The 142,228-nt window shown below is 47.3% G+C and overlaps 5 protein-coding genes across 5 annotated transcripts in view; 2 read left to right on the top strand and 3 right to left on the bottom strand.

Moving 5' to 3' along the window:
- Positions 1–40,065, top strand: part of MNT (MAX network transcriptional repressor) — a 45,729-nt gene extending 5,664 nt beyond the window's left edge. Inside the window, exons 2-6 of the mRNA XM_082492888.1 lie at positions 11,471–12,047; positions 15,084–15,125; positions 15,862–15,973; positions 36,552–36,744; positions 38,374–40,065. Coding sequence (XP_082349014.1) covers positions 11,471–12,047; positions 15,084–15,125; positions 15,862–15,973; positions 36,552–36,744; positions 38,374–39,089 — 1,640 coding nt within the window. The 3' untranslated portion in view covers positions 39,090–40,065. The remainder of the gene's footprint in view (positions 1–11,470; positions 12,048–15,083; positions 15,126–15,861; positions 15,974–36,551; positions 36,745–38,373) is intronic.
- A 13,794-nt stretch (positions 40,066–53,859) lies between these two features.
- Positions 53,860–116,382, bottom strand: SGSM2 (small G protein signaling modulator 2; the record flags this gene model as incomplete). Its single annotated transcript, XM_082493051.1, has 24 exons — positions 53,860–54,215; positions 55,612–55,779; positions 57,006–57,102; positions 58,368–58,477; positions 58,940–59,022; positions 60,284–60,408; positions 61,095–61,499; positions 62,606–62,788; positions 66,702–66,830; positions 67,257–67,402; positions 68,276–68,340; positions 68,901–69,051; positions 72,536–72,670; positions 74,096–74,225; positions 74,774–74,934; positions 76,641–76,708; positions 77,762–77,886; positions 78,349–78,483; positions 78,910–79,055; positions 79,579–79,646; positions 82,589–82,750; positions 86,463–86,625; positions 108,338–108,413; positions 116,326–116,382. 24 exons carry the CDS (start codon positions 116,380–116,382, stop codon positions 54,127–54,129), a joined length of 3,177 nt encoding a protein of 1,058 aa, XP_082349177.1. The 3' UTR covers positions 53,860–54,126.
- Positions 116,383–122,953: 6,571 nt separating this feature from the next.
- Positions 122,954–131,816, bottom strand: TNFAIP1 (TNF alpha induced protein 1). The gene is made up of 6 exons (XM_082493132.1): positions 131,487–131,816; positions 129,215–129,384; positions 127,208–127,297; positions 127,051–127,103; positions 124,432–124,627; positions 122,954–123,452 (listed from the first exon to the last, which is right to left on the bottom strand). The coding sequence occupies exons 1-6, from the start codon at positions 131,701–131,703 to the stop codon at positions 123,234–123,236; spliced, it is 945 nt and encodes a 314-aa protein (XP_082349258.1). The 5' UTR covers positions 131,704–131,816; the 3' UTR covers positions 122,954–123,233.
- Positions 131,817–134,834: 3,018 nt separating this feature from the next.
- IFT20 (intraflagellar transport 20) lies at positions 134,835–137,305 on the top strand. Its single transcript, XM_082493050.1, has 4 exons — positions 134,835–135,086; positions 135,450–135,535; positions 136,325–136,428; positions 136,885–137,305. The coding sequence occupies exons 1-4, from the start codon at positions 134,960–134,962 to the stop codon at positions 136,964–136,966; spliced, it is 399 nt and encodes a 132-aa protein (XP_082349176.1). The 5' UTR covers positions 134,835–134,959; the 3' UTR covers positions 136,967–137,305.
- An 804-nt stretch (positions 137,306–138,109) lies between these two features.
- On the bottom strand, positions 138,110–142,021 carry TMEM97 (transmembrane protein 97). The gene is made up of 3 exons (XM_082493292.1): positions 141,891–142,021; positions 139,602–139,746; positions 138,110–139,092 (listed from the first exon to the last, which is right to left on the bottom strand). The coding sequence occupies exons 1-3, from the start codon at positions 142,008–142,010 to the stop codon at positions 138,842–138,844; spliced, it is 516 nt and encodes a 171-aa protein (XP_082349418.1). The 5' UTR covers positions 142,011–142,021; the 3' UTR covers positions 138,110–138,841.
- Between the last annotated feature and the right edge of the window lie 207 nt (positions 142,022–142,228).

Genomic DNA, 142,228 nt, shown 5'->3' with positions numbered 1-142,228 from the left:
GCGGCAGAGGACCCCTTCCAAACCCCCGTTGTCTGCACAGCTCATCTCTCCTGGTGCCCTCAGGTAACTTCTCGCCTCATTTGCTTTGCGAAGCAGCGCTGCGCCGCGGGCCCACAGCAGGGCGGCAAGTTGGGAACCTGCTTTCCTTAACGCCGCTGATGCCTTTTTCTGTACTGTGGGGCACATCAGTTGAATTTTGCGTATAAGATACTGAACTTCCCAAAACCTGACAAAACTGCCTAAACATAGAAACTTTTTAAATCGACGAGAGTTCAGATCCTCAATGGAATCTTGTGGCAGCGAGTCCCACGGTGTAATCATATTCACTATGTGAAAGGGTGTCTTTGTTTTTAACTTGCTGCTTTTCAGGTGTTTGAGACATGTCGTGCTGGGCACTGTGCTCACTGCCCATGCCGCGCGCTCGTCCGGGGGCTCCGCTTCAGGGCAGAGCCGCCCCTCAGCTGCAGTCTGAGGAAGGAAGTAAAACTGTATGTAAGTTGTCCTTCATTTCCCATTGTTATCTCCTCCTGTCTTCTCCACACATACAGGCATATGGGTATGCTTAGAAAGGGAGCGATAATACAAATACAAAATCATGGAATCACAGAATGGTTTGGGTTGGAATGGACCTTAAAGATCACCTTGTTGCACCCCCCTGCCCCGGGCAGGGACACCTCCCCCCAGCCCAGGTTGCTCCCAGCCCTGTCCAACCTGGCCTTGAACACCTCCAGGGATGGGGCATCTGCCACCTCTCTGGCCAACCTGTGTCAGGGGCTCACCACCCGCATAGCAAAGAATTTCTTCCCAATATCTCATCTAAATTGTCCCTCTTCCGGTTTGAAGCCATTCCCCCTCGTCCTATCACTCCATGCCCTTGTAAAAAGTCTCTCCCCAGCTCTCCTGGAGCCCCTTTAGGCACTGGAAGGGGCTCTGAGGTCTCCCCGGAGCCTTCTCTTCTCCAGGCTGAACCTCCCAGCCTGTCCTCCCAGCAGAGGGGCTCCAGCCCCCCCAGCATCTCCGGGGCCTCCTCTGGCCCTGCTCCACCGGGTCCACATCTCTCCTGTGCTGAGGCCCCTGAGCTGGAGGCAATATTCATGGTGGGGTCTCCCCAGAGCACAGCAGAGGGGCACAATTCCCCCCTCGCCCTGCTGGCCACGCTGCGGGGGATGCAGCCCAGGATGCCGGGGACTTTCTGGGCTGCCAGTGCACGTTGTCGGCTCGTGTTGAGCTTCTCATCCACCAACACCCCCAAGTCCTTCTCCTCAGGGCCTCTCTCAGCCCATTCTCCACCCAGCCTGGAGTTGTGTGTGGGATTGCCCTGGCAGGATGCAGCATACAAGGTTTGTGAGCCTGCCTTGCCAAAAAAAAAAAAAAAAAAAGGAAACTTTCTTTCCATTGGCTGATAAATTGTTTCACTAAGGGACATCAAAGCATTTTGTAGTCCTTAGTTGAATTTTGCAGCACTTCTGGAATGTCACAGATGGAAGAGCTGAGGTGGAGGGGTTTGGAGTGCCTCACCTGAAGCTGTGCCTCCATCAGGCAAGAAGTGGAGCTTCCTGGTTCCCAGTCTCCTGTCCAGCTGGATCTGGAGGTTGGAGTGTAGAAAGCCCCAAGACTCGCTGAACATCACAACGTCTCCTGACTGGAAGTTGCCTGTGTTACATTGTAGAGGATGGGATGGGGCTGAATAAGGAGTGTTTTGTCCTGGTCTCGTTGGAGAAGTCCCTGCTCATTGCAGGGGGGCTGGACTAGATGGCCTTCAGAGGTCCTTTCCAACCCAGACTATTTGATGATTCTATGAAATCAGGTCCATCTTATTGCAAATGATACAATTCACTCTACTTGCTAAAGATTCCCTCAGGCTTTCCCTGTCCTACCTTCAGCCTCTGATCTTTTTCATAGCAGCACCTGATAAAGAAAGTTGTTTCCTTTGTGTTTCTGTGCTCAGGGTTGTATGTAGAAGCGTGATGTGTATTTGATGGTACCTCACGAGAACCTACAGGGTGGTGATAACTCTGCAGGAGGTGATGGATGTGCCGTGCGCTAGCATGTGTGTTACGCCCAGTACGCAACACAGATCGTGCTACCAGGAGCTGTACCGAGGCGCTGTTGCTGGTAGTGGGAGTCCCAGTGTCCCTGGGCAGTGTGTTTGTATTTCTGTGTGTAGAAGAGGTGGGGGACAGAGAGACTGTCCGGAGTGACCTCGGCATGGTGGGTCAGCGCCTGGGAGCTGGTTCTGCCCAGGCTAGTGAGGGGTGCCAGGAAGGGGATCAAACTCCACAGTGCTCACTCCCACCTTTCCGAAATCGCCTTGTATGATCAGGACCATCTGAATTTAATTTCCACTGTATGAAATTGTGGTCGCGTTCTTGATTCTGTTTCCTTCATATGCCTATTTAGCTTGTGAGAAGTACATCCTTGCTCAGGAAGTCTCCAGACTGATCTCCCAAGCATTTGTGTGGCTCAAAAGGCAGGAGGTTTTCCCACTGCAGCACAAAACACCCTCTGGTTCAGTCAACCCCTCACATCAGTGCAGTCACGTTACCGTGAGAGAAGGTTTGAGAGGACTTGGCGGCACCTCACGTAGGTCAGTTGGTGATCCGGGCGCTGTCAGGTGCAGAGCAGGCGTCTCCCTCTGGAGAATCTCTTGCTACCTGCTGACAGCTTGCAGCGTTCAAACAAGGCTGTCGCTCTGGTTTTGATTAGCTTTGTTCTCCCTTATTAAAATTACAGTGGCCAAGTGGTAGGATCTTGCTAGCGAGGACACGCTGTAGTTTTAGGTGCGATGTAGATTGAGCTCTTGTCCATTTGCAGTAAGCCGAGAGAACAGAGACCGTACCAGGTATTTTTGATGAGGAATGCATGTTTAGTGTGTGCCTGGACCATCAGCAGATGATGCTGTAGGTTCAAGGTTTTTGTCGTGCAGGTGGACAGACTCGCGGTGATGCCATAATGTGTGCTGGAGGAGATCTGGACTGCTCCGAGAACCTGCTCTTCCTCTCGGGGTACTGGCGTGCTGGCTCTGTGAGTTAACTTTGGGAAGAGCCTATGATGGAGCATGATGCCTGTGAACGCAGAGGTGGCAGGGATAACTGCCCTGGTGCAGCCAATTTGGCTGATGGAGGAAAGCTTCCGACTCACGTGTTCAGAGTGCTTTGATGGGCACATACTCTTGGGTTCTTACCTCCTTTTCTTTTTCAAGTACGGAGGTAGGATTCTGGATGGTAATCTGCACATTTCCATTCATTCCCTTGAGAAGAGAGCTGACCAGTGTGAGCAGCCCCTGAAAGCAGCCCCAGCACAGCCCCGGCATGAAGGTGCAGCAGTGGGCTGCTGTTCTCATCATGGGGATCGAGGAACGTTACGTGAACTGGTGTCGAGCAAATACGCTTACCTAACAGGCTGGTAATTAACCGACAGATCCGGTTTTGCCATGACTCAGTGTGTTACATGAAGTCATTGAACCTGTCTTTGCTTCAGTTCCTGGCGTGTGTAAAATACAAGCTGTGCGCTGTTTGATGTGAAGAAGTTTGTGGGCCGCTCGCATCCCGAGGGTCTGAGACCTGCTTGCGAGCGGTGGATGAAGTGGGGTCTCGGAGTCTCTGCTGTGGGCACCATCAACTGTCTGGGCTTTTTGTTTTGTTTTAAGAGTACACAGTTTGTTTATAATACGATTTATTAAGTTAGCTCATGTTTATCATTCTTTCCTGACTAGTGCATTTAAAGAGCATCACTGCAGTGTTTCAGCAGGCTGCAGTGTGTCACGCTGTCCCAGAAGGGGAGACAGCGGTTTCCTTGTGTGCCTTAGGGCAGGTGGGTTTGGATCCTGCCCATCATCATGGCCGCTTCTTGCTCTGAACTGCGACACAGAAGTGGCTCAACTTGCAAATAACGGCTTATCAGAACGCATTACTTTGTCTCCCTATTTCTTAAAAATGCCAATGCCCAATGGAAAAGCGTTGTGATGGCATCTTGTATAGGAACAGCTCTGCCGGTTGTGTGCCCAGGTGAAGCTCCTCAGGTGGTGGAGCAGAGTCAGTCGTCAGTTGTGTGCTGTTGGTACCGACCCTGCCTGTCAGAGCCGGTGCTCTTCTGCTCTTCGTCCTGAATTCCACGGAAGGGTACAACCAGAGTTTTACGTCAGGCTCTTACCCAGCCTGCCAAGCTTCGGTGCCGCAGCAGAGGCAGCGCGCGGCGGGCTTGGCACCTTCACGGCTTGAAGGCACTGGGGTGGTCTGTGTGTATATAAGGCTGTCGATGATGGTTTCATTCTTTTAGCAGTCTTGATCTGTTTTCTTTTCCTCTGTAGTACTGCTAAACCCTGGCCCTTTATTTCCTTCTTCTGTCTGCTAAGAGTTAGTTGTAACTAAAAAGCAGCTAAAATGACTATCTGGAGCTGATTCAGGGTTTCTGTTAAGCACTGGAATAGCAAATTAAAGCACAATGTAAATTATCCATAGAGATATGAGAAGTTGTTGCTTTGAGAAACGCCTGCCAGGTATTATTTAGTTATGGTTGATTCTCCTATGGGGCTTGTGAGATGATCTACGAGATTTCTTGAGGGTCTTTCTGACCTTCTTTTCTGTGTTCTGGGAGCCACAATGGTTTAGTTGAAGGGAAATACTCACTTCCTCGTAAGCCATCTGTCCCCATAAAGTAGGAATAAAGCGTGTCCGCTTCCTAGATTTTATCAGGCAAGAGGATCATCTTGTCATTTCTCTAGTTTATTTCAGGTTTGGATACTGAGGTCGCTGATTTCCAAGAGTTACCGATAAGCCCGTCATGCTGAAATCACTAATTGTCTGTATTGGTTGGTGCTAAAGAGGGATAGTTTATGTGAAGGCTGATTTTCCTTGCTTTTACAGATATGACATAAATGTGTCATCATCGTCTGGCTGAGAAAATGGAGATTCAAGTATTTTTGTCATTGATAGTGAATGGTGACATCGTCTGCAGATGAGGTATGAAGAGCGTGTGGTGCGCCAGCGCAGTGAGGAGAGCTCGGCAGAGGGAGGGTGAGGAGGGAGCTAGGGTCTCTAAACCCCGAGATGGAAATCCCCGGAGGGCTGGCTTAGCTCTCACTCCTCTGGAGTCTGTCGTGAGATTCTGATTTCTGATTGTTATGGTTTGAGGAAGCCACAGGAACTTATTGTCATTAATGACAATTATTCTCTCACCTGATGACCCCTCCCAATCTGGGAAGGGCAATCGGGGAAAAACCAAGGAAACCCGAGGGTTGAAATATAAACAGATTTAATAGAATAAGACTAGTTAATTAACTAAAGAACCCATATTGATCCCAATACCAATATAAAATATACAAGGGTTATCCTCAGCCTGTTGTATCAGTAGAAGCTGTGCACTCCCAGCAGGGGACAGCCAACGTGGGACACTGCGAGTGCTGCGGCTTCGGGAGGAAGCTCAGGGCTGCGGCACGGGGGCGAGGAGTTCTCCGGATGGCAGCCGTCGAGGGAGAGAGAGGACTCCTCAGCAAACTTTCTAATTGATATTGAGTGTGCCGTTCACAGTATGAACTAACCCTGTTGGCAGCGTGGGTCCAGTGCCCGGGTCTCGCTCCTCATCCTTGCACCTGGAGAGCTCAAAAACATGGACACCCTGAAACCCGCACACCATGGCTATACAGTAAATATTTCACAAATTCAGACACTAGAGTCTTCAAAAAATGCAGTTTTCCCAAACATTAGGAGAGACTTTACTGCAAAGTAAAGTTACTGAAAGAGAAATTAGTCCCGTGTTGCTCAGGCCAGGACGCTAATCGTGAAGCATTCGGGTATCCTTTGTGAGTAGCATGCTTTTAAAACACAATTGAGTCTTTCTTTAAGAATACAATGTTTGTGGCCCGGTCTGTGTTAATAGGAAGGGAAATGGGCTGTCGTGGTAGCAGGCTGAGATCCCGAGGCAGCACTGAGATGAGCAGCAGTTCCGTCGGGAGCCTCGCAGCCGGCTCTGTGCCATGGCCTCACCGGCGAGGGCCGGCCGCGGGCACAGCCGGGAGCCGGCGGGGCTCCGGGAGCAGTGCTGTGTCTCAGGGCTGCCACGTTACTGGCGGGGAAGCGGCGGTGCAGAGGGATGGACGCCAAAGAAAGTGGTTTTAGCAGAGATGGAAGGGGAGAGTTGGGCTTGTGTTGTGCTTTTTTCAACCAAAATTCAGAGGGCTCAGAGAAAGGGGTCACCGTTTCAAAGGGGTCTCGGTCCACCAGGTTGTTTCTAGGTTCTGGAAAGCGCCGGTGGCTGTTTGCTGGCGTAGCCTCTTGTGTCAGCAGCCTTAGGCATGACTCAGAGTTAACGCCTGGCTCAGGCTGAGCGTTGCTGGTCTCCAGTACTGCTGACTCTGTCCTTATCTTCCCTTTCCTGGTTCTTCCGTCCGCAGCCTGGGACCTGCAGAAACAGAAACTACCCTTCAGGCTCCAGCCCGCCCTTCCTCTCAGCGCGGCTGTCCCCCTCCCCGCACGTGGCCGGGCCAGCCTCGGAAGTGGAAGAAGTCTGGAGATTCTTTGTGTCCCCAGCCCTATCCTGGGAGGGGCCAGGAGTGACTCCCGTGCGTGACGCTGCTGCAGGACTGGTGTGAACGAAATCCAGGGCACTCTTCTCCGGGTTCATGGTGTGCAGTTCAGGCTCCCAGGAGCATTGAATGAGTCAGAGAAACACTTCAAACTATTCAGAAAATCGCTGCACAGAACTGCCATTGCCTGACTGTTCGTGGAGTTAGGGGACGTTCTCCCTCTGTGCTGGGGAGGGACCTTTAAACATAGTAGAGGTACGATGCTTGGTTATGCAAAGGCACGCGCCGTTGATAAATTCTGAGTGCTGATAGCGTCCCTAGTACAAAATAGGAGCATTGAAAGGGGCATTGAAATTCCTTAAAGGCGTGCTCACGCAGCGCTCTCGCGGGGTGACTCTGGCAGGAGACTCAGTGACGTACCCTGGCCGCTGCTGGCCCGGGAGGCACGTGCGGTTCTGCCGGCACGGCTGCTGCCTTTGCTGGCAGCACTCGTTGTGATGGATGGGTGGCATTTCCAGGGCAGGCAGGAGGGAGGAGATAAATTTAAACCCAGCAGATTATTAGATAACAAAGCTAAGAGTGCCCGGCACTGTGTATTCCTGGACCGTCAGGGCCCTAAAATAGCACCAGTGCACCGGTCAGGAACGCTGACCCTGTTTCTGTGTCCTCCTGTGACAAGATTTGCTGTTCCGTCCTGCCTCTGCTGGCACTGCTGTCATCCTCCTTGACGGTGTACCGCCCCAGTGGCTTGGCTGGGAAACTGAGGTCCCCGCTCTCGCAGCGTGTGGCCTTTTGGCCGGCGGTGCGGTGTGGGCAGGGTGAGGTTCCTTGTCCTTGATTCAGTCCTCAGCCCCTTTGAGGAGACTGTCAAGAATTGAGTGGAAATTACACATAATTTCGTTGCGTGCCTGCCGGTCCAGCTGTCCCGCTGAGCCCACGAAAGCGCCCCAAGCCTTGCGGGTTTCCCCACACTGCGCTCACAGGAGCTCACATACCGAGTGCAGCGCACGTGGAGGAATGAGCCACGCGTGTGCCGGAGCGTGGGGCGCACTGGCTGCTGCTCATTGTCTGTGTCTGTATCTGTGAAGGAAAGAGGGTGAACTTATTTCATACAGAAAGACAAAGAGCTTTAAGGGGCTTTTTTAAAGCATGTCTGTAGTTTGTTTGCAAGGTGTGAGTACGAAGTGAGCAGGAGGTGGAAGATCTTCATGGCTCGATGGAGGCGTTTCTTTCCTAAGGTGGTGTGTGTGTTGAGAAGAGACGGCGTAGAGACCCTTCAGCCCTCTCACGGGCAGGAGGGGTCGGCAGCGTGGTTCCCGTTTGCCTGTGGATGAGTCAGACACAGAGGACAGTGGATCACTGGTGTCAGATTTTGGCGAGGAAAAAAAAAAAAAAAATTCCTTGAAATAAACTCCTTAGCTCAAGGGAGCTGAAGATTTGCAACACCAAAGGCCTTGTTGGCAGCTTGTCAGCAGCCGGAGGGCTGCACCTGCTTGGTGGAGACATTTACATAAATATTCCTGATCAGTAATGCATGCTTGTAACCTTACTTTCCTGTTCTTTCGGCTTCCCCGGTGAATGAAGATTACTCGCTGTAGGGATGTCACTGCCGGCTCCTGCGCGTGCGCTGGAGAGCGCTGCTGTCACCGCAGACCTCCGCTGCAGGTCTCCTGCCTCAGTCCTCTGCTCGGCTGTCGCGACGTTGCTGCCAGAAGCCATCGCTGGAGTGAGTTCAGCACAGGCAGGTTCTGCTCTCCTCGTCAGACCTCGGGCAGTGCCAGGAGCTTTCATTATCGCCGCCTTTGCTGCTGCCCTCCTCTCGGCACGGTGCCGTTCTACGTCTGGGTGGACGCTGCGCGGTCTCTCGTCCGATGTGTGCCCAGCAGGGGCAGGCGCTGGGTCGGTCCACGGACCGCTCTCCCTCTCCCAGAGGCCGGCTACCTGTGCTGCACCGGCGCTGGCCACGTGGCTGAGCACACATACAGAAAACACAATTAGTCAGCAGGTCACCGGGGCTGAATTTCCTCGTGCGTCCTGTGCCGGGGCCATCGCGTTGGCTCTGGCTGCAAACCAAGCAGCAAAGTGGAGCAAAAGAATTGCAGACAAAGGGCTTTTATTTATTAGTTATTAATGTTGTTCAATTGAAGCAGTCTGAAATCATGGGTAGCTAATACTTATGTTGTTTACATCAGGGGATTCCTGCTGGGGTATTTGCCACCCTGCTCTGCTTTACTTCTTCCTTAAGGAAATGCTGATAATTACCCTGAAATATTTTGAGAAAATACAGAGAAATACTGTGTTCAGAACTGAGCTTCTATTTAAACAACCTCCTGTTTTGGAGTCAGTCAGATCTTGAGAGCTCACTTACCCTCCTGCTTGGCGCTCCAAAGAGTTGAATTAAAATTTTGGATTTGAGTCTTGGGCGACCATGGGGAAAGTACTCTTTGGATGTGAAATCTTGCCAGATCACCGAATTTCACATGGCTCCTTCCCAAGTGCCGCAGGTCGGAACCTGAAGGTGCAGCCCTGGTGCTGGAGCTCCATCCAGGTGTTGCTTTCTGCTCATGTAGGTGCTGGACAGTATTTAGCCCGTCAGCTGGGTGCTTCACCCCGTTCCTGGTCTCATAAGGTGTGTGTGTTCTGCTCTTGATGGAGCTGAGAATTGCACTAGGGCTGCTAAGGTTTGTAAGGTTTGAAGTCTCCCTCCTTCCCCCCTCCCCTGGGCGTCTCTTTGGCACTTCGGCCACCTCCACCCATGTGTCTCGGGCGCTCTGTGCAGGTCTGGTGTGGCTCTGCATGGAGCTCTTCAGGCAACCAGCGAGCAGAGTTGGGCCAAAGGGCTTTAATGAAGGTTGGAGGAGATACGACATATGCTGTAGAAATCCTGGGCCGAAGGGAACTGCGGGAAACCACGTCGTCTGTGAATCGTGGCCAGTGATGCTGTGCAGTCACATGTACCAAAGGTCATTCAGAATCAGGAGTAAAAGTTTTGTTCCCTGTTTTGCTCTCTCTTGCTTTTGCAATACATCCCTCAAAATCGAAATCTGGGTGAGACAGTGCCCAAGCAGCGGCAGTGCCCCTCGGGTGGTGTGTGAAGACTGGGGGGGAACCTTTTTCCCCTTGTTCCACTTGTATTTAATATAGCTGCTTCTTGAAGATAACTGGGGATTTGAGCATAAACTGGTAATTCCAGGTTGCAGTACACATGATTTTGCATCAAATTTCCTAAATACACACTCCGACTTGAGCGTTTAGGTCAAGCCCAAGCTTCTCCTGTGGACAGGCTCTTTCAGGATGTTTCTTAGAGCTTCCTCTGAATTACCCGATATTGGCCACTGAATAAGACAGGATACCACACTGTACGCGTCCTTTCTCTGATCCTGTGCTTGATGAAACAAGGGTTTATTTTCCAAATACTTGTATATTACTATGAAGAAGTTATAGCTCCAAGTATGCTGTTGATGCAGCATTTTTTGTTGCAGCTCCTTGGAGGCTGTCAGGAGTGGGATCCGCTGAGCTTCATGGGCAGCGGGTTTGGAGGTCCTCGGTCAAGGCTGTGAGATGTCTAGGTGGCAGGGCTGCTGGCGCCACAGGACTTGTGTAAATAAATTTCATTTGTGCTTTGTTCACACAATTAAAGCCGGAGACCTGGATCGCATTTAATGAGGTTTATTTTGCTAGTCGGGCCACACGGATTTCATTTACTTTGCCTAGTGTTCTGAAAACATATAGGAACACATGCACACCAAAGCTAAGTTCAAGAACTTGAATAAAATCCACAGCAGTAGAGAAGTGCCCTGAGAGGTTTGTATCAGTGTAAAGTCCATTAAGCTAAAATTTACACTTGATAGTATAAAATATAAGGTATTTTAACCTAAGGCCCCTGCCCTGCCCAACCAGCTGCGGTCCTGCGGCTGCTGTTTCTCTCTTGGCCGTTGGGTGTCCTGGGCAGTGCTGGGAACGGGACACAGGACGTGAGGTTTCCCCGTCTCCTGCACGTGGGCTCCAGTTTAGGAGGTGAATCTGAAATGCATGTTTTTTTTCCTGGGATGCTGTTAGTCTCTGGGCTTGTCCGTACCTCCCTGGAAGAGAATGTCAGTACTGTCCTGGGGCTGACTTGGGGCCGGGGCAGACTCCTTGGTGAAATGCTCAATAGCTCTTTGCCAATTTAAAAATGGAAAAGGAAGAATTTAAAACATTTTGTTGTGGATTGATTTCTTCTGTGGTACAGCAGAGCGCAGCGATGTGTTTAGATACAGACACGAGCAGGGAGGGCTTTGGGAAGGTGGTGTACAAGTAGCCATCGCTGGGGCTGCTGAGCCCATCCCTGCGGGCTTGCGCAAGGGCAAGCGGGGACTGATCCTGCACCTACACCACATCCCTCCAAGGAGCGGGCACAGGCTCTCGGCCAGGTCCTGCCACAGCTCTGGAAGGTCCATTAATCTCGTTCAGCTCAGTAATGTTTGCCGTTGACAGAAGGGCCTTGCGATTTGTGGGTTTGGACCTTGGGAGTGGGAAGTGACTGGGTGAGGGCATTTCTCTCCACATCGGGCTGCGATGGGAAGGAGGTTGGTTGGAGGTGTCTTGCTTGTCATCTGCTGCCATGATCGTAGCGTCCCCGGAGACGTGAGGGTTGCTGCAAACGGCGGAGGTGACTTGGTCTGGAGCGCTGAATGCAGGGGCAGCACATGGTTTATATTTTAACAGTCTGTGCTGAAGTGAAAGGGCAAAGAGTGGAAGGTGCAACATGGCTGGGACATGGGACGGATCTCCAGGGGCACGGGTCCTGCCGTGGGCTCGGGGCGTTCCGTGTGCCAGGCTGCATTACCCCCAAGGCCTCCATTTCCCTCTCGGAAAGGCCGGTGGCTGTCACCAGCCTGGTTAGAGGCCCGTGGCTGGGGAGGGTCAGGGAAGTGCCATTAATCACTGTTGGTGTTTCTCTTTCAGAGGAGAATGAGAAGCACGAGAAGCTCCGCCTGGAGAGGGAGCAGGAGCAGAAGAAGGCCGGCAAGACCAGCGCGCCACGGGCGAACAGTGCCGTTCCCCCGGAGGAGCCCCGGAGCGAACTGCTGGTGCCCATCTCCCCCCCGGCCCCGGCCCCCCCGCCGCCCCCACCCCTGGTAGCCCCCATTTCGGTCATTCCCATCCCTGTTGTCACCAGCCCCCCCCAGCAAGCAGCCCAGACCACCCTGTCCCCGCCGCTCGTACAACGCCACCAGCCCCTCGTAAGCACTCCCAGTGTCACTAAAGAAGCATCTTCGGTCGCGCCAGTCATCCAGAGGCCGCCAGGTCCGCTTCTGCCGGACGGGAAAGCTGCTACACCCCCCTCGGGCAGCCCGAAGCAGCTCCAGCATTATGCGGCGCCGGTCCTGGCCATCTCCCAGCACCATGTGGTCCAGCAGCCCATCCAGCCCCAGCCGCAGCAGCCCCTGCAGCACCCGGGAGCGCCCCCGCAGCTCGGTGCTCTCAAGCTGGCTCCGGCAGAAGACGCCAAACCAAACGAGCAGAAGAAGAGACCTGGAGGGTGAGTGCCCCTTGTGTGTGGAGGCTTCTCAGAGGGACCAGACAAAAACGATGCCGAAAGCTGCATCGACCTGGAGCGGCTACTGCTTTTGCAAAGAGTTGTCAGACCAGAAACACCAAGATCCGTGGATGTTTGGATGTCTGATTTTTTGATAGCAGGGTTTCTTAGCTTGATGGTTTTTGTTCCCCTCCCCTCCCCCGACTACACACTGTAGGATTCTGTACAAGGATTTCTTTTTCTAAGCCAGAACTGTCTTAGGAAGCAAGTCCCAGCACTGCCTGTCTGATCTCAGGTGGCATCTGGTATTATGCTTGGCAAAAGATCTCTGCTTATACTGGTCAGGGAAGTCATGCAGCAGTGCTGCTTGCAGGAACTTTCTTGAAAACTGGGATGTGATCTGGGAGGTTTTGTTTCCCAGGACAGAGATCACCTTAGCTGCTGTTTCCATTTCTTAGTGCTGTAAGTGCTAAGGGCCTCCTGCTTGTTCAGAGCTCCTGCAGCTGGAAGGAACTGAAGGCTGATTAATCTGTCCCCACCCTTGGACAGGACTTGTGACTCTGATGTTGCTCCAGGTTAGTGTTTGTCTAACTTGTTCTTAAGGACTTTGTCTGGTGGAGACTCTGTCTTCTCCTTAGGTGGTTGTTTCCAGACCACAGTATCCTAATGCGTAGTCTGGTATTATTTCTTGTGGAATGGGAGAACAAATTGTTCCCTTCTTTGCAGCAGACTTTTACCTGTTTCCCTTGGCCCCTCCGTCTTCCTTCCTGCAGGATAAATGGACTGGATCTGTTCAGTTTTCCCTCCTGGCCGTGTTGCCTGGACCTCTGACCATTCTCCCCACTGCCTGCAGCTGGCAGGTAACTGCTGGCAGTGGTGGTTAAAATGGCATGCGGATCCAGCAGAGGTTGGGTGGACAGTCGCTGTGTGTGTCTCGCCTCTTCAGCGCAATAAGGCAAACGTGCCCCTGGTTTCAGGGCAGGGGTGGGGGTCTGGGTAGGATTCAGAGGAGATGCTGCCAGACGAAATGCCGGCTGGAGTCCCGCTCCTGCCGTGTGGCGTAGCGGCGGCAGCCTTGTCCCGCTCCAGCTTGGCTCAGGCTGCCATGCTGAGGTAGACCCAGCAGAGCTGGAGGCACTGCTAGTCACTCTGGTTCACCCAGCCTAAACAAGTGCCAGCAGAGGAGACAGACAGAATGCGGTCCTTCCCGGGGTGGGGACCTGCTCGGGAGAAACGTGTTGGCCAGGTCAAGATCTGGCCTTGCTTTTTGCTCCCTCCTGGATGGAGCTCAGTACTTTGAATCTATCAGAGGGTCAGGACGTGGCAGTTCACTTTCTTTTTCCCGTGTCCTCTGGTCCTTGCGGCAGTTGCTCTGAGCTGTAATGCAGAACCGCTGTAACCCAGTTGTGAGAGGAGCACGAGCGCGGCGCTGGGAATTAGCACTGGCCTTCCCTGTGAACAGCCTCCGTGCAAGGAGTGGTAGTTTTGTTATTGTCTCGTGGGGGCAGGAAGAGATGTAAGATACAGTGGACAAAAAAAGGGTTCATAGTGTCTTTTGGGATGTAGAGATCCCAAAATGCATAGAAGGAAACAGCGAAAGTAATGTAGATAAGAATTTGTAAAGATAATGGCCTCTGTAAAATGCCAATATAATTCCTCTAAGATAGACTGTGATCTTTAGAGCTTGTCTAGAAAATGCAGAGCTGCAGAAACGATAAGTGTATTTGTGGTTTAATCAAGCGGGCCCGTCGCTGTCGTTGTCATGTGGGTTCAGGTGGTGTAGAGGGGACTTCCAGTGGCAGGGGATACTGGCGAAGGCTGCGGGGAGTTTTGCTGTCCGAGCAGCAGCTCTGCGGGCAGCAGGCGGTGGGGTGGCTGTGGCTGCATCAGCAAACTGCTCCCGTACCGTCAGCTGAGCTTTGCTCCTGGGAAGTTGGGAGGGCTGTTATCCCAGTGCAAATGCAGCATCACCGCTGTGTCTGTGCCCACAGTCAGAGTGTTTTCCGTGCAGGATTTCTAGAGTTCTTGGCATAGACACACCAGAAAACTACCTGTCTGATGCTGAGCGAGTTGCGAAGGTTTCCTGAAGTGCATTTTGATGGGGTACCCCAAGGTGCATGCTCCTTGTCTCCCCAGAATTACTCCTTTACACGTAAGCTCGGAAAATGTTTTTTTCAGCTTGCAAATGTTTCATGGGAAAAGGCTGTCATGTTTTTTTAAACACCTGAATGTTTATTAAATATTAACATTCTTTCTGAAATGCTCACCTCAATGTGGGTGTATTTTCAGCCAAAGGCAAATAATTACTTTGCATAGTGCACAGAAGAGATTTGAAATCTCCACATGTCTACTAATGCACTTTATCATCGCGGTAGCAGAAAACTAAGATAACATGAATTTGGTTGGCCTTTCCTAGAAGTATTCCTGTGATTTGGAGGGTAGGGACAGACCAGAACCCTAAAAACCAGAAGCTCACCCTGGTTCTTCCTTTAGCAGTGACTGGAGGATTCCTGGATTACTTCATTCCATATTTATGCTCAGCTGTGTTATTTCAGGCACAGTGAAAAACTAAAGCAGTTTGAAGTATGTCTGCCAAGTCCCGTACACTTTAATTTGAAACTGCATAAATCTCACCCCACTGGAGTGTAGGCATAGTTCAGAAATGGGTCAGAATCTGGGCTATCTGGTACTGTATAAATACGTACAATTCATACTTTGTGTCTTTCCCTGTTAGTGATAGTAGCTGTGTCTCTGTACATACACACACATCACACTCCTGCCTCTTTGTATCTTGTGTGCAGTATATGCATAATGCTTATCCCCTCTAATATGCATGCAAAGTGTGGATTTTATCTTGATACAGTATAGGTAGAAACATATACACAACTAGCATTAAAACAGCGGTATCTGAACACCTTAAATTGCTATTTAATATTTACCTCTCTGTCCTAGACACACAGACACTGCTGAAAGTACAGGTTGAATGGCAGTAGTTTTAAACCTGACACTGAGTTTATCTTTGTTCTGTTTGGGTTACAGGGTTGGGACCAGGGAAGTACATAATAAATTGGAGAAGAACAGGTGCGTAGAAAGCCAGGGGTTTGGTTTCTTATTGTAACTCCCCTTCCTTTTTTTTGGTTTTTTTTTTTTTTTTCTGCCTATAGTGTGTTAATATTTGTTTGGCTTTGGTGGATTTTTGTTTGTTTGGGCTTTTTTTAACAAATAACCTGACCAAAATTCTTAGTGATTTTTACTGAATCTTGCAATATTGCTTTGCTTTCTTATAGCTCAATTCTGCATCTCTTGCTTCCCAGAATGTTTTATTTAACTGCATAATTGCGTTACAATAACCCTGCAGAGCCCTGATCCCGCAAAGTAAATCTCCACGTGCATAACGGTGTAACTTCTCTTTTGATTTAAAGTAATAAACTAGCCAAGGTCAGGGGCCGGTGTATAGTGTGAATACAGAACAAAGACCAGTTCCTGATCCAAAACTCTTAGAAGTCTAACTAGCTAAGTCGAAAACACGGTGAAAGTGGAAACTGCAGCACAGGGAGATGAGATATTGAATTTAAGATTGCACAACAGTTTGTTAACGAAGCTAGGACTGGAATCCAGGCATTACAAGCCACAGCCCCGTAGTCTTTCTGCTGGATTGAGCTGGTTCCGTTGTAAGCATGCAGGTAGTCCCAGTGACTGCTATGCACATGTGTAAGTGCTTTGCTGGATTAAGGCCCAAATTAAGCTCTGGCCCTCTGCTAAACTGATTGCTGGTGTGTGCTCCCACAAGCTGACAAACCACCTGTGTTTTCTTTAGACGTGCACATTTGAAAGAATGCTTTGAGACATTAAAACGCAACATCCCCAATGTAGATGACAAGAAGACCTCAAACCTCAGCGTCCTAAGGAGTGCCTTGCGATACATCCAGGTATGTATAGCGTTCGGGTGACTGTCGGCTGTCATTGTATGGCACTTTATCTACTGAAACAGGAGAACAGTGCTGTCTTTGCTTAAACCTCTAGCGCAAAGGAAAAAGGGGAGAGGAAAACTTACATTCCACCTTTTCCTCCCATGCAAGTCTAGTCCTTTATAAACTCCAGATTTCCAGCGTATTTGGATCCTTGAGGATCACTTGCTTCATGCGGTCTCCTTATACTAGACGTTCCTAGTTAACTGCAAGTCATCCGTACCAGTGATGGTGACGCAGTTAAGGTGACTTTCACCTTCTTGAGCAGTTAATTCAGATGATCTTAAAAAGGGGCATCCGCACTATATAAACTTAAGCTGCTCCTTTTTGGACTAAGGTGAATTTTAATCCATAGGTGTTGGTGGAATGTTTGCTTAACCAAAACAGATTGACTTCCACAGAGGTTTTGAACGTCTCAAATTTTTGATGAGACAGAGATGTAAGTACAGGTCCTTTGCTTGGAGGTAGGGAAGGACTGGAATTTGGGGTTGCAGTTTGGAGCTCTCGGTGGAGGGGGTACCAAGAATGAGTCTGGGAGAAAGTAAAGATAAAATTCGGTTGTGGTGTTTGCAAGTTGAGTGAAGTAAGTGTTAAGTGTTTGCTTATTGTTGTTTATCTCATATTTGACACTGTCAGCAGTTTTGTCAACGTTGTGCATTGATTTGTTGTTATCAAGCGTGTTTTCCATATTTAATATTTGTAAAAGTGGTTAATGGTAGCACAAAAGAAGTTCTCAGAGATGTCCTCTGTGACTGTGAAATCAATAGCATGTAATGCAATTAAAATTCATGAGGAAAATGGAAGAGTTGCTAAATTTATAGCGCAAATGAAGCGAGCGAATAGACCTCATACATTTTGGCTGGAATAAAGGGTGCTGAGAACTGTTAACAATGGGCTTTTCCACAGCAAAGCGTCCTCTTTTTTCCTCACTTTCTTCCCATTTTCCTTCGTCTCTCTCAAATACCATTTCATTCCTATGTTCAGAAGTACTGGAGGTTGACTACTTGCGCCTGCTTTACTTTGGAAAGTCAGTAATTACTCATAACCTCTCAGAATTAGACCAGCTCAGGCCTTCTCATTAGTCTTTGCCGGTGACTTCTCTTGCAGAGCCTTTGGTTGGGGCAGATTCTAACAGTACCCAGCCACCGGAGGATAGCAAACAAAAGGAAAAAAAAAGTCCATGTTGCTTAAAAAGGTCATTTTTGGAGATGTGGTTGTATTGCAGCCTAATGGGCATTAGAAAAGATCTGAGCCTTTCATTTGATTTCAGGCAGGCTGGTGTCGGTAGAGGTGAGCTTCCATTAGCAGTGAGGGAGAGCGGTGTGATCACCCGCTCTGGCGTTCGGCAGTTGAGTGTGGAGTCGGGATGTCACGAAGGGGGCTGTTTCTGGCGTGGTGGCTGACGCTCTATGAATATTGATGCAGGTGTAGACCTATCCGTGAGCAGGCTCTGCTCTCCAGCAGCGTTTTTATTCTGTGCTTTTGGAAGACAGCTTAAAATCCTCTTCGAGGATGTCGGTGGGGATGGCTGATTCTTCCTCTCCCTCTTCTCGGGATCCGCTGTGAAATGCTTTGGGGCTTAGACGCAGTGCAGCTTTGTGCTACCTACAGGCATGTGTACCAACTTCTCCGTAAATTGCTAGGAATTAAACTCTCATCATGTCCTATTAGGAAGTGTAAACTAGCTTTGTGATGGTCCAGAAAAGGTGTTCACAGATTCAGAACCGCGTTTTCTTTCCTTTAAGTTTCTGCCACTTGGAGGCCATTTCAGTGCCGCCTCTGCATGGCTTTTCCCGGCATGGATCCATTCCATGGATCCATGGAGATCCTTGGGAGCTGACCTCTTCTCCCTGGCGACAAGTGATAGGACAAGAGGAAATGGGTTCAAGTTATGTCAGGGCAGGTTTAGATTAGATGTTAGGAAGCATTTTTTCACTGAAAGGGTTATTAAACATTGGAATAAGCTGCCCAGAGAGGTGGTGGATTCACCATCCCTGGAGGTGTTTAAGAAAAGGGTAGATGAGGTGCTTAGGGACATGGTTTAGGAGTGGTGGTGTTTTTATCAGGGTAGGTTAATGGTTGGACTTGATGATCTTAAAGGTCCCTTCCAACCTCACTGATTCTATGATTCTATGATTCCGGGGGTTGGAACGGCTGGGATCAGGTCTGTTGCTGCGACCGCCCTGGTGTGCCTGCGCTGGTCCGTGTGCTCACGGTCTGGGGCTGAAGGGGGTCTCGGGGTGGTGTAATTGCAGTGTATTCAGTCACTCAGTGAAGTGAAAGTGCAGAAGTTCTGACGGTTAACATCACAATATTTGCGTCATGGTTTTGGGGACCGTAATGCCGGAGGTCGCTGTACCTGCACAGCTCTGGTTTAGGTGCTGTGCTGCCCGCATGCACCACAGACGCCGTGGATTGCGGGCGGAACCGCTGTGGTGACTCCTCTCCGGTTTGCGGTGCCAGTGGCAGTGTCTCAGGGACTCGCCAGGCGCCCGCGTTCCCTCCGGCCCAGTGTCGGGGAGCGCACAGGGCGCAGCCCTCCGCTTCTCCCAGCAGCTTCAGCACAGAGAAATTGAACTCTTTTGTCCAAACGTTTCTCCTGTTCACATGTCTCTCCACCTTCCCACTGGCGGGTGGCCTTAACGGAGCTGGTTTGGTGGTGGGCACACGGGGCCCGGGCGCCGCAGGAGCCCAGCGCTGAGCCGGCGGGGAGGGGGTGCGGGGGCAGCCGGCCAAGGCGCCGGAGGGGCGCGGGAGGTGTGCGCAGGAGCAAAGCCCCAGTACGGGCCCGAGGCCGCGAGCACAGCGCCAGCTCCCCGGCCTGCACTCTGCCTGGAGCGCTGCCCCGTCACCCGTGGCTGCCCCAGGGCGGCCGCAGCTCTGGGACTGGGCCAGCCCGCGCACTGCTGGGCCCGTCCGTCTGTCCGTCCGTCCGCTGGGCTGGCGCCGGCAGAGGGGAGGAGGCGGGTTGGTCAGCCAGCCTGCGGCTGGGCGATTGCCTGCCATGGCAGCCAAGGTCACGGTGACCTCCTGGCTGCCTGCCGTCCCCTCCGGCCGGGAGCTCCCATGCCAGCGTCCACCTCCACGTGTGCAGTGAGCACATGGCGGGCTGGTGGCTGTGCCCAGTCCAGCACCGGCAGCGTGGCCGGCTGGCCACCCCGCAGGCGGTGGACAAGGCACGGCTGTGCCGCTTGTGTCACCTCCTCACTGGCGCAGGCTGCTGGTCACGGCGCCTCGCTGCCTCCTCCTCCTCACGCAGGTGGCGGGAGCATCGCTGGCAGCGGCTCGCTCGAGTTCGTGTGGGGCAGGGAGTGTCCCGAAAGCAGAGCGTTTTCCTTGGCAGTGGCTTTGCTGTGGGTCTGCGCCCACAGCATGGGATGCGGTTGCACTAAAAGTTTGAGCACTGTGATTATTGGCCTGAAAAAAATGAGTATGAATAATCTGATTTGAATTGTCAGAGTTCAAAATTAAATATTCTTTTTTTTTAATTCAGCTTGATTTTAGCTTCATTCTGCCTCAACAAAAATGACGTGCATCAGTGTGGGGATGGGATGAACTGCCTGCAGATGACGCTGGCCTCCCTCCGGGGCTACAGGGAGCGTAGGTGGGACTGCGCACTGGGCTGGGACACCTCTTGCCAGCTCAGGCAGGGTGAGATGGACCGCAGCCTGATCTGCAGACAGGAGCAGAGTTGGTCATGATTACAAGAAAAAACAGAAGAAACTTTGCCGTCTTGGCAGCAAATCCTGCACCAGACTCGGTGGGTTTCACCGGACAGGCTTGGTGCGTACCTTCACTCCTGCAAAGAGAACAGGGGAATTGCACAAAGGAGATATAAAAGTAAAACCTCTTGCTCTTAAAATAATAAAGTAATTTTTCATTAAAGGGGAAAAAAACACCAAAAACCCAAACGCAACTGAACCATGCAGAGGAGGCGTGCGGTGTGCCGGCCCCGAGGCTCTGCATAGCCGAGGATCTGTGCCCGCAGGAGTATGACAGTGCGCTCGCTGCTGCAGCCTCTCTTCCTGCAAAAGCCTTTCTCCCCGTTCCAGCTGGAACTTCTTTGAAACAGGCTGTTTGTTTCCTTGGCTGGATTTAAATATTTGTATCTGCATCAAATCAGATAAGTCAGAAAGTTAAATTCCGAACTTCCCATGGAGCTGTCATTTTAATTTATCCTTAAGAGTTGGGCTTGTGCTCTGCAACAGTAAATTAGAAACTCTGCAATTAAACACACTGTTGCACAAAGGAAATTAGGCTGAACGCAGCTGGAAGTTAATAATCCTTTTAAATGGTGATTCAGTTCTAGGCGGTGTAGGCTGTTGTGCTCTGGGCTGAGGGAGTTGTCCCCGTGGTCACGGCGGCGGGGTGGGCTCCGGTCCCAGCGGCAGAGCCTGCCATGAAGCCCATTTGTGACGCGGGCCACCTCGCCCTCATTCTTCTCTTTCCTCCCTGCAAAACATGAGTGAAAATGCTGGAGGCCTCCGGAAAGTTTCTAAGATGCATGAAGTGACGTGGAAAAAGAATGCAGTGGGAGGAAAATGCTGTTTGGCTTGGAGAGAGCAGAGCCGCGTCTCCTCGGCTGAGCGAGGCCAGCACCGGCCGCCGGAGCAGCGTCCCCAGCCGAGAGCAGGCAGGACAAGCCCGGCGTCTCACCGGAGAGCCACGCTGCGAGAGGGAATTGCACCGCGCTTCACTTGCGCTGGGGCCGGTGCTGCCGGGGCGGCCAGCGAGCGGAGCTGCGCAGGAGGCGTCGGACGCTTCGTCGCCAGGACGTCCGTGCAGCTGGGTGTTCCGATTTGAGTCTCTTCAGAGGATTCCTTGCCCACTAGGAAATGTTGTAATCATCTTAGTTGGAAGCTAATTGAAGCCCTTAAGCAAGACTGTTTTCTCTACTATGTTCTCAAACTGTGCCTGTCGCTATGGTACCTGAACACCTTCCAGTTTCGGGGGTTATTTTCTATTCATATTTAGTGTCAGATGACATCCAGGCGATTTGCTCACCGGGTGACATTGGGACAGCCAAAACGAGACGGCTGGTGAGTGGCGCAGCCGCAGCCTGGCAGACCACGGATCACACCGCTGGTCCTGCTTGTTTGCCAGTTTCCCCACCACAACCAGAGTCAAATGCTGAGTAAATAATAATGTGCTTACAAAATGATAGACAAAGCTGAGCTTCCCAGGGCGTGCAAGAGGCAAAGCGTAAAATCCTTTGAAGTTTGTGAAGCAGGGCGCCGCGGTGATCCAAACTGCTGTGCGTGCTGCTCGGATGCTCACAGAAGCGCTGGGGTGTTCTGAGATGATAGATGTTGGGTCTTAGTCCTGCAGAGGAGTATTTGCTCTGCTTAAGAAATTGACTTTGCTTGCAAATTCATAGGAGTCATTTACCAGTCCTCCTTGCCGCTTGTAGCATTACAGAGAGAAGATAGCTGTGATGAACTTAGCGCAAACCGGTCACGTTCTAAATTGTTTATTGCCTCAGGAAGGGGAGAATTTCCTTCTGCCCCAGGAGCTCGGGCTGGCGTTGTACCCCACGTCCCGCGGACTTGGTGGGTGTTGGAGCAAGGCCACTGAGCGACGCTAGCTGAAAACTTGCCTCTTGGGCCATGCCTGTAGTCCTCCAGGGAAGCACCCAGATAAATTTTTGTTGAAAACCAATCTTTGGATTTTTCTGCTTGTATGTGCATAGAGAAATGTATAAAGGAGTGGCAAAGCGTTTAAAAGTCACAAGACCGCTTGTGTGAACAGGCTGTGGGCCTCTTGCTGTCACTTGGGCTGTAGACCAGCTAGCCAGAGAGGTGTTGTACCAAAGGAAAACAGTCTCTATGTTCATGATGGAAATCTTCTCCCAAGGCCGGGGCAGGTGCGGGGCTGCAGCTCCCTCCCGGCACCTCGCAGTTCCCGTGGTCTGATGCCTTTCTCGGGAGCTAAAAAAAAGCATTCACGCTAAAAAAAAATCATGGTGTACTAGACTCAAGGTAATTGGCATCTCTTGAGGTTCCCAAGTAAATTACTGCATTGTTCGTTTTGAGGGAAGTGTGCCTAATTTCCTTGTCTGATTACAAACATGGGCTTCCTCAGCCCAACGGGCTTCCCGTGGCCGAGCTGTGGCCTCAGCCGACCCACGGGCCGGGTCGCTGTGGCCCAGATGGACGTTATTTTCCTTTGTCAGATGTAACTTCTTTAGACTGAAGTTAAAGCAAGGACAGAAGTTCACAGGTCTCAGATCACTGTCAGATGGAAAGAAAAATAGTAGTTCAGCAAACTCAACCCACAGGTGCGGGTGCGAAGTAGACATTAAGGGAGAAGTGATTATCTGAGGCGGGAGAATGTACTCGATCCCTTCATAAACAAAACCCGTAATCCTGCAGGAGAGGACGTGTCAACATCGGTCATTGTGCTTCGATGCAGGAGACTGGTTCAGTTTTTCACCGTTAGCAGGGTGGTTATTTTGCCTTCCCTTGTGCCGGCTCGCTCCTTTGTCACCGCTGTCGGTGACAGCCTGAGCTCCTCTGCCACCTCTCCTGTTGTGTGCCGTGTTCTCCACAGGCACGCACCACGCGGGGAGCACGGGATGCTGCGTAAGGCAAACGATAAATTACAGAGCTGATTCCTGACCTCCTGCCTGCAGTACAAATCCATCGTGAACTGATTTACCTGCGCTCATCAGTAATGCTAATTGTTTATATGAGATGTTTAAATTGTTTATTCTCGGCTAGTCTCTTCTGGCTTTTCAGGCTGCCTGAGGCAACGTGCTGTGCACCTAAAAATGGTGCAGTTTCCCATTTATGACAATAACCAACAGAATTTGACTCCTTCAAGGGCAGAATGTATACAAAGTACTGTCCAAGGATGCCTAAATAGTGCATGTGAAAAATCCTTTGTGCTGTCCGTTTTAAGCTGATCTTGTGGACACGTGAACAGACCAGTATGTTTTCACGTTTGTTAAATTTTCCTGTTAATAACCACAGCATCTCTTCTTCTTTTCGTTTGGTTTTATTCATTGCTCACTTCATCAGTGCCTGAACACAGCAATTCATCCCTGTCTGGTGTAGAGGACCAGAACAAGACCAGTGGATTTTTGAAGTCCCGTGGTAATGCTGGAGTTAGGGTCTCGGTGTCACACAGGTAAAGGGGGACACCACAGCCACACCGGTTCCTGGTGGAGACAGGCGCTGTACACAGAGAGAAACTCCGCTCCGCTGATGTGAGCTTTTGGTCTTGTATAAAGCAGAGAGCTCATTTACATTCAAGCACTGCAGTAGCTGGATTATTGATCAAAATGCATAAGCCAAACTATGCTGAATCCAATTAAGTTCCTCACCTTGACGAGTGTAGCTGTAACTGTTATTTTTTTATTCTGTGCCAGCTACTAGGTGCATGTACTTGTCTTCTGTAAAACTTGCCTAGTAAGAACTGGGTCTGTTAGTGCTTTCAGTGCCTCCTTCATGTGAGCAGCACTCACATGCCAAGCAGTGCTTCTTCGTGTTGTTTACCTGACCTGATCAACTGATTCTATCTTGTCTAATTAGCCTGAATTTTGTTGCCAGTAATAAGGGCTTCCAGCACCAATAAGCTGTGGTCATGCAACATGGTGTCACCTGATTTCAGAAAGAGAGAAATAAGAGAAATAAGACCTTTAAAAAACAGTGTTTAGTAACGTAAAGCAAGTTGGAACCCGCTTAAAAATGCGATATGGTAAGAATTAGGATGTAGGGCTGATCTTCCACTGGGGTCAGCAGGAGTTGTTTGTGCACAGCAAGTGCAGGGTCTGATCCTGCCCTGAACAGAGTCACTGAAGAATTGATTTCAGCTTCAGAGGCAGGACAGCGGGCTGCATCGATACGGGAGATGGGGGCGCTCAACCCGGGAACCCAGGGGATGCTGAGAGAGCATCCAGTCCCTTGGCACTCCGCGTGCCCCTCGGAGCCAGACAGGCGTGTTCCGCGGTCAGGCATGTTCTCACGGCTTCCAGCACGTAGCCCGGAACGGTGCTTACCATGCGGTAGCGCTGGCAGCGTTTTCCCTTTGGGTGACTTGCACGGTCGTTGAGTGGAAGAAGCGTGGGATTCCCATCCTGAATCGGGGAGTTTGGTACTCGAGCTGGCGCATCCGCCAAAACTGCTGTGGCTCGTGAGATCCCCGGCTGCAGCATGGTCCGCCCGAGGGGAGGCCCCGTCCAGAGAGCAGCCAGCGGGTTTTGTTGGCAGGAGTGGCCACAAAACGTGTCACACAATAGAGCGTTTCAAAATGCCAAGTGTTTGAACCTTGTTGAGTGAGAGGAAGCTGTTTCTTAACCTTTGCCAAAAGGGATGGTGATTTATTTATTTTTTTTAACAGTGTCTCACTTGTGACATACCCGAGAATGTGGAAAGGGTAGACAGAATTCTAAATCCTGTATGTGCTTTTTTAATTGTTAGAGAATCTACATCTGTCATACTGCTGTCATTTAAGTGGTAGTTTAATGAAGCACTCAAGGTTGTGAAAACCAAAACAACCTGTGAGTGGAGCGCAGCGCGGGGCTCCGAAACGACGGCTGCGGTGCAGCCCATTTGGGTGCTGGCGCTACCGGAGAGCGGCACGGGAGGCGAGAGCGCACATGGTGTGACGAACGCGGTGACGAGCACAGCTTGGCTGCATGGGCTCTGTTTTATGTGTAACAGTGCAGAAGTCACCTACCTTTAAAACAAGGCAAAACCCCAGTGACATCGTAACGGCTTTGGTTTGTGTTTTGCTCTTCCCCAAGAGCCTGAGAGGGAGGAGGTGGGGGCCCCGTGGCACAAGTCACGAGGGTAGTTTGGATTCCTGTTCTTGTTAGCAGGAGCAAAGAGGTGTGGTGATACTCTTTAAAATTAGGGTGAAGGAGTTACCAACCTATTAAAATTACAAACAAATAATTGCAAGAAAACAATAGTCAGTGCGTGTTGAAGTGCAGCAGAATTCAGTCGGTGTTACGCAGCGCTTTGCGGTCGCAGATGCGGGTGGCAGCCTTGCCAGACACTGCCAACTCCAAAATAATAAATGAGGAGGATTTTGAAACTGTCGTACAGCAGCAGGAAGGTGGTATCGGCTTAATCTCCTGTTGTTGTGTCGGCTTTACTCTGATGTGATAGAAATGCTGATACAGAGTGCTTTGGAGGATGTGGAAATGCGTATAAGATTTTTACAAGACTCCTGGTCTCAGTTGTTATTTATCAGAGGTTAATAGTGACTCTGATCCCGCCTGTGCCTTGGACCTGCCCTGCCAATTGTTGTGGTTTTATCCCAACGCTTTTCTGTGTGCAGCTTCTTTCCTGCCCCTTTTCTCTCCCCTGTCACTGGGGAAGACCCGCGTGGGCCGCGGGGAGTTGGGTGACCCAGAGAGCCGTGGAGCTGCTTCCCCACGGGATGTTAACATGTGCATCCAATAAAGAAACCAGAAATAATGGATTTTTTTCTTTTCCAATTTCTTTTTCTTTTATCTGTCTTACCCATCTTTTATGTCCTTATGAGTTAAAATACTATATCAAGTTTACATTTAGACTGTCTCTTTCACTATGGAATTCTTACTATTTTCTTAAATCCCTCTCGGTGACCTACTCTTCATGCAGGGGCAGCCAGCGTAGCACCCATAGGAGAAAATACGGTCGACAGTCTGCTGGTGAGGGTGTCAGGTAGGGCCTGTTGGTCCAGTCCTGCTGAGATACGTCTTGATCTGAATAGCTGGGCTGCTCGGGTCATCTAGAGACAGCGTTTAGGGAAAACTATGTCTTTGAAAATTGTGGCTGTGGTCGAAAGAGGAAGGTAGACGGCAGGTGACCTGTTGTCCTGTACAAAGTAGGTGTGAGTTGGGTGCCATCTGTTGGGCAGGTACCTGATCATTCGCTGTATTTGCATTTCAGAAGACCAGGAACTAGCTCCATGAGGATGACTCTGCAGTTTCCTGCAGCATTAGAAAGAATAACTTTTATTTGGCTCCTCTTCCCAAAAGGCTGAGGTCTTTGAGAGGAAAGTATCTCTAAAAGAAGATTGATTTCATTCTGCAGACGTTCTGCAGTGACGTTGACGTTGCGCAGGTTGAGCGGGTTTGCAGAGAGCCGGTCAACTCTTGCAGTGTTCTGCTCTTTCGGAGTAGTGCGTGTCGTGATTCAGAGCTCATCGTCCCCAGCAGCTGGCACCTTCCCACCACTTCATATTTATGAATTTCATGGGACTTTACCTGCTCTGAGGCAGTGTCTCAGCCCAGCGGGGTGTGCTGTACCGTGCAGAGGAGCTTCAGCCCTGGGACCACCTTGGCGGGCAGCAGCGGGGGTCTGAGCGCTGGCGCGGTGCCGGCGCGGAGGGCGCCGCAGCGGCTCTGCCGGCCGGCACTGGCAGCGCTCAGCCCTCAGCACGGAGACAGAGATTTTCACTCGTGTGCACGGCTTCGATCGGTGGCCTCGCACAGGTGCCGGAGTCGGTTTGTATTTAACAACTGGGTTTTATATCCTCCCGCTGCTGCCGTGGCCATAACAATGAGGGAGGGAGGTGGAGGGAAATCCTCTGGTGACCCAGATCTGCTCCGTGGGCCGTAGGTGGAGCCGTCGGGATGTGAGTAACTGGCACTGACCTCCTTACGAGGACGGAGGAACAGGGCAGAGAGGTGGTGCGGGAGGATGGCATCCTTCTCCCAGTCACCAGGAGCTCAGCCTCCCAGACCCGCTGCCGTGGGGTGTGTGCGGTGCGGGGGGTGGTTCTGGCAGAGCTCCTCGTTGTTGGCACTATCATCACCTGCCAAAACTTCCCAGGAGAAGCCCTCACCTACCTGCTCCCCCGGGCAGCTGCTCAAAGCCTGGGCAACATTTGCGATCCGACGCGCAGCTCGCTGGCGCGCCTTGCCCGCTGGCTGGGCCAAATTTGTAGGAATACGAACAAAGGGAGCGCCGTACCCGGGACCCATCCAAAACTCCGCTTTGTCTCCCAGAGCGGCTGCTGTGAGATGCCTCCAAGAAAAATACAAGAATACCGCAGCAAGTAGATGTAGCGATAATGTGTCTCCACATTAATCTCCTCCTCATCTCCAGCAGCGAGAGGTCTGGCTGGAGCTCGGAGGCGTCACTGCTTGTTGCCCTCCAGAACAGCTCTGTACGTCCTCACGTGGGCTCAGGAAGGGCTTGCAAGGGTCCCGCATCCAGCAGTAGCGTCGTTAACAATAATTGCTCATTGAAACGCAGCATGCTTCATTTTTGCTTGCAGAAAGTTATTACAGTTGTACCAGAGATGCATTTCCCACACCAAACAAAATAATTTGTTTGGGATAATTTTCCAAATAAGAAACACCACAGTGTTTCGGGGTGTTTTGGGCATCCAGAATCCATTAGCATCATTGAAAATATCTCACTTATTTCCTGAATGACAAACGTTATTAAAAAAAAATTTAAAAAGGGAAACACACAACCAAACTTAACACCTGGTCATTGCAAATAATACTTTTTTAAAAAACCATTGGATTTCCCTTCACCTTGAAAGTCATATCAAGGAATAAAACAGATCTGTGAAACTGGTAGAAGCCAGCACGGTTTTGGTGATCGGCCCTGGGCACGGCTGTGCCTTTCCATGCTTTGTGTTTGCACTGTGTGTTCCAGTTGTTTGCTGCTTTTTTTGGGGGGGATGGGGGGGGGAATGTTCTGAGTTTATCCTTTGTCTGCCCAATTTGGATTCTTCCTACCCTCTACCCTGGAACTGTTTGTACTTTGTCCAGAGAGCGGTGCTCCAGGAGGCCGAGTCCTCTTGGATGTGCAAGACCGGTCCGATAGCCGTGTTTCAGCTGTGGTTTTGTTCTATAGAGATAATGGCCCAATGTCTTTTTTGTCAGGAGTCTTAAGTGCTAACAATGTGCAAATAATAGATGCGAATAACAATGCATGTTCTCATTTTCCCATGATTTCTCTGCTCCGGGCAGATTTCCTATGCTGCGCAGCATTTCTGTCTAGATACTCATCTCTTCCCCTGCAGCTAGGTTGAGCAGTGGTGGGCGCACAGAGATGCGCCGCTGCCAAGCCCCTGCCCGGCTCTCTTCTCCCCTACTGCCGAGAAGCCGGCGCAGCCTCTGCTGCAGGCGAGAGGCGGCCGTGCTCGCTGCGTGTGTGGCGAGGGTGAGGTCACCTCCCCGAGTGCGACGGCGCTCTCCGGCTGCGGTCCTGGCCCGGCGTTAAACGCGTGGAGGAGTGCGTGACGAGGCTGCTGGCAAAGGACCCGTTGGGTCTGCGAGACCTGCGGGCAGAGCTGCGCCCAGGCGTCACCTCGCACTGCGGATCGACACCTCTCCTTTGAAGGACCTGCAGGGTGCAGCCGTGGCCGGGATCAGATTGTCCTGCTGCAGGGTGCTGCTGGTGGTGTGTGGGATGGTCTCTTTCACCTTGCAAGTTTTATTTTGTTTTTGGCGCTGGTGCGAAGCGTGAGCTTTGAGAGCTTAGGGGGCTGAAGTCGGTGCACAACCGGTGGTAGCCTGGAGTCCTTGTTCTGCTCCTCCCCTCCCTCAACGCACAAGTTTCTCACGATGCACTGAGAGTGGGTCGCTGCAGGACCCCTGCCCACACGTCCCCCAGCGCTGCGCACTTCGCGTTAACACCTCAGAGCTTTGGGTCCAGCCAGTCGTGATCTTACACTGAGCCTGGGGAAAGCGGTGCCGTGACTCTGCACTGAGCAAAGGCTCGGGAGACCCCACGGAGAAGCTGCTGTAGGACAGACCATCCGGGGTTAGCAGCAGGTGGGTGATTGCCGTGGGGCGGTGTGCGTGGGAGAGCCGAGCGGCAGCACCGTCAGTCGCTGCGCTGGTACTGTTGTGCCAGAACCTGTATTTTCCCGTCGGTGGTACCAGGCTAGCGCGTCCGGTGCTGCTGCGGGATTTCATCTCTGAGAGCCAGACGAATGAAGCAGTTACCATGGAAACCGTGGCTTTGGTTCCCGTGGCAACCAGCCGGGGTTTCACACAAGCAGAAGGAGAGGTACCACTGTTGCCTCTGCTGATGGACGGATCCTGCCCGGTGCTGCCTGCTGCAGAGTGAGGAGCATCATCAGGAGCTCAGGTCCAGCAGGTCCCGGGTGCAGGAGCAGGTCCCGTCACCTCGGCTAGCGCAGGCGGCCGCTGCTGGTGTGCACGCTTGTTGCAGAGGCTGGGGACACTGGCCCGATGCCGGGGTGGGAACCGGCTTTTGGGGTTCGCCTTCGCCGCGGCAGGTTGGGTTGAGTTGAGGCAAGCGATTTCTCTAGGTGCTGGGCTTTAAACAAACTGCTCCTCACACCTGAAGAACTTTATAGAAAATTTAGCAAGGTTCAAAGCAGGAATGGCCAAATTGATATAAGTGATGCAAAACTCCAAAGTGCTACAGGAGATTGTGGCACCTCTGCCAACAGAGTCTTGGGGGCTTGGGCTGTTTGGGGACTGCAGGTTCCTCAGCGCCCCTCTGTCTCCTGATGTTTCTGGTTACAGCGTTTGTGGAGACGGGCTGGTGGACTAATGATGCTGTAGATATGCTGCAGCATGGCAGTCTCTGCAAAGATAAGATCCTTCTCTTAGGATTTAGCTTTTTTTCTCATTATATATGGGAACCAAAACCCCATACGGCAGTGGAAAGCCGGACCGGCTGAATGGCGTGGAGGTCCTGCAGGAGGGATTGCTGCTCGGGGACCTGCCCCGGCCCAGCAGCTCCTGGTTTGCTGCAGTGGCTGCGATCCCAATAGCAAAGAGTTAAAGAATCTGGTTCAAAATTGCAAATCACTTTCATGATTGCTCATTGATGAGGAATTTTTAATCAGTGAGCGCCATGTAATAGAACACAACAGCTGAAATATGCTTTTGGAAAAGCTCATAATTGAAAGTGTGTTTTTAAATTGCTAATATAATGTTTATAAGGGGAGCTGTTGAATAAGACCTTTTAAACCTCGCTAATGCCAACTACAGGGCTAGCATTATTCTTCAGGCAAGCACAGAGAAAGCATCGGGAGCATTATTTTCAATCTTGACACAAGAATAAGCAATTTAATTACAGCCAGCTATAAAACGGAAAATTCTTTCCAGTGACAAATGACTGTTGCTGCATAGTGACAACAGTAGTTTGCGTCTGGTTTGTTTACCAAATAACGGCAAGTGGGATGCACACAAGGACCAAACAGCAGCTCCGAAACAGGAGGAAGAATGGGCACAAAGGGGCGAAACATTACAACTGGTGTAGCATCGGGTGTTTGCTGTCGCTGCAGTTGTGCTGGTCCTGCTTTAATAATCCGTGTGGGTAAAGGCTGCTTTGAAGCTGACAGCTACGCGTAAAGGAGGAAAATCAGATACTCCCGGGGAGCAAAAGCAAGCCCAGGTACGGATGTTAATTTGGTCGCTGCTGTTTAAATAAAAGATGAAGGGACTCTTCACCACTGCCCTTGCTTCTTTCTCACCGTTTCCACCTGTGTACGTAGCAGCAGCCGCTCTGCGCTGGGGCGGGCCACAGCCAGCGCCGGGTCCCCGGCCCTTGGTCCTCTGCAGGCATTGCCCAGCAAAGGACTTCGCAGCTTCAGAATCAGGTGTGTTTTCCGTGGGACCACCCGTGTGCTTTCTGTTACACGCGTGCTGGAGTGTGTGGCTGTATGGTTAAAGTACCTTTCAAATACAACTCTCACGTTCAGCATTGTTCCTGCAGGGATGCCGATCCCTGCAGCAGACGATTACCGTGCACTTTATTTGCCCTCAGCTCCCTATTTCGCCTGTGGTTAGGAGTTAAGCGGTTAGGAGTTAAGCTGCAACAACTGTAAATGTTTGGAGCGAAATGATCAACTTGTTTTCACCGGAACCAGCAGCTGATTTGCAAAACTTCACAACTGTCAAAAGCCATGGGTGGATTCAGATGAAAACGAGGAAATCCATGGTTTCTTCCTGGGGTAGATCATCTTTCCCCCCATCAGGGTCGGGGTTCACTGGCTCTTTTAAGTGACGCTCTTGTGGAAATTTTTAAGTGCATAGAAGTGAAAAACAGATCAGTTTTAAAGTTGTGATTCTCAGTGTAGCTTCCTTACTCTCTGGAGTAAAAGTTGTCTGGGCAACCCAGGCTTCAGTTCCTTAATATTAAAAAAAGAAATCCTACAGTCATCGCTGCACGCGCATAAGCAGAAGAGTCTGTGCTGAAGCTTGTTGCTTGGAAAAGAGCAGTCTCGGGGAGGGGGGTGTGTGCGTCTGTTGAGCTGGCGGAAATCACGCTGCCGCCTCTCGTACGTGTGAGTTGTGCTCAGATCAAGTCTCACCGGCTTTGGGTCGTGAGTGCCCAACTGCTTTGCACGGAACAGAGAACCAAAACTGCCGATGGCTGCGCCTCCCCTTCTCCAGGGCTCTGCAGCTCCCAGCACCGGTCGGTCCCCACCGCTCTCTGAGGCAGGCGGGAAAAGAGAAACGCAGCTAACTTCAGTGACTTTCCACCATGAAGAAGCAGGATCAGTATTTCATGAACCAGGTTAGAGGCAGGAGTTCGCAGCAGGCAGCTGCAGGCGTGATCCCGTCTGTGTGCTGCTGCTCTGGTTAACACCGATGTGTGGGTGGCAGCGATGCCAGCTACGTGCAGAAGAAGGAAGGGGCGCTGGGTCTGCTCAGCAGCTCCGTGAGGTCCGTGTAGGCTTCCCAAACCTCAGCGTGGCACTGCGCACGGCGAGGGACCTGCGCACAGGGAGAGCGCGGGCAGTGGGAGCGCTCGCCCAGGCAGCAGGCTGTCCCTTGGCACAGATCTGGATGTGCACAGATCCTCATCCTCGCCTGGACTAAGTCTGTGACATAGCGTGCGTGAATCTAGACTCTGCGTAAAACTTGTAAAGCACATAACTGCCTATCAGGAGGAAACTCAACTGGATACTTTTTTTGTAATTGTTTCATGTTCAGATAATTCAAAGTCAGATAAACTTTGAGATCACACAGATTTCCATCTCTCCTAGCATCTCCCAGCCCCAAGTCGCAGCAGATCCAGAAGGGAGGAGGGCAGAGGGTTTTGACGACAACATTTGAAGTCTAGCTGTGAAGTCAGCCCGGGAATAGGGACTCCAAGCCTGGACACAATTGCCAGCCATGGGCTTCTGCTAGAAATGTTATTGAAATTTCACTCTCAGTTAGTTATTTTGTTGTATGTAGTTTTAGGGTCCCCTCTGCCCTTTTCAGCTCTAGCCTTGCGTGCCAGTTCTGTTGGAAGATAACAAAGGTTTGGGTTTGGTGAAAGGAGTGTCTGTGTGGCTAATTCTTATTTTAAAACTCTGACTTTTTTCCTTTTTTTTTTTTTTATATCACGTAGGATCTATTGTGATACTGCTGCTGTTGTAAGAAATGCCTGTTTTAGAAAAAATGTACTGGAGACTAACGCGTGTCTCTAAAGGTGTTTTTTCTGTTTGGGGGTAGGTAGGCGAGCAAGGTCAGAATGACTAAAGTTTGGCTGTGGCTGTGGACTTTCTACTGACGGCCAGGAAAACCTGGCACCTGACGTGGGCAGGATGATCTGCAGAGGAAGGTGCCAGATATCCGTCTGTCCGAGGGGCTGCTGGTGATGCGGCTCAGAGGGGACGCGGGAGACATGCCCCCACCCTCTTCCATACTGGCCATCAGTGAGAAGAAGGACAAAGGCAGGAGGGTCTCTGCTCCCCGTCCCTCTCTGGGAGGTTCCTGGGGGAGATGTGTGCCCACCGCTGCACAGGGGCCTGCGGGTCGGGGTCGGGTCTGTTCCTGCGCCCAGGCTCACCTTCAAACGCGGGGCACATGCGCAGCCCCCGCGGAGCCCACAGAGAGCGGGGCGGTGGTGGCAGGGGAGCTGCAGGAGAGGGAGGAAGGCTCCGGTTAATCGCACCCAGTTCATTGTTAGGCCAAAGCAGCTCAGCCAGGAGATCCGTCTTTACCAAGTGAGCCACGGTGAATTGCATCCTAGAATAGTTCTTGGAAGATTATTGGTGCCAGCAGAGACTCCAGCCCATCTGCTCCTTGGAGAGCACCCAGCCCGTGAGCGCGCCGGCCGGGGGGGCCGCTTGCAGGAGCCTCGGGAGGAGCGTGCCGTCGTGGCGAGTGGCTGCCGGGAGCTGGCACCCCGACAAGCCGTTCCCCAGCGCGGGGAGGGCCGGGGCGGACGGCAGCGCGGAGGGAGGCAGAGCCTGCGGGGATGGGCTTGGAGCAGCTCCACGTGCCGGAGCCTGCGCTGGAGGAGTGGAGCGCCCCGAGAGCGACAGAGCGAGCGCCGTGGCCCTGCTCGCTGGGAGACTCGTCCTGGTGCTCGCTGAGGGCTCGCCTGCCTTTTCAGTAATTAAGAGTTTGTAACTAATTGCCCGCTGCCCTGCCCATACCGCATAGCTGTGCTTTCCCCTGGTGCCGGGAGTCCTCTCGCAGCGGGGCAGGGAGCCAAATCTGCTTGAACACGCTCGCGCTGGGCGCGATACGGGTGCTGAGCCTGCGTGGATTTCTTTCTTGGGCTTCCTGGAAAGCTGCATTACTGTAGTGTGTCCTTTCGTTATCATGCCCTGTGCGTAACCGCGTGGAGAGCGTGTTTGGAGAGAAATACTGCAGGGAGTGGCGGGGCTCACGTCTGTACGCAGCAATTCTAGTCTCAGGCTTTCTCCTACTTGCTTCTTTCCTGGTTAGATCGTGAGAGAGAAGGCGTTCAGGCGAGTTCTCTTCTTGCCTATGCAGATGTGGGCACGGGAGCGTGCACCTTCCTCGTTGCCTCAGCTCTGCCCTCTGTGTCCCACCCACGTCCCTTCGCCGGCAACGAAATCAAAGCGCACACGCGGCGTTACTGTGTTTTCTGGGTCAGGCAAAGTGCTTCAGCCGCACTCAGTAGGATAACAGACGTTAAAACCAGCATATGGATTTTAGCATCAGCCACGTATGGATCTAAATGCCGTCTCTGGACTAGCGCATCATCTCAGCGCTGGTGCAGAGCCGGGAGTCCCCGTCCCCACGTACCTACGTCTCATGCACCGAAAGACCTTCCCTGCTGTCCCGGTAACTCCTCTCACTGTAGGCGACAGGTATGCTGGGATGTCCCAGTATAAAACCTTGGCACTGAGGAGTTGGCGTACTTGCTGCCTGCTTACAGTTTAAAAAGGAGCGAGAGGGACAGAAGTGCCCCCGTTGCCTGAAAACTGTCCTTTTCGAGAGGCTTTTAGCTGAGCTAAAGCCAGCGGTGCCAGGGGGCAAAGCATAAGCCTCGTGGAGAGTTGTCGTCTCCATTTCCGCATCTGGAATGATTGTGCCCTGCTAATACCCATTGTTTGGCCATTTTAAAAATACTTCCTTTTTTTGTTATTATCAGGACAAAGGTACTTTTCTTTTTTTTTTCATTTTACTTTTCTGTAAGAGGACAGGAGCTACCCTAGTCATTGTGTTGGCTTAGGCTGAATTAAAGGCCTGGCTGAACAGCCTTTAAAGTTATTCCTGGCTAATTTTTGAGATGAAAGCCCAGCAGAACCATTGAAGCGCCTGAGGTCAAGTTCTGATTGCAGTTGTCCTGGAGAACTTGAGAGAGAGACATATAGAGCCCGTTTTCAGAACTTCATGAGTCTGATCCTCTGCCGCTCTGCTAAGTGTAAGGTTTGCTTTTAAATTCGGTGCCTGCCAGCAGCGAGTCACAAAGAGCATCCCTGCAGGCTCTGTGGAGGGCTGTATAGCTGCTATTTTCAGGAGCGTGTATGTGATTTAGATCCTCAATGGTGAAACTTTTGAAAATAGACAGGCTATACATGGTTTTTCAGATTTCACTTATTTTGTCTCTTTTTATGCTTGTAGCATGTGCTGACCTGGGCTGGGGGACAGGTTCTCTGACCTGTTGCTATGCAGTGCTATGCTCCTGGCTTAAAATCTCATGAAACAGTACCTTCTGTGAAGATCAGCTATTGTTTTTCTGCTGCACTGCTCAGTAATTGATCCCCATCAGATCTGTGTGGTTTATATTTCCCATTAATGGTACTTGGCGTTTTTGTGTACTGCGCTGACTGATGCAGCATCTCTTCCCTCCCCTACCGATGAACGTACCAGATTTCCAACGCTGAGTGGGCATTAGCAGAAGACGAGAACATACACTGCTCCTTCGCATTTGACTTGAGGAGTTCCCCCGTGATGTGGGTATTGTTGCTGTTAGCCAGCTCTTCTAGGTCAGGAGCTCTCGGTGTGGTGTGTGTTGCTCAGAAGATAATTAGTACTTGTGCTTTTTCTTTTCTTCTGACCATGTAAAAGTTCCCTCTCTCTCCGTGATTTATGTGCTCATTCTGGAAATGCACTGTGATTTTGTGTAGACCTGCTTGGGCTTGTGTGCCTGAAGCTTGTCTTTTTTCCCCAACGACTGTCAGCTGGTTTAGTAAAAGGTACTATCTCTTCCTACGCACTTTTATCTTTGAAGTACTTCAGTATGTCTGTGGTTTTACCTTCCTGCATAAGAGCAGAGTTTTCTGCACAGGATTTCTGTCTTTGTGCAAGGACGTGGGGTATTTTCCACCTTTCTCAAGCCAGGGGCCAGCAGGCAGTTGCTGTGCAGGAGCGCTGCTGTCTGTGTAGATGTGCCCTTCCCTTAGGGCTGCTTGGGAATAGATATTAAAAACGCCAGAGCCCCACTCTCCGGGTGGCTAACGGCTAACTGACCGTGGTCTCACGTCCTCTCGCCCGGCGATCAGAGGGAACTGCACCCATTTCCCTCCCTTTGCACCTTCCCACCAGTCTGCAGTAAGCCCTAATCCTCTGCAAATATTTCACAAGGCAGGTGGAGTGAGGCTGGTGTTGGGAACCGAGTACTCACCCTGTCGCGCTAAACTGATGTTGAAGTGCAACGAGGAGCTCCCTTGGACTGAAACGGAAGAGAGGAGTGAACAGAGAGTCCCGGGTTATGTTGCTGCGCCTCCACCAAATACCTGTCTGGGGCCTCGGACAGCCTGCTTCATGGTCCACGCGCGCTCTGCACCCATGAGTTGTTTGTTGGTGTCCTTACAGAGGTTCTTTCCTGCCAGTGTTTGCACACACGTACCGTCAGTGTCCCGTGTTCAGCTGAGGAAGTCGGCAGGGTGGAAGTGCTGGGAAGGGTCTGGCTTCCACGTTACAGATATGAGTCATAGTCATAGTTCAGTGCTCTTGGATCTTAGATTTTTAAGCTCTGTTGGGGAGGTTAGAGCAAAGGAGGAAGAATGCAGGAAGAAGATTTCATCTTCTGGCCTTAGAGTGGCAGAAATACCTTTTTTTCGGAGAGAAAGCCTTCCAGCTTTTCCTGAGGACTTCTAGGCTTTGCGCTTACCCCTGCAGTTGAAGGGACTCACACCTGACGTGGTTAAGCATTTCAGTTTGGAGGCTCATCAGTTTTCCTTCAGAGGACAGAAAGCAGTTGGCCAAAGTAACCCTTTAGGTTTTCATGGCCAGCTCTTGTCCTTTCCCTTTCTGCCTGAATTCGAAAGGCGTAACTATATCTGAATACGTTTTACACCAGCATAACTGGTAATAAATAACCTGAGCTATGGACATGGGAGTGACCAGGTTATTGTAGGTTATACGTGTCTTTGTTCTCCTTATATTTCTTTTTCTTCCCTCTGTGTTTAGACTTTAAAGAGGAAGGAAAAAGAATATGAACATGAGATGGAGCGACTGGCAAGAGAGAAGATTGCTACCCAGCAGCGACTGGCAGAATTGAAGAACGAGTTGAGCCAGTGGATGGACATCTTGGAGATTGACAGAATTATTCGACAGACAGTTCAGCCAGAGGATGACCAGGCATCTACCTCGACAGCATCAGGTACCCGTAATTTTTCTCTTCTTGTAATCATCACCGTACGACACTGACACAGTATATAGCAGTGGTGGAGATCTTCATTTAGCTCCATCAAGGTTTCTTTGCATCCAGAATAAAGTAAAAGGTTTTCAAGTGGTTTGTAATCATTGATGGTGGCCTAATAATACACTGCCACTTGTGTAAAGTGAACTGAAAATCGCGCATCAACATTGGGTAGATACAAAGCGCAGGTTTGCACGCTCAATCTGCTGATACCTCACGTGGAGCTCCCTGCTTTCAAAACTTAGTGCTCCTCTTGTATAACCGTGCATCCCTGCTCGTTAGAACTGAGTGGCACATGAGCATCCTCGTGTATTTGTGTGCGGATGTGGGAGGGTGTTCAGCCACGTAGAGAAGAAGGAATTGGTACAGGAAGGATCACCAGAGCATTTGAACAACTTAATGAGCCTTCACGTTGTGTGAAAAGGATTCACAGTGAAGATGAAGTGATCCTAACGAATATCTGGCGTGCTGTTCCCAGTAAGCAGTTTTTGTGGGATAGGAGAGTGCATGCTTTGCTCCATACCAGTGATCTGCAGGAGGAAGAATAGGCAGTCGGTGGATGTACAGTGCTTTGCTTTCCAGAAACGAGGAGGCTGTAGCAGTCTGTAACCATTTGCAGCAGTTCCTTCAAATTGTGACAGCATTTGCTCTTGACACTCCAGGCAGACGATGCAGCGAGTTCCAGGAAGGGAAAACCTGAGTTTTCTGGTTCATTCAGGCTTGTATCGGGCTCACCACCTTTGAACACGCTCGCAGACACCGAGTGTAGGCTGATGGAAGTTGAGAGTAGGAGTGCTTTGTCAATAGGAGTCTCAGCCGCTCGCCTCTCCAGCTGTCCTCCACTGAAAACCATCGCTTCAAGCTACTACTAACCACAGAGCTTGCAAAAGGGAAGTGTCTTCCCTGGTTTTCCTGCTGCTTCTGTCTTCTGAGATTTTTAATTCCTACTGCATGGCTACATTTAGAGCAGACAGCGCAAGGTGCCCTGCTTGTCTGCTGGATCTCCGCAGGGTCAGCACGTTCCTGCCTTGCTTCCTTAGTTCCTGGACTGGACGAGAGTCCATTTTCCAGAACCGGAGGAGGAACTCGCCATGTTTCACCATGGCTTTTCCTTCCTGCTCTGGGAGCAAAGGGGTGGTACCGATCAGTGGAACAACTGGACAGGAAAGGACACCCTGTTTCTCTTCCCAGAAGGAGAGCAGAGCTCTTCAGCCCAGACGGAGTTCAGCGCGGGTGCTCTCCCTCTGCCTCTGCTGGCGCTGCTTCCCTCGCCGGCCAAGCGAGACCTCTCAGCCCGGTGTGAGCACCCCTCTCTCGCCGGGGCTTCGACCTGGTCCCGCCTGCTTGGCCCACAAGCAGGGAAGAGAGGGCTGTGCCACCCCACTGTGAGGGGTGTGAGCCCCATCAGTGGAGCGTGCCGTGCTGTGCCGTGCCATGCTGTGCCGTGCCGTGCCGTGCCGCCTGCCCGTAGCTCAGTGACTCCTCCTGCTGTTGTCTCTTCCTCCTGTGCTGCCTTGTAGGGAGGCTGCTTAGTCCAGTTCGTGCTCTGCTTTCTTTTTTATGGGAGTTTCTTCCTTTCGTTTTTTCCAGAGGGTGAAGACAACATGGATGAAGACATGGAAGATGACAGGCCAGTGAACTCATTACCAAAACTAACCCAGCGCCAGCACCCAGAGCTCCTGAAAGCCGTCCCTTCAAACGCTGCTTCCCACCACCCGGCGGTTCTGCCTCAGCACCTGTCCATCCAGCAGAAACAAACCCCAGCCCACGCACAGCCTCCCATCCAGACACAAGCACTGGTCCAGCCGCAGGCGATCGTCCCTGCACAGACTCACATCGTGGCGGCTTCGACAGTGCAATCGACTGTTATTGCCCACACCGCCACTACCCACGCTTCGGTCATCCAGACTGTCAACCACGTGATTCAGGGTCCACAGACCAAGCACATTGCTCACATTGCACCTTCCACGTCCAGCCCTGTGCAACTTACCACTGCTGCTCAGCCTATCGGCCACATCACTGTGCACCCAGCCACCATCAACCACATGGCCCACCTCGGCCAGCAGCTGCCCATCTACCCTCAGCCCGTGGCCGTCAGCCAGCCCGTGGTGAGCCATATTGCTCACACCATCTCGCACCAGCAAGTGAATGGAACCACAAACCTTGGCCAGCAAGCGGTGATGGCCAAGCCTGCTGTAGGAACCCAAGTTGTCCATCACCCGCAGTTAGTTGGGCAAACGGTCCTAAATCCGGTGACTATGGTAACCATGCCATCATTCCCAGTGAGCACACTGAAGCTGGCCTAGAGGGGATCGTCCGACGGCGAGGTCTTCGTTGGGAACCTTTCCTAAACTCCATACATTCCAACCACGTCCGACTCCGCGGGAGGGAAGTGCAGAACGCGCCCAGTGGCAGGATGCCGGGCTGGGCTGTCCTCAGCTGCCCAGTGACCACCTTGCCGCGGGCAGCGACAGACGGGGCCTCTCTGCACTTGAATTTTGCTAATCCAAGAAAACTTCACAGACAGTTGTTCATGGTGATTTTTTTTCCTTTTATGTGTAATCAGTGAAATATGGATATGATGTTCTTAAGACTTTTAATTTTCCCCTTTTATGTGTTGCTTCTTTGTAGAATAAAAATTGCTGATCTCTTTATTGAGACATTGCGTAGAATGGGAAAAAAAATCATAGAAGTCTATATTTATATATATGTGTGTATGTGTGTGTATATATATGTATATACATATATATAAATATATAACATTTGAAGAAGGCCTTTTGTAAGGTTGATTATTTTGCAGGATTATTAGACAAAATTCATTTTTGGAGGAAGAAGACAGAGTGTCCTCTCTAAACAAGAAACTTTAAGATAGATGGTTTGGTGGACCAGGGTACATATACAGTGACAAAAAAAAAAAAAAAAAAAAAAGAGTTAAACCACGTTAAAGGTATTTCCCGTCAATATATTACATTTCAAAAACACATCTAAAATCACTGTGACTTGTTATGGCATTTTAAGGAAATTCTCTGTCCTGTCTAATAAAAGGAAAAAGAATACACAACCAGACTTCATTTGTTGCAGTTTTATAAATGACTTGATTTTTATAGCTATGTCAAAAAAATAATGTTTTTTATTATTTTAATGGTTGGCAATGTTTTGTTTGGATGGTTTTTGGGGGGTTTTGTTTTTTGTTCTGGCTTGGTTTTGCTGATGCAATAATTGATTTTGCAGATCTCTCTGCATGGCACTCCCCCTTCCAGGATTCCTCCTGCCATCCCCAATCCCCCACGTTTCTTGGGTTCATGGTTGGTTTGCAGGGGCAGGTATTTCGTGCTGGCAACTTGCAATATGTTTATCTGGCCTGATAGAGCGGAACCTGGGACAAGAAGACCAACAGAAATTACGTAGATTTGCTGCATGGGTTACTTTCCTTCGTTAGTTTGTTCCTGAACTGACCATGTTTTAGTGTGGGAGTCAGTGGATTAGAAAATGGATAAAAGTGCATGTGGTATCTTCCAAGATGCAAGCAGTTTTGACATCTTTTTTTCTTTGGTGGGGGAAAAAAATATCTAGTCTTGTGTAGGGTATATATTGCAGGAGATCAGAATGTGTAACTTGTGTCTTACAGGCAACAGTGAGATGTGCACCAAAGAACAACGCCACATCCGAAGGGACCCTCTTGTTCACCCTTTCTGGTGGTTAGGGCAGATCTCATGGAAGCCAAACTCCCCCGGAGTCAGGAGAGGAGGGATATATATTGGCTCTGCGGGTACTTGCCCACCTGACTGGGAGGTTGCTTAGGACATGTTTCATTGCTGACGGGGTGTTCTGGTCCTTGCACCGTTGTGTGTGTAGTACTGCTATTAGTGATCTCTTTTCCGTCTTCCTCTCTTTGTGAAAACAAATACTCCTCAGTCCTTAATGCAGGCGAAATTCCTGCTGTAGCCAGCGGACGTTTTCCCTGGGACAGGATGGGAGGAAGGTCCCTGCTCGCCTCTGTCCGGGTACGCGTGGGCAGTGACGCCTGTTCGGAGCAGGAGGTGAGGTGGTGCTGAGCAGTCACCCCCTCGCTGTGCGGGATGGCTGCGTCTGGCTTCGGGTTGAGATCGTCTGCAGGAAAGTCCAGCAGGACTTTTGCCTGGTTGTGGAGTGCTGTGAACAGTGGCAGAGGTGCAGTTAAGAAAACTTGCCAGTTCCGCACCGTCCGTGCTGTGCTTGAAACTGTGCTGGAGACGGGAGCAACTACTGCAAACAGAGATGAAGCGTGATTGTGCCTTCTGAGCAGACTTGGCTGAGAATTGCATTAAATCTTTTTATAAAGCCCTGGGTTGCTCCGTAGTTAACACTTTCTTCTGGGTTTTTTTCTTTTTTTTTTTTCCTTACATCTATGAGTCCGTGAAGCCCGCGCCCGTGCTGCTAGCGCAGTTCCTACACCAGAGTGGACAAATCTTTAAGGATTCCTTATCCTTAAACTGCATTTAAACAGATTGTTCTCACTTCCAGTGCACCGTTGACACTGCGGGGTTAGCAGAATCGCCAGGGCTTTATCGTCTCCTTGTACGTGCGAGGGCTCTCCCAAGGACCTCGTGTCTTGTGTGCCAGTGTTGTGGAGAACAGCGTTAGATAACAGGACAGTTGCTCCTCATCAGAAACTCTTGAAAACTGAGTATTTGCAACAGGGTCATCTCCCTCCTTAGGAGGAACCGCGTGGCTTTGCCTTCTGTAGCTGCGTTAGGAGGGGGAGGAAGCTTCTTTCTGCCTTTTTTTTACTGTCCATCTCATAAAATAACAAAATCGAGGCAGGAAGCCTCATTTCTAGTCAAGAGTGGCTGAGCTTACTGGAGGAGAGAAAGGCCGGGCTGGGAAGCGGGGCTCAGCGTGGGGACCGGCCGAGAGCCGCTCTGCCCACCGGCGCCGTTCCCTGTGTGCCAGCTTGGCGGGAGCTGCGGGATCGGCCTGCGCGGGTTCCTCCTGCTCTTCTGACCTGCAGTTTTGCATGACGCCTTACTTTCTGCATGGAAAACTCTGCTCCCGCCTTCACCCCGTCGGCTTCTCATGCCGAGGCAGAGGCTGGGAACTGGCCGTGACCCAGGCGTGCAGCCGCTCTGCGTTTGCCGCAGTAAAAACCGTATGGGATGGAGAGAAGTGTTCCCGTTTTACTTGACGCAGGCGGATGAGCTTTCTGGGGGATTATTTAATGGCCTTTACTGTAAGGAGAGGTGATGCTGCTGACCTCCTCATCTTTTACTCCCTTATGGTTTAAAGGTAACAGCGTCACTACCCGGCTCACGTACAAGTCTGCATCTTTGCCTGTTTTTCTCTCCCCCTTGGAGTTCTGCAGGGCCGGTGTGTCTGAACCCCTTCACCGGTGTTCCCCTCCGCTTGAAGAACAGCTTGTCCCGCTCGGCCAGCCTGGGTGTCTTGGGTCCCCCCGTTCTCATCTGCCTTTTCCACGGCTACCAGAAATGTTTCTTTGGGGTTTTCCTGTTTGTTTTTAAAAGTCAGCAAACTTCTTTCTGTTCTGTGGGGAAAAGAGCAAACCACAGCCCTTCTTTCCCCGTGTCTGTCATTCCTGCTCAGAAACTTCGGATTTACGCTAATGCTCTTAGAAATTATGTTCAGTACTGTATAACAAGGGGCACTTTAGAAATGTCTCTCCTCCTTTGATATATGTGTTTTCCCTATGGAGAAAGCTATATATAAATATATATATATGTACACTTTGGGATTCAGAAGATCCAATTTGTCCCAAAAAAAAAAAAAAATCAATAAATATGAAGTTTACAAGAAATCTCTCCTGTTGTTGAATAATATTAGTTACTGGTAACCATGCCACAGAAAAAATAGCAAATGGGTTTCCTGTGTAGTAGTTTTGAGACGACTTTTCTGTCCCGTCAAGCCCGACTGGGAGCCCGTAGGTTAGCGGAGACGCTTCCACCGAGGGCAGGCTCTGGGTCCGTCACCCGCGGCACTGTGCTTCCCGACCTCCCAGCCTGCGTGCTCCCCACGGTTCTCGCCACCCTACCAACAGCACAAACGTGCTGAAAAGCTCAATCTGTGCTAAAAACTTCAGCCAGCGCAGTCGTGTTTGTTTGCAATAGACACCAGCAGACCCCTGTGAGCGAAACCCCTCGGGCAGCTACAGTTACACGCAAAAATAGTGGTTTGCTTTCACGGCTCAGCCAGGCCGGGGAGCGGGGTTGCGCTGTGCCAGCAGACGGGCGGCTTTGCTCCTCGGAGCCCGGCCCAGGGAGCCCCCACGGCTGCGCAGCGCCGGGTCGGCTGCCGAGGAGGAGCGGGCTGGCGGCCGGGCACCTCCGCTGCTCTGCTCCGGGCTGCTTTCCACTCTCACCTGCCGAGTGCAGGCAGAGAGGAATAAACCCAAATTGCTGCTTTACAGTTGTCCTGAAAAGAGTTCTTACAGCTGACACTTTAGATATGGGAATGTATTCGTGACCTCACTAATAAAAGTTAGCCAGAACCCCATAGTTTAGCTTAAGAAGGGAAACGACCTGATTTCCCACGTTCTTCGCAGTGGCTCGAATGGGGTCCGAGCGGCAGTGGGTCGGTCGGGCCTCCCTGTGCACGTGTGTGTTGGTGTGCGCGGCTTGATGCCTCCGTGGTGCTTTGCTCTCCTGCAGCCGGAGTTGGGAACAAGGTGTGTGTGAGACTCTTCTCAATTCCTGGGGCTGGTGATGGCACTGGCACCAGCCGGTCGCCGCCTCTTGCTGTCCGGCATTTGCGGTGGTCCTGGCTGGAGCCACTGCTGTCCTTTGCTCCTCCTCGGATTGCTCAGGATTTCTAAAGCTGATCAAAACAGGTGGGGAGGTCAAGGGAGAGGGAAAAGTTTAAAAAAGGCAGACAAACTACCAAAAGTAATTATAACCATTTTTTGCATGGTATCAGGTGGACAAGCGGTAGGAATTTTTTAATTCCCAATTAATGAGTTGGGTTTTAAAGCCCGCCTTAGTGTTACACTCCTGTCCTAGTACAGGGTGAGGGGTTGCCTTGGCTGGAGAAACCTTGGCGTTATTCAGAGTATCAACAGTCTCAGTCATGCCACCGCTGCTGGGGACGCGGTGACTCGTGCCCAGACCCGGTGACAGCCAGGCTCTCGGAGCAGCGTTCCCCGGGGCTCCTGCCGCTGGCATCTCCAGCTCGGCCGGTGCGCCACAGCGGTGGCAGCTGCTGAGGGCCACGTTGTCAAGTCTTGACTCACACCTTTCTCAGGCAAAACCCACGCTGATCTCAGGAAAGACTGAGGAGAGACTTGAGAATGCCACTGCCGGTGGCTGCTGCCCACTGCGGAGTGGGGCACAGGTTGCGCGGTGCCTCACGTGCAGTCCGGCTCCCAAAGCTGAAAATGTCATGCGAACGGCATCATTCTGTAAACCAAATCATTTTTATTTGAGTCTTAGCGCGACCATTGCCTTCAGCCTTCCTTTCAAACAAGTCCATTTTTCTGCTGGCGTTTGATTTGCAAAGAGCGAGAGGGGATGGACACGCAGCAGCCGCCGCCGCGCAGGGTAGTGCTGTTTCGCCCAGTTTGGGTGGGTTTCAGAGCTAGTTTGGGACCAAAAACATTTCTTGTGCATTTTTCTTTTATGACGATGACCCGCAGAGAAGGAATCGCATGCTTTGTTTGTGATTTGTGGTCAGGAGCGGTGCCCCCTGCAGGGGCTTGAGCAGTGCGGGGTTTGCCTGGGGAGGGGGACGATAGCCCTGGGGGGAGCCCTGGGCTGTCCAGGGCTGTGCCACATGGGGTGTTCCCGTGCTGTGGTGTTGCTGGAGGGTTGGTGGAGTGGAGGGTCACGGGCTGGTCCCCAGGCTGGTCCCGCGTGCCAGCATAGCCCTGCCTGGCAAGCAGAACCGGGCTCTGCCCGCCCAAGGGGCAGCGGGTGCGTGCGGCACGGGGGGCATAGCAAGGGCCAGCCAGTGACCCACCTCTCGCGCCCAGGAAACCAGGGCTGAACCCAAAACGCTGCCATCAGACCTCTGCTTCTGCACAGGGGGTGTGTGTGTGTCTGTCCATGCCGGGGTTGAATACTGGGTGTCGAAGGCAAGGAGCACTCGGGTGGGCAGCCCCTGGCAGGGTCGGGTTTTGTTTTCTTGAGCAGAGAGCTGGACAGAGGTGACGTCCCTTCTGCAGAGGCTTCTGCTCTTTTTAAAAATTGTACGCAATTTATCCGCGTAGGGAATGCACCACCAACTAATTGGCATTCAGCGTATTTACCGTGCAGGTCCAAAGATCGGCCAGGCTGCTGCCTGCTGGTCTTTGTCTGCTTCTCTCTTTTACTTTAATTAAAAGTGGCCTTCTGTAACAAAAGAATAAAAGAAACAAAAAAAAAAAACATAAAATGCCTTTGAGTGGTGTAGGTGGAGGTGAGACTATTGCTGCTTGTGTCGGTATTGGTGTGATTGTCTGTATGCACGCCTGTTTATATACGTATAGACATTCAATGCAAGACTTTATCGTGTCTCCGATTTTTGTATGTAGCCTGTGTCTCTTTTGGACTGGTTTGCATCCTGAGTGAATTTTTTGCATTTAAAAAAAAAAAAAAGTGTGGAAATTGTTGTGGGCTGGGCGGGTAGAGGGACGTTTGAAGACCTCCCCTGTGTGCCAGGGGAGAAGAACGTCATTTGCCCAGTGTGACGACGCAGTCGGTGCTTGTTTGGCCCCTTTGCTTTCCGTGATGTGTGCTGAAGTGTCCCCAGCGAAGGTGCGCGCTCTCAGCCTGGTAAATTGGTTGACCCCCACGTACCTGAGCAACATGATGGCTCAGTCCATTGACTTTTAGGCACTTGCTTAAGCTTAATTAGCCGTGCAGCTGCGCTGAGCTGGGACCTGACTGCCTTAACGCTGCCGGAGACGGCGTGGGGGTGGGCAGCTGCTGAGCACCTCACAGGTGAGACTCCTCTGAGACTTCGCAGCTGGGCTTTTTCTTGAGTGAGCAGTTGTTCGTTTCAATCTTACTTTAATTCTAAAAGATACTGGAATGAGGAAAGGAAAACTGTCATACTTCTGGCTTGTTTTCCATCCCTTGCTATCATTTTGAACAGATTAAAATTGATTATAACACTATTTTTAGTTTATTTTTTTCCTTAGTCAAACGTCCGTTGTTAGGAACAGATGTTTAGCATTAAGGGAAATAGGATAGGGTCAGTCACGGCACCTTTCTCTTCCTGCTATATAGAGCTTAAAAATGATAATACAAAATTTGAATTATCAAAATACCAGCACAAGCGCAGCATCGGGTAGGTGCAGCCTTGGTGGAGGCTGTGTTTGGCTGCCTCCATGCTGAGTCGCTGGGCCAGCGCTCCCGCTCGCCCGGAGCTGGGTAACAGCGTGCGCAGCCAACACGTGCCGCTCTCCTTTATTCCCCACTGCCTGCAGGGCCAGCGCAGGGGACGGTGCTGTTCTGCGCTGGGAATTTATATTCTTACCCATGGTAGGATGCCGTTTTGCTCCCTCGATGGGATTGCACGGCTCTGCTGTAGATCAGGATGAGGCCCATCAATTCGCACCCTCTCTTTGTACTGTGAAAATGAATTCGGGTGAAGGAGCGCTGGTGGCGGATGCAGAGCCCTGCACGGCTCGCAGGGGGAAGGCTCGCCTGTGTCAGCTCTCACTTCCAGGGAAACACCCCAAACTCCCATCCCGTCTCTGCACGGGGCTGGAAGCCCACCCACACAGGGCTGTACGCCTCCAGACGAGAAATCCTGGTACGAACGCCTTACGGATTTGCCTTAACACTCCGATCCAAAAGAGTGTTTCCTGACAGAGTGAGAAATCGGGTCCTCATTGCATCCACCCAACAATTTATTTGCATCTGGTGAAGCGCCAGCCTGGGCACCGCTGGGTGAGGAGCTGCGGTGGGAGTGGGGACCTCCCGTCCCTGCTGCCCCCGCGTCCCGCGCCGCCCGTCACCACCCTCCCGGCAAAAGGCATTGACCTTTATGCTCCCTGCGCGCTCTGCGTTGGGAGCGTTTCGCTGAAGATGGCGATGGCCGGGGCAGAGCGGGTGCCAGCGCTGCCCCGCAGAGCCCTGCGCCGCCCCGAGCACATGACGGGAAAGCCGCCGGCTCGGCACCGCGCACCCCGGGCAAATGCCGTCGGTTTACAGTGAGGACGTGTCACAGTGTCACCAATCTACTGAAATACTAAATACTGAAAAAACGAGACTGTAAAAGATTTTTATGTGTTTGAATACATCTGCTATGTGAAAAAAAAAAAAAACAAACCAACTAATTTTGTACATATTGTATTTTTACTATTCAGCTGTACTATACTGGCTCTTCATGCTCCAGAATTTAGGTATCCGACATGAATAATATCCATGTAATAAGCACTTGCCTGAAATGAATATAAAACTGAAATAAACATGCACTGAAATCTGAGCCAGGACTCCGCGTTGTCCTCCGTGTGCCGGGGGTGCAGGTGGTTCCCTTCGTCTGCCGCGTTCCCCTCACAGCAGCAGCGCTTCCTCAGCGTGTCACCACCGGCGGCTCCGGCCCTTCCCCGGCCCGAGCCCGCAGCTTCTCCCCGCTCGGGCCGGGCCGGGCCGCGCTGAGGGACGCCGCCGAGCGCTGCCTCGCGCCTCCAGAGTCTGTGGCGACCGGGGAGCCGCCGCCCGGCCACCGGCCCCGCTCCCCACACAGACAGCACTCGGCCGCAGCCCAGCGGAGCCGCCCTCACCCCGCCCGCCCTCACGCTGCCGCCTCAGGGGGAGGGTCCCACCAGGCCCCGCCACCTCACCAGGTGAGGTGCCGGGCCCCGCGCTGTCCTCGGCGGCGGGTGCGCTCGGGGAGGGGGGTTTGAGAGCGAGAAGGAGCGGTAAATACCGCCGGGGGGTGGGGGGAGGGGGGAGGGGGCTGCCCCCGCCTGACGGCCCGGTGAATGCTCTCTCCCCCGCAGGTGCTGCCGCTGGAGCCCCGGGTTCTCCCGGCTTCGTTGCCGCCGGGAGGAGGACGCGGAGCCCGGTAAGGCGGAGCGCGGGCGCGTCAAACCTCTCGGGCGGCTTCGGTGGTATCGGGACTTGGGGGAGACCGGGGGGAGACACACAGACGGGGACTGGTGCCCCGGGGGGGGCCCGCGGAGACCCGCCCGGGGCTCGGGAGGTCTTTAGAGCGGGGCCGGCGGGAGGGCGGCACCGGGTACGGGCTGGTCCCTGCCCGCCGGTGAGTGCGGGACCGGGGGCGACCCCGGCCTCAGCGGGGGCTCGGGAGGGCCTCAGCGGGGGGTCAGAGGGGCTCAGCGGGGGATTGGGAGGGGTCCGGGGGTACAGGGAGCTCGGGGGGAGTCAGAGGGGCTCAGAGAGAGCTCGGGGGGTTCAGGGGTCTCGGGGGGGCACTCGGAGGCTGGGGGGACTGAGTGGGACCAGGGGGCTCAGCGTGGGCTCGGAGGAGGTCTGGGGGCTCGGGGGGGGGGGCTCAGGGGGGGCTCGGGGCGGGCTCAGGAGGGGTCAGGGGGGTTCAGAGGTATTCAGGGGATTCAGGGGTCTCAGGGAGGTCTCGGGGGGGCTCAGCGGCCGCTGGGTGCTGGTGAGGGGTTCGCAGCCGGCGTGGCTGCCCCAGAAGGGGGGTTTGGGGGTGTCTTGCCCCCCCCTCCCCCAGTGCCCGGATTATCACCGGGGCCTGGCCATGGCTTGCGGCAGGTTTATACAGTTTTATCCGCGGTTTCCTCGCACAGACACCCCCACACACATATGGCCCCAGGCCCACTGAAGGTCTTTTAATTACGTCCCATTTGATTTCCAAGTGCAGCCTTTTTGCTGGAACCTTGTTCCACTATTTTCCAGCTGCCCTGCCAGCCCAGAGAGGTGCCTGAGAGGTGCCTGCGTTGAGTTTGGTTAATTAGATGCTGTTAAATAGTGTGGGTAGTTGAGTAACTTGTGTCATTGGTATGGAAATGGCCTGTCCGCTCTCTGGACGTGCAAGATGCTGTTGATCAGCGTGGTTATAATCTGGTCTTGAGCCAAACTTTACAGTGGGTCTGAATAACCCATGTTCTGAGAAGATGGCTTTTTAGGCTGAAAGAGCAAAAGCAACTGGGTTGAACCGCTGCTCGGCCAGTGGGTGCTCAGCTGGACACGCTGGTGCTGCCTCAGCGGCCCCTGGGCACACAGGGACCAGTGACCGAACTGGTGAATGGCACAGCTGCTGGAGAGCAGCTGCAGTGCTGCCTTTAATTGGCAAAGTGGCAGAACCTGGGCCTTGACAGGAGCAGAGAAAAAAAAACACCTTAATTGTTACCAGGTGCAGATTTGGTAAGGTTGTTAAAAGTGGCACTGAACTGTAGCAAATGTTGGTGGCAGCATGCAGCAAAAAAAAAAAAAAATCCCAACCAAACAAAAAAAAAAATAGAACCCAGAGAGTGTGTGTGTACCAACGTGGTAGGCAAGGCAAGGCACCCAACGCCTTCATCGCTGCACAGTTCGTAGCTGGTTTTCTTACATCCAGAAAGATCAAAAAAGAGAAAGATGTGGCAGGGAAATGTTAACTACAAATGTTCTTGTCTATGGCTGGGGGTTTTAGCATTTTTCCATGTTTCTGCTGATTTGCTCAGGCCAGGCTGCTCTTAGGAGCCCGCTCAAGCTGTTGTCTGAGGGGGTGAGCAGCACCAGTGCAGTCAGAGCTCCGAGTGGGAAAGATTCGTCAGGCAGAAATCACCGTGACGCCTTTGAACACACCACCACCACCCCCAAAATGTCACCTTTCTCAGACGGCTCTTTTTGAGCTATTGGCAGGGGGGAAGGGGGAACACAGACACATGACACAACTCCTTCATACACACACAGAGGTTGGGGTGAGCAGCCAGCGCACCCCAGCTGCCAGCACAGGGTGTCCCCTGGCCCCGGAGCACTGTGTGACTCGCTGAGCGGATACCCAGAGCAGAGAGCAATGCAGAACATCAGGCAGGAGCTGTCACTCCAGGGGCGAGGGGGTCGGAAGCCCGGGTCGAGGTGCAGGGGGGCTCAAAGTGCTGCCTGCCAAACCCAGTGCTGTTCGTGTGCTTGCAGAGCGTTGGCTTTGGGGGTGTTTTATTATTTGGGAAACTGAAAAGCATTTCTAGGTGAGCTTCTGAACACGGAAAGCATGCCTTGAACTAACTAATAGGATACCGTAAGATGTGGCACTAAACTGTAAGGGCCAAAGTCGCTGTGTTTGGCAAAACTAGTGGAGAGAGCAGCTGGACCCTGGCCGGGCTGCCAGCACTGGCTCCGGCTCACAGAAAAGGGGCAGGAAATAGTGGAGAGGTCTTTCGGTTTGGTTTTCTGCTGGCACTTGGTAGCAGTGAGACTTTCACAGTGATGGAACTTCGTTGGGCTGCCGCATCATGCTGAAATAAACTCCTGTTGCTGCGGGACCTCTGCAGCGTTGGGGACCCACTGGCTGAGCGCCTGCTTTAAAAGGGTCTGAGAAGGTGCAGCGATTGCTGGGGGGTGGGGGGTGGTGGTGGTGTAATAAGAAAGAAGGTTCTTAAGAAAAGAAAGCAAATGTGTAATCCCAGCTGTAGCGCCCACCTCTCCCTGCACACCCCAAGTCCCACCACGCAAACAAGATGAAGGCAGAGGACACAGTGGTACTGGAAGATTATTGAAGCCAGCATGTCATTTGATACACTTCATAAAGGGCTTATCTTCCTTTATAAGGCTAAATACATAATTAACAGCTGTAACAATCATGAGCAATGCCTGAGGGATGGCTGCACCACCCCAGTACAGAGAGGCATTTATTGGGTGTTTTTTTACAGTCAGTCGAATGGGGAAATGCTCCATTACCCCCTGGGACCCACCTCCGGGATGAGCTTTCCACCCTAAAAACCTGGAAAAGCAATTGCTGCAAAAACTGCCAGCAGCAAACCAGCCATCGGGGCAGCTGGTGAGTTCTGAAGAGGGAGAGGAGTCCCCGCTACGGAACAGAAGCAGCTGGAGGATTTTTAAGAGGTTTGAAGGGGGAACGGGGAGTGATGGAGGAGGATCTCTCTTGGAAACCCAGGAGCTCAACTAGATTTAGTTCTAGCTGCAGCACGATCAGGGCTAAAATTGCAGGATGAAACTTTTATTTTTTAACACTTGTCGTAGGCCTGTTTCTGCTCCCACTCCTTCCCTAGGGCTGAACTGGTGATGGGCTCAGTGTGTGGCGATAGCTGCCCTATAGCACGCACTGTGTGTAACTTAAATCTACCCTTAAAGTCACCTAAGGGACCTTAGCAGTCCATTTGGTGATGACCTGCTAACTTTAAAAATACTGCTTAGTACAATAGCCCATGCACGCTCATCATAGAAACATTAATTACATATTGCAGTCTCTTCCCAGACAGCCCTGACCTTAGGACTCCCTGTTCTGTCTCCGAAAGTACCTTGGAGGGAGAGAAATCACTTCCGAAGAGGTCCACAGATTGCCTTGACGATAAGTATTTATTCATATGTTACATTTAAACATAAATAATTGAGCAATAAAGAGAATAGTCTGCTCCCAACAAAAATAAATAAGTCAATACACAATGTTAATAAAATACAATTAGACAGAATGTTATAACAAATACAACAAAGTTCTTGGAGTTTGTTTTTTTTTTTTTTTAACAGAGTTTATAGTACATTCCCAACATACCAAAGAAAAATAGTGCAGTTTTATTTTTTACATTACTTCCTCAGGCTCTGTGAGTTGGAGGGCTTTCTCGCTCTTGTCAATTTTTAAAAAAATACTATTTCACTTTTCCAGTGAACAAACAGACACACAACCTGAAGCGCTTCCGGGACCTTTCAGCAGCCGTGCACTGGCCTACGAACCAGTTGGGCAGACGGCTATAAATAAGGATGAGCTCAGACCACGAGCGTGCTTGCAGTACAACTTCTTGGCTCCTCGTCCTGAGCACACCCGAACTCTTGGAGGCGCGGGGGCGGACAGTAGAGCTTATCATAACTTTTTCCTTCTGTAACTCCCACTGTTATTATTTTAGCACTGTTATGCACAGAAAGGGGGTTTCCTTCCCAACAGACTCCTCCGCAGCACCTTCCTCAGCGCTGAGTGGGCTCATCTGTTCTCACTTCTGTTTCGTGACCATGATGCTCGTGAGCCCAGAGAACACCGCACTCGCCCCTGAAGGCATCTGGCTGTATCAGTGACGGGGGACTTCTGATTTGCTTTTTTTTTTTACCCTCCCCTCAAATTTTGAGACATCAATTTAAGGGAGGGCTGGGCTATTGAGCTGAGAAGCACTTTGTATGCATTTTTTTCCTTTTTTTTGACTATTATTTACCATTTTTAGTTTACTGTAATTATAAAGAAAGATCTAAGCACAGATGGTCTTTCTAGAACCAAATCTACTTTTTTCTTGTGCAAGTACCACTCAGCTCGTGAGGACCCCAAGGCGGTACTCGCCTCATGCAAAGGGCCGGCGTGCCCACTGCTTGGGTAGTAACAACACCAGAGTTACTACAGTAAATACCTCCTATCAGTATTTGAATCTTCAAACAGAATAGTTTTATTCCCTACACCTCTTTTTGCTATAATCTGATTTTTGAAAGCTCATGTGAGCTGATCTAATTCCTGTAAACTTCTCTGAGCAACCTGCTCTAGTTGAAAATGTCCCTGCTTATGGCCGGGGGGTTGGACAGGATGGCCTTTAAAGGTCCCTTCAACCCAAACTATTCTCCGATTCTGTGAAAAGCACAGAGAGTTGAGAGTTGTTTTCCCTAGAAGGTTCAATGTGTGCAAAGCTGTGTAACCCTGTCTGCTCTGAAGAATTAAAAAAAAAAAAAAACAAAACCCAAACCAACACAACAGAAACACAAAACTTCGAATTCAAACTCTTTTGTTGGTTTGGGTTTTTTTTGAAATCAATAAGCTTCTAATGGCAAGGGGTGGAATACTTTGGAATACTGAAAGTGCTTAGTCTCTAGGTTTTCTAGGAGCACAGGTCACAAGTATCCATGAAATCTGCAGCTAAGCTCATTAGCAAAAACCTGCTCTCTCCCTCCCTCTCTCCCTAACGCAGAAATACACTTTTACTGAGAAACACACCATGCACCCTGGGAAGGTATGTAGACTATACGTCGCAATTTTATACACTGCGAGATGAAGTGGCAGGACAGCAGCAGACCTGTCTGCAGCTCCAGGGCAGAGGCCCAGCTAACCCTCCATCACCTCTGCTCTCTATGCAGGATGGGGTGAAGCATGTGCTGCTACTTAAAGCATGCGGCCAAGCAGGAAAAGAAGAGGCACAGAACTTCCATGGGGCATACGGACGGCTCTACAAACCAGCACAGTGCTGCAGCAAAGTGGATCGGATCCCGTACAACAATTTCAACTGCTTCATCTGGCAAGTGCCGATACCCGCTCGAGTAGATGAGCGCCTGGTTAGTGTTTGCAGGATGCCAAGGGAAGCCCTCCCGGACCGCTCTGCAGCACAGGGAGGGGGCGGGCAGCAGTGTGCAGTGAGTAATCTGGAGGAGGCTCGGCTCTGCTGTGTCTGCTCTGTACTGCAGTATCCGAACTTCACGGCACTCTGCACAGACGCAAAGAGCGTGGGAGCTGCTAACGTGAGCAGGGAACCTGTTTCTGTGCGCTAAACTTGTTAACCTGAACTACATTATGCAGATCTTGTCATCTGGGAATATCTGCAGAGTAAGTCTGCAAAGTAAAACAAAGGCATGTCTGTGGCATGTGTAGGCCATGAAGACTCATCAGCATGAGCTCATCAGCAAAGACTAACTGATGTTTGTAGCTAATGTTGCCAGATTTCACTGCTCATATTAACCATGTTCTTTAGTTTAAGGCCATTCTCCCAGCTGGTAACCTTATTTACTTCAATTGCTGCTAAATACAAATCCAAATGTTTTAGCCACAGGCACTCATACAAATTCTTTTCCATGTTCAAGGCAAAGACAGTGAGTCCACAGACGCGCTCCTCCAAGGACCCAATTCAGTGCTTGCAACATGAGTGAGTATTGGATCCGGCCTTACCTCCATGGAAGGTTTTGGCAGAGCACACAACGTGCATCTGGGCTTTAAAGGTGCAGTAAGTCAAAATATAAATGTTCTAGTATGTCAAATCCCCCCTTTTTAATATCTCAAATATGTAGATAGACGGTCTTCTAGAGAGGGAGATAAGAATGCAAAAAGATTTTGTCTAGAAATACAAAGTGAGTGTAACAAGGACTATCAAACACAAACCTTATCTGGTGAAGGAAAAGTTCTGTTTTTAAAAGTCTGTTACAAATCTCTTCAATATTTATTACATTACATGGAAGATACAATTAAAACACCATTTTGAAGGTACAGTGCAAGAAACGCTCCATCCAATAGCTCACAAGGCCCACAATGACAGTCTGTTCATGATCACTTATTTTCAATCAATGTCTGCACTTTGTAGACAAGGTCTCTTGCTATCCTCAGGATTTCCTCGGCATTATGATGCTCTGCCATTTCTAAAAGACACAAACAAACATTCTTAACTGTCAGTGGCAGAACCTTTTCTGCCCTAGCATTGATATTAATGTAGCATTAGCATTAATTAGTGTAACATTAGCAGCAATCCAAAAGCACTGCAGGGGGTTAGGTTTGTAGAATTAAAGGTAGAGTAAGTGGATGAATCCCTCAGTGCTGTAGGTCCTGGCATCAACATCTAATCCTTCTGGTGTCAGTTCTCTTGTTACAGAAATCCCAGTGCCCTGCGACCCCTGACCAGGAACGGGCGGTCTGTGCCCACACGTGCCCATGAACAGCCCTCCTGGGATCTCAGAAATGTAAAGCTGAGCTCAACTTGATCAAAAGATACCTCTCTCCAGGCAGGGGCTATTGCTGGAGTGTCTGGAATGCAAGTGATAAATACCATTCAAAAAGGCTTCGTGTACATGGAGCGACGTGCCCACGTAGTTCCACACACAGATGTTCGCACTCTGAAGCTTGAAGTAAGATCAGAAAGTAGCTCTCAACAGACCTGCATCCTCAGTTCTACAATAAACATTTCGTGCAGCTTAGGCAAGTGCTGGGTGGGGTGGGATTTTTGGTTTTGGTGGGGTTTTTTTTTGGTGGGGTTTTTTTTGAAGGAAGCATTAACGTACAGCTTTGGAATAAGAATGGTGGAGGCAAAAACAAAACCAAATCTGGGGCTTCTGCAACAGATGGCTGAAAGCCACAGCATTGATAATTTACTAAATTACTGTGATTACATAAAATTGTTTCCAAACTTCTTAAAATATCCTAACAGGGAGAGCTTGTTTAGGACTAACTTGCATTCTGCAGCCAGGAAGCGACTGAGCTTGCTTTGGCAGAACACGTTTTGCCATGGCAGTATGTGTTGGCCAGCGTCTATGGACCACGACGGTAAGCAATCAACCATGGAAGCGGCTTGGGATGTTTTGCATGAACAGTTGCTTACATGTCTCAGCCTCAGCAGGGTCAAGCCCTTTAAGCAGAAATGGCTCTGTCTATCTTAAAACCTGTGAGAGACTTTTGCAAAAAATTAAGCAACGTTTTAGCATCTCCCATTAAACCAAGTAGCAAATCTTTTTAACAGAAAACGTGAAACTTCTTTGTGGTAAAAATTACCAACAACACTGAAAAAGCTACCATCTTCTGTGGTCCACGTTGCTCTTAAAACACTGTTGTTTGCGCATGCGGAGTCAGTTCTTCAGGAAGCATGTGAAAATCTGGGCGCGTCCTTTACATGAAGGGGTAAGAGATTCAGGGCTTAAAATGACCAGGGGCTTGTCATGACAGCAAGAACACTGCACAACTGCAGACAGTTAGTCTGAGTAAGGGAGAAGGAGCAAACTCTCATTACTTGTGTTTTATCAAAATGTCTCTCTTAAAGTCTCTTACCATTAAAAAACTTGATGATATCAGTGAAGTCCATGTTGTTATCACGGATAATCTCTCGATAAACTTCCACAAGTGCTAAGGCAATGAAAAGGACAAAATGTTCTGAAGAGATGTGCTTTGCTGCCCAAATAACTTCCCACACTGTAAATACATCCTCGTACAACAATTCTGAATGGGAATAAACATTACAAGAGCATCTGATTATTCAAATTGACCATTTCCCCCTTTCTAACTAATGTCTTACAGGCCTTACGCAGACATGAATAGTACTTGATGATTCCTCCTTTTCCTCTCCCCCTCTCCTCCAGCCAACTCCTGTCACTTACTTATGCAAGTACGGCAACAATTGGGTTTGAAGGAAAATTAAGAAAGAATGTAGGTGTGGTGGTGCAGACAAGCCCAGGAAGATGCCGGAACAGCAGTAAGCATGTGACAGCAGCACAGGTAGGCCCATTTGTTCCAGGCAGGGCTACGTGGCAGGCTGCAAATCTGAATGTGTACCCAGGGCCCCCTTCTTGGCTTTGCAGCGGACCTATCGGCACTAAAGCTCTGCTATTTTTAATTGGCAACAATTAATTGTATAGCAGATGTGTGTAAGCTAGGTCTACACATGCCACAATTCAGATATGACCCATGGAAGCTTCGTCGTCTTGAACCATATAGGCTCTGCGACAGTGAGGTCCAGGGGACAGAGATATGGGGGACGGGCAATTCTCTGTGAAGGAGTAGGCAGAGGGTTTACTGCTCAGTTAAGAGTCATAGCTCCTCCCCCCTCACCGTCAGGTAGTTGCTCATAATAAATAGCTGATGGATGTGTATCATCTCCCTCTGTCAATTTTGTGCTTTGGTGTATTTGAGAGGGATGTCGTCTTTTCATTCTTGCAGGTCAGTCTGAAACTCAAAGGAGGTACTGACTTGCCCGATAGCAAGATCGGTTTCTTGATTGCAAACAACTGTTTGAGTGGGTGTGGGTGGGTGAGTGTGCTTGTGCCGGGATCCCGAGATCCTGGGGTGCTCCCACAGTATATAAAGTACCTCACTCAGCGAAGTACAACAGTGCTTGAGCTACTGCCGAGCTGCTCCTTGTTGTCAAATGGAATAGAAAGGAGGTATCGCAGCTTACCAAGGAGCGTGATCAACTTGGGATCACCTTCTTGAGCAAACAGACATTTGCACTGAGCAGAATCTTGGCTCCAACCACCTTATCAGGAATTTACAACGCTCCTCCCTAAGCTTTGACTTCATTCCAGTGCTAGTTCATCTCTGAGAACTGCATTAGCTTTCCTAGCGACAAACTCTCCTGCGAGCCTAGCTCCTACTCACCATTCAGACCAAAACACAGAGCTGTTCACGGTTTTGCACAACTCTAAACTATAGACATAGAACATTATTACCTCTTTTAAAGTCAAGCAGGAACCAGCGATAGCAGAAGTAAAAGTGAGTGTAATCTCCATTCTGGTGCATCAATTCAAAAAGCTCTGAGTCTAGAATCTAAAATGCAAAACATCAGCTGTCAGTGTCTTGTCTGAAAGTCACCGAGATCAAAGGTGCTGGAGTCTGGTTAAGACTTCCATTGTGCTCTTTATCACCCGACTCTGTGGTTAGTCAGAGCAGCTGCTTAGCACAGACACATCCTTGTGCTAGGTGTTTGCAAAACGCCTGTGATGCGAGTGCCCTGACACAGACTGATGAGGTGAAGAGTTACTGCTGTGCAGGTATGAGGTGACAACAGTCCATCTTCACTGTGATTTTAAAGATCCAAGCAGCAAGTTACAGATCCTACAGATTTTCAACAAGTGGCAAATTTTCATCTTCTCTCCCAGCTCTACTCTTAGATTGTACCATAGGAGCTGGGGGGCAAAGACTGAAATCCATCTACCTGGGGAGAAGAACAAAGACTTTTTCATCGCAAGTTTGTAATTCCGATGAGCAGTGGCACAGTTCCACACTGCAACATCTAAGCTCTCTGGAACTGAACAACTACTTGCAAATGTCTGATAGAGGTCTTAGATGTGTAAGTACATCTGTAGTGATTCCTCCCAGATGTATCCTGCGGGCTGCTGGATGAGCAGGGTGGTGTTCCTGTGCTGCCTGCATTTGCCATGCTGGCCATCTTTGTTGCCTGCCTTTATTTTCATTACTTTTTAATATGCCACCTATCAACCCAAATAACAGCTTAACCAGATAGCTTTCGCCCTTCTTTATGCTAATCTTGCTCAGGTGCCTGGTGCTTCCTGGAGTGGAATGTCTAGGCCTTAAATCTGTCCCAAAAAACCCCGTTCAGCAAGCATCCTGTGCGAATACAAACAGATCTACGGTCTATTTCAACCTGTAAGAAATTAAGTTTGTGCCGCAAATATCAATGTTTTGTCTTCCAAAAAGCAGCAAAGACCAGATCTTACTCCTATTTCTCATTGACTTCAGCTGGAGCTGGACCGAGCCATAAATGGGAGTCATTACACTGTGCAGCTGCTGTGCTGGAGGCAGAAGTTTGGGGGGTTGTTTTCTTTGTCAAGTTAAGATAAATTGACCTGCTCTAATACACACTCTTCATTGTGACAGCAAATACTATCCCCTGAGAAGCAGCAAATTGGTTTGCGGCTGCATAAAACAATTCTCGTCCTCCCCAGCTCTGATGTATGAGATGACTAGGAACCCCGGTCACTGGAGTTCCTGCCCTTCACCGTGGCATCAAGCAAGTTCTGAGCCTCTCCACAACCTCATCATCTTCCAAAGAAGATTAAAAAAAGACTCACTTGGATTAGGGACCGCATGTTGGCAAAGTGTGTGTCCATAGCACCTCCGTTGGGGAAGTTCTGGCTCATCCTCTTCATCAGGTGGCTGAAGCAGCTGTAAGCCAGCTGATCTGCAGATACAATGCAGAACACTCAGTGTTGCTAACTGTGTGGCTTCCTTGAGCCAAAATAATGTACTGTGGGACAAGGGAAAAACAAGGTTTTCCCCTTTGTTGTTCCCTAACCCCGTCACCAGTTAGATGAAACACAAGACAGTGCCTGACGCTGGACAATTTTACTAGTTATGTTTCAAAAGAACCCGGCTTGCAGTTGAGTGTTCAGCTTCAGCAACAGCTGCTTTGAAAATGTAGTAAAAATTGATCTCGAAGTCAGTGAGTGAGCAGGAATCCCCAAGATACTAATGGCAGCCATTTCAACAACAGCCATGTGTAGAGAAAATACAAATCAAGAGCTGCAGGTTTGATTTGCCTCGTGAACTAGCCCTGATTAACGCACACAACTTCTGAAACAGCATTTCTAAAGAAAGACCTCCCTAAAGATACCAACGTGTTCCAAAAGAAAACCCTTCCTACCATTGTCAAGGATAACCATCAAAGGAGCCAGGAGGTCACACATGCCTTGAACATAACCAACTTCTAGGTGCTCCCAAACATAACTGTAGAAAGAAGAACACACAAGAGATAATAGGATTAAAAATCCTCTTGCTGCATGGTGGCCTCAAAAATTTGTCTTACACCTAAAATACAACTCCTTTTGGTAGCTTTTAAATGTCTCGTTCTAGAGTGCTGTAGAAGGTAAAGCTGGAAGTCCAGAGAACTACAATTCAAATCTTCCAACACACTGGTATAAAATAACAAGTATTACTGCCATTGTTTTTTAAGGTTATTCCTAAAGGCTCTATAAACAATCCACGATGAGGACAGAGCAGCATGTGTGACAGGGATCTCTCCTGTAATATGACTCTCGCGGTGGGCTCTTCATGTGTTGTGAAAGGGTAAAAGAACACGATCAATTGTCTACTTGCAGGATGAATTAACTAATACCAAACTTTTCCTGTTCCTCAAAAGCTAAATATTGCGTTGAAGTCTAATTTGATTATGCGAGATCAAATCTTAAGCAGCTGTTGAATGTGTGTGTCTCAGAACTTTTTGACACTCCACATTCCAGAGTACTTCACAGCCCTGTATTGTCTTCTGCTTGGACAGGGAGGACCAAACCTTACACACATGGCTTGCGTATCAATAGTTAGTTTGTGAAAAAACAGCTAACAAAAGCCTAACAGTCTATGGAAAAAAGCCCAGATTTTTAAAAAGGTACCTGTTTTTTTTTGCTTTTGTTTTCTTTTTTTCCCTCAGTGGAATCTTGGGATCTTTTTCAAGTGTTAAAGCCTGTGACACTTTCTGCTTTTCAGTGTGGTTAGTTTACTAGCCTTCATGGCAATCTGCGTTCCTAGCAGCGACAGACAGCTTTCCATCGATTCCACCTGCTCTCAGTGCTCAAAGAGGCTGTTTTGATTTTGGTTTGGTTTGAAGATGCAGTCTTTCTGTCTGCTTAGTAGATGTCCCTCAACACTATATCTGGGTCCCTCGCAATTATTGTCATCTTTATAGCACGCCATTGGAGCATGGATGTATCATCCTCATCAGCAGGAAACCAAAGCTAATCGTACATTTAGGGAATAGTTCCCGGCGACCAATGGGGTCAGTCTCTTAAGGTAGACACAGAATCTTCTCATGCCTGCATTCCAGCCTTGGACTGCCTGTCACACCCGTGCTCTCTAACCTACCTCCTCCTCCTTCTTGCAAGTTTTTTTAAGTTCATTAGTGAGAATTTTTAGACAGACTATTATTTTCATATTATTATAGTGTATAGATTATGACAGAAATGTGAAAAGTTCAGTTTTTAAGCTGTATTACCTGCACATGACATTTCGGAGTTTCTCCAGGTTATCGGCAGTAAAATACCAGTAATTCCGATCGCATCTCTGGACATCTTTATCAATTCTGTGCAAATTTAAGGCAACAGTGTCCAATAACTCTATCTAGAAGAGAAAGGTTTAGTTAGATCTGCTGGGTTTAGAGCATTCCCAGGACATGGTGCAGATTTGCTCTGAGAATCAACAAACCAGAAATAGTACAATTATACTTTGGGCATACGAGAGCATTGAAATACTCGATTACTGTCAAAAATGCCAGGTAAAATGCATACACTTTCACTGGTAACTGTTCCAAGGGTAACTATTTCCAAAGGTTTATTTCTAATTGAACAACTTCAGCAGAGAGGCAAAAACTGAACTACTCATTTGTTGACAGCAGCACTAATAGACATGGGGAGCCTTGAATCTAGATTTAGGCTGTGGTTTAATTTGATTAAATATGAGTTTTAGCTTGAATTAAATGACACTGAAATCTTACAAGTGGTGTGTCGTCCACATCCCCACACCTCCTCCCCTCAGGCCCTGGAAAGTTTTAGCTGTTCGAACTGTACCACATTCTTTTCTATGCCCTCCCACTCAAAAAGAGACCCAAATTTTTCTTGCTGCCTTATTTCCAATCCAGCTCAAAATCCAGATGAAAAGATTTGGATGCAGAAATCCTCAGTTATCGTCCCACCCCCTGTAGTTCTAGTTTGGGATTGTCCCTCATTAAATACTATCTGAAAAAGTACAAGTCTTTGCTAGAAAAGAATGCTGTGCAGAGAAATGACGATACTGATGTTGTGACCTACTGTGTAGGATGCAGCGCAGACAGAAGCAACATCCATTAAATAATCCACCTGGGAGCACAGCTGCTCTTCTGAGACAGAATCCTGAGACTGTAGCACAACTGGCTTGGCTTTCTGCATCCGTGGTATGTCTGGATCAGTCCTTTCCAAGTCAGCGCTGGCTTCTTCTTCAGCCCCGTCTTCAAAGGAGACGCTCTGCCCGTCGTCGATGCTGGAGAGGATGCCTGAGGCCACAGAGTAGTTCCTCGAGGACGGCAGCCCAGAGTCAGGGGAGTCAAACTCCACAGACTGTTGCTCTACAGCAGCCACTGCTGCTGGCGTGTCAGCAGCCACCATGGTGAAAGTGGGGTCATCCTGACCTTTTGAGTCCCGCTCCGCTGAGTCCGTTTCATCTACAGATATAAAGACCTGGGGGTGGGCAAGGGAGAGAGGATTTGGATAAAGCAGGGGAGAAAAGAGAAGCAAGAAAAATTCATGTAGCAAACAAACTTCCAGCCAGGAGAAAGAAATTACATTACTTCAGTGAAAAAGATCACTGCATGCAAATAGTTGAGAGCTCCTCACTCAGTCTTTATACTGAGACTGTAAGTCTAAAAATAATATCATTTTATGATCTCATATCTGTCTCCTATGATGATGTCACCCCCTTTCATAATCTTCAATTAGAAGTACCCTGGAAAGCAGTGAAGGTTCCCTACCTTCACTAAAAACTTCACCAACACTAAAACCATCTGGTCATTGCAATATATCTTTGAAGATGACCAACGTACCTCAGGTCTCCAACAATCCAGTTCAGCTGCTGCTGTCTGAACTCAAGACTGACCTTCCAATTCTTTTCACCACTTTTCACCTTTACCTATTCTCTTGCTAAAAAGCTCTTCGTTGAACTATTTCACGTTTTATTCTCTCTTGCTTTACTGAAATCAGTTAGCTAACTGTTTGAAGTCTGCATAAGTAATGGATGCCCAGAGACGCTTTGGGCACACAATTGCAATCACTCCCGTCCAACAATGTGAAAAGAAACCTCTTTCTTAGTTATTCAAGCTACAGGAAGGTTAATTCAGTCTGCCTTTCTACTGCTTAGCATCTTACCTTAGATTTACAAAGATCCCCTCTCCCAAAATAAAATCACACCCAACCCATCAATTGGGGACATGACAGAATCAAAGATATGCTTTAATAGTAGCGATATTTTGCTCTATGCCAGATTTTAATAAATAAATAAAAAAGGGCCCACAAGCAGGACATCTAGAAAGCTATTCCTCTGCTGAGAGAAGCTCTTCTACAGCAGGTGAACCTTAAAGCCCCTTAGGCAGGTCCCACCCAAGAGCTACAGACTACCCAAAATACAGACCCGCTCTGAGCTCTGTTACGGAGGCACTGCAGCTTCAAGTAGCTCCAGACTGATGGAGCTGTGCTAACCTAAGTCTCTGCTTCCCTGGGCTGTACCTCTGCAAATGCCAAGCCTCCCACGCTGCCTGCACCGTATGGGTGGATGGGAAGGGAGTACCTACATCGTTGCTGATGGTGGAGTCCCTGTGAATCAGTCGCTGGACGTGGCTGTCAATGCTGCTGCCCGATGAAAACTTTGCCAGCGTGGCAGAATGCGATTCTTTCTCTCGCTGCTTTACAATGACCTCACAGGCTTTCCACTCAGCCATGACCTTCTGATACCGGAGAGCAATGTCTTCATCCACCTGCAGACAGACAGACAGACAGATCCTGAAACGTTGGTCCTCCTTGAAAGATAGCATTAAAATGAGTGAAACCCAGGAGGGGGAGGTCTAGAGCAAGTGTAGAAAGCCTGAAGGATCCTGAAGCCCTCTTGCTGGAGCACACATCACTGTGACGGGAAAGCGCCAATGACTGGAGCAGTGAGATATTGCGTATTTACTGCAGGGAGTAAACTATCAGTGCAGGTGCCAGAAAAGGTTCATATAAGCATGTGTATATGCTATCAACAGCACTTCAACGCTGTTCAGGAAAGAACAACAGATATCACTGGCGTTCATATATGAAACCTCACATAGAAGTCAGATGCAATCTGATGGAGCAATTGCTGCCTCTAATGGGATTATTCCGAATTTCATTACACCTCCGTCCCGATTCCTTCCCTACTCCAACGCTAACATAGCCCTTGCAATGAATCCAGGTCACAGGTGTACAGACATCAGCCTGATACGGAGTTAGATGCTGGAAGAGACTCTGAACAGTAGCAATCGCAGCTCACGCAGCCCAGTCTTGCGGTCGCACTGCGCATGGCCAGATCCAACCACTCTGGTTCCCATAGTAGTAAGACAGATTTTTGCCACTGCTGGCTGCCTCTGTTGAAAGACAGACACAGAACCACCCCCTTGAGCTATTAAGGGACATGTAGTAATTTTACTACCCTGTCACTTGTCAAGAGCTGAAGAGAAACCGCAATTGTGAGTTGGCTTCAGGCTCTGGACCCTGCTGGCTGGAGTTGCTACCAGAGCGTTCATGCTAAGAGCTGCAGGCTATTTGTCACTTGAGGTAGCTGTCGAGTCATATATCATAAAATACAGCAGTTAGTGGAAGGCTGGAGGACAGCCACATTCAGGAGTGCCCCAGATACTGATGGATGACTGTAAAAATATCATCAGAAGGCAAAGATGATATATCACCCATGATGACTTCACTTAGGGACACGTTACGTTTCCTATATGTGCAAATGTTACGACTGTTTTCATGTCATTCATTTAATAGACTCCTGCATTCAATGGTAAGTGTTAGACTCCAACAGCACATTTCTTTGAGGAGTTGGCTCTTACTGTTATTTACTACTGGTGTTGAGTAGCCCATTAGCATTCCAGATAAGGTTTGGAGCACCCCTGTGTTAGTATGGTACAAACTCAGGGAAAAAAAATTCCTATAGGAGTGTGCATTCTGCAGATCAGATATTTTATGCCTTGCAGCATATCTTTATGAATTTACTATAATTCCTGTTGTACAAACAGACTTAAGTATTTATCTCTTCTTGCCAAATCTCTTATGTTCTAGTGGTATATATGCATGTGCCCTTTAAAGCTGGGACCAGAATCCATGAGCTATGGCTCCAGATCTCCCAGTCTAAAAACTTAAGTATCTGGCTCCTTTTCTCAGTTCCAGACACACCTTCTATTTCTACACATGGATCATAAACCCGATGGTTCGTATACCTGTGGAGAACAGACAGCAAAACATGGCCTATGCTCAAAACCTCCAATATCCTCTATTTCTTGAAAAATCTGAGGGCAAAAAAAAAGAATAACGAATGGAGCACCAAATGCAAATATAATAAATTCACCCTGCATGTAGAAGTGCTGCAATTTAGCCAAATTCATGGAAGTGTTTGGAAGGGCCCTCCCTTTTTCACCAAGACTGGAACCAGTCCACGCGGTGGTCTAGGAAGGCTTCTTTTTTAAACTTGTGCTGTATGCAAAAAAGGGATGATTGAACAAGTCCCCTTGTAGAGCAGACGTACTTTCCAGCAGGACTACGGCAGTGGATCAGCCTGGCTGCCTCTCTGGATTTGCTTCTCTTCTGAGGCAGTCTGCCTGGCCTGCAGGAGATAAGGCAACCAGGAGGACTTACTGCCCTCGGTGGTTTCTGAGGTACTTCATCTTCTTCCCATGCTGATGTCATGGGAGTGCAGGAATTTGCCTCAGCAGTGCTCAGCAGAACATTCTTGATGTATACACTATAGCTGGAAAATCTAAAAATAAATACCTGCAAAGATGACTGGATGCAGGGTGGAGAATCTGGACTGTGACCCAGTTTGAACAGTTAAGGGGTCTGTTTCTCCATCTGCGTTCAGAACTGGTTTATAAAGACTAGTGTGAGGAAAACCAAGGCAAATTGCTGTAGCAGTTTTTAGTAAGAATAATGCTTATAAAGTGCCCACTGTTTGCAAGACAGCTGATTTTTCCATTGCAAGGCTCTAGGTCGGGCCACCCTTCTGATCTGCAGGTGCTCACGGGGATATAAGCTATCCTTTGGAATAGAAAATAACTGGGAGTTAGCAAACGTCAAATGTCTTGATATATGAACCACTTCTTATCCATTTAATCCAGAACAGGATCAGCTACTGCATGAGTGCTACCTCCCTGGTAATAACACTAACAGAAAAGCAGATTAATGTATTAATTATATTCCAGGGCAAACCTCATTACTGTTCTAGACAGCTCAGGAAACATGTGGGTGATTCTTAATATCAGTTAAAAGCAATGTTTTACCAACATCCAAATCCAGTCCTTACCCATAGGGCAGTGTCCTGCTGCAGCCCTGTGGCTCTGCGAAGGAGAACATCCCTTTCCTCAACAGTCCCGGAGTGAGACCAGCGGCAGTGCTGGGGTGTGCGATGGCAGACGGGTGCTCCCACGACATGTGAGCAGGACAGTAGGAGACCTTCCCAACGGTGGTGCTACCCCATCTGCTCATTGCAGTAGGCCTACGCTTAGGTTCTTGCTCTACACATGAATCAGCTCTACAGCTGCCTGTGTAGGACCCTGCCCTGTCGCCCATCGCCTGAGGGTATGTTGGCTTTGGCTCCCTACTGCAATGAAAATGCCACACAGCATTCCTAACAGCAGCTCCGCTGATCAGGGGAAGGGGTGTAGCCTCGCCGACGCGCACGGAAAGCACAGAGGAGTACGGAACTGGAGCATTGCTGTATTTTTCTTGGCACTCTGGCTTGGGACCACTTCCAGTTGCTCTTCAGTCCGTGTAGCTGCGTGACCGTCTGCCATTTTGCCCAGCTCTGTCTGTCTGTCACCAGCCCGGTTCGTTACCAAGGCACTTGCTCAGTAATCACAACAAATGAAAGCACTCAGCAAAGTAAAAAGTTGGTATTGCTATAAACAGATTAGCAAAGGGAGACAGTATAACTAAGAGATGGGCAAATTGTGATTTCATTAATGGAAACAACATACTTAATGCCAACTTTCAGACTGCGAAATAAGGCTGTGACATAACCTGGGCAATTATTCACGGATCAATGTTAGCGGCAGCATGGGAGATATTAAGAGGAATAATGTTTCATCTGAAATTGCACCGTGTCCTACAGAGACACACCTTATTTCAGTCTAGCAAAAGCATAATGAACTTACAAACCAAACCTTCCTCTGGGTATTTTTAGCCTCTAGACAGTAACTCCAAGTGCGCTTCAGAAGGTACATCTGGGCTGTTCACAGCTCCAACAGACGTCCGCACATGCAGATGCAGTACCATGTACATAAAGTAGTTATTTCAAAGAGCATTTTGAAGTATAACTCAGCTAACACACCATTTAAGAGAGGAATGACACAAATTACTATCCAAATGTCAATGTCTCTCCATTTCATAAGTGACAAATCTGTGAAAACAGGATTTGCTCAGGGCAAGTGCATGTCACAGGCACAGGTTTCCTCACTTCAACAAAGAACACCCTTTCAGTGATTTTCAGACATGATAACATGATATCATAATCCCTCTGCTAACACGCGTCACTCCTGTTTTCAGTAGCATTTTTCCCCGAGGAATATTAAACAGCAATGAAGACTAGCACTTGCTATTCAGAAAACAAAACCTATTCTGCAAAGGTGATTCAGATGCCCGGAAAGCTGTGCTTACCTGGTCCATTTCCTTTTTGGCCATGCCGAATTTATAGTGACCTAACAAGAATGGCCATACTTCCTTTCGAATCTCATGCTGCACCCCGCCGTAGTAAACTCTTCTTAGTAATTCCAGTTCCTTGTAGTTCTACAGCAGTCGGGAGAAAAGGTATTGAAGGTAATATCAGGCACGCACTTAACACCAAGTATAAAGACAGTGAAATGCACACTTGGGACGGAATAAATTTTGCAACTTGATTCAAGCCTTTAGGCCCCAAGCTCAAATCCAGTCTCATAAGTTGTCATGCTTCCCATGAAAATAATCTAACTTCTAATAGACCAGAGTCATCAGAAGTTCAGTTGCTTTGATGTTAATTGATATCTTTGCCATCATCAGAGAGGCAAAGGATTAAAGAGACTGTAAGAATCGACTCACTCTCACTAGAAAGATGGATCCTGTGAAGACTCGAAAACATCTTTAATACTTCCTGGGGTCCATTCTAAGGGGTAGCACGCTCAGCGCGGCTGTGTGTGGGAGCTGGCGTAATGAACATAAAGGTATTCTGTCACATACCTTCTTGTCCTTCTGATACTTGCTCCAGACCTCTTTAGTCAGGCCTCCGGCAGCGCTGGACGGTTTGTCAGGGGGGACGATAGTGTGGTTCACGAGGGCAGAGAGGTGCGTCCGCACCGTTGACAGGTGGCGGCAGTAGGCCAGCCCTGCGGTGGGGCAGGCGGTGAGCTTTCACAAACGAGCCATCTACATCATGTCAGCAGCCCCTTTGTGAGGATGAAGCTGTGACATTTTAAACCTGCCACTAATAATCCCGTAGGAACTAAACCAGCATCACACTGCATAAGAATGAATAATTGCAACCAAGCCAGAGATTACGTAAATCTTACACAGACTAGTAAAATCCGAGTATCACACTGCAATGTAAAACTACGTTCCGTCTTCACTAAGCATCAGTTCGCCCATTGCCACACGCAAACCCCACAAATAATGGGATTAGGAAGCTCTGAGACTTGAGCCACATCCACCCTACTGCTCTGAAGTGATCTGACTCACAACAAAAAATTTGGTTTTAGACTGCTTTCTAAAACAAACATCACATGTTTGTTGAGGAACGACTGAGGGATCTGGGGTTGTTTAGCCTGGAGAAGAGGAGGCTGAGGGGAGACCTTATCACCCTCTACAACTACCTGAAAGGAGGTTTTAGAGAGATGGGAGCTGACCTCTTCTCCCTGGCGACAAGTGATAGGACAAGAGGAAATGGGTTCAAGTTATGTCAGGGCAGGTTTAGATTGGATATTAGGAAGCATTTTTTCACTGAAAGGGTTATTAAACATTGGAATAAGCTGCCCAGAGAGGTGGTGGATTCACCATCCCTGGAGGTGTTTAAGAAAAGGGTAGATGAGGTGCTTAGGGACATGGTTTAGGAGTGGTGGTGTTTTTATCAGGGTAGGTTAATGGTTGGACTTGATGATCTTAAAGGTCCCTTCCAACCTCACTGATTCTATGATTCTATGATTCTATGTTTTTTAGATAAGCACATAGACACCACAGGGCTGGATATCTGAAGCTTCACTTACATCCGTAAAAGGCTCTGGAAACTATTTGCCTCTTCATGCTTTCACACAGCATCTTTAACGGAGTTCTGCGGAGACACGTTAACAGGAGCATGACAGGTGACGAGGACAGAGCTCATCGGGAACTGTATGCTGATCCCTGTGACCTACACATAGCAGTTCCTTCTCTGCACCAAGATTTATTTAGCTAAAGGACAACAGTATGACAAATTAAGACTTTTTAAAGCATCTTCCCCAGCAGCATTTTGACCCAAAACAAACTCACCCGGCACGTTTAGCTACAACTGCTGCAGGTGCACGGTAAAGGTCCTTGTCAAATTAGATTAATTGTTGCCCTTCATTGTAATTGTTAATGACTTGTTAAAGAAAACGCTTCCAGAGCTGAATTATATTAAACTAGACAAAAAAGAACTAGGTGCAATTTTTCTATCAAAATGTGACTTCAGAGCAGTTTAATAGGTCAGTTTTAATAAACTAAATTTCTTGCTGTATAACTCTATCTTTTTACGTTAGAAACTACTTGAAAATTGTTACTGTCCGTCTCCAGTGCTGCAACCAATAAAACATTCTTGCTTTTAACTGGGGCATGCACAAAGTCTGGCAGGGAAGCTCTGCACAACCTGCTCACCTGTCATGGATGCAGTTGCAACAGCTGGGAACATCGTAGGGAGAGCTGCCCGTTGAACAGGAGACGCACGAGGAGCCTTGGCTGCAGTGCTCCAGCTGCCACGAGAGCAAGTTTGCCCCGAAGCCTTGCATCTCTATCATTTCGCTGGTGTCTAGGGAAAAAACCAAACAAAACAGCAGGCCATCAACCTTTTTTCTTCTTTCCCCCTCTTCCTTCTACGCATCCTGCCGGCACCATGCTTTACTTCTCAGCAGGCTCTCAGCCTGGATTCCAAAAAGGGGAGAGCACCATCCTAGTGACGTGACCTCAGGAATACTGCTCTGGGCACATCTAAACCCGCTGCATGCTGCACGCGGCCACTTCCCATGAAGTCAGATCCGTTCACCGTTTCCCCCTTTCTTGCCCATGCACATCCCAGCTTGTGTTTCAAGAGAATAGAGAAAAGGGCGCTGCAGTGACAACTAAAACTGGTTCTTGCATGATGCTATGGTAATGCTAGTTATGGCCAGAAGAGATCATCTAACCTGACCTCCTATTTAATTCAGGTCTCAGAATTTCATTTTGCAGTTCCTGGAATCAGCCATGTAACTGCTAGTCCGGCTAGAGTGAAAGTGTGAGCATAAAAGAAATTAAGACAAACTGGTTCAGTTATTTTCAGAAGATGTTTCTTTTCCCCTCAGAACCAGATCCTGAAATATTTAGCGCAGAAGGATAGTTCAGGTCCTACTAATAACACTATGTTTATAAAAGTACGATACTCTGCAGGAAAACGTGATCCAACAGCACAGTGCAGCTCCTGGAGTTATCCCTGCTCCACCAAATCTATTTGCCTTTTTACCCGCCTACTGGAAGGCAACCTCCAAAACCCACCAGTTGCCTTCAGAAAGCTTGGCTTCAGCTCTTCAATCTTCCCAGCTGGCATTTGAGCTCGTGGGTTTTTTGGTTTATAATAAATAACTGGCCTTTCAGCTCACCCGTGATTAAAATTAAGGCAAATGCCATAATACTGTATGTCACTAAATTAACATTTGTAAGCAAAATCCAGTCCCCTGGGCCGTGCTTTTAAAACATACATTTGTTGGGTGGTGATAGGGGCAATTCCAAACCATCTCATGCATTTGAAATCAAGGCAGCATAAAGCATTTTAGTAGTGCCTATTAGAAAGTGGGCAAAGGTGAGGAAGGAGTGGAGTGAAAACATTTGTTAACAGAAAAAGCACAGGCTCATGCGGAAGCAGTCACAAGTATTTCATTTCACAAAACAAAGTGTGATGCAAAAATGCTCTTCACCTTAATTCTTCAGGAAGGAGCTGAATGACCCAGTATTTATTGCAGCTTCTAATTGGGTTCAAATAAAAACCACTGGACAAACATTTTTAGATCATTATTTTTTGCCTCCCCTCTACAGACAAGAAAAGTGGGTTTTTCAGTTTTAATTTTTTATTTTATTTTTTAGAGAAACAAGGAAAGAACCCCACAGAACCTAAAGATTCAGATGAAAGGTACCTGAATTAGTGAAGAATTAGAGTGAACAGCATCTTTTATTTAATTGTGGTGGTGTTATCTGTAATTTCAGCTACATGCAAAAGTCGAGCATGTTGCAAAATGTAAAAAGCAGATGGCTCGCAAACCTCTACAACAGTGCTGTCATTATTGAAAAGGGATGCTGCTGGAGAGACAACAGCCAATCCAGTCTAGTTCAGCAGGAACCACTATGCAAATGGCAGACATATTCCTAACTCTACCATCACTTTCTAGATCTGTCCTGGTTTGAGGTATAATAATAAGCAAAAGCAGATATCTGACAGCTGTTCTGGTGGGATAACTTAAAATTTCCATCACCTGACTAAAGACTAAATTGTGTTTCTGGATCGTAGCTTTAGCCTCTTAGCCTGTGTATGTGGCAGTGTTAGATCTTCCTTTCCATTATCACCCATATCCAGACTGATCAGTTACGATACGCAGAAACTTCCTAAAACAGTATCTCTTTTCAAGGGGACCACGGTATTTTTGGAGTTTCTTTCCATCCATACTGCCCAAGAACTCCTTATTAACTTGGGCTGGGCTTTATCAGTTTGTGGGGGCTACTGCCTTGGGGTAAGCGTGTGGGCAGCCTACAAGACACGAGGAGGATCTCCTTGGACACATGTTCATATCCAGCCTAAACGGAGCTTAAGCACTACACGGAGATGCAACACAATTATTGTCTCCTACAGTCAGTCCCACCAGACCAGGGCTAACACCCATTGGGAACCACAATCATTGCTCGGCTATTTAAAGGTATGAGCGTCTTATCTGGAGTCAAGACACATTGTGTTTTTCTTAGGAAACAGAAATACAGAAAAAGCACGTTCGTGCTAATGTAATGAATGAAAAATACAGACAAGAGCCAAACTCGCGAGCAGTTGCTCTCCTTCCTACTTCCTCTGCAGATGTCAAACTTCTGACAGCTACTTTACAGCCCGATAACAGAGCCGGTTCTGTTCTTGCTGATACACTCCAGTCCCTGGGAAGAGGCGGAGGCTGTTGTTTTGATTAGAACAGGAGCATGCCAGATTCGGCGCATGCACTCAAGAGGTACCAAGGCCCAACGCCTGGTGGTACTGAAGCTGTGCAGTAACTGGCAAGCCCAGGGTGGGAAGAGATACCACATGAACTAGCGGAGAGGCCTCAACAGCACCTGCTTGTCTTCTGGACAACTGCAAGCCTTAGAATCCACGCTGTGCAGGAGGGGGGTGGCCTGAGGAATGGATTATTTTGTACACCGTTCAGCTTCCTCCTTTGATGGAGCACGGACATCTCGGTCTCCAGACCTACGCTACTACATCCTGAATGTCTGCCAAGACATACACTTCTTGAGAATACCAACTCAATACATCTGTTATGAACTGCCTTAGGAAAAGAATTAGATGACAGATTTTTGGAGGGTGGAGAGTCTTGCAGCTGATGATGTGAACCTCCCCTAAGCCTATGAATGCACGAAGTGGAACAAAAGAACACGAGCCCAGAAAGGCACTGCATCTCCATCCAATCTTCTCTGCACGCTCCTGCTCCCTTATGGAGGTATCCAAAGCGTGGGGTTCTGTTTTACCTCAAACCGGGAGAGGGAGTGTGCATACTCGCACCATCCCTGGGCTGAAATTGTAACTCACCACACTTCTGCCTTATTCTGTCTACACAGGCACACTCCATTGCTGACTTTGCCCAGCACATCACTACCACTGCTGTAATGGTTCACCTTTGATCCTTCCTATGCAAGGCTGCCCTCCCCAGTCTGTCACGCTGTACGCGACTAACTCGCGGAGGGAGAATACAAAGACCTGTTATACTGCCTCCTTCCCGTGCGAGAATGTGCTCTAGTATCCAGCTTTTACGAAGGGAGGCCAGGAAGCCTCCGGAAGGAGAGGAGGTTTGTCTGTTCAGCAGCCCACACGCTCAAAGGAGAGGGAAGATGCTGTTGTTTCCGCTTCCCATAGGTTGTGAGCGTGCTCCCAGCCTCTCTGCACAGTCAACTCAATCTCCAGATCTCATGGCGTGAGTGAAATGTTTTTCCCTGAATAATGCCAACACTGTTGTACGCATCAGTGGAACGAGCTGCAATAGAGCTCTGGGACACAGGGGGAGGAGGATAAAAACCTTTCATCCTATTAGGAGCTGTGAGGTTCCGAGAGCAGATCATTGATAGCATTGCGTGTAGCTTATCTTCCTCCTCCTCATCATCGTCAACAGAGGCAGAGCGGCTGGCAGCTAAGTGGTGGTAGTTAATAGTTACTGCTCAAAGAAAATAGTGAAAGAGGAGCATAAGAAGAGAGAACTCGATTCTGCGGGAAAGCTCAAAAGGACATGTTCAGCAAAGACAAATGACTTGAACCCTGCCCTCTTCCTGAAGGCACAAGCTCCTGTAAATGGCTATGAAAAATGAGTTTCTTACAGAAAAAAAGCATGCTCCACCAAACGCAGGCCACCTTTTGACAGTGCACAGGCTGTGTTCCCAGAGCACACGTGTCATATCGCGGCAATGGGGAAAGGCCCCAGTGCCAGCCTGCAGGAGGCGAGGATGCTTTTTAGCAAAACTCCATGGGAATTCTTGGCTCCAACTAGCTTCTGTCCTTCACCGTGCCCTTATCAATGCTGTGGCTTCTTTTCCACTCTGAAACCTGTGCCAGATGCATCTGGACAGCGAACATTCTGCTCTGTCTGGCACCGCAGACGCGCAGGGTACAGACCTCTGAAGGAAGCCCGAGGCAGGAGCCGGCTCGCTCTGCCTTGTGCTCAACAGGCAGGTCTGTGCTGAATGCGCCCACGGAATCTGCAGTCCCCTTGGTTCAGGCAAAGGCAAAACATGCTTTTGCTGGTGTGTGCAGAACTTACCTGTGCGCATCCAGAAGCCCTAGTAAAGCATGGTCACCATGGTTCAGTCCCTGGGGTAAGGAGGGTTCAGTTGAGATTTCTGCTTTTTCAGCTGCAGTAAGTCCCAATATGAGCAGTAAATCCAAATCCCCTGTAAACTTTAGGGTCTGATCTTCCTGGGAAATTCTTGCTTCTTTGCCAAGGGGAATAAAACCGAACATGCTGTTTGAGAACTACCTCAAATGCCTTCTTGCATGTAAGGAATTTGTATTCACTGATGACATGAGGTGGTTTGGTGCTTGGGAATTCATTTAGTTTCCTTGGAAGGGCCTTTATTTATCCATTGTTAAGTTCTTGCTTCCAAGTCAGGAAAACTTAGGCCAGGGAGTTCTTGGGGTACTTCAAGAGTTGAGTTTATGTTTTTTTTTTCTAATAACAACATTATGAGCAAGCAGTGCGGCCAGTAAAAATATCCTCACTTCAGGAGCAAAACTGCTCCTGCCTAGTCAAGCAATCTTTGTACTTTTAGTCTCGGTTTACAAGCCCAGGGGAGTATTTTGAAAACTTTCTCTGCAAAATACAGAGGAAATGTAAGTAAGATTCCCCACCTCAACTCCATTTCCACTAAGATAACAAGTTTCACTGCATTAAGGAAACCTACAGTAAGCTGTACCTATCACAATGAAATTTTGTGATAGGGTGTTTTTTCCCCCAAAAAAACCCTGGCTTGTCTTTGACCTGCAGTTACTTCCCAGGATATTACTTCATGGTTTTTGGTTTGTTTGGTTTTTTTTTTTGTTTGTTTGTTTGTTTGTTTTTTTAACAAAGCAGAACAAAGGCACTTACTGTTATCATGCTTGTGTCCTGGATAGATAATTCTGAACACATAGTCTGTAGAAGTGTCCTCAGCTGGCACTTCCTCTACGTCCACTGATTTGTTGCTGTTGCGTTTTCGAAGCTTTGGAAATACCTTACCCTAGAGGAAATAAAGATTCCATACATTCAGCTGTGAATGACTAACAGAGCACAACAAACTAAGTACTTCAGACCTTTGGCATCTTAAAACTAAACTTCCAATGCTGGGAAGAGGTGAGGGAGAAAACAACAGTAGAATCATATCTAGCAGGTGGTTTAGGGGTACTTAACACAACTTTTCTGTGTACTTAAACTACAGCTTTTTCTTGTAATCCGTGGGAGTTGGGCACCAGCTTCTTCAATAATCCAAGCTGCTGACAGCAAGTGTGTCCCACTCCATTTGAGTCTTGGTCCCTGTCGTTTGGGTTCGTATTTTGGAACAATAGCAGATTCCAATTCATTGCTTAATGGGGCAATGAAGGTATGAACAATTTTTATGGACTACCTGTATAAGTATCAAATTGGACTGAATGGAGTTATTTTGCCTCCGATTTTACTATAAAGCAGCTGGAAATCAATGCCCAGGCTCTGTGGAGCGGGATGCTGGTTGAACAAAGACATTAAGATCAGCCCCACCTGCTACAAGCAGCTCATCAGAAAAGGCAGTACCTTGCCCTGCTGGGACCAAAGTGGTGGTTCCAGCTGACCACGAGGCAGAAGACCATTTTCCAGACAGGAAAGAAACGCGAGGAGGTGACCCCCTTGGGGGAAGTGCAGCGGGGGTCTCTGAGTTCCATCCTGACTCACCAAGACTAATGTCCATCTGCTTTCTGCTGCAAAGGAGGACAAGGGGAGTCCATACTGTTACACCGAAACCTCTATTTTTTGCCCTTACCCTCTAAGAAAATTTTATGTGTGATCACCTCTAAGTAGATAAATAAACCTCTAAGTCACAATGCAATCTAGGGATGATCTCAGTCCTTTAGTCCTAAAGAAGCTCAAGATACAAGCAAACCGTGATACGCAGAAACATTTAAAGTGATTCTGAACACCATTTTAATAAATAATAAAGGAATAACTAAACTAAGTCTCTGGTGTATGACAAAATTTGACAAAGGACACATGATTTGGAATGAAAACCAACCTAGTGGATACAACCAGAGGCTGTCAGCTTTATTCTTGTGAGAATTAGCACGTCACATTCCCTGTTGTAAAATCTTCACTGCCACTAGAAGTTTAGCACAAATAAGGACAACCACCTTGGGCTCCGGATACTCTTTTAAGCATAATAATCTGCTTCTTGTACAATTTTCCAAAGAACATAAGTGAAGTAGGTTCTTAATTTTCTTTTCCAAAACTGAATGAATGAGGCATCTGGAGCCACCGGGGTGAAGGGGGGTCTCCAGGAGCAGGATGTTCCGCAGCGTGGCTGTGCAAGTTGCAGTCTGGCAGCCAGGTGCTGTGGCAGGACCGCCAAGTGTCTGTCATCTTGTGCAAACAACAAAAATCACGTTGTGTACATGTACGCCTGGCACCTGATACTGAAACACCTTTCTCAGTGAAGAACAACAAAGGCCGTCATGTTTCACCTCTGTCATTTAATTCCCCTTTTCCTACGGAACTGCCACAAAACCGAGTGGCGATGCCTCAGACCAGTCAGTGAAACACCGGACAGGCACAAAGTGTCCCGGGGAAGCCGATCGCAGTGAGGCAAACAGACCTGAACTAACATTGCAATTGTCATCCTCTACCAGCTAGGATTCTAGGTTTTAACACTTGTCCCCTCCCATCCATAACTAGTTAGAAGTGTTAATGACTCTGAGGGAGGAAAAGCAATCATTCGGGTGGCTCTCCTGCTTATGTATTTGAAAGCAATATACATAAACTGTCTTCTAAAACATGCCCTTTGTTCAGAAGGTCCTTTAGTCCAACTGTAACTCAAATCTGACTCCAAATAAAATTTCTAAATGTCCTTTGTCATTGCTCTGTGATTTTGACTTCAGGCTTGTGGTAAGGAAAGCAGCAGGAGAGACATTTTGTCCCAGATTCCTCTCCTGACATTGAGCAGAATGGGCTACCGAGAACTGGGTGGTCAGAGGGTGACAGGGGGTGGTTCTGGTTACACACAGTCCCTTTCTACAGGTTGATGAACCCACTATAGACGTGGCTGGCAGACCTGCTTTTTTTTCCCGCTCTCCTTTTTTGTAACGGTCAGTGGATGGAGGCCTGTGCTTATAAAGCCAAAGCTTCTATGTTTAATACCTGCTGCTGGCAGTCTCCCCTAAGTGCTGTCCTGCACAGATGCTCAGAAAAACCAAAGTACAGAGAAAAAACAAAGCACACAGAAAGCAGCTGACAACTGGAGCGGTGTTAGGCAGAGGAGTTCTTACCAGGCCTTTCAGTGAAGACATCTGAAGAAGAAAAATGGTTTGTGTCCTTTTGCAATAAACCCGTAACAGGCCCCATATAAAAGGGCAGTGGTATTAGCAGCATTAACATTCACCCGGCAGAGAGAGAGAAGAAGGTTTATGCTTACTTTGCTGATGGCAGTGAATGCAGACGATCTGGCTGAGTGGCACTATTAATGCGTAGTCCCAGTAAACACTAAAAGGGAAGGAAAAAGTGCAGGAAACATTTTTTTTTTTCCATATTCAGGAGTGCTTGTGATTCCAAGCACCCAATAAAAAGACTCTCCTAAGTTAATAACTGCTTATTAAATTGGGTCAATTAAAGTAAATTAATAGTCAAGTAAAAAGCAAAGGAACTACTTCTCCACAGTGGATCCATCTGGCACCAGCCTTCATATCATCCCCCTCTCCCCCTTCACCTCCCCTTCACCCCCACTCCCCCACACCAGGCTACACAATGCCCTGGCTAAGATTAAAATCCCCGGGGCACAGACTTCACGAAGGTCTTGTGGGGGGTTTCAGGACAGCCGGGTTCAGTTCCGTCTTGCACATGTGACTTATGGGCAGCAGCACGTAAATCCATCGGGGCTCGAGCTTACAGATTAAACACTGGAAAGAGCTCCAAACCCTTCTGAGAACAACCTCGACAGAGTTGAGCAATAAAAGCAAGGGGAGAGGGCGTCAGTAATGTTCTACTGAAAAATATGCATGAAGTTTTAGAAAAAGAATACTGTGGATTAAGCGTTTGAGAGCACTGCTCTGGGGCTGAAGGAAGCACTCCCTGAGGAGGCATACCTGCCTGGATCAAGACTTTACCTGTCTTTCTACTGAAGCAGAATGCCAGATTAGATGAGTAACTGATCTACTGCAAGACAATGACATTGCAGGTCTCTCTTTTGAGGCTGAAATTAGCCATGCTTGCCAAGGGATTTGTGACCCTCTGAAGGGAGGTACTAGAAGCGTGAAGATGGAAGGTAGCGTTGAGGCTTTTCTCCCAAACACCTGGAAAAGCAGGCTCTTGTTTTCCTTTTGAAAAGGCCTCATATCCAAGTGCATTAAACAACTTTCCAAAGGTCCTGTAATCTGTAGCAAAACAGGAACAGAACCCAAGCTGTCTGACACCTCAACTTCTGCACTATTCAGAAGCCCTTCAGTTAAATCAGCCTTGTTACACTTATGTCATATTGCCAAATATACAAGAAATAAACACCATGAATGCTTCCGATCTTTTCCTGAACACAATGACTACCTTTTCTCCAGCTCTGAATCTCCAAGGGTTCCATTCATCAGCTGATTTGGAGTCCATTTTAATGTCAAACTATCTGCTGACTGATGAAGGGAGAGATACCCAGGAATTGCCTCCAAGTCATCTTTCTGTTCGCAGAAGCAACAAAGAGACAATCCAGGTGACTCAAGTGCACGACTGTAATTGTCGCGCTCCAGTCTTCCCACGACCCACAAGTTCCAGAGCAGTGCATTATCTAGGAATGGCTCAGAGAAACCTTAACGTCGAAAGTACTGATATTTAATGTTGCTATTAGAAAGAGGGGTAAAAACCACAGGACGGTCACTGGGTTTATGAAATACAGTCCAGTGTGTTTATTCCTACCTATAGTCTCCCTTCACAGATCACACTGGTCAGGCAGTGAAAGCATTTGTCACGTCTTAATCTACCTCAGCATAACAGAGTCAAGTGGGAAGGCAGCACTGTCCGGAGGACGAGACATTAAGCGAGTACTTGACAAGCCTAAGTTACATCCTTACCTATACCACTGACTTCTCAAATCACAGCCAGGCAGCAGCTGTGTGTATTGGCCCAAAACTGAAAGTACTCACCGGCTGGACTAAGACGTTGTTTTTCCCATACAAAAGGTGTGTTCGGGAATTCTGGTGCAAAGACTCCACATACTCTCTTGCCGAAGCAGCAAAGCGATCTTCTGACGTGCTCCCACTTGAATGCCGTTTCCGGATCTAGCGCACAGACATACACACAGAGTGAAGGCAGATCAGGTAGGACAGGAATGACTGTACCGGCAGGCCAATAAAACAGGAACAGTTCCATTTGGACCAATCTCTGTAGAGTGGAACTTCTTCTGGAGCCAGGAGACCTTGCAGGGAAATGCCCTGGACTCTCTTGCTCCCCCCTGACCAAGGCAGCTCATAATTTCTTCTGAACTCCTGGTCAGATCACAAGCGTCAAAAGCCACAGAATTTAGTCCCGGATCTCAAACTTCTCTACATACAGATAGAGGACATTTGGGCCCAAATGGACTTCTAATCTGTGATAAAGGCTCCATTACAGAAAGGTTGTTCTGGAATCCGATCTCTCCCTCCTGGGGTTGTTTTTATTATCAACCTGTGCCTTAACTCAGAAATAGCTACACAGTAAATACCTACTCCCAGGGCTGGGCGCTTCGAAGGAGAGTCTTGGCGGCCGTGTACGCCGTGAATCCGGTGTCGCTGAACAAGCTCATCTGCTGACGGGTCTGTCCAGTAGTGATCTGCTGTTTTTAGCTTGGTGTACTCCAGAGCACAGGGTCCAACTAAGAAAACAGCCCAAAACAGACACCTTCTGAGTCTGCTGAGGAACATACTTAATCTTATCCTGCTGGCCAAGTACCGAAAGCGAGATTTCCTTCTCAAGCCAAGTGAATTTTAATGATCGCTTAATGATCCTGCAGAATCAGCCCATAATAGAGACAATACACATAAAAACCTATCAGGTCTGTTATCTAGGGCTGTATAAAAATATTCCTGAAGGACACAATACACTTCCACAGCAGCATTGGTAGTTGGAGCCTGCTAGCAAGCGTTCAGTAAAAAGCCATTCCCATTTTGTTCTCTGATCCAATGAACATTTAATAATAAAACCAGATGACCGGTCTCTCCTGGTCTCGTTTGCAACAAAACAACATCTTCTATTATAAATAGAATCTACACGCTACACTCAAATAGAATCTACATGCTAGACATAAGAGTCACCTTTTGTAACACCGTCATAATACAAACTGTTCTAAGAAACAGTTTATTCTCTTTACCATAAGAAGTAACTTTGCAAGAACTCACCTAGAAGAGAAGCCAGTATTGGGCCACAAACAGGATCTGCCAGTAAAGCTTCTTTTTCATAGTATTTACTAGAAATAAAAGATTAGAGCCCAGTTAAAACCTGGTTGCTATTTTTAAAAGCTCTTGTGCCTCCTAGTAGCATGAGTCCATTGACTTTCAAAGTATCACACGCTACTGCTTACCAGAAAGTATGGCAAAGGAAGCAAAAGAGAGAAGGGCGGAGAAGGGAGACACGCTGCCATCAGCCTGACAATGCCTTCAGCTTTGCTGTGCCCCCCAGGAGCCCAGTGGGAGTCCAGCGTGTGCGCAGGGGACAGCTTGACTACTGAACTCACATTCCAGGTCAGACATCATACTTAATAAAAACTGAGGCCAAACACTCATTTCAAGAGCAAGTTCAGACAATTAAATTACTTATATGAAAGGGAAGACTTAAGAGCTTAAGAGTGTTACCAAGGCTGCAGGCGGCATCTAGGCTGTGCATCTGGAGTGCTGTGCTTGTACTGAAGCAGAACGCATTTTCAAAGCTTGGTTTTAGTTACGGTTCTAACACAAAAATTCCAGCAACAAAATTTTGCTGTGATTGTCAAACACACTCTCTCACACAATGGGCTGATAAGAAAACTAAACAGTCGGAGACAGGACCAAAGGGATCCAAACCCCATATATTTCCTGAACTTGACAGGTAGAGGAAAAGCAGTTGCTGGGATTATCTAGAAATCACCGATGCATGCGTCTCCTCTAAAAGCTCTAATGGAGCTTGACTGGCTCATCCACTGATCTCATAAAGAAGAAAACTTGTGCTGGGTTTGCAGGTAAAGGCGGCTTTTACAACATGGTGTGTCCTGAACGGTTTCTGAAGATCATTAAAATACATTGTAAGAAAGCTATGGAGAAGTTAATTTAGCCTATTTTAGACATCTGCTCTAGAATTAGATAATTTCCTAAACTGCACCAACAACATTGACTAGATCTCCACGGAGCATAAAAGGAGCCTAGAACAACCAGTCCCATAAACCTACACTCCAGACTGCTATATTTAACAAGATGACCACCCCTCCTACTTCGGATCCACAGTCTGCCCTTGATTAGCTGTGTAATCTCAGGCAAGTCACTTCCGCTCCGTATGCTCATTCTGCCTCATCTGTTTTGGAGCTGAGCTCTTGAGAGGCAGGAGAGCTTGCCTTTTGCTAAATGTGTTTACCCAGTATATTTGATTTGGGGCTTTGGGCACTAATGCAATATGGAGACAAACAATAACTCTCCGCAAGCAATTTTGTCAGTTCTCCACAGAGACCGAGAGATGCACACATTCTCGAACATCTCTTCCATCTGTGAGGAATAATCTTGAAACACTGTCAAGAACAATGAACTGCTACAAATAGTAGCTCTTGCAATGACCCCAAAGTCTTCCCATCACAGCAGGCAAAGCTGACTTGTAAAACCACATAGCCAAAAAATCAAAACACCCACATTTCCTGAACTGTCATTATCCTCTGCTGTCTCTTCCACTAGATGGGGCTCAAACTCTAAACCACCTTCTCTTCCTCAAGAATAGAAGAGCTGAAGGACTTAAACACGGAGCATTTTGAGCAGTTTTGTCACAAGAATGCATGAGAACAAACCTTTTATTCCCTGAGTCAGGTTCTCAAAATCACACACCTGCAATTAAGGACCTGATCCTAACTCATCTGAATGGATGGAGAAGGCAGTAAGGCAAACATCTACCATACCCAGTATGGAACAATTGAGACCAAACTCTCTTGACGTGCCTCCAGGTGAATTATGTGGAAAAAAAAAAAAAAAAAGAAAAAAAGAAAAATCCTTGTATCCATGTATCAGCAGACACAGTGGTACAATGGACTAAAATCCTTTCATTAACTATGTCTCTGGGACACAGCCAACCCTCCCACTGTTTCTTCCACACGCAGCTCTTAAAACAAACTGGCATTAGATATCACAGAGCAACAGTTTTTCTCTAAACAGCACAAAAACCTTTCTTCCATTCTCTTTCTTTTTAGTGGCAAGATAGATCATGAAAATAAAGCCGATGACAAGGAAAACAGTAACACAAACTTGGAAAATACAGTGAAAATTAGTTCCTCTGCCCTAGCTCTCTTCCTTGTTCAGACCCAGGGGCTTTGGACAGCCAAGAATGTGTCCCCCCAGTGCAGAATTACAGGAGCACCACTGTGAACAAATTGCAATAGCAGTGGGTACAGACGTACCTTTCTGGAACCACATCAAGGTTGAGAGTTCCTCTTTTTCTCTTTCTTATGGGAAATTGTCCCCAGTGCGGCCCATAATTCTTCTTTATCAGTTATGGGAGGGTAGGAAGGGTAAAAAGTTAAAACCCACCTCTTGGGAAACCAAGGCTAATGCTGGACAGTAGGAAGCAATGATCGAATAGAAAGGACTTGTCTTTTCCTCTTAAAGAGTCCCTGTGGATTACATCCATAAAGCACTGATGCTCTTCTCCAGTTTTGCTAGGGAAGATTCACTTTACACAAAGCTTGACTTTTCTAAAAGGGAAACATGATTCAAAGAACCAGTTTTCACAACCCTAAGGTTTTGTCATTAACTCCTCCTGTTCTAAACTCATCTCCCCTTCTTTCATCTGCAAGGCCATGTTCTTCCCTGGCATCCTAAAGTTGCAAAGGATTATTTTCAACTAACCTAAGTGAATTCAGCACTCCTGACCTATTAGAACACATTTCTGTTCCACTAAGGTATAGGTCCCACTAGACTTTGGGTACCTAATATACTCAAGTTAGTTTTTTAGCTGATTTCTGGAAAGCTGTATGGCTATTAACGTTTTTTGTAAGTCTGAAACACTATCAATGATTCAGAATGAAAGTATGTTTTTTTATAACTGCCTGTGCAACAGGTTTTATTCTTACCAGAAGTCTGCATCGCAGAAGTTTGCAGAAGACTTTTGATGAAATCCCACGTTGCAGATACCTAAACACATCAGTCCAACAAGTCCCAGCGCTTCTGATTCTTTCCTTACCTGCAATTATCGACAATATACTGCACAATCTTGTCGAGCACTTTCTCAATCAATGCTGTGCGAACCCATATGTGTTTGATGGCCTGAGGTGTCAGGACAGGTGTTTTGCTCGTGGTTGATCCCTGCCTCTTGAGGGGCTCCTGCCCATTTGGCTGATTTTTCCTGCAAAAGGAGATAAAGTAAAAGTAGTCAGAACTCGGACTCTTCTCCTCACAGAAAACTCCAGTGAAAGGCTGCGTGGAGAGGTGTTGGAATACACAGCACCTGACAAACACGTATCTGTACTGTACTACCCGTCTACATTCCTGTGTTATCCTCACTACCACTGGGGTATGGAGTTTTAGTCAGTCCACTGTCAGGGACTTTCTGAAAACCACGGCTCTAATGATTTAGGTTGCCTCAGTTCTGAATTATGAATAGGAGAATAGGAGAAATCTGTAAAGACAATTCTGTGATTCTGTGATTATCTAATTCACAAACAGATGCTAAGAGGCTAAACAAGCTCTAAAAAAGCCCCCAAACAGGCCTGTATGAGGAATCTCAGGCTGGGCTAGGTAGTCACCTACCAAAAATACCTTTTCAGCTTCCAGAGGTTTAGGAAAAGCCCAACATTTGAGCTCCTCCAAAACTCCCACATACTAGGCTGAAATGAATTAGCCGTAAATCCACTGCAGACCATAGACCACAAAAGAATGAAAAACAACCAACATGCAAAGTGTAGCAGAAAATAAGTAGCACTTGATGAACAGAAGTTTGCTGCTTATCACACAAAGCTTCACACTTTGTTGGGAAAGCTACAGGGAGGATGGTAAAAAGAAGATTCTTGGCTCCCAGCTTTGCCTGGTACCTTCAGGCTGAATCTAGCCCCGACCCCAAGAAAGGACAGAGCTATTTCAGCATGGGATATTCCCACTGAGACCAGAAGCACAGAGTAGGATTTGAGATAGCACAGGCAGAGCTTTTCCAGGGACCTCCTGCCATACCATCATCAGGCACTCCTTGGGCGCAGCCTTTCATTCTCTCCATAAAGCACCATATATAGCTACAGCACAGCCTGTGCTAGCGTCTTGGCAGTGAGATCCTATCTCCTACCACCTACAGAATGACAACGAGACGACTAAGAGATAAGCAACATCAAACTGAGAAACTAGAACGATGGCAAATGAGCATCCGAAGCCAGCTGGGAGCTTGCTTACAGCCAAGACCCCCTGCTCGTTCCTACGGCACAAGCCAGCACAGCAACAGGTCCACCTCAGAAACAAGGAGCTTAATGCTACCTTTCGGCGGCCGGATGGCACGCTGGCTATACAGAGTGGAACCTCTTCCCAGGTGTGGCTGTCAACAAGAACGCGGGGGCTGCTCAGCACGGTGGTCTCTGAACCACGCGGGAAGCTGTCATTCCTCCCTGCGGAGGTATCCAACACCCGGAAAATCTACTTGACCTCAGTCTAACATGGGACAGTGGCACGTTGTGCCCCAGGCACACTGTGGGAAGGTGTTTTGCCGCATGAACAGGGTGGTACTTTTCCCTGTAGACCCCAGTACACCATGCTTCCTGCTATGCAAAGCTTCATGCTGCTGGAGCTGCAATCTGCATCACGCCAAGGAGCCGTTGTGTGCCTTCTCAGCACGTGCTCTTATCCATGCTGGGTGTCCTGCCACAGTGAGCATCCACCTCTCATCCGTTAAGTACTGGTGTCCAAAATACGTTTTCATACTGACAACAACGCTCCCTTCACATCTTTGGTGGCACTGACGCAAATTATCACTTGTCACTGTTGAGACAATTAATGCCCTGAACAGATTTGGAACCAGAGGCTGATTTTGAGGCTGAATGTGCTGCCTAGAGCTTTCCAGTTTCTAAAAAGCGACCCACAACAAGGAAAATGGGTTTGTTCTCTCCGTTTCCCTTTCCTGCTGCCTAGCAAAGTAGCTGAAACGTGAATTTGTGTTCCTTTCTCCCTCCCCGCTAGCTTTGCCTGCGGCATGAGTTATGTGAGACGAAGTGACAAGGTGACAACACTGCTCCACGCTGAATACCTAACATGCAGCAACAAGTCATAATGCACAATTTTATATGGTGGTACCAGCCACACAGAGTCTCCCCTGTCGACACTGGTGGGGCACTGCCCCAAACCCTTTCCTCCTAAAATACATAATGCAACTAAGCCATGTGTCCACAGCACAGCAGGTGGTGAAGCTGTGGAGCTCCGCAACAGCGCATGATGACATCTTGTGATGGGTCCACACTCCTGCATCAGGAGAAAGGGGGATGACAAAGCTGAGCGCTGGGAGAGCTTCCTACTTCTGCACAGTACGGCAGGTTTGCCTTGGCTCTCCATACACTGCATAGGGCTACACAGGGCATGAGTAACCCTCTTAATCTCTTTCCCAGAAAATTTTCCATTAAAATAGCAGAAAAAGAAGGTTCCATTTTGTCCTAAAGAGGAGAGAAATCCTGACGTATTCAACAATCTGCAGCAGAAAATCCATATTCTCAAATGATCCTGTTCTTTGACAGCACTCAGGTCCCCTTTCCGGAAAGCGTTCAATCACAAAGACTAAATACAGCAGTTGGGTGCTGGTTTGAGTGAGATCTCTAACTCGGAGTCCCTGGTCCTCCATTAGGCCACGACAAAACCTCTACGAGGAAATATACACGCAGTGACGATCCCAAGTCAGGAAATACACATGACACCACTGACATCAGAGGAATTCAAATGTGTTTAATTGCATCCTGAACAGGGGCTTTCTGAAGCCACAGCCTCAGGAGCAATTAGACTGCTATGGCCCTTCTGTCTCATTTTATATATTCAGCGAAGCGAGTCCATCCCCTGCAGTTATTTCCCAATAGAGTCCCTTTGCTGTGCACATTTTCTACAGCACTTAAAATCTGTGGTCGTTAATAGCTAAAAAACACACAAAATTTCTCCAAGAGAAACCACAGAATTTAAGTTCATTTGCTCGTTTCTGCTGGAGGACACAGCCAAAGGTCTCTGGTGGTTAGAGTAGGGTTCATGTGGGCTCTTAACCGAGGAGGAAGGCTGGAGAATTTTCAGCAGAAAGCATCCTTCTTCCCAACATTTAAAAAACTAAAATTAATAAAATCCCAGTCTATATCAGTAGGCACACAATTTTAAAATATATCAAAAATAGATATGTACCTGTTAAAAACTACATAATAAAGTCTGATAATTAGAAGTCTAATAAAAATAAATGCCAGAAAATTACAGAGGAATGCAAGTGCTAATTTAAAGAACTGTCAATAATGGAAGACTTCAATGCAACACATTGAAATCAAGCTCTCTTGACAAAGCCCTCAAGCAGCAAGGTGATAAGGTGGTGCTCACTGCTGACCGCCTCTTCTTGAGTTCATCCTTCTTCCTATCATTCTTTGTATCCCTTAACTCAACTATTTCTACCATAATACCCACAAATCTTGTGACTGGTTTGGCATGAAGCATGCCAAAACAGCTTCTCCAGTAAGTCTGTTCTTCAGTTCCTTTTGCCACCCACATCCCTGCCCACCAACAGTCCAGACTGGTCCACCATACCCTGCCTGCGAGCACTCTACAATCACCAGTTGTTATTCGCTTTTGTTGCTCCGTGTGGGCTGCATGCACTGATCCGCTATACTGAGAAGCAAAATGAAACACCGAAGACCCAATTCCCAACCTCTGTCCCTTTGCTAGCTGTCAGCTTGATCAAACAAAAACATTCGCCTTACAGTTAGAGACACTAAAGAGACAAAGCTTTAACAAATGTGGCCAAGACAGACCCCTTTGCATTTCCCAAGCAGTCTCTGGACTGGAGGGTATCCCCATGCTGCACACACACCGTATGAATTTTGGTGATAAAGAGACCTCAGCCTCACCTGCTTTCCACCTGCTGCTGCAGCTCCTGCACTTTCTTGCATATGTCTCCTGCTACTGCATACGTCTTGCCAACTTTGGTGAAGAGCGCGGCCACCTTGTCAGTCCGCAGGAAGCCGGCAGCCCTGCGCTTCAGCATGTGCAGGAGACACGCTTCCACAACGCCTGCAAGGAAGGGAAGGAGATAAAGTTATGGGTGCTGCTGTCCTTCGGCACCGGCTAACGCCTGCCGGTCAGATGTGGAGGCAAGGGAACAGAGTGGGGGGGAAGAGACAGACAGACAGATAGACTGTCTAGATCTCAAAATCAGACGATGCAAGCATGTGTCTAATCCACAACAATAAGCACCTTGTAAGCTACAGATAACATCAGTGCATAACTGAACCACCCCAACTGAACAACCCCAACTCTCTCAGCCCGTCTTCACAGGAGAGGTGCTCCAGCTCTCATAGGCATGAAAATAACAAAAAAGTCTACCAACCCCCTCCCCCTCAACTGCCTTATGTATTCCACTCTCCTTTAGCAAGGGGAAGACTATGGAAAAAGCATGAGACACACGCAAACATTACTATGGCATTGGTTAACGCTGTTGGGAAGGAACTCAGATGCAATTTTATTATGTGTTTCACTGTTTAAAATGGCATGTTCAAGACAGAACCCACAAACTGCTCCTGCAAATCTCTCATTATGTGGTGACTAACACAAAACTCAGAGAAACGAGGGGGCTGGGTGAGGAGAGAGACGTACAAGAATCAAAGCCAGAGCTACGCTTTCTTCACAACGCACAGAACCCACAAGCATCGGAGCCCCGCTCGGTCACAGCTGAGTTGAGCTGGCTTTTTTTGGTTTGGGCTTTTTTTTTTTTTATGTGTGTGTGTGTTTTGTTTTAATATTCCTGAACTCTGAAACAAGTCTCATTGAGGGAAGTGGACTTTTGAACTGGCTGGGTGGAAAAGAGAAGCTGGGTTGTCCGACTGTATTAACAGGAGGGAACGCGTATCCACCACAGCACAGTGGCTGTCTGGAAAGCGGAACAATGACGATGCCTTCCACTCACCGAGAATATGGGAAAGACTTTTTCTTTCTGGTGAAAACAGGGAAGATAAGAGACTACTAACATCAGCCCTCTCTTCCTTCACATTACGAACAAATGGATTAACAACAGTGAACTTAAACATCGCCACCAGACGTTGCGGTTCACTCCCCGCTGATGAGTGGTCCACCGCCTGCAGCCGCTCCAGGCTCTGCGTGTTCACTCCGTTCTCAGTTACGCTGGGTTTGTCACCTCAAACTCAATTACAAACAGCTAGGCCTGTAACGAGCTTCCACCACCACTTGGATAGACTCTGATTTGAAATGCTTAACACACTTTAATCGAGTTAAGTTGAGGGCATCCATGTTCTAGCCTAGAAAACTCTCCAAGCGCCAGGGGCAAGCTCCTAGAGGAACGACTTGTTCAAGTCTTTGCATCAGTTACAAAGATCTCCAGGGTAAGATGCTCATGCACCTTCACGGGGTAGGACGTACAGCCTGGAGAAACAGCAGCTGTTGGCTACCGGATCTTTTAAGGAACCAACTGCAAGTGAGGCATCACTTGGTTAGGAGGTAGAGAACAACGTGACAGACATCAGGAAAAGACAGCATCACCTGTGGCCAGTACGAAGTTACCCTGCAATCACAGGTACTGAAGATGAACCAGTTGTGAGGACACTTGCTGGACTAAAATCAGCAGAGCTACTGGAAAACAAGGAACAATTATGCTTGGGAAGATAAACCCCTCCCAAAACACTGGAGGGATACAAGACAATAAAGCCATAAAAGCTGGTAAGCCAGGCTCACCTTCCAACAGAGCCCACCAGCTGGCTTTGGACAGAAAGATTAAAAGGTCTATGAACTGAGAAGAAAATGTAATACTATCACAGCCTGAGAGGGAAGAGAGATGCAGCCAGACCCACAACTACAACAGATCCACCCGTGAGGTTCATTTTGCAAACCTTACTGTAACATGCTCTGGTGGTCACCAGTAAAAGACCGCATTGCACGATTTCAGCCTCGCAAGACTGTGCATCAGAAATCTAACCAGCTGTCATTTGAACTGCTGCAGGAAAAAGAAACAAGAGAAATACAAATAAAAAACAAAATAAAAGCCAATCAGCTTTTAAATTGAGACTGCAGATGACTCATCCAGTCAGCACTGTCCATAAAAAGGTATGAAGGAGAACAGACCAATTCATTCATAGGGAGGGGAAAAAACCCAACTGCATCTGCAAGGTGTGCGCTCTTTAAACCCACACAAGCACGCAGCCCTGACAGAGGGGTCCGAGTTCAGCATCTGAGCGATGCTCTCCTGTGTTCGATGACAGCAGGCAGTCCTGTGGTAAACTGCAGTTAGAATTGCCACACTAAATTTTCGTTACGAGTAACAAATGGTACTCCATCTGCTCTGATACACATTGCATCTCTCCCAAGATTCAGCAGCTAATTTTGAAAGAAGGCGGTATTTTGTTGCATTTTAAGCCCCATACTGTCAAGTGCTGAGCATTTCTTGAACGCTCCCTCTCCTTACTATACTTAACGGCCTCCAAACCCCATAATACCTGAAAACCTGCGCCTGAAAAAGACCTATCCTCACTGTCCCGTCCCCGAAAGCCAGCCTTAGTCCCAGGCAAGTGTGAATGGCGTGCAGAAACACCTCCTGCGTTCAGCTAGCCCAGACGCTACGGCAGTCGAGGGACCATAGCACGTGTCTGTACTGAACAGCGTTGGCAAAAACATCCCCTTCAGCACTGCTATCCTATTTCTTTGCTGTGCAAGACTGAAGAATGACCTGCTGAATGAACAAAAACATTAAGAGAAGTATTTATGAGGTATTAATAACTTCACATTTTGTGTCTTATCACACTGGAAAAAAGAAAACTCTAATTGGCTTCCTGCTATCACTCACTACACAAATTAACCCAATGCATGTCCAGAAAGCACAGCCATTTGCTCTTAGAGTGCAGAAAACAGCACCAGAAAAACAAACTGGAAATGCGCTGCGGGATAACCATGCCACTACTTTGCTTTCAACTGTGAAGGAAGATATGTTTATAAGCTAAGTAACATTGGATAAAATCTGACAGAAGGCAAAATTTCCATGGAAAGTCCTAATTTCCCTATAAGACAGCCGGTGGAATTAAATACCGATGGCCTGGGGATTTGGGATTGTTAATTTTTAACAATTTTTATCAAGATATAACTAATCTGAGTTAGCAAAACCAAGTGTTCTAATTGTACACCCTGAATTCATTCTCTGTAAAAGAGAAGTAAACATTCTCTCTTCTCCTCCTTCCTAATCCTAAATTTATTTAGACTGCAAATTCTTCAGAATAAATTTGATATATTCCCTTATTGCAAAACCTCTATGAGAACCACCACAACTGAAACTCCAATTTCCCCTTAAAATGAAACAAGAAGCATGTACTTTCATAACGGTCTCTCCTGAAGCTGCCTAATCTGAAACACATCACGTAAATGCTGCTGGCAAGCATGCCAAAAGCACAGGATCGTGATGCACTGTGCTGCGACCGGCTTCTTCCAACATTCGAACAACAGGGACAATTCCAATGAACACAGGAAAACCCTACACACACACAGCCAGCCTCCAATAAATGAGTAACTCAGGAGACTGGCAAGCCCTGTGGAAAGCAGTACAGCTGGTATAAATGAAATAGCGTGTCTCATGTACTTGCTGATAATGAAGGACTCGGTTTTTTCTTTTGTTGCTGTTCTTTTTCTTTTCTTTTTTTTTTTTTTTAAATAAATAAGAGCATTTGAGCATTCACAGCATTCAACTGATGTTTTCAGCATAAACACTCATGCTATGCAAATCCACACCCTCTTCTGTTTCCAGGGCAAATGGACAAAGTTGCTGTTGTGTTAGAAAGTGGAAAAAAGACATACTGGCCCTTCCGTGTTATTTCCATGTTGCTGTAATGCAAACAAAGGTTCACCGAGTGGTACGACAAAGTATTCATACACTTCTACACCCACTATGTCTCTGAAAAAAATAGTGTGATTCACCTTTGTTTGTGATCCCTCATTTAATTGCTTATTACCTTCCAGTTTTACTTTAAACAGGACCGACAAACTGCTGTTCGGATGGATAAATAAAGTATCCTAAATTTTAAAAAACTGGTTATTACTTTCTGTATCAGACTAAGGTCTCATTGCATCAAGCACTGTATGAACACATACTGAGAGACAGTCAAACACACACAGGTAAGACTGATAAAAAGTGTAAGAAAATACGTGCAAGTTTCTCCCACTTTTTGCAGTGAGAGAACAGTGTTCTTGAATATTTAAAAGACTTATCATCAGGAACTGAAGATCAAGGCACTTATCAGCATTTTATCTGTAAGTAGATCTATCTGGAAGCAGAGAGGAAAGGTTATTCAGCCTCGTCCCCTTGTGAGATGGGCCCTAAGTCAGCGTGTTTCTCCTCTCCATCATATCCCCAAGAAGAGAACACCAATAACCCTCCCACAATCGGGGCTTTGCCGCGGCTGGCCCTGGCGATACCGCAATAACTGCCCAAGCATTTCCTACTGCTCTTTGCCAAGAGGGTCCTGCCCGGGCTGAACCCAGAGAAGTCCTAGCCCGGGAGAAGCAAAAACCAGACTCACTGAGATCTTGTAGGGCAACAACGGAACAGTGCCAATGGCCTCAGCTCCTGCAGACTCCTCTTACGATATGAGTCTGAATCACAGAATCATAGAATTGCTGAGGTTGGAAGGGACCTTTAAGATCATGAAGTCCAACCATTAACCTCCCTGACAAAACCACTTCTAAACCATGTCCCCAAGTACCACATCTACCCTTTTTTTAAACACCTCCAGGGATGGTGAATCCACCCCCTCCCTGGGCAGCCTGTTCCAATGTTTAATAACCCTTTCAGTGAAAAAGTGTTTCCTAATATTCAAACTAAACCTCCCCTGACATAACTTAAACCCATTTCCTCTCGTCCTATCACTTGTCGCCAAGGAGAAGAGCTCAGCCCCCACCTCTCTACAACCTCCTTTCAGGTAGTTGTAGAGGGTGATGAGGTCTCCCCTCAGCCTCCTCTTCTCCAGGCTAAACAACCCCAGATCCCTCAGTCGTTCCTCATAAGATTTGTCCTCCAGACCCCTCACCAGCTTTGTAGCCCTTCTCTGGACACGCTCCAACACCTCAATGTCCTTCTTGTAGTGAGGGGCCCAAAGCTGAACGCAGTACTCAATGCATCAAACAAGGCTACCGAGCAGCAGTCTGACACCGCATCATGCGCTGGTATACGTCCCAACCAAACCACTGCCTCAGAAGACAACCACCCCTTTGCCTTTTCACCCATGTTATGCACAAAAGCCTAACTAAGCGTGGCACTGTTCCCCGAAAGGAGGGCCAGCACACACGGGCACATCCCTGCCGACCCCTCTCAGCAATAGCTTGTGCCAGCAGCCACCCGCTGCAACCAAGGGACACCTGCAGCAGCAAAGGCGATGCCCGTGGGCTTACACAAGCGGGAGCCCAGTGCCCACGACACCTCTGCAAGCAAAGCTGTTTCTCCTCAAAGGAAGAGGGAGCATCTGCGCTTGTAGCACAGAAGCAGCAGTGGGGGCGAGCACTGTTTGGTTGCCCGTGGGGTTTTGCAAGGCCAGGTAGAGCGGCATGGGAAGAACAAAGAGTGATGACAGCATGGGGACGTTCTTCACATCACAGTCATAGATCCTGTCCAGCAACCATCACAACAACTCTTAACCCAGCTGCCGTTTTGCTCTGTCTTTCAATTAGAAATAAAGAAAATGAAAAAAGAAAAGCAGCTTTCCGGATGCCTGAAGCAATGCAGCAATAATTGGTTCCAAATCTTAAATGAAGCAACCTGCCTTTAAAAATAACTGCAAAGAAGTGCATTGCTGTTGCTTAGGAAACAGGCTCTCTTCCCACCTTCGCTGTTGTTTTTTTTTCTTTCTTTAAAACAATAAAATATTAATGAAACAAATTTAGTGAAAAGCACAGCAGGCACAGCTTTAATTATTAATAAATGTTGCAGCTGCCATGGAGGGCAATTTCCACAGTGACTGTCCCTAAAGCCCCAATATTTAATTATTCCATTGTGACATTTCTCATCACAAGGACCTGGCATAACATCAGTCCCCAACTGACTGTAATCCACGTGTAGTGGTTACCTGGGAGGGGAGAGAGGCTGGAATTAGCTGCTGGATTGCCTCAGAACATATGTTCCATGGGATGAGAGGTGGATGCACCATGTCCAATTCTACAGGTAAGGCACCCTCAGACCTGGGTTCAGGTCACAGTCCCAGCCTGTGCGACCTCCACGTCACTTTGTTCTCCTCCGCTTCACCCACAGGCTGAGGCTAACAGGGCTGTCTGTCTCCAAATTGTCTCTCCAGGCTCCTTCATACAAGGGAATTACTCAGCTGACCGACTTCACCTTCACATCTGACCTAACCTGAATTAGCTTTCAAACACTCAGTGGCTTTTATCCAGTTAAACTACGAAACGTTCGAGGAGGGCAGTACATCTTGCAGCACAGATGCCCTCCTATTCCAGCCCCGGGGACTGTACAGATGTCACCTCTGTAGCGTGGGAAGGCACCCCTCCAACACGGCCACACGGGAGCTTCACGGCAGGTTAGTTAAAGAGGTCAACTCCTGCAAAAGTCACTTACTGTGTGTCCAAAGGCAGACACCCATCTCATCGCACCTTCCCAGCATCACCCACAGCCACGTCCTCCTGCACGTGCACACACAGCCAAGCTCAGTCGGAAAGGAAACTTTAACACGTCCTGAAAAAACTTGCAGAAGAATCACCTCAAGCTGCAGAATCTTTCAAAAGACATGAGGACCTTGACAGTGGTGCTCTAATGGCTTTACAGAGAGAAAATACAAGGTATTTAAGGACGTCTCCTTAGCTCCACTTAAGTTTTCTCCTTTTGTTTCTCTCCTGTTTTAAACCAACCACAAATACTAGATTTCTGTTTTCTAAGCATTGGATTGAAACAGTAAAGACACACTCTTTACAGTGAAATAAAACTGCATTTACAAACTTTTCTTCCTGAAAAACCAATGTCTCTGCAGGAAAGTCTCTCCTTTTCTGTGCAGGAAGGTCTCCACAAAGCCATGGCTCTGCAGTTAGGCTGCTTACGCTTCCTGCATGCTAGTGATCCGCAAGGGAATTAGCATTGTTTCTTGGCCAGCTCTTGGATTTATATCAGTTCTCCGTGGCAGGCTCGTGGCATGCATCTTGTAGGCTTGTGGGAATAGGTGAAAACAAACTGGACTAACTCATTGACCCCGAATACAATGTAACCCCCTCATGTTGTTCCGCTGGACAATGTCAAAAACGACAAGAAATTTTAACCGAATACACGAAAGGGTACGCTGTGCACAAACACTGCCCTTCTCCCTTTGCATGGTGCACCAGCATACATTTGCAATCAGTTGAATCAATATAGATTATGTATTGCGACCCCACTCAGACACACAAAAAACCCAACCAGCATGCAACGGAGACAACATCAAGAATACACAGCAGAGCTGGGGACTGGGAAAAAATAATCTTGACAGAGAACTATTTTGGGGGAAGAGAGATGGAGAGTGAGGTAAATCAGGTTTTTGCAAACCCACTTTTCTTTACTGTTAAGAAACCAAAAATAGGTAATCCCTCTGGAGTTGCAAACTACAGAATGCAGAGCTTAGATTGCTGCCTAAAAAGATGGCACACAAAACATTTTAGGGGTTATAGTTAGAAGAAGCTTAGGGACAGGAAAATGAAGTAATTTACCTATTTTAAAGCAAATGAACCATTTTTCCCTTTTTGGAATCTGACATTCTAAAAAGACATAAAAAGAGGTGAAGATTTAGCTGTTTCTGGAGGAACTGATAACATCAGAAAGACACAGAATCATAGAATGGTTTGGGTTGGAAAGGACCTTGGAGATCACCCAGTCCCACCCCCTGCCCTGGGCAGGGACACCCCCCCCCCCCAGCCCAGGTTGCCCCCAGCCCCGTCCAACCCGGCCTTGAACACCTCCAGGGATGGGGCAGCCACAGCTCCTCGGGGCACCCTGCGCCAGGGTCTCACCGCCCGCACAGGAGAGAATTTCTTCCTCGTATCTTATCTAAATCTCCCCTCTTTCAGTTTCAACCATTCCCCTTCATCCCATTGCTCCCCTCCCTGATCAAGAGTCCCTCCCCAGCTCTCCTGGAGCCCCTTTAGGCACTGGAAGGGGCTCTGAGGTCTCCCCGGAGCCTTCTCTTCTCCAGGCTGAACCTCCCAGCCTGTCCTCCCAGCAGAGGGGCTCCAGCCCTCCCAGCATCTCCGGGGCCTCCTCCACCGGGTCCACATCTCTCCTGTGCTGAGGCCTCTGAGCTGGAGGCAATATTCATGGTGGGGTCTCCCCAGAGCACAGCAGAGGGGCACAATTCCCCCCTCACCCTGCTGGCCACGCTGCGGGGGATGCAGCCCGGGATGCCGGGGGCTTTCTGGGCTGCCAGCGCATGTTGTCGGCTCATGGTGAGCTTCTCATCCACCAACACTCCCAAGTCCTTCTCCTCAGGGCTGCTCTCAGCCCATTCTCCGCCCAGCCTGGAGCTGTGCGTGGGATTGCCCCCACCCAGATGTAGGACCCTGCACTTGGCCTTGTTGAACTTGATGAGGTTTGCACGGGCCCACCTCTCCAGCCTGTCCAGGTCCCCCTGGGTTTCATCCCTCCCCTCCAGCACATCAGTCACTCCACACAGCTGGTGTCATCCTCAGGTAGTTTTGTGTACAAATGGGTAGTTTGTACACACATACACTGCTTTTATTTGAACGCATGCGCACGGGTTAATAACTACTTTAAGCTTCCTGAGCACAGCACAATGTGATCCCGAGCCCACCTACTGTCACCACACTTAAAACAATAAATACATACAAAATCTGACTACAGAAAAACACAGATATTCATTACGTATAGATTGGAAGAGCAGCACTGCACTTGGAATAAATCAACACGGCTCAGGTAATTCCCCTGTATGGTTCAGCTGACAGCAGCCATCTAAAAATTCATTAACTGCAGCGAGTTTTGAGGAACATCCCCTGCAGTATCCACTGCTGAATTTAATTAAGTGCAGATATGTTATTGATTTACAGTCCAAATAATCACGGTCCCCAACAAGCTTTGGAAAATGTCACTTTTTTATGACTTCAAAAAGGCTACTTCTTGCAGGGTCAGGTGGACAAGTTGTTTTCTCTCTTTTTTGCCTTTATGAAAATCTTGACATGACTTAATGGAGTGTGAAATAAGAGAGCTCTAGGGATGGGGCTGGAAGAGTGGTAAGCAGAGAGAAGAAGGTCTGTGGAAGGATTATTTATGGGGTTTATTTAGCAGATGAGATTTTCCTTAGACAGGAAGAAATACTGCAGCTAAATACCTTGTTTTCATGGAAACTGTGCACAGGGAATTGAATTCATGAGGCTGAAGAAAATAAGAACAAGTGAAAAGAGGGGTATGATAAAGAAGCAATCAGATGCTCACGATCTCCAGCTGCTGTTGCTTTACCTAGCTAATCACGGATCTGCCCAGTTTGAAACCAATTTTATCACCAAGTTATAGCATGCCATGTTGTTGAGAAATGCATACTGAGTAGATGAGATAGGCAGCAGTACCTCCATACTAGCTAAGAATGACTGCAGAGGAGATTTCCAAATTTGCTCCTTTGTCCAAAGGGCATTTCATAGAAGAGGGAGAAACTGAACATCAAGCATGTGTTTAAATCTCAATCCCCATCTGACATTCTGTCTTCAAATGCCAAGGACCGTAGGCTCTCCAGATAGAGCTGCACTGCAAATAAGGGACTTGATGTGAAAAAGCCAAGCACGCTCACGGGACACTAGGCAAGGACAATAAGGAGAGAGCTGTGCTACAGCCAAGCTCTCACTCCCCCCTGCCTCACCTGATCTTCAGTACACCATTCATCAAACCCAAGCACGCCGCAGCCACCGCAACTGAGACGGAAGGATCCCCTCGCCTACCGGAACAAAAAGCACTAAATAAAAAAAGTGGTTCACCTTGAATCTTCCTCAGACCTCTGGTGCTGTGATTTAAATATCATAGCATGGGGTACGAATGATATAAAGATATCTGCGATCAATTCTTAATTTTCAGGGTTGCAATCATTTTCAGGGGTAAGCACATAAACCTCCACAATGAAAGAGTTCATATGTCACCGAGACAGTGGAATTACCCTTAGTACAAAAAACCAAACAAATTGCTTCCTAGAATAGAAGAGTAGGAGGCAAGAGTATAAGAAATAAAGTCCAATTAAATACATTCTTTATAATTGCAACCTCAAACTAATGCCTCAGTAGTTAAGTACAACTCATGCCTTATAACTGGGCATCCCTTAATAGCTACATGCATCAAAGGTATCTGTGCTGATGCATTTCTTCCACTGCTGATGTATGACTTCAGTACTTTCTTTTAGCATATACCCATTTTTCATTTCATCACAAGACTGTGGACACCTGAAGCTTGCAGCTTCACTGCAAGTCTGGTATATTTATTACACATTCTTATTCACAGCAGCCCTACCATGGCTGCACTAGAACAACATCAGCACTGCTAAGAGATGGGCACCTTAGGGAGTTAAAAGGTCCTGTATTTCTGCTGTGGCTCTTATTCTGACCGGGCAGCTGAGAAGTCAAGATGCCCAATGTCAGACCAACTGGGAGGGAAAACTGTTTTCATATTTAATTTCATTTTCATTTCAAGCTGCAAAACGAACACCTTTAAAGCATCTGTTACTTTTATTCATGTTTGTTAAACACTTATGTAGCAAATCACTTGGAACCCATGCAAAGGAAAATACCAAAGCGATGGGTGCTAGAAGAACACCAAGTATTTTTATTTTACAACAGCACAAAGAGACGTTACCTGTGATCAGGACTGCACAGAGCTGGGTCCTGTGCAACTGTTTGGGGGAGACAGCCTCTGCCTTGAAGAGTCGATCCGTAAAAGTGCACCTGATGACTACCAGAAAAAAAAAACCTTCCATTTTACTCTTAGAGGGTTCACATGAAAGGATATTCACTGTTACAGAAATGTTGAAATAACGCTATAGAAGAATGATTTAATTTGAAAACTCTACTTATAGTTAATTGGATGGTTTGAATTCATATATGGAGGAAGCACCTTTTCCCCCTGGAAGCAATGTAAAACCAGCAGCTACTGGGAACTGAACACCCAAGGCTGTGGGGTTTAATGGTTAAGCTAACCTGGGCTCAAGCTACTTGTGTTTTGCTCTGCCACACAGGCAGGACACAGACATCATATTTTCAATAAATCCCTGGGGGGAAAAAAAGAAATCTAAATAGACAATCCTCAGTTCTAAAGATAGCTCTGGCTGGGAAACATCAGGGCTGGAAGTTGGTGACTGCTCCTCTTTAAAATCTTGATCATTAAGCTCCAAGGATCTCAATAACCTTCAGAAAATGGAAGTGTTTCCATTAAACACTATTAAGGGTAAACAAAATTACTGAGGTTTCTCTAAATAATTGAATGTGATCCAATTTGATGGCCCAGGACTAAAGTAAGATGTTTAGCAGAGTGCTCTAAAACCCATGAGAGATTATACTTCATTTCTCAAACTAAAAACATGTGCCGTTCAAAAACTGTTTGATTTCACATCAGAGCCAATATTCACTTTTTTTTTTCCTTTCTCCTCTATAGCACACCACTCATTACTTTTAAAGCAGTCATCTTTGGAGCACAATAAAAACCTTTTAAATTTGTGTGAAAAAATATTTGCCTCCCCCAGTTATGATCATCCGGTACTCTCTTTGGGCTAATGTGTTTATGAAGTGAGGTAGAATCTCTGTAAACTATTTTACAAGCATTATACATCACTGAAAATGTTCCACTTATTTTCCAAATTGGAGTAGTAATACAGGGAGCTTCGTATTTTGTTTATGAGACCTGCATTACCATAGCAGATTAGCTACATTTTTTAAAATATCAATGCCAAGGGTAGAAAGCCAGAAGAACTAAAATATTAAATTGTCTGTTGGACAATGGTTATTTACATCCATTTGACAATGATTATTTACATCCATTTCTGTGAGCTAAGGAAAAAAGAGAGGAAACTGAATCCTTATTTTTTTGTCAAACCTAGCAGCATTGTGCTATTTAGAAGCCTCAAGGGAATCATTTTAAAACCCCAAAAGCATAAGGCATCTCTTCCTAATGGGGCTCATTTTCAGAGGAACTGGAAGGCTGTAATTCCAACTGAAATTGATGGGAACACTCAGGACACTCCAAAAATCAGGTCCAGACTAGCTTCAAGTCAACCTTCTGGTCCTTTCATCTGTTAACACTTTGTTGCTATAATTTAAATAGGAGGCAGAGAAATGGCTTCTATCAGGAACTTATTTCTCACCTTAAAAACAAAGAAGAGTTTCCCACATTGTTGCCTTCCATGATTTTACTGCAGGTCTGTGGATATCTGATATTCTTCTGAAAGCTTTACCATCTTGAAGCATGCCACCGGATAAGAATCTCTGTGTAAGAAATGTATTTAAGAAATACATTTCTATTCTTTAGTTGATTTTATTTTCCTGTTGTGAACTTTAATCAAGTCTTATAATTTAGGGCCATAAAGGAAAAGATTTCTGACTCATGATTTTTCATTGCTTGGGGCTGGAAATGGTGACGTTTGGTGACTCTGATAATTGCTTGGATTTCAGGTCCTGAACGAGAAAACACAGAACACGAGCTCCAGCATCATGCAGTCATTGGTTCCTAATTAGATCTCCTCTTTCAAACACAATTAACTTTGTGCAAAATGGGATAACAAGTCATCATGAGACCAATGAAGAAAACAGTCCCACAACTAACCACATTTTTGTGGTTAACCCTTGTGTATGTTAGCAGCTTAGATTCCCAACCAGCACTACCGGGCACTCCTGCAACTCAGACACGCTATCCGTCCCCGAAATACCCCAGACATCTGGTCTCAAGGAGTCACCAGCCATATTCATGTTCAAAGGTTTCCTGGTTTTCCACTGCCAGCTTTGACAGAGACATATCCATGATTTCAGTTGACGCTATTTGATTGTATTCCTACAAACATTTACAGACCCTGAAACTTAAGATCTCAACTGATCTCAGACTGAGCACGTGGCTGCAGAAAATCCAGCCACACAATTGCTTTCCTACTGCCCACCACCTCCAAAATGAATCGAGTACTCATCTGCTGTGGGAAGCTGTGCCGACACCTAATTAAAGCTGGGGAGTAACCATTAAATTGTTTGATAGAAAGCCCAATCTTAATAAGTGTTTTGCAGATTAACTGCAATCATGTTACATGCTGAACTGATTCTAAAATGTTAACAGGACCCAAGAACCATTCTGTTTCTCAGAATTTGCCAGTCCTTTCACTGTGAACAGATATTGACTGATACAGAGCTATTCCAACTAACATTTCCCTCTACTTACTTTCCAAGAAGGAAGCACCTTACCCTGATGATTATCCAAGCCTAGGTGCCCCGGGGCTACGTGAAAGGAATCTGCAATGGATGGATACGGGGCCTCCAGATTAGGTCTCCTCTGGAGTGCAGAATTAAAGCCTAAAGCACAGCCGCTTCAAAAGCACTTGTGCCTGCCAGTTTTCCTCCACTTTGCTTCCCAGAACAATAAATGCCTGTGCAGTCCGGATGTACGCAGACACTTTAGGAGCTTGAAAGCGAGATCACACATGAGAGACACCCCAACAAGGCAAATGGGGCATAAACAGTTCAACGATACTTATTGCACCAGGTCAGCAACTCTTTGAATGAGATTTAAAACCCTCACACTCTTTTAAAAAGTCTCTGAGATAAAAATGACAGGACTTTGGTCTCACCTCCTCACCCCACCCCACCCCCCACCTCCAGACCAATACCACTGGCATCAAGTCCACAGAGTAGGCGAGTACCCTGATGGGGAACACTGGCAGACTGCATGTAATATGCACACAGGTTAAAACAGACAAAAAAGGGTGTCCACATTGCTCTGCCTGAAGAGGAGTACAAATACCAGCTACGGAGTACTGCACAGAAGCAGCCGTTTTCACCCTGCCTGGAGTCCAGCTCTGACGTCTCACAACCTGTCCCGAGCCAAGGCCATATTCTAGTCTCGACGCACCGAGGGAAATGCGGGGAAGCTGAAGGAGCTGCTTCACAGCTTAGAGGAGTGTACGAGAGAAACCGTACTGAGAAGCAGCAGGATGATAATACTTACCTGCCACCTGGCCCGTCATGCCTACAGGCCTGGAAGCCATCCCCAAAGGACAGGACGCACCCTGCGGAGGCGGCCAGGTGCTCACCCAGCACCGCACAGCCGCCGCGCGGACCTCCTCACCCATCCGCCCCCTCACTCACCCGCCTCTACTCCACAGCCCAGCGACTACCAAAGGTAGTCTGAGAAGCCTGGAGTGGTACTTGGGCAAGTCAGCACTCGGTTCGTGTCTGCTCACTTTGGGACAGTGGATGTCAGCTCAAAGGGCTTAGGCCGTCGCTTCAAGGACTGCTTACTAACGTGAATTCATGATAGCACAAGCTCCCTCCAGTGCAGTGATCACATCCTTCTTTTGTTTGAGGAACAACCTGCACACATGACTAAACACTGTCACAGATAACATATAAACACCTTCATTTAATATTCTGACCCAGCTCTGCAGCCAAACCACATGACCTTTCCCAATGCATTACTGCACAGATCATGATATGGATTTTATTTTTCTTTTTTTAGATCTGTGATATTTAAACACAGCATTACCCAGAAAAAAAAAACCCACAGTAATTTTCATCAGTTAATAAGAGAAGAAAAGCAATATGCATAATGGAAATGGAAAGAACAAAACCTGAGGTTAATGCAGCTCGACCAAGGGGACAGGCTCGTCTCCTAGGCTGAGCGAGCCACGCTCCACCATCTCCTCTCACAGGAGGAGATGCCCCTCGTCTCTGCACGTTGGGTCTGGAATGGACCAGCACGTGAAATTGCAGGTTCTGCAGTGAGTTTTCTCGAGAAACCTATCCAGACAGAGCTGCAAGTTAACATTCCGAAATAGCAAACTAACTGCTTGGGTTTTAGAGGAGAAAAATGTGTCTGGTCTGTAAGTCTGGATTAGATAAAACACAGCTTTAGAACAGATTCAGAAGGCAAAGATAATTAAATGAATCTTAGGTAAGGAAAAAGAAAGATTTCCAAATGCCTCTGAAGTGAAGGACTGTAACCTACACTGGTGTTAAAGTCAAATTATATTAATAACTGGAATTGGGAAGAAGCAGCACATGTCAAGTATCTGAAATATACTAAAAAAAGATACCTGAAGTATCGAGAAAACAAAAAAAAGATAGGAGTTTTCCTGATTTCTTTGATGGACGAGCTTCAGTGCCTTACAGAATGTGAGTTCAGTTTCTTCGCTTTCTAGTTTACAAGTGGTTAGGTCACACTCGCATCAACACCTCAGCATCAACAGAATGCGGGGCGCAATTCAGAGGGGTGCTTGGATCTACACGTCTTCCCTTCCCTGCCAGCAAAAAATGCAGTAGTAAGATAAAACCAGAGAAAGACGACTGAAACATCAAATCCAAACGTATGGCCTACTCCCGGCTGACTTGAGCTCACGTTCAGCGGCTCGAGCAGACCCGCGCTGCCGCTGGCGGCACCCAGTTAACAAGCTGAGGGTCCCCAGAGCTCAGGAACAGGCGGTGCAGCTGCGGGGCTCCAGACCAAGTAAAAGCCTCTCGCCGCAGCGCGCCGAACAGGGCGTCCTTTCTGCAACTCCTCCTCCATTACCAACCAGGCAAAAGAGAAGACATTAGGCTGCCACAATACTATATATATATATAAATACTGTACACATAATGCCCATAACGCTCTAAGGAGGAACACCCCAAGAGATGCGGGGCCTCGTTCTGCAGCCATCCAGCGGTAGCACACCGATGGTTTTGGCTCTGAAGTTCACTGGATGTGGGCCATGTGCAGCTACGAGGAATGTCACAGCTGCAGCTATCACCTTTCCTCCGGTGTGAGGGGCTCCAGAGAAAAGTCACCACCAGTCACTGAATTGGGGGGAGAAAAACCCACCCATTTCCCAGCACAGCTCCTGTGCAAACCCCGACGGGTTCCCAGGGAGGTCCGGAGGCACAATTCCCACGACAGTGATGGAAACCCCCAGCTCTCTCCTCTCCGTTCACAGCCCGAGGAACACGTGCGACACAAACCTGCACTCCTCAATGAAGGTTTAAAGGGAGCCTCAAGCACAACGTTAAATACCGTTCTACAGCTCAGAATCAGAACTGGCCTTTTCATTTCAACCACAAAGGGATTCTGTATGTTTTAATTAATGAGTTTAATTACTGGTAGCAGATTTATTACTCAGGCCAAAAAAACACCTTTTTGTGCAGTTCATCTCTTCCCTAATTCGAATAAAAATCTAATTGGAAAGCCAAGTTCTGCATGTTTGACAATGCCCAAGTTACCATTTTTAGTCATGTTTACTGCTAACCTTCCCACAAAATGCAGTAACTACAACCACTCTGATGAGCAGGCACGCTGGATTTACATCTGAACAACATAGATTTTGATTCTGGCACATCCCAGCTCTCAGGAATCCACCTGAAGTCTATAGCAATTATTTTACAGCATGAGAATTCAGGAGTATTTCATTTAATGCACTGAAAATATTAATTCAAAGAGAACAAACTACTGAGACTCACTTCAAGCAATATAAAAATACCTTTAAATTATAAATCAGGCCAAGCACAGTCAACTCCTGTGAACAATTATTTAATTACGAGTCAATTCAAAGTTCACATTACCTTTAAAACAAACATACAGTGAATGTTGAATGCTTTGTACAATCCCCGTTTTTGTTTGTCAGCATCCTTGCTACCCTTAAGTAATAATTACACCAATCAGAACAATAGGCTGTTAACTTCACTGAGGGCGATATTGTCTGGACAAAGTTTGTTTTCAGAGTACCTATCAATTTACCTTTAAAAACAAGACATTAAAAATATACTCTACCTTTAACTACTATTATTACGGGAGCCGTGTTCTTCCGGCAACATAACCCATTCACCACACATGCACCCTCTATGTGGCATGCTCTGAGTGTCTTTTCCAGGAGAAGGCTCCCCACACACTCCCTTTTCTTTTTCCTCCTCCAACGAATAATGCACACAAACGGCACATACAGCTTGAGCAATCAGGGGCAGTTATTACAGTTCTGCACACAGAGTAAACAAGAAAAACATGAAGTGCATTAAACAAATGTCCCGGTGACCCACAGTGTTGCAATGAAGAGAGTCCGGCCACCCGTTCCACCGTGGATGCACGGCAGAGAAGGAAGATAAGCCTACAGAAGCCTCTCCCAAAGTTTCTCTTCCCAACGGTGCTGGAGGCACGCAGACCCTGCAAACTGGGCAGAAGCCCCTGCCTGCGCCCTGCTGAAGGCACCAGCTCTGTCAAGTGCCCTTGGCTGCCCCGCGGGGTTCCTCAGGGCTACCTTGCCAAGCAGACAGGACAACTGAGCTCATCACACTCGCATTAAACACATCCACTGGAAATGAGACAGCTCTTTGAAAAACATCAAAATGCTGGTTTCAAAGATAAGATTGAAAGTGTCTGAAGGGCCTTTTTTTTTTTTGACAAGATAAAGAGCGTCACTAAGCATAGTTTAAGTTGGCCTCGTACATCTGGAGTAAAGATATCCTAATCTGGTGCATTTCTGTACCAGAAACGAAACCTTCTGTATAATTCTGTATAATCGGGTAACCTTGTCTTGGATCCATTCGTGAATAAGGCATGTTCCGTTACGCTTGCTGTATGAAGCTGATTTAAACAGTTTCTTAATTCTCTGCTTAGAGCAGCACATTGCTGTCAGATCTGAAGATGGGTAGCAACGCAGAAAAAGGCTAAGCAAAGCTGCAGGTAGTTTTCAGACAACCACAGTAAATGTAACGCACTGAACCTGGAAAACCCTGCTCGCCGATCACTGGTGAATAGGCATTAGGGAACTGCAGAGACAGACAGAAGAAAAGCTTCCTTCTTCTCCCCCTTTCCCTCAGAAGTGTAAAAGCTGGGAAGGGCTGGTGCTCCTGGCGAGAGCACGGCCAGCCGTGACAGCTTCAGGGAAGCTGGTGAAAGGACGCAGGAGGAGAGCGACGGCGTCCTCCCCGCACTCAGCTGAACGAGCAAAGGCACGGTCCGCACGTCATGCGGTGTCAGCTCCTGTTACTAAGGAAACGGCACCAGATAACCCAGCCTGAAAACATCCCCATCCAGTTCCTACCAGAAATGCCTGTCCACTAAAGATGCTACGAATATCCACAGAGCTTGCGTCATTTCATTATACTCGGACTGACAACACAACACTGGTGATATTCACTCAACAACAACCCGTAGCCCAAAGAAATTTGGAATTTTTGGCCCAAAGTGGCGCATATCAGCCACTCTGCACACAGCCCAAACCGAACTGCTACAGCTCTGAATCGCAGAGCTGGATCCCTTAGAAATCAGATAGGATGATGGAGTGGCTGGAATGTAACTAGGTTATAAACTGGGTTGAGAACAAATACGATCACATCTGCATTCATCACTTCCCCACAAGGATGAAAATGTCAGCACTGCTTTCTTTCTCTTAGATCCCAGAGGTGAAGACTACAGATGTAAGCAGAGTCATTGTGGCTACAGCAAATGTCTCCCACTGGATGAGCAGAACCGACCGGCACAGAGGCACTGCTCCCCCAGGGACCAGCACGGGTGGCACGGAGCTGCCCCGGCGCCGAACGGCATTTCCTTCAGGAGTGTGCAAAGGTGAGCTCACTGCTCCATCCCCCACGCTCACCAGGTTAGGTGGCAGTGCAGAGACTGTGTCTCCTATCTCAATACACAAGTTTTCTGTGGTCTCATCAGGGTGATGTTGGAGCAGGAAAGGGGCGCTCCAACCCATCGGACACCCACATATCTCCATAGAGTCAAATCCCATATAAGCGCCTCTAGACTTGCAAACGAACCCTACACAACATGAGCTGCTCTTCTCTCCAACCGCATCCTACAGATTGAATCCAGGACCACGGAGAGGCATTTCAAGGGCTAGCCAGACGGTGAGGAAACCCACTCGGGCTCAACGCCCTGCAGTAATCTTACATGAAAACCTTCCTTCTGCTGATGCGCCTGAGCTCTGCTGAACGTGGGGCTGAACAGTGAACGATGAGTCTGCCATCTCAGCCTCGGAGTTTCTTGTCCTTACGAACTCCGCGTACTATAACAGAGAGGCACCCAAGGGTGTGGGAAAGGTGGCACACACTACTGAATCGGCACCTTCAGCCATTTAGGGCCTAGGAAATTTTCGGTTACTGATGCAGACAGGCCCTGAAAATCAACTACCATGTATTTAAGAGACTCTTGCTAAACTCAGCCTTGCAGGAGAGTAAAGTGATTCACGAGAATTCTATATTTATAACACAGATTCACTGAAAGTGACTCATGTACTGAGCCAATCCAATTTTAAATAGAAGGGAAAAACCTCTTGAAGAGGCACATGAAACTGTAGTGGGGGAGGGAAAAGAACTGCACAGGCAGGAGAGCCCCAGCCAGGAGCTGTTAGCCAAATCTACTGGAAATGGTTTCTCCATTCAATTAGCTGAAGTGCTAGCAGAACATTCAGCTTCACCTACTTCTGGTTTAGAGTTAATTAAGTCCTACATTCAAAGCAGCTGCAGGTTGGAATACTTCCTCAGGATTGCTGGGCAATAATAAGGCATCTCATGGAGAGTTATTAGTTCTTCAGACCCTACAGAATTCAGAACACAAAACCAACTGGAATCACAGTGGGAGGAAGGGAGAAATATTAAGAAGATGCTACAGTATTCCTAATTTTGGCCGAGCAGATTCTAACAGAAATAGCTGCCGCCCCACTACCCGTTACATCAACGCTGCAGCACATCTCGCAGAATATAATTTCAAAGACAGAGAACAGACACACAACGCTCGGAGCTCTCCAGATCAAACAGGCGGCCCGCAGCGAGGGCCCCGACTCGACTCCACGCTCCTTCACCTGCTCCTATCTGGGGACCATTTTCCTCAGTTTTTCTCCTCCGTATAGTACAAATATACAGTACATAAAAGGGGAATATTTAACGTAACTGCAACCTAAATGGAGGAAACTGCTACAGTCTATATTAATAGCAATAAAACATTAGCCAGAAAACACGGCCAAATCTTGTGTTCCTGCACTGAATGTGTAGGGATGAATAAATTCTCCTAAGCTGTAAGTAAAAGATAACTTGGAAAGAGCAAGCAGGCCAGTGAAAGATTAGCCTTGCATACGTAATACCTGCGCACAGCAAAGCAAGTTGGAATTTCAACATTGCCACAGGAAAAGGTTACTGCCCTCTGACTTTGGCTTTCAGTAACACGTGTCAATACTTCTTTGTCTAAACAGTCTACTTATCTCCAAAGCCAGATCTAACTTCCACTCTTAACCTCTCCACTGTCATCAGTACATAACTGGGTACGCTTGGCTGCAATCGCTCCATTCTCTGAAATCCCAAAGTGTTTAGAGGATGGCTGTTCTCCAATCATTCTCTGCATTGCTCCCACTTAAATCTTCAATTTGAAGCATGAAGAGAAAGCGGCCAAGAATTCACAGGCCAACGTACATATTTACAATTATACATAGCTTTAATTCTCAGCAGTATCTTGCTGTGATGTTTCTCCACACCAAAGTCTGATGAATTGTGTTAAATTTTTATTGGCTCTAGTAAATTAAGGGCTAGATTTCAGAACTGTTGAACCAGCATTCAACAGTTCCTTCTCAGGCACGGAATGAAGTGGTTAAATCTCCAACACAGTATTTGGTGTGAAGTTTTGGTAGCTGACCTCTACTGAGAATCCAGCATTGGACCATCCTTTATCCACCCACCCACCCAGGGTCTGCTTCACTCCATCATCACAACACACACACATCAGTAAGTCTGCAGGGACCAGGCAAACCACCACCAAATTTTAGAATTCATTCACTTTGATCGATTCACAGAGCTCTGAAGCACCAGCTGCCCTTGATATACGTGATGTTATCTCCAACGAAATTTTCTTTCTAATTCTTGGTAATACAACTTCCAAAACACAGTAATGAGGAAAAGTCATCAACATAATGGCTCGCTGATTATATTAAAAAATATACAAGAATGCCCACAATGTCTAAGCCTAGAGCTCAGTCTCTCAAGTGCACCATCTGTGTAACACAGCATTCAGTGCAGAGTAGAGAGCAGAGAAGTGCTGCGAAGATCTGAAACACGGCAGTTGGCCAGTGGCATGAGGCTGGCAAGAAAAGTCACTGAGATTTCCATTGCTTCTCTTCTTTCAATGCCTTTTGGGTCTGGATTGTGTCACCTATACTCAAAATGAGACACTTTATTCTTCAAATACATTGAGACAACTTACGGAACAAAGTACTTTCAGCTGGAAGGCAGCTGCCAGATTATAACCCATGACTGTGAAAACTTCATTCTTTGGCAGTTATTCTCTGGGTTGTATCTTATCTCCTAATATATATATTTTTAACCTACTAGTGCTTCCTAGTAAATCACCTTATTGTTTTGGCGTAGTACTTATTTTGGATGCCATTTTAATAAGAGTTACCTTCTTATTTGTAATGTACACACAGACGTAGCAAATGTAAAGAAAAGGTGACATGGGCCTGAACTCCATGGTTTCTAACATTTAAATCCCTGCATTACCAGCAGAGAAAACACATTTCTATGGGAAAAGTAAGATTATGTAGTGTTAGGTCTTTTGTGTGTCATTTACCACATAAGGCGATGATGTGACTGCTGTCTTCATGTACAAATTTCCGGGTGACAGCTTCTTCCATGATCTGCTTCACCTAAAATAAATAAAGAGAAGTGATTGTAAGATCCCAACACAAACCAGCACAGCACTTGGGAGTTTCAGTTTCAGCCTTTGCTTGCCCTTTCCCCATTGCCAGAAGACTAACAATGCACACAAGTTACTCTTTGCAGGGAAGGAAGGATAAAAGCATCTAAGAAGGGAGAGGAAGGACAAACCTGAGCAGCTTTTCATGGGGTGAGGGAACCTCTGGCAGAACAAGGACAGGTTTAGAGTGCCCTCCAGAGAACTTCTTCAGCAGAAGTTCCAAAGGGCCGTGCAAAATTTTTTATATGATTCAGCCCTGGCCTTCCTGTGTACAGTTACTTCTGCTCATGAAACAACATTACGTATTGCCATGTCCTCTTTCCACTTGTGGCGTTCTGCTCTTTTTCAAGCACAAAGAATCCCTGAGCTACACAGGCATATATCCCAAGAGAGGTTTGCAGCAGCCTTTCCCCCATTTGGGGACTTTACATGCCACAGCAATTACAAATGATGCTCTCAAAGCTCTGCTGCAGGAGACACTATACAAAAATAACACAGTACCTATAGAGAAGACAGTGCCTTCAGTTTTCACCTCTAGACACAAATGAAGAATTACAGCAAATAAAATTATATTTACCACACTTATTAATGATTTAAAACAAAGTTCCTTTCCAGCTTCAAGGCTGATGTGTCAAAGCTCCAGAGGGAATTCATTGCAGATTACTGACTTTCACAAATTAAGGAAGAAAATAGACAAATCTTACAACTAGGCTCTTGAAAAGAGGATGCAGTTACCCTCCGTTCATCTGCTAGCTTATTCCTCCCCCAACGGCTTCCTCAGCCTCATACCAGATGAAACCTATTTGCCTCAACCAGCTCATTTATCAAACACTCATTCCTTCCTGGCCATGGAGCACTCCCTCTTCCAGATACAAATCCACAATCACTTTTGGTTTCTCTCATTTGTGAGCTATAATTACAGGGTTGGGACACTGCCTAAATAAATGCCACATCCCTTTCAATATATGAAAGTAAGTGCTACTGTGGCAGAAGATTTAACAAGATATTCTCTTCTTCCAACTTTTTTTTTTAAACTTGAAAACAATTTTACAGCAGTCCTGGAATCCAACAAATAGTGAATTATCTGGCAGGTAATCACTGTGTGGCTACTCTTTACCAAGATGCTCAGCAGCATGGGCTGTGTATCAGCTTGATCTGAGCGGAGCGCCAGCACGAGCTGCAGAGCAATGGTCACCACCAGCCCACCGCAGGGGCTACGTCTGCACGCCCGGGAGACCTCCACCCACGCTCCCCAGGAGGGCTGGCAACTGCGTACTCAGCTCTCGTTAGGCTGCAGCTGGTACCCGAGATAACCAGGTTAAGGTTAGCTGGGTTACCGCTTCTTCACAGCGCCAACAGGTCCAAAGTTTTAAGCCCTCACACTCAGCGCTGGAACCAGGAGAAGCTGTAGGTGCAACGTTTGATGGTGGCAGCTGCCTACAAAGGTGCTTTCTCTAGTTTGCAGAGCTTCCTCCTCCAGTAAGATCATTTGTGAGGACAAATCTGGATGGTGCAATCATGCCTTCCCCCGGTAATCCTCTTGACGCCTCCATGCCCACTCCTACACCCCCGCCCCGGCTGGCGGCAGTCCACGGCTCCGGCACTTGCTGCACGAGCCTTTCAACACACGGCGTTCTCCTCGCCCCACATTCCGCATCAAGTTGATCTACAGAATTTGGGCTTCTCACCAAACAGGAGCCCTCTGGGTTGCAAAGAAAACATTGGGGGGAAAAAAGCAAACACCTAAGAGACTCTGAAAGTAGAACATGTTTTATATCTGAGGACTTCAAAGTACGTCTTTTGCACTCTGTAAAGCCTGGCTCACTGTTCACATACCGAAGCTTGACAATATCAACTCTGAACAAGGCAATTTGTTTCTTTCCTGGGGCATTTCTGACATGGCTATTAGAACTTTAGACTTTACAGTAAAGCAGTGGGAGGTGGAGGAGTAAGAAGATATCAAGAAAGAAGCAAAGGTGTGAGAAGGTCTCATGGATGGGATCTCACACAGGAACTGTCTGGATTATCGTGTCCATCCAGCAATCCTCTTTTCACCTTTTTATTTGCATCACTGTTGATTTACAAGCTTGATGTCTGTTTGCCCTGGCAGCAACCCAACAAAACTTGTTCCAAACCTCACCTAGAGGTTTGAAATCACCTAGATAACAGCACCGAGGCAGAGCACAGCTCAGCAAAGGGAAGAGGACAGGGCAGCTGTGCAGCTCTGTCTGTCTGAATTCCAGCTCAGACCCTGACCTGCATTTTCACACGCAGAGGCAGCACGTTCCGGCAAACACAGCTTGCAGTAGAACAGAGACAGTGCCATCCACTGCCTCCGTGCCAAGTCATCTCTGAGCCCTGGCTGACCCATCTGTGAAAGAAGGACAGTGACCCAACCTTTAGAAGCTGTTCTGATTCCACTGGATGAAAATTATATTTAATCTACCAAATGAAAGGCTTAATTTACTAAAGGGAAAAAGTACCCCTGAGCGCCACTAGCATTAAGGTGGACAGAAGAGGAAACACGAGAGCTGCACCAGGATAAGTCATGCACATATGACTCAAGTTCACAGCCGTGAATTCGGGCACCATTCAGGACTGCAGAGTGTGATTTCAGTCTCAGCTCCCCAGAGGACCGTAACTGGAATTCAGTTCCTGATGACAGGGAGGAAGAACAGTCATTTACCAGGAGCAAGAGCTCTGGAGCTTGGGGGCCAATTCCCCGCTGCCACACATTTCCCAGGCGGGCCCCACTCATTAGTCTTTATTAGCTCAGCATGTTATTTAGATCCCAGTCTGCAACCCAGGAACAAAAAAACCCCAAAGTGTATAAAAAATTAGAAAGAAAAAGGTTGCAGGTGCAATAATCAACCCCTACTTTCTATACAGCAGCCCCATCTGGCCAGGCTATCGGCAGGCTTTGAACCCAGAACCTCCAGAGCGAAGCAGTACAGACCAGGCAAGCATCGGCGTCGGTTCCCAACTGCCACCGAATACAGAGCAACCTCTGCATATTTTCTGGAGACTTAGTGAATGTTATTAGAAAACATTTTCAGGGCATAGACAGTGGATGCGAAGATTCAAAAACTGGAATGCAGTGTTCTTCAATCCCACGTCATTCCTCACTGCCACGTAATTCAGGGATGCTCCAGGCAAGGAGCTAAATCAAATGTTTCTGATCAAATGGAACACAAGCCTTTTTTCTTTTTTTTTTTTTCCCCTTGCAATTTCGTGCAGCTCTCTTTGTAGGGAATTATGCTGTTGTGTCTCTGTGTTCTGGGGACGCACTTGTCAATGAAGCTTTCGAGCACAAGCCTACACAGACACCCACTTGCAGCTACCAGCGGACCTGACCAAACTGCAAATTAATCTCATTAAGAGAAACATCAACAGCCCGCCCCGCCGCAGTCACCCATCCACCTGCACAGGTAAAGAAATCCATTCAGCCCACGGCGGTGCTGTTTGTGCCAGGGACGGAGGGCTGCCTCCTCCAGCCGGAGCCAGCGCTGCTCGCAGAGAGACGCCTGCAGAGAAACCTGCTCCAGCGGGAGGGAGGCGGCAGCGGTTCGGCCAAGGTGTGACACAGGCTCCCTCCACTCCCTTGGAAACGTCCTGCCCTTCTCCGAGCCTCCTTCGTAAGATCAATTACAGGTATCCAGGCCAGGTACCACCTGCCAGGTGGAACAAGCATGCAGAAAGGCAGCAAGTGCATCAACTTCTGCGCGTTTCGGTCTCTCCATGAACCAGTAGCACTGCACCAAGGGAACCACAGGGAGCTGCAACAGGCCTCAGCGACAGGCTCAGATGTTCTGCTCTCCCTGGAAAAAGTAACAGGCTCCGCGTGCACCACGTTTACCAACCACGGGACAGCAAGGACGATAAAGCTCTGTCTACCCAAGTAAAGATCTTGGCATGTGAGGAATGAAGAATATCCTGGTGGCAGCATTACCCAGGCAAAGCAGAGCAAGCTCCTCGGTAAGCCGGTAGAAGCTGGTAAGCCTCTGCAGGATGTTATAATGGATCACTGCTCTGACTTTCTCCTACATCCTACAATGGCCAAAACTTTCAGAAGCAGTCAAACACCAAATGTAAGTCATAATACATGGATTATTTAATAAGTTTCACCAAAGAAAAAACACAAGAGAAATGCCTTTACTTTTTTTAATTTTCATTATAAAGAAGCTTTAAAAATGGAAATAAACTCCAATTTTGCAGCAACCTGCTGGTATAAGAGATCGAGAAAATTAAAACTACTAAGACACAACATGCACTAAATATATACTAACTTATTCACAAGCAGAACTCTGTTGAGTTCCTGGTCCACTCCAATGAGCACGGACAGTCAAGACTTGCCTTACTGCAATTTTGCTAGACTGTCACAATGGTGGATTTCTGACCAGGGCTGACCCAGCACATCTCAACATAGCTGCAACCTTCAGGGTTAGGAAGGACCTTTCAGACCAGCACCACTCCTCCAGAACACAGGCTGCACTGCTTTCCCCAACCGTGCATCGTGATGGGACGCTGGAGAAGCACCACAGGGACAATGCAGCGTCGGAGGCAAAGAACAGTGCTCACAAAATACTGGAATAACCAGGACCACAGTTAAAACCCACAGCATTTTTTTTCTCAAAGGAGAAAACCTTATGTCCAGCATCCATGCCTTCTTTAGCTTGTGTAGTTACTGCTCATCTCATTTATTGATTGCTCCTGCTGCAATGACTCTTTGTTACTCTCTATGAAGAATTGGGTGGTGTGAATACAAGCTGTTAAATAAGGACTCTATTTCTGCTCAGAAGTGGCTGCATTTTAGTTGTAAGATGAACAAGTCCATTTCTGAAGGGCTCTGAAATTTTTCAGGGTGAAACTCCCAAGTTTATTGTTACCCTGTTTGTTTCACAGCTAGAAAGAGTGCTGTGTTTACATCCAGAAATGGCAAAAAAAACTCCATTTCAGTAGGTAGAAAGAAAGGGCCAGAGAAAAGCCCGTTTTATGAGTCTGCTTGTCACAACAGATTTTCCTGCAGAGAGAGATAAATGTTTGAAACGTGAACTTATAAGCAGCCTCAGCATGAATCCCGGTAGAATTAAATTTTCAAAACACATCACATGTCTTCCTTTCTATTAGAGCCAACAAAACACATTCTTTACCAGTGGGAATTGAAAGTCCATCAGAGAAAAAGCAAACGCCACTAAATCTTCCCAAAGGAAAAATGCAAAAGTTTTTGCTGAGAGGGAGAGACAAAATAAAATAAAACACCACTTTGCACCAAGTGACTTTGGAGACAACCATTTTATATCTTGGGAAGACAACTGAATTTTAATAGACTTGGTGTAAACAACATACAGAAATAATATGCTTACACTGAAATCCTTTAGATATTGAGGTTACGTGAAAATAATTCAATGGGAGGAAGAGCCTGGGTTTAAAGGACAAGGGAAGGGAAGGGAATGATTGCTTTGAGAATGGACACAGACTAGTAAAATTTTCAAAACAAGACCACCAACACACAACATGCGTGCAGGTATACGAGGCTATGTGAAAAGTCACACAGAATAAAAAATGAGGTTGAAAATTCTATTGGAAAAAATTAGTGACCATCACTAAGAGCAGCATAATCTGGTGGCTGATATACTAGTGGTTTGCATTCAATTCCTGGCTCCATTGATTGATTATTTAAAAGAAAAATAAAATCTTACTCTCAGTGTCTCTGACTACCTCCTGATACCATTTATCTTAACGTGAGCAGGACAGACAGGGTCCCCTTCTACCCATCTGTGGAGCGCAGAGCCAAGAGATGTTACCTCAACGGTCATACAATTGCCAAAAAGCTCTCATGACTATTTTAGGATGGAAAGCTCTGGGCTACCCCCAAAAAGCCAAGCCAATATAAATCCTCTACAAGAGCATTTGTGAGGATTTGGAGAAGAAACAAACAAATCAAAGGCAAAACAAAAATGCAGATGACATAGAAGGTACAAATAACACTCTCAAGCATTATCCAAGTAATTTAAAAGCTAAAGTCCAATTAAAAACATTTTAGAGACTTTAAAAACAAATTAGCCTCAGATTTTTTAATTATATACCACTTGTTCTCCTTGGCTCGAGCTGGCTTAGATCACGAACATCCATTTCACTTTCAATCTCGTACATTAGCACAAGATTGCAGCATTCAGTCACAAAACATTTCTCAAATTTATTTATACATTTAAACATTAACCAGGAGAGCAAGTGCACACCCTTCTAAATCAAACCTTACACTATCTTGGCTCAAAGGTCCTAATTTAAGCCCAAATTTCTAAATCAAGTGGCAGGCTCGTGGCTGCATTAAGCCGCAGCATTTAGCATGTGAGCAAGCAACGGTTAACACCTGCGCGGTGCGCTGCAGCCAGGTGCCGGCTGGGTCATCCTAGGACACCACGGTCCTACAGTTTTGTGGACAGAGCGTTCTTTACGTGTCTATCCCTACTCAACCCCTTCCAGTCAACCCACACTGACTGAAACATCTGGTATTTTCTAGTTTCAACACTAACGAATATTAGGCGACTAGATTCAGGCTCAGGAGCCTTGGCCGTATAAAGAACCCTTCACCCGAGCTTTAACGAATCCTGCCCTCAGGCTATTTCTAATTTCCCCAGCTGTGACCTGGGGGAGGGGAACGAGCAGGAGGACAGTTTGCTTTTTAAAAATACTTTTTATTGCAGCGATGGATAAACATTACATCTTCACTTAGCTCCGGTGTAAGATCAGGCAACTGCACACAGCTGTTACGCAGTCAGTGCCACAAAAACACCAAAAAATGGTACTGGGGCGTGCAGGGGGAGAGGCGGCCGCTCGCTACGCTGGCGGTTCCACCTGGAGCCGGCTCAGGAAGGCGCTCACGGACCAGGGCATGCTTACACCACCGGGCGCCCCCTCCCACAGCACCCGGGCAGGGACCCCGCACAGCGTCCTGCCGGAACGGGCCCCGGCACGGTCCCCCGCTCTGCGGCAAGAGCCCCGCCACCAAGTACAGCGGGAACTGCGTCCTGCCGAGCGCACCCCGCTGGGCCAGGAGCACCGCTCTCTGCGAAGACCGGAGCACCACCAGTCCAAGCGCAAGTGCGACCGAGTGCCGCCATGGCCGTTCAGGCGCAGGGTGGATGGCAGCTTATCCACGAACGGATCTCCGACCGCCCCAGCAGCTGAGTGTCCCGCAGCCGCCTGTACAAGCCACCACCCGAGCGAAGCCAGCCCCCCCGGCCCTCCCAGGCGCAGACCCTCCTCCCGGGGCTCGGGCACTCGGGGGCCAACTCAACCCAGCCAGGGGTGTCTCAGCGCCAGCTGCCATACCGCTGCTTTCCCCCTCTCTCAAGTTAGTGAGGAACCGGTGATAAGGGACACCTAACCCCGGGGAAGGGGGCCGGGACAGCGGTTTGCCGCCAGGCCCCTGCCCCGGCGGAGCGGCGGCCCCCGGTCAGGACCCAGCGGGCCCCGCCACCCCCGTACCCGGGGACCGGCCGCGCCGCCCCGGAGCCCGCCTGGCAGCGCCCGCGCTCGCCGGTGCTCCCGACACCGGGAGGTCACGGACCGCACCGCAGCGGCACAGAAAGGGTTAAACAGCCGTCGCCCAACGAACCCTCCGCTTCCCACCCACCGCCTCCCGAAGGGAAACTGGGCTTTAATTCAGTCTGGCCGAAGCTTTATTTTATTTGCTGGAGGCAAACTGAACCGCCGGCCCTGCCGCAAGAGATTAAAAGCGTTCGTCGCGCGGAGGGTTCAACCGTTCCTCAGCGGCCGCAGCCCGCCCGGGGAGGGGGCACCCTCCGCCCGCGGGAGCGCGGGGCCCTGCCCGCCTCACGGCCCCCCGCCCCCTCCCTCACCTCCTTCTTCACGTTCCACAGCAGCTTCTCCTTCACAGCGTCCGCCGAGCAGCTCATGGCGGCGCGGGGAGCGGGGTCGCCCGCCGCGCTCAGAGCCACCCGCCCGCCCGCGGCTCCGCGCCGTCCGCCAGAGCCCCGCGCGGCGCCGCCGCCATCTTCCGCGGCTGCCGCTGACGTCAGGCGGAGGGCGGGGCAGCACCTGCCGGCGCCACCGCCCCGGCTGCGGGCGGCTCCATGGCAACCGCGGCGCGGGCGGGGCCGGGCCCGGGCGGGGGCCCGCCGCCCCCGCCGCCGCTCCCCCTCGGTACCAGCCCGTGCCCAGCCGGGTCCTGAAGGCGCCCCGGCCAGGAGGCGCCCAGTGTTCAGTACCTCACAGCGGCCCCTCTGGAGAAGGGAAAGGGGTTGAAGCATCAGGTTAGGGACACCTGTTAAATCTGCTTTTTTTTTTTTCTAGCGCCGATTTCCTTATTTTCCGCTAAAAGAGCGAACAGCGTGCTCAGCTCGTTTGAGCCATCTCTGACGCTGGCAGAGGGACAGCACTTCGCAAACCCCCGCAAAGCGTTCAGGCTTTTCCTCCCGAAGCAAGTAGGGACGGAGGTTAGGCCCTGCCTGTGCGGGGCAATCCGGACGCTTAACGCCGGAGCTCGCTCTCAGCCTCTCCCCCAGCTGCTGCTGAAAATCCGGCATTAGCCGTGGCTGCAAGAGGCCGCCGAACGCCCGGCAAAGGGAGAGCTCCCGAGGGGAGGGTGCAGAAAACAGAGGAGAGGGGAGGCAGGAGAACACCACAGACCTCCGCTAGCGCAGGAGGGAAGAGAACAGGAGCGTTCCACCTAGAGCCTGTAGCTCTGTGCAAATCAAAGAGGTGGCGGATAGAGGAGAGCGGATCTCATTACTCGGTCACAAGAGCCAGAAGTCCTACCACAGTGGATAAAAGAAGGCCGTTTCTTCAAACTCTCATACAACAAAGTCAGGGTAGGAGCACCCACCTTACAGGTAAACCAATTCTCCACAACTGTGGGAAAGAATAGCCAGTACGCACAAGGAACCACAGGTGCCCAAGAGAGATTTCTCCCCTCTCCAAATAGAAGAGTTACCAACTTCTTCCAAAGACACTCAGATACTTTGTGGAATAGTTTTTGCAGTTGTTGCTCACAACAAAAAGCTATGGCTTAACTAAGAAAGCAAGGTAACAGCAGCAAAGAGAACAGCTGGGTAGAACAGACAGAAGATTACGGTGGCTACCTCAAAAGCACACCTACTCCAGAACGCAGACTGAATCTCTGGGTCTAATTTCCTGCTAGGCTGCTCTGTCAGTCAAGAAGGGTTAAAGATTTTCAAAATACAAGTTAGGTTGCCTTTGTGGTAATACAACGTGTGCGTAGACTTAATGAAAGGTCAAAATGCTCTGTGATTCTTATGAGGAAAGGAAGTTTTTTCCACGAACATGAAAAACCACTGTGGCCAATGAATTGTTCTACAGTGAAAGGAAAAGCCCAGAGAAAATCAAATCCAATCATCTGCGGTGTACCTGTAAGCAGACTGCTACCTCCTACAAAGAGCCTGCACTTGCAGGGCCTGCGTGAAAGGTAGCAACAGCTCCATATACTACAAAAGCCATTTGCCGAGACAGTATTTCTGTGGTTTGGGAAACCTAAATACTTGGTGAGGATCACAACGACAATGCAGAACAAAAGTGCAGAGATCAACGAATAAAAAGTTATGATGCTGGAGAATAAAAATCACAGAAGACAAAATATACCACTTTATTAAAAATTAGTGTTCCACTTCCATTTAATGCGCTGATAAAAGAGAAAACACTTTAATCAACAGCTAGTATGATTACTGCATTAACTATTTTATCCATAAGGCTGACCCTTAAAAGTTAGACATAAAAATAAAACAAGCCTGATGCTATAAGAAAACAGCTTGATCACAGAATGTCAGTTTAAACAAGATCAGCAATCATACTTGCTGTCCTCTGGATAAAAAATATTATAGAAATCCAAAGTCCTTTACTATTATTAAACAAATTAAGCTTCAACATCCCTCTGAGGTAGGGGAGAGTCTTACCACCATTTTATTACAGATGAGGAAAAATTATGTACATACAGAAAAACTGACTTGCTGTGTGTCACTGAGTTAGTGGCAAAGTTGGAGACAGGACTCACCAATCTCTTAATAAAACCTCAGTTATCCTAACAGAATGGATGGTGTGAAATTTGGCTGTAAAGATTTAATGCCAAGGATTGTCAGAGGATATAATGTAATTGTGTTAAGACAAGGACTGCTGGGCCAGACATATTCAGTTAAGTTATACTTCATAAGTATTTCTAAGAGTGAATTGTGTCTGAAAATTAAAAAAAAAAATCAAGAGGAAAAAAAAAAACTAATCAAAACCACAGTAAGCATTGCCTGTTTCAAGGAGAATGTAGCTTTTCAATAACACCATAGTATCGGTCCCTCCAATGCCCTCCCAGGCTCCGCCAGTTACTTTTTATTTTAACCAAGAAGTGCAAGACAGAAAAATCGAGCAGAGTGGAACCTTACGATAGGATAAATGTCTCCTGTTCCAAAAACTAAATGTCAAGGTGCAGGTTAAACATTTAGTTTTGTCTCGGCATTTATCAAGCAGTTGGAGGCTGCTACCCTGCAGAGCTCTCTCTTTTGACATTATTACATAATTAACACTGATACTGAAAAGCTGTTTAACATAAGACATTCACTCAAGGCACCAAGTCTCCTTCTCTGTAGAAAGACTGAGGCTGTTCTGCAACATGTGAGGACCCCATTATGGAAACACGCAACCCTTTATTACAGTACTTTTATATAGATGTCAGTTAATGTTTTCCATTCATTCTCAGCCTGCTAATATAATATTTGAATGCGCAAAAGTTCACATAAATTTAGGAGTGAAGAGGACAGTACGGTTTCAAAAAGAGCTCCAGCAGCTAATGAATGCTCGCTGATGTAGTTAGAATTCATACATTGCAAATGAGGCAAAAAGGCATTTCTTCCTCCTAAAGGCTACTATAAATTCACAGGCACATCAGTAAACACATTCATTGGTGACGGCCTATGTAAGAAGCCATTACAAGTCTCTTAACTTGCAGACAAATGCATATAATTAGAAATCGCTATTGTCTTAATAGGGATCATAATTTGCGATATTTAAACCCAGCAGAGAAGAGTCTGAGGAAGCACAGCTGTTCACTCTCTCTAGAAGTGAAGAGCTCACTACAACTAAGTGAACGCTGCAGTTCAAAACTGAATTATCTTTTTCAGCGATGCTTCTTCTCTGTTGTACCAGGTTGTAAAAATATGTTCTAGAATGTTCTTGTCAAAACAATTTATAGCCTTTAATTAAGTAAAGGATGATTAAGATGAGAATACAAAGCATGTGTTACATCAAAACTACAGTATTCAAAATTATCAGAACCTAGTAGTACCAAGACTGTATAAATCAACATGCCATAATTTTGGTGGAGAGGACATTCAATTAACATCCTGTATTGGAGCATTTCTAGAGAGAAAATGTAGTGTTCTATCAGTTGTATTAGAAAAATGTTCAACCCACTGTGTAAGTGTTGGCCACATCCATGTTTACATTTAGACTTACTGAGACTTCATGTAAATCATCCAATTATGTAAGCACTCAGGTAAGAAATAAGTCTGGGCATTCCAGATTTTATCAGCATTATGGCAGCCCTCCCTAGCGAGAGGATCTCTAGTACCAGACATTTTAGCCTTGTGCATGTCCAAGTAGCGAACATCCCAGAACACACCTACACAGAGGATGTCCTGATGTTCTCCCATTGCCATCTGTCCACCAGTGGAGGGAACTATAGAACGGCTAGTCAAACCCAACCACAGGTATTTAACCGGGATCTCTCAGCCACATCCTGAAAACCTTATCAAGACAAAGAACACCACAACCATGGTTTTGAAACGTCTTTTGAATAACTTTAGTGTTAATCCAATTAGATTCTTACTCTGGGTAAAGCTTACAGACTGACAGCGTTCTGTCCACAGCGACCAAGCATTCTTTAACAGCATTCCAGTTCTAGGCAGACCTTAATCTAAAAGCATATGCTTTGCAATCAGTACTAACTGGGGGTAGCGAAGGGAGAATGAATGGGGATGAGAGAGAAGGTGAAATGAAAAGGATATCTGTACATGTTTTAAAACATTCATATCTGCTTACAGTTCTTACTGATATTCCACATTCCACAAATACCAAGAAGTTATTTTGCACTTTTAAAAAGATTCTCGCAACCCAGATGGTTCTCAAAACAGTTTGTTTCCAAGACTAATTTCAAACTCTAATTTCTAAATTAAAATCAGAAATTAATACTACTTGCTGGCTATGGGAGACAGGGAAAAGAAAACCAACTAAATCAAAACACAAGCTCTTCTATGCTTCTTATAGCATAATAATGAATCCTGGGAGTGCAGAATCCAACCGCAGAATCAAAGCCTCTGGACAAGCACACAGATCTGACACGCGCTCTCTTTCACACACTCCTTCCCATACCCGTACTCCCCAAAGATAAAAAATGCAAAGACGACATTTTTCTGCTTATAAATTTTTTTGAACACAATTTTGCAAGGCTACCAGCATCACTTACTTACTCTCTTAACATTCACTATGATAGTAGCAAGAAAAAAAATACTATAAATCATTTGCCAAGAAACAGAAGTGCCACATATGAATTTTAAATGGCAGTCTTATTTGTTACAAAGATGAAAAAAAGTACAAGAGAATAAATTGAAGCTATTAAGTACAGCATGAAGACCCTATCGCTACAGGATCTGCTGGTAGCTTCAAAGCACCCACCACAGTGTAATTTAAATAGTGTCAGTGGAGGGAAATAACTAAAAAAAAAAAAAAATTCCACATCACACTCTAGTAGAATTAAAGAAAAAAAACACAAAAGTCTTTGTCAAAACTAATCTCAGCAGCTGTATTTTCACTGGCACAACAGCAAAACCAGCTGGAAAACAACAACTTACAGAAAGCAATATAAAAAGAGATTATTGGACTTTTAAAGAGGCCTTTCACAAAAAGGCAGGTGCATTACTGTGGCAACGCTACTTCCTGAATGTGAGGAGAATTAAGTGAATGCCTGTCACATGTAGAGGTCTGGCTAGCCAATAAAATCCTGAAAGTTTGAAGCCATTAGTGTTTTCTTACCAAGTCTCAACAATGCCATTTTCAAAAGCCTAACTGGAAAGTGGAAATAATTTTTTTGTTCCCTCCCCTGCTTCTATTACTACCAAACCATCTACCACCTTATTTCTACTTGGGACTTCACTGCAGTAATTTGGGATGCTTTTCTTGTCAGGCTTTTACAGTAACTTGTTTTAAAACTTATACGTAGATTTGACACTGGTCAAAGCAGTTCAAGACTAACCATCGTGAAATCTGAAGCTTCGATGTTCATGTACAATATGGGAACATAAAAGCAGCTGTGGAGCATGCTCCACCACTGCCACATGTCCATAGCTGCCAACGAACAGCCATCAAGTAATAACCGTTTATGACAGTGGTAAAATTTGAATCCGCAACCTGCAGCTGAAACATACAAACAAACATTTAAAAATACAGTAACAGCTTTTCATACTAAACTTGAAACTGTTTCCAGACACCCAATTTGCAGAGCTGCCTTGACTCCAACCTTCTGAAAGGCCCTTTACAACTATCACCCAGCCAGGCACTCAGAAAAAAAGTGATTATTTCAGTTTAAAATTCAGGATAAACTACCTTCCTCCTGTGTCCAAAGCCTCTTGCAGTGACATGCTAGAACACGATTTTTATGACCGTTCTTCTCTTTCCACTTCACCTTTGTCATGTCTATGCTCTAGAAGGGATTCAGAACATGAAATTTGAATTCACCCCTCAGTACACGAACATTATCTAGCCTTATAAAATTTAGTCTGTACTCCCCCAGTCACTGCAATTTTTCCCCTGCTCCTCGAGAAATTTAACATCAAATAGCACTTTCGGGCCACAGGAGGAAACTAATGTAAAACTAATTCCCCAGGTTGCCCTCGTTTATATGAACGGGATTACACTATCACAAGCCTAAACAATGGCAACCCTGCCACAACCTATTCCTGAAGTTTTCTTACTTGAGGAAGTTTCTTCCTTCACCATAGCCATTTCTCCATCTCCCAACACAGGCATTACATATATATTTAAATTTTCAAAGTTCTCTCATTTTTCACAAGGGGAAATTTTTTCATGACTTGACTCTTACCTCTTTGGAAGAGCTTGCCTTAGAATTAATGGGTTTTAAAGACAGCTATCAGGAAACAAACTTTTGCACGTGTACTGGGGGAAAGAGGTGGGAGAAATCACATGTGCAGTGCATCTGACTATTGGATAGCTAACCATTTCTTCTGGGGGTTATCAGCTGTAGTGTTTGCTAAGAGTAGTCATGTTCAAGTTCTCTCCACTCCCTCTTCAGTATCTTGATTTAAAAACTGGGACTTCCGTTATACAAAACCCTAAAAGGTCAGGTATCTGGAAAAAGATTTTCAAATCACGCCATCTCATTCAGGAAAAGCAGTACTTCTCACAGGAAGTAAGAAAACTGGCAAGTCATTAGATATGCAAGAGCAACCACAAACTGTCAGAATCGGTCTTCTGAATTCCATTCCTTATGTGGCATGAAAAGGGGGCCAGTCTGTATTTAAAGCACACGGTGCAAAATTAACATCTTAGTTTTAAAAGCCCTGGGGCTTTACTGTCGCTTTGTGCGCAAATGCCCATTTGCTCCTCTAGGCAGCCAAGAAGCCAAATGAAGATCAATCCACAGAGTCCAACTGATCCCTCCCTACTTCTTGATCTCCCTCAAAGAATATTGATACAAGCTTTGACACCAAACCCTTTTTCCTCGACTGATATGCTAGTGGCCAAGCTGACGGTCATCATAGGTGCTGTATCTCTTCACATGGATTCGGCGCACTCGGTCACGAAGTTCAAAACCCTCATCATCCTCGCTGTGAGATGCCTGGCTTCGGCTCCTGCTTGTTGCTTCCAGCAGAGAGTTATCAGGAACCCGTGGTGTTTCATATAGTAAGACATTTAGTGTTTCCTCATAAATTCGCGCCTCAGGGAATTCAACCTACAAAAAACAGCACATTTCTTTTTCCTGATCTATACAGGATAACACGACTGGAACACATGCCCATAAGTAAAAAGATACTTGAGCCATAAAAAGACATACACTATGAAGAGTAAAAGAATTGTAAATGAGAAAGATGAGCAAAGCAGTCTAATTCCGAGTAGAGGATTACTCCCACCACCAGCTCGCCTACCTCACCTCTTCTTTTAGATTGTTCTAGATTGTTGGGAATCTGCACTCCTGCTGAACTTTTTAACAGATACTCTATAGTTTTGCACATAAAAACAAAAGGATAATAAAAATATCATGTTTCTAAACAGTGCTTGCGCTCAAGTTTCCATTTCACTAATTTCATCCCATCCGTTTCAGTTATTCAGGTTGGGACAGATCAATTTCAGTCTTCTCCTTTTTGGCATATATTTTCCAACGCTGGAGAAATTTATACTCCCAGACAAAACCACTTAGTCCAATTACATACAGTGATTACATCAGTGCAAGTGAAACACAGTACAAAGTAACTGCAATGAAGGAAACTTATGTAGGTATAACTAGGAACAGAATTCAATCTTTACTTCATTTAATTAGAGAATAATTTAAAGGCTTTTACATGCTTTAGGGACAGAGTCAACTTTAGGAGACTAGCGCTAAAATGCACATGCTTTCAGAATTACCATTCTCAGTCTTTCCTTCTTCAAACCTGCTACCATATTGAATCTTCTCCGAATTCTACCTAGCGTGCAGCATCTTTTACCAAGACACCAGCTCATCCTGCAGCTCCTTTAGCTGCAAGCCACCCTACAAATTTCGATGTCACTGACCATCAATTCCAGTCAGAGTTGGTATCAAAGCTTTTCCAACAAGTGACATTGCTTGCCCCGAGCAATTTGGCTTAAGTTATACAAAACCTGCATCTTTCTGCAATGTATCATCAACCTGACATTTTTTTAAAACCATAAGAGATAGGGCACAATTCCATTACCTTGGTTTGCTTCTTCTCTGTAGCATACACTATGGAGGTACAACAGACTTCAGCAAGTTTCCGACCCTGTCCATAGAAAGACCAGCAGCAGATTTCATCCCCTATAACATCCTTAATGAAAAGAACTCTGCCGTTGAATCGGAGAGAGAGTTTGTCAAACAGTTCTATATTCTTCAGTAAGTTGTCATCTGAGTTACTGAAACACAGCAACAAAAGAAGGGATACACGTTTTTTTTTTTTTGTTTTTCAACTGGCCATCTCTACAGAATTTATATGCCTATGCCACCACAGTTTTAAGCATTCATCTAACTGCAGAATACAAATAAGTAGTGACTCATTGCCATATGCTGCCAAGAAAAGAGAGGGTAATAGCCAATTCAGATCCAAATAAGATGCTCCAATCCCCAGGAGCAAACACACCAGCCTTTAGAGGTCAAGTTATGTAATTAATAACGACAGCACAATTTCCCAAATCATTACATCAACTATCTACAACTATCTCTTGACTGACGCTCAAGACGATTAAATCACATCCTAACAGCAGTTCTCTTTAGTAACAGCGGAAGTCCAAAGAATCAATGCATGTTAAAAGGCCAGTTAAAAAGCAAGGTGTTCTACACGTAACACTAGTGGTACCACAAACAAATTTCTCAGGTGAATACATTAAGTTTTATTGACAACCAACACAATGTAGGATCTTAATTACTTTTCAAAGCAAGATCTAGACATTCTAGAGGAAAAAAAAACACATTGTATTATAGCGTTAAAAGCAAGTAAAGCTATCAAAGCTATTCTTAAAATCTAAAATATTTTATTTAAATAACATCATGACCAATCAATGTCCTATTTGATGAAGTAAAAAAAAACCCCAAAACAACCTAGAATTCCTCCTTTGATATTAGCTTGAATGCAGCTCTATCGAAAATAAGTACACTGTGTCTCTTTTTATAGGTGGCTGGGAAATGTGGGTATGTGGAAATTAGCGAACATATTATTGCCTAGACAACAAAGGCAACCGCACCAGCTTTAACAGTAAAATTCCCTACTCTTTGGTCCCAGAAGCTCAAGGTTCACACCTTGCTGCCAAGAACCTACCCAGAGACATGACACCGTACTTTTGTATGCAGTATCTTAACTTCTGCAAGCGCTCCACGAAAGCTATGAAATGCTTGTGAATCAAGACACTGCTAATAAGAACAGCTGACTAGGCTTTACGTAAATTACTTAATCTGAGAAGTATTTCTGTTCAGATCTAAATCAAAAAAGCATGACGCGCAACCAGACAAATTCTTCAGCTCTCAAGAATCATTTGATAAAGCAATCCGGGATTCAGCCAGTGACAAGTCCCAGGCTGTATGAAGTGGCGGAGCTGGGAAAAGAATGTAGAAGTCTTCATTATTAGATCACACTGACAACATAACTGAGAAAGATCCTTTTATAGTGTCAATTAGGAAGAATAGATGGAAAAAACATCTCTGCTTCCTAGCAGCCAGTGTGGAATTTTAAATAAAGATGCCTCATTTAAACACCATCAAGGCATGCAGATTCACGCGCAAGGAATAATTAGAACCCTACAGCTAGTTGAGATACCAGCACCTCCTGGTATCTAGGATTCTTTTGCCCTCATTACTAGCACGTTTACATTTCCAGACCCCCATGGTGACTAATACACTATTCTGTGCTGGCTTTAGCATCACTGCTGTAAGCTAAAGGGTAACACAGGGAGGAGTGCAATACAACTGGCAGATACAGAATGCAGTCTGCTGAAAAACAGGCTGCTCCTCAGCACTCCCACAGGTAGCATTTCCTGACTACCTGAAATATCATGACTGTTAGAATCCATCTTTCTGACAGATAATCAGTTTGTCTAAAGAAAAAAGCTTCCAAGATTGAATCTCAGACTGAAAAGGCCAAAAATGAGGATTCTGTATAGCAGAAAAGATGTGAGAAAGGATTACTCACACTGCTTCAATGACTGGTTTGGGAAAGTCCAAAGCAATTCCAATAGCATCATAACCAAGGGATCATGATAGCTCCCACATAAAACTAAATAAATAATGTTACTTTATACACGAGGAAAGCCAGTAAGTTCTTGCCCTGGCCTATCTGGGTTGTTCCTGAGCAGAATAGCTACTTTCCTTTGTAACCAAATAATTTAGAGGTACTGGAACGTCATCTGTAGGTCAGAATAAGAGCGCTGGCAGAGGTGTATACACACCCCAAAGCAAAGCTAAACTGACGAGGTACGGATCATGGTTGCATTAGCTTTGCATTGACGAGGTAACACTCTGGTTACTGGTTTGCACTGCATTACCTAAGTTACACTTAGTTTCAGCCAATATTAATACCCTCATCATTCTTATCTCGCCCTTTGTTTCTGTTCATCTTTCTCACACAACTGAAGCGTACACTGCACTTTACAGATACAGTTTTTTGAGTTTTCCTCACATTTAGATTCATATAAATCAAAAATAACTGCATGCAAATCCATAGAAGAGCACTTTTGCAAACAAGAAACCTCCAAACAAACAAAAAAACAAGTTATGTTGTACCACGTCTTCCTCCATTTCCACAGTCAAAGGAAAACTTTCCCATTACAGTGGGAGAAAACTGACATACCTGGTGTAGGAATATTTGTTGTTGCTTCTGTTATAAAGCAGCTTAACAACGGGCTATTGGGAGAGAATGAAAAAAAAGCAGAAAAGGTAAGTTCTGTGTTTGAATATGCTTATGAAAAATTCAGTTTCTCACTGGATAGTTGTGGAAAAGCAGTTACTTTCATTGATGATTCTATCAGTCTCTCTTCTTCTTTTGGAGATGTGATGATAGGGATGCTACAGACAGGTTCATACAAGTCTTTCTTGTCCTGTTTTAAAGACAGAAGAGAGAGAGGAACTCAAGAGAGAGAAAAGCTAAAACTAACATCTACTGTTGCTGTCTTCTCCAACCCCTCCAGCCATGTTCCCAAATCTTGTGATGCGCAGGAAAAGCTCTGTGTTGCTATAGTAACCACACAGCGTTACCTTGATCTGCAACCCAGAAATACAGCAGAGAGATTTCTTATCCCCAGAAGGCAGCAGTAATTGAAATATTGGGATGCAGGTGGATGTCCTTCTTAGCTATAGCAAGGACTCTGAGCTCAAGTCATATTTGGTTTAAGTGGGTTTATTATTCTATCCTTTTTTGAAGGAAAGGATAGTAAGAGTTTGTACTAGTTTTAATCATCTCAAAACACTGCAGTATATAAGAATATCAGCCACTAAGAACTGAACATTTGGCAAGAACAGCATGTCACCAAAATGGACTTCAGCCCCTTGTGATACAAAAGCAACAATCAAGAGCGTGTAGTACAGTCTGTGACTCCAGATTCCTCATGTAGCAAATTAAGGAAAACTCAATAGCTAATAGGAAAGCCTCAGAACATTTTGTTTGTAGAAGAAAGGTTTTAAATTCCAAACCAGAAAGAAAATTGTCAGTGTGGCTTTGCATTTCTTTCAGTGGACAGAAGAAGTATATTGAACCTAGTCTGTGAGGCATTTATTAATTATGAAGTTTTGTCCTGCAAGAAACATTCATTTCATGATCTTAAGACTAATAAGAAGTTATGTATGTATTGCATCTGGGCTAACCTTATTAGTAAGTTGGCAGAACAAGTTGATTTCAGTCAGCTGAACTCAGGGACTAGTAAAGTGAATAAAGCTACTATGGGCTTACATATTTGCAAATAGTAATCGTAAATTAATATAAAGAAAAGTCCTTAAAGTAATCAGTACTTACCATATAGGTCTTTTTCACCATTAAGATTCAAACTTGGAAAAAAGTTACTACATTTTCAAACATTGAAACCCTTTCTGCCTACAAATATTATCTAATTAGAAATTACATTAACTTGGGGGAAATTTAGACAAATGCCATAAGGACTTTTAGAACATATGCTCAAAATATGTTTATTCAATCAGTTTCCTTTAAATTTCTGGCCTTTATTTCATTTCACACAAGAGGAATTCATTCATTATCTACTTCCTAAATAAAATTCAAAAAACGAAGCCAGAAAAGAACCAGTCCCTCTATTTAAATGACAAATTGTGAATACAGTTTCAACTTTATTCATCCTCCTGGAATCCCTGTGAAGTTGAAAAGTGCTATCATCCCCATTCTGAGGGGGCAGCAGGACAACAGAGTGGAAGCACAAAGGGAAATGACATCTCCAAAATGACAGGAACCCAAATCTACATCTTGCACATTCTAGATTCATATAATCTAACCAGGGGACAATCTTTGTGTCCTGGTCTAAGGTAAAACAGAACCGATTTTCTTTTCAGTAATTCTACTTTTCAGCTAAGCCTCTTCTAACTGAACTGTCTGAAAAAAACGGCATATTTTTCAGCTCAAACCACGACACTTTCTCTTCTTACAAAGAAATAGCTCCCTTGATAATCCAGTCACCTCACTAGTTGCTCTAAATACCTTCAGAACACAGGCATCTGTGGTGTGGAAGGCTGTGCCATGATAGCACATGGGTCTGAAAACATTTCCAGGGAGATCATAAACTAAATTTTGTCCCTTATTCAAAGCATTGCAGAATCTCAGGTGTGCATACAGAGTAAGGATAACTATGGCTTTGATGAATGTACTGGATAAGATCTTACAACTTACCCGACTGCTGTATCATTTTCTTTCCAGGCTGTCTCTAAGGCCATGAAATACTCTCTCAAGTTGTCTTAAGTAAATTTTATAACCAAAACACCCATGAAAAACTTTACAGTTTACTTCTGTTTCTTACCTGCAGGGCTGCTTGGCACATGTCCACTAAGCCCTGAATGAGATAATATTTGGCTTCTGCCATCAACTCTTTAATCTCCTGTCTGTGTTTTGGAAGTGCAATCGTGTCATCTCGGAGATAGTTTAAAATTGTTCCGAAGTGCTTCCCACAACGGTCTATAAGGATCCAGCCTGAAAAATAACCATCACATCATTTCAATCACCTCAACACTAGGGGGCAAGAAAAAGCTCTTCAGAGAGGTTAAATAAACCTAATGTTTCCTGAAACTGCACGATACACTTCCCATTTTATTCAGTGGAAGTCTTTAATAACTTTGAGCAAACTGAATTTGGTTACAGAACAGAAACCGACAGTGGAACCACTCTTTTGGTACCTCCTCTATGTTCTCACTACTTTGCAGCGAAAGAAAAGCCTCAAGCTAAAAATACTCAGCTTCCTATCACAAGACACTAAAATTGCTGCAGGAACCTGACTGTGCTGTACCAATTGATCAGTCAGTGGGCTGCCTGATCAAAATTATCATCTGTGCTTCATCTTTTCTGAAGTAGGTTCTGATTGAAACCTATTCAACTTTTCAACTACCATAGGAAGTCCCCAGTTGACATTTAACTGACTGTCCAAGCCATTCAAACCTATTAAACAAAAAAAACCCAACCCCAAACAAAAAAAAAACCAGCTTATAGTTAGCTAGGTTTCTTCTTTTATTTAGAGGCTTGTCATAGTCCCAGCAAAATAGGGGTGTGCTATATTTGTACAAGAATAAATGCATTAACTGCTGCTACAGTGTAATGCTGTGCAATTAGAAACTTATCACTAAGCAAGCCAAGGAAAGACTAGAAGAGAGAATTCACAAATGTTTGCAACAAGGGGCTAAGTTCTATGGCCTAATGAGAAGGATTTGGCAATTTTGCAACCACATCTTCTGCTGTTATTCAGAGTTAAAGAAAGAGAAGCGTTATGAAGACACGAAAAGGTAGATGAGACCAGAAAACCCAGTATGGGAAAAAGGCTGTTCTAGTCTCCAAATGGGAGCAAAGAACAGGACAGAGACAGACCAGGAGGGAGCCAAGAGGGGATGCAGCACAGGAAACAGTAGCAGACAGACAGCTCTTGCAATTTTAAAACATCCTTGACGTCACATTCACTAGGAAACAGGATGTCTGACTTGATGGCAAACAATAGCAATGTAGGACACACATGGGCAGAGGGATTAAAAGAGTGCCAAACACTTTTCCATAGTGTGGAATGCAGGCAAAAAAGTGTTAATTTGGGACCTAGGTACAGAAAACAACATAGGAAGGTAGGCTAAATCACTTCTAGATTCTCCAGCTGTAGCTGCCAGAACATGAACCTTGTCCTTCATTCAGGCTGAGGCTCTTCTACAAAAGTGCTGGACGATTTAGTTGTATGTAACACTCAACAAGACCTAGCCTACTCAGGGGGAACTTGGTTTAAATGATATGCAAAATCCACAAGGAGTTATTTCAGTTTAAGTAAACACACTGTTGTGCATCAAGTTTAAACTGATATAATCTGGGCACGTGGAGGAGCTTTCACATAGGAGTGTCCAGAAACACCAAGAGGTTAAATACTTCCCAACCTCTCTCAGCCTTTTCTCCACAGTGCCACAACCCTCATTCCTAAGGTGTCACTTTGTCCTGGACTACTTAAGACAGGAAAATGAAAGCACTCGTAGCCATTGCTGATATTGGCTTCTTACTCATTCTACTCTCTATAATGTATTATGGATTTTCATAATGCAAATATTCAGTGTTCAGCAGGAGGCGACATACTCCTTGACGGACAGCTAAATACTGTCACAGCATCGCAAGCCACAAGTGGAACATGCTACTGGGAGGAAGAAAAACAGAATTTTCAACACAGCAAACAAGGCTGTTCTGTTTTAAAGATGAAAACTGGATGTCCCTCCCCACATACGCATTTCAAATGATGCCACTACATGACACCACATAAACGACAACCCACATACTGTCTGTTCAGTCTTCATAACATCAACAATCTGCATACCAGCTGTGATCATAGGAAAGAGAACCAGTCCTTCCGCTAGTTAATTTTAGTAACAAAAGAACACATTTTATAAGGCAGAGGATTGTTAGCACCAATGGGAGTTGGCCACCTAATGTTCCAAGCTATTTTTGGAATAGATCTTTCCCTACATCTTTAACTGAGCGTAGTCTTAAGATATTTAAAAAAACACTACCAAATCCCAGTTGTTTTACAAAATTCTCAACAACAAAAGACATTCCCTTACCTTCCTTGTCTGTGAGCACTTCCATTCTGCCACTGAACATGGCCTTAAGCATTGTGTCGTGCCTGGTCAGTACTTGTACTGTAGTGTAATATAAAGAGCCCCCAACGTTTAGTCGCACATACTTGTTACCAAGGCTGCCCCCTTTGAAGCTGCAAGTTTTGGGCTTGGGCCCTGCGGCTGGACAAAGGGTGGTGGTTAGACACGTGTCCCCCGACATCTCCTTCTGTAGGTAGATGACAACCCTGCAGAACGTGGGCTTGACTGATTCCGCCGTGATTGGTGAAGAGTCACAAGTCACCAAACGAGGATGGCAAGGCAAAAGCGGTCATAACCACTGGGCCCTTGAAACAGAAATGCGTAAGATCAATACAGAAGCCTGGAATTTCCATTTACAACAAAAACATGAAGCCCACAATAAAGAGGAGATACTTTCAGTAGATTCCTAGGGACACATCTACAGACATTGTGACAAAACAAGATTTAGCTGTTTTTTAGACAACTTACACAGCAGTATAATGGTTGCTCAGCACCATGCAGCCAAGGTATGGTTACGTCACTGTTAGTGAGGGATGCTAAAATTTTCTGGACTTCCTGTTATTTAATCTGCAGCCAACACTACAAACACCATACAATACTGCAGTTCAAGTTTAAACGCTAGCTGGAATGCTGCTCCCTCTCAACTTCCCAAAAGAACGCAACTCTTTTTGTGCAGAGCTGAAACACAATGGAAGAGCTTTCTGCCCTTCCTTCAGCTGGGTGCGCATCTATATGCCTGGGGTTTGGTGGCGGTGGTTTGTTTTTTAGCTGGAGACGTTTACACATCTCTTCAAATGTCTCAACACTGAAATGCTGTACCATAACATTCTATTTCCTGGCAATTCCATTCATTTAAAACTCTTCTTTCTCCATCCTGGAATGCTGAGCACTCACTGTAGTTTAATTTAAAAAAAAAAAAAGAAAAATCATTTAACACTACCCTCCTGCCAAGCATGTCATCTTTGGAATATTTGTCTCAATTAAAAAGCCAACCAGACCTTCACTGCTTCTTTCTCTCCCCAGACTCACTATGCTTATCTTTTCATGAACAATAAGCTCAAAATGGAAACAAACAACAAATGAAACTCTAAGGGGCCAGATCCTAAGTCCTTTAACTGGAAATGTACAAATACAGGTTTATTACCTATCCTTCTTCTAATATTTATTGTTCTCAAAATCATTTTGCCATTGTTTTTTTTTACTGTTGTATTTTTAAAAATTCTTTTAGACTACAAACATCTCCTACCTTATCTGTTCTGTGCCTATGGCACATGAGTAACCTTTTATAAATAAATATAGTAACCTTCTAATTATATTGCTATTCTTCCTACATCCCTTTTCCTTCTCATCCCACCTCAGCTTTCAACATAGAAAAAACCCACAACCATCCACCTGTAGAGCAAATTACTTGGCAGCTACAGATGCTATCTCAAAATTGCAAGAGATTTGAATCACTCCTGAACTTAGAACAACACCTAAAATTTAACCTTATTCTGCAGTTCCTAACTCAATTATTCTAATTAAGCAAACACTACAGGCAATATCTATTGAATAACAAGCAATACAAATATTGTACAGGTCATCAAAACACAAACCAATTGTAAGAATTTTAGTGCCAAAAAAGTTTGTCTATAACTGGAACTCCCACTAGCTGCCATCATTCTTTACTTTCAACTAATCACCATAAAACACAGCAGCAAGCTTCAGCCTACATCTGGGCAAAACAAAGTTGTTTTCCAGCTACATCACTTGAGGCAAGCAGTCCATGAGCAAATCTATGTCAAAGGCAACTCCACGTTACACGTGGAATTGGCCAGAAGAGTAACTCCTGACTGCTAAGCAAGCAGCAGCAACCAAAAATTGTGTATTATGGTCATGGTGTAAAAATTTCATTACTCAAACAAAGCAGCTAAGGGTTATAGAGAAATCAATCACAAATTGTCCAAGCATTGCGAGTAACACAGTTCCTCCTAACTAGTCACGAGTGTTTACTATAATCCATTACAAGTAAGAAAATCAAGACCAGAAGCAACCACACCTTGTCTCTCAGTTGAGATTTTCGGTAACAATGGAAATATGCCTTAGGTCTGTACATTTGTCATCAATCTCCTGCCTTGCTTTAGCCCCTCAGCAATCCCTTTTTTAGAACAAAAGCCCGTTTTTAAAGACAGCCAGAGTGATTCTGTAACCACAGAGAAATCCAGACACACACAGAGCTGTCCGGTTTCAACAGCGATCTGCCTGAACACACTCGTTAAAGTCACGTTTTCAGTCAGCTGTACCACTCCGGGCCCTTACTCACGTCTCTGACCCAGGAGGACGAAGCTAAACACCAGCAGAATCCCCTGCGCAGCCAATCCAAGCAGGAGTCAGTGCTATCGCTCTAACGTGTTCATCAACTAACAAGCCAGGAGGCTTTTGCTGTAAACAGTAATGTAACCTTTAATTACCCCCATTAATGCGAGAAAATTTTCTCCGTCCCTTCCTTCCTGCCTTGTGTGGGAGGACTGCGGGACAATGACACCATGGCTGGGACACGGCACCAGGAAACGCTCCCTGCTGAGAACTGCCATAAAAAGGAATGTTCTTAGCGGCTCCGGGCGAAAACCCCCGAACACCCAACCCTCCTGCGCAGCACCGCCCGCCAACCGCCCGCGCTTCGGGCCCAAACTCCCCGGCCCCTCGCTGGTTTACACCACGCAGCCCTCCCCTTTCGCGGCATCCCGGGCCCGGCGGGGCAGAGGCGGCACCGAGGCCTGGCACACCGGGCGAGGGCAGCCGCTTCCTCGCGGGGCCCGCGCCAACACCCGGAGAAGCAAAGAGAAGCTGGCCCGGGCGCCAGACGGCTGCGGCGGGGGGCCCGGCCCGTTGCTCACCACCCCGCGGGTACCAGGGAGGCAGCCGAGGCCCACACCGCCCCGCACCCCTCACCCGAGAGGCGGCCTGGGAGAGCCGCCGCGGCCGCCCCGTAGCCCTAGCCCCGGCCCCGGCCCCGGCCCCGGCCCCGGCCCCGGCCCTCACTCACTCACTCACTCACTCACTCACTCACCCGCCCGCCCGCCCGCGGCCGCCCCACAGCCCCGCCGCCGCGGCCCCCGGCTGAGCTCATTTCCTCCGCGCACCGCCGCGAACCGGTAACCCGGAAGCGCTCTGCCCGCTGCCCACTGCAGCTCCCAGGGCGCCCCGCGGCGCCGCCGGAACTTCATTTCCCAGCGTGCCCCGCTGCTGTAGCCGGAACTACGTTTCCCAGAGTGCCCCGCGGCGGGCGCGGGCTGTCGCCGTGGCAGCCGTGGCGGAGGGCCGGGCCGGGCGCCGTGGGGTGACGGGTCCTCGGCCCCCAGAGCGGCCCGCGGGCGGCGGGAGGGCCGTGCCCGCGGCGAGGAGAGGCGCCCCGCTCCTGTCAGCGCCGACGCTGCCCCCAGCGCCCGTCCCGGACCATGGCGCAGGCGGCGCTGGGCGCGGCGGGCCTGCACTTCGACGAGCTGAACAAGCTGCGGGTGCTGGAGCCTGAGGCGGCGCAGCAGACGGCGCAGCTCCGCGAGGAGTGCAGAGCCTTCCTCGACAGTAAGTCCTCCGCGGGCCCCGACGGCCGCCGCCGTCGCCGTCGCCGCGGCGGGAGCCGGCCCAGTGCCTGCCCGGAGAGCAGCGTCTCCTGGCGAGAGGGAGCCGGGCTGGTCTTCTCCTCAGCAGCCCGGAGCAGGGCCGGGGGGGCAGGCTGGGCCGCAAAGGGCTGTGGTGACTCCTGGGGCTTTTCTCTTTTCTTCCGCCTTTTATAGCCTACCTAATAGCAAGGACAATCTTAAAATGTACTTGTTTCACTGTAAAATCTAAAAATATAAGCTGCATCTAAAAATTACAGGGTTTGGTAGAAGCATTAGTTTTCTTTAGGGGTGTTTTGGATATAACTTGACTTTTTTTTCTTTGCAGAAATAGTAGAATTTCAAAAAATAGTGGGGAGCTTAATTGAACTTGTCGATCAACTGGCAAAAGCTGCTGAAAGTGAGAAGATGAAGGTACTGTGCAATTAATTACTGGCTTTTCATGTCCTCTGCCCTGTACTGTGCATGAAAAACCAGATCTCTCCCTTTCTCCTTCTACAGCATAAGTATCTGTCGGTCTCGTACAGGCATTTCCCTGGTAGTTAACGTCTGTCTGTCTGCAATATGAAAGCATGGGGCTTTTTGATATTAACATATAGAAGATTTTTGTAGGCACAGTCAGTGTCATATTACTCCTGCATTTAACAGTCCTACTGTTTATCTATATATTTGCATATAAGTAGAACATGTATTTTTTAATAACTCCTTCTGCTAGTAGCGCTTTGTCCTCAAGGGGCAGGAGATGCTCGGGAAGGAGGAGGGCTTCCTAAAGACCAGATCAGTGAATAGCTCCATAACTACTTTGGAAATTTTCTTTATGTGTCACTAAGCGGTGTGGGCTTTTTTCCATGTTATAGTGGAAATAGAAATTAATGTTTAGCAGAATTGTAGGTAATTACTTTTTCCTTATTCTGGGGAAAAAAATTATAACCAGAGCTTGTCAGTCTGTAGGACCAGTCACCAGTGATCAGTTTGTATTTCCAGAGGAGTCAGTGGCTTTTGTTGCTTGAGTCTGAAGGAAGTCTGAAGTATCTTAATCTGCCCAACCTCCACAGGGACGGTTTGCCTGTTCCACTGACCATTCAGTATTCAGGTGTCACCCTCCTTTGTTATTAGTGTGGCTGAAACACTTCAAAATCAACCTGCTAGTAGTGAAGGGGGTTAAGAAAAAACAAAATCCCAATACAACTACATCCCTGACAGGCCATCGGTGCACGAAATTTGCTGAAGTCTATAGCAAAGCAACGAGAATCTCAGGAGCAGCAACTTCAGGCTTTAATAGCTGAAAAAAAGATGCAGCTGGAAAGGTGAGTTTTCTATTAAATACTTTTGGGGCATTATGTAGGCAGGAAAATCAGCCTCGCCATCTCTGCTCAGCTGCAGGACACTGTCCAAGCTTGTTCAAACAGTCCATCTGCAGCAAAGGCGTGTCCTCCTGTACAAAGCACACGTGCAGCTGTGCAGAGCCACAAGCCTGGATTTAACTTAAGGCTCTGCCTGCCACTCATCAAGAGGGTTCACCTCCAACAGCTTTGTGGCAGCACAAGATCATGCAGTTGAAGAAATGAATAAAACTGTAATAGTGTGCCACGTGTCTGACTGGGAAAGACACTTCAGAACTGCAAAGTCAAACTTGCACAGCCACTGCTTCCCAGATGTCGTACACGTGTAGCCTAACTCCTCCACCGCAGACCAGAGAATGTTGTACTAAACCATCTAACGCGGGCTGGATGCAGCTGGTAACCATCTGTTTTTTCTTTCAGGTACCGAATAGAGTATGAGACTCTGTGTAAAATCGAAGCAGACCAGAACGAATTCATTGACCAATTCATTTTTCAGAAATAGAGGATGCTAAGATAAATACAAACTAACTTGGAAACTTGACCATTCCAAAATCTTGAGATTTTCAAAAATATGCAATTTTTCACTGTGTATGAATGAATAGATGGTTTGTACAAATGGAAGTGTCTTTTAATTCCGTGTGAATTACACTAACAGTGGCAATAAGGAGGGCTTTCTAACAGATGTAAAGACTGTTCTGTCATTTGATTTTATAAAAGTTTTGTACAGTCAGTAGTTCAAATTATAGTTCAATTAATACTACTGTTGCTATGTTATTTCTCTCTTTTTGAATTGTACAGCTCTTTCAAAGAAATCGGGAAATAAATTATTGTTTTCAGACTTTCTGGATATCCCAGCATTGGTTGCTTCTGCTATGTTATTTTTGAGCTTAAGAGTTTGCAACTCCCTGGACAATCATAAAATGATTTTCCTATATGTACTGTTTTTCATGTCTGTAAAGACACAACGCACAATTAGCAATAACTTTTATCTATATTGACCAGATTATTTTTTGTTTGGAGATAGGAATACACCCGATAAATTTGTGATTAACAGAATGGATCAATTAGACACACAAAAAAGCAGAAAATATGGCAGAATTAAGAACATGAAACTATGCCCGAGGTATGTCCACACAGGCAGTAATACGAGAGTAGAATTCTTCCACGGGCATTATTAGTGACAGAACTGCAAACGGCGGAGACAAACCATTCCAAGCGCACAGTGACACCAGCAGTGTATATAAACTATAAATATGAATGTGACATTTAAAAAACGAATGTCTGGGATCTAAAATCAAGCTTTATGTTGAAGTGCAAATAGATGCATTTTCTCTGTGTCTTTAGGCAACCAAATATGGAAACATTGGCCTTTTCAGAGCCTGCAGAAGGCTTAAATTTTATGGCAGTGACTGAAAAGCCTTCTCAGTGACCTGTAATTTTACACAAGTCTCCAAATTTGATTCTTGCAGATCAGACGATTGAAAATTAAAAACAAAAAAACCCAAACCCAACCACCCCAGAACTTCCATCGGCAGTAGGTTTTATTTACTGTAACTTATGCTTGTATTTACTGTGTGAACTATGATCTTACGGTCATTTTAAGTTCCTTTTAGTCATTCCCTTAAGAAGATTAAATGCAGTCGAATGCCTTTAGTTATTTATTTCCATACTAGAAGTGTTTTTGTGGAAGAGCGAAATTTCCAAATCCTTGTTCACAATTTCTGAAGTACTTCACAAACGTACGCCTTATTGTCAAACAATGTTCACTTTAAGCATTCAGAAATCCAGATTTTGGCACATTTATCATTGATCAGACACTTGCAATTAATCAAAACTGAAGCAGAGCAAAGGCAGGTGAAATTTTCAAGGAAGGGGTGAGGAAGTTAAGAATTATTACATGATTTGAAGTGCTTCAAAAGCATAGCTTTGCAAAGCTGTATGTAATCAGTTATGGATTTTGAAGAATATGCTCTTGGAAGACAAATTTCTTAAGTGGTTTTCTAACAGTCATCTTGGAAAAAGGGAATGTGAAAGAAAAGTATCAGCTGCAGTGCCCCCCTCCCCATGATGCAGTTACACATCAAATGGTTAAAAGTTCCTTTTCCTATTACGGATGTACTGCACAAACTGTCTGGGGGAGAGGAGTGAGGTCCCTCCACCCGCGTGTGCCCCAGAAACTGCGTGGAAATGCGAGTACAGGCGTCTGCCAGAGCTGTAAACTCAAACCAATTCAAATTTTTCTTGCAGGAGCCAGACGCTCTGGTAGCAGCTGCTGCAGCCGCCCCCACCGGGCAGGTGTGTGTCCCAGGGCACCACGTCAGCACAGGGCCCCAACCGAAACCAGTAGGAGTGGTGCGCTTACAGCTGCCAGCGGGGACTACTTCCTTTTCCTCTTCTCCACGTGGTTGTAGTGGGGGTGGAAGAGCATGGTGTAAAGAATCAGAAGTGGTATCAGCAGGTACGGCGCGTATACCGATAGCAGAGTGAGGCGCTCACGTTGTGTCTGAGGTCCCAAACGCTCTGACTTTGAGAAGTCGTGGAACAGGATATGCGCGAGGATAGCAAACAAGGTTGTCGCTACATGGGTGGAGTAGATAATTGCAGGAGTCCGTATCCATTTGCAGCCACCTGTACAGAAGCAAAAAGTAAACAAAATATTTCGAAAAAAGCAGAATTCAGTGGCTTTTAAATTAATTAAGCCATAAGTCATATTAAATAGGTAGCAGAAAAAAACATTAAGTACTGGTAGCAACCCAGGAAAATTCTACCTTTATGGAAATTTAGAACAATGGTGCGGTCGTGAAAGTTTTAAAGTAACAAAATGAGTACAGAGACTCGACCCAGAACTTTATCTGCCTTGGAAGCGCGCCCGATGTCAAACGTTGATGCTGGTTACGTATAAATGGCTGTGGTGGGAAAGGGCCTACAGTGACGGGGTTTGTTTCTGACAGGTCTTATTCTGTGCTGCTTTCTCGGATAAAACTTGCCATGAAAATAGCACAGCACAGCACTCCACTCCCCGTGGTACATCCCTATAACTGCTTAAGACCGATAAATAAACTTTCTCTGCAGTATAGAAAGCAAGCGTTAGCAGAAATGTGGGATGGGACATATTCTTACAGTAGTTTCATACCAACCTTTGAAGAAGGCGTAGACTGCAACGGGGAAGAACGGCATTTGTAAGAAGGCTTCACAATATATGAACGCCTTGAACCACTCTGGGGGCTGGAGCATCATGGGGTCTTTAAAGGAGGCTGCGTACCACTGTAACAACTCCGTCAGCTTAAGAAAAAGAACAAAACAACAAATTAATGCACTGAGCATCAGCCGCAATGGGAAAATTGTGGCACTGATGTGGTGGTCAGCTGGGACCATCAGTGCAGAGGGAAAATGAAGCGATCTCATCTTGGTGCACAAGGCTTCACATTGTGGTTCCGTTGTAATAGGGGCTGCACTTCCCAAGTCTTTAAAGCAATGAACCCTCTCCATCAAGTATTTATTAAATTTGCATTATAGGCATTTTTAGGATTACTACAGCATTAAGCGCAGTTGCTTTCCAAAAACTATTCCTGAAATGTCATTTCCTACCGGAAAAAAAATCAAACCACAAAAAATCTGCACCTTGACATTAGTAGATAGTGAAGAACTCGTGTATTTTCCTCTTTCTGACCCTCCTGTTGCCCACTGAGGTGGGCCCAGTGTCGCAGATACTTGTGGGCACTTGCAGTGTCCACCCAGGAGCTGTGATGCCGGCCAGGTCCTGCCGGCCTCGGGGCGGCTGCGCCCTTGCTCCCTCGGGAAGCACATCCTCAGGGCAGGAGGTCGGTGGCTGCCGGATGCTGCTCCAGTGGCTTCATGTTGGGATTTCGGCTTAGCGAGTTGCAATTAGTTTCCATGACAGAAATGTAAATTCCAGCACGGCTTTAAAGTTGGACTTCGAACGGAGAGATATGTATTGAGATTTGCTGGTTAACTATTAATTAAAAATGGTTTCCATAATGGAGTAATTCTTCAGGCAATTTGAATGGCAAAAACCAAATTCACTAATTGTAAAGCTTGGATAGGAAGTTATGGGCAATCTCAGCCTGATGACGAGAGTTGAATTGATTATCTTCTACCCAACTATTACTTTAATTGACTTTACTATGTTTATTGCCTTCTATAAGTCCATTCAGGTCGAGGGAGGTCATCCTCCCCCTCTACTCTGCCCTGGGGAGGCCACATCTGGAGCACTGTGTCCAGTTCTGGGCTCCCCGGGTCAAGAAGGACAGGGAACTGCTGGAGAGGGTCCAGCAAAGGGCTACAAAGATGATGAAGGGACCAGAGCATCTCTCTAATGAGGAAAGACTGAGGGACGTGGGGCTTTTCAGTCTGGAGAAGAGAAGACTGAGGGGGGATCTTATCAACACTTATCAATACTCGAAGGGCGGGTGCCGGGGGGATGGGAACAGCCTTTTTTCAGTGGTGCCCAGTGACAGGACAAGAGGGAACGGGCACAAACTTGAACATAGGAGGTTTCATCTCAGCCTGAGGAGGAACTTCTCTCCTGTGCGGGTGGCAGAGCACTGGCACAGCTGCCCAGAGAGGGGGGGGAGTCTCCCCCTCTGGAGCCATTCCAGACCCGCCTGGACGTGTCCTGTGCCATTGCTGGAGGTGCCCCTGCTCTGGTGGGGGGTGGGACTGGGGGAGCTCCAGAGGGCCCTTCCAGCCCCCACCAGTCTGGGATTCAAAACGCAGCAAACCAGAGATTTTTACTAATAAATTTGGTTGCAGGGTGCCCGCTTCTGCAGGGGGAACAATTCCCTTCTATGCCTGGCAGGAGTACGAGTGAAAACCAGGAGCCGTGTCCGCGTGCTCGGGCTGCCGGTGGCGTTGGGGCCCTCACGCAGCGCGTGCGGGGCAGCAGGTACGCTCCCGCCCAAATGGGTTCGACTCTGCCAACCTTTGCTTTCCTCCACCTGCCAAACACACAACGCACCCCGGGGGGAACTGTCCCCCTCGATTCACCAGGGACCCTCCGTGCGCGCCCGGTGGCCGCAGTGACGGCACCCGGGAGGAGCGGCACGTGTACACCCGAGTTATGGATTTAAAAATCCCGTCGGCCACAGCTGCGACACACTGACAGAGCGCCACCGCGACTGTCCTTCCCCAATGAATGGCTCCACTAAGAACGTTCGTCATCGCGCGGAAAGCCAAGTGCGGAGTTATTTTTAAATACTACCTCATTTTAGGAAATTTACTGCGTTTCTTCTCCGCCTTACGTCTCTACCTACTGGGTTTTGTACAAACTGCCACAGGATCGGTGAATCCCAGCGGAACCCGCCGCAGACACTCGCTTCTCTTCAACCCCCCCCCCCGCCAAAGGCGCCCCCGGCCCCGAGCGCGCCCCCGCCCCACCCCGCCCCGCCCCCGCGGGGGCTACTCACGGCCGGCGGGTGGAGGCCGGCGGGCAGCAGCGGCTGCAGGTCGATGAGCAGCGTGATGGGGATGTGCGAGAGGAAGTAGAGGGCGAAGAGCCGCTCCCGCCAGCGCGGAGCCGCCGCCATCGCCGTGCCCTCCCCGCGCCCCGCGCCCCGGCCCCGCCCCCCGCCCGCGCCACGCCACGCCCCCCGCCCCGCCCCGCCCCCGGGCTGCAGGGCGGCTGCGGGAGCCACGGCCGCGGGGGGCGGGGGGAGGAGGAGGAGGACGGGGAGGAAGAGGGGGAGGAGGGCGGTGCTCAGAGCAGGCCCCGCCCCGCCCCGCCCGAGGCCCCGCCCCCGCCCCG

Source organism: Vanellus vanellus (genome assembly GCF_965231255.1).
Source record: "Vanellus vanellus genome assembly, chromosome: 19".
Taxonomy (NCBI): Eukaryota; Metazoa; Chordata; class Aves; order Charadriiformes; family Charadriidae; genus Vanellus; species Vanellus vanellus.
Note: the sequence above shows the minus strand (reverse complement) of the source record. Positions and strands in the feature narration are given on the sequence as shown.

Coding starts and splice junctions, on each gene's coding strand:
- TNFAIP1 (XM_082493132.1), bottom strand. CDS start 131,703: ATGTCGGGGGACACGTGTCTAACCACCACCCTTTGTCCAGCCGCAGGG. Junction 127,298..129,214: donor TGTGCCAAGCAGCCCTGCAG/GTAAGAAACAGA, acceptor TCTTTAAAACAG/GACAAGAAAGACTTGTATGA. Junction 127,104..127,207: donor TGATAGAATCATCAATGAAA/GTAACTGCTTTT, acceptor CTCTCCCAATAG/CCCGTTGTTAAGCTGCTTTA.
- IFT20 (XM_082493050.1), top strand. CDS start 134,960: ATGGCGCAGGCGGCGCTGGGCGCGGCGGGCCTGCACTTCGACGAGCTG. Junction 135,087..135,449: donor GTGCAGAGCCTTCCTCGACA/GTAAGTCCTCCG, acceptor TTTTCTTTGCAG/AAATAGTAGAATTTCAAAAA. Junction 136,429..136,884: donor AAAAAGATGCAGCTGGAAAG/GTGAGTTTTCTA, acceptor TTTTTCTTTCAG/GTACCGAATAGAGTATGAGA.
- TMEM97 (XM_082493292.1), bottom strand. CDS start 142,010: ATGGCGGCGGCTCCGCGCTGGCGGGAGCGGCTCTTCGCCCTCTACTTC. Junction 139,747..141,890: donor CCGGCCTCCACCCGCCGGCC/GTGAGTAGCCCC, acceptor CTTTTTCTTAAG/CTGACGGAGTTGTTACAGTG. Junction 139,093..139,601: donor AGTCTACGCCTTCTTCAAAG/GTTGGTATGAAA, acceptor GCTTCTGTACAG/GTGGCTGCAAATGGATACGG.